Source organism: Amblyomma mixtum, chromosome 10, assembly GCF_055824585.1.
Source record: "Amblyomma mixtum isolate Tamu chromosome 10, ASM5582458v1, whole genome shotgun sequence".
In the NCBI taxonomy this organism is placed as follows: domain Eukaryota; kingdom Metazoa; phylum Arthropoda; class Arachnida; order Ixodida; family Ixodidae; genus Amblyomma; species Amblyomma mixtum.
In genome coordinates, this window is record NC_143021.1 from 78,669,373 (window position 1) to 78,813,551 (window position 144,179).

The 144,179-nt window shown below is 48.3% G+C and overlaps 3 protein-coding genes, 1 long non-coding RNA gene and 1 pseudogene across 4 annotated transcripts; 4 read left to right on the forward strand and 1 right to left on the reverse strand.

The window, feature by feature from the left end:
* Positions 1 to 6,057: 6,057 nt before the first annotated feature.
* On the forward strand, positions 6,058 to 10,203 carry LOC149326237 (uncharacterized). Its single transcript, XM_089564511.1, has 3 exons — positions 6,058 to 6,294; positions 9,341 to 9,550; positions 10,057 to 10,203. Exons 1-3 carry the CDS (start codon positions 6,058 to 6,060, stop codon positions 10,201 to 10,203), a joined length of 594 nt encoding a protein of 197 aa, XP_089420637.1.
* A 4,585-nt stretch (positions 10,204 to 14,788) lies between these two features.
* Positions 14,789 to 17,980, reverse strand: LOC149326238 (uncharacterized). Its single transcript, XR_016286418.1, has 2 exons — positions 17,853 to 17,980; positions 14,789 to 14,870 (listed from the first exon to the last, which is right to left on the reverse strand). It is a non-coding gene; the product is annotated as an uncharacterized LOC149326238 (long non-coding RNA).
* Positions 17,981 to 36,793: 18,813 nt separating this feature from the next.
* On the forward strand, positions 36,794 to 72,512 carry LOC149326239 (uncharacterized). Its single transcript, XM_089564512.1, has 3 exons — positions 36,794 to 37,030; positions 39,732 to 39,941; positions 72,255 to 72,512. The coding sequence occupies exons 1-3, from the start codon at positions 36,794 to 36,796 to the stop codon at positions 72,510 to 72,512; spliced, it is 705 nt and encodes a 234-aa protein (XP_089420638.1).
* Positions 72,513 to 72,593: 81 nt separating this feature from the next.
* LOC149326240 (uncharacterized) lies at positions 72,594 to 87,302 on the forward strand. The gene is made up of 4 exons (XM_089564513.1): positions 72,594 to 72,622; positions 80,921 to 81,826; positions 86,178 to 86,376; positions 87,294 to 87,302. Exons 1-4 carry the CDS (start codon positions 72,594 to 72,596, stop codon positions 87,300 to 87,302), a joined length of 1,143 nt encoding a protein of 380 aa, XP_089420639.1.
* A 37,772-nt stretch (positions 87,303 to 125,074) lies between these two features.
* LOC149326241 (uncharacterized) lies at positions 125,075 to 126,014 on the forward strand (annotated as a pseudogene).
* Positions 126,015 to 144,179: the final 18,165 nt, after the last annotated feature.

Sequence of the window (144,179 nt, forward strand, 5' to 3'; positions counted from 1 at the left end):
AGCGAGAGCGGATGCCTACGTTTATGCGTAAAGCGGTGGATGAATACACGTTTAGCTTCGGAAAATTTCTTTGAAGCTTAGTGTTGACAACACCGCCAAGAATAATTTTTATCAATTTTTTTACACTTCAATTTATTAATGAGCAAAACATCTTATTTTACGCGACAGCGTATAAAGCTAAGATGGAATGGCATGGCTACTTTTGACTACTTTTAGCTCAAGTTTTGGCTCCTTTTAAAATGTTCCCAACGGCAACCCTGCCCGCGAGTCATGCCGCGAGTACAGTGCACTGTAGTACAGTGGCACTGTACCGCGAGTGCTCGCGCTTGTTTTTCTTTTGTGGTGTGGAGGTGTTGGTCGTACTGCCTGTCTGCTGTCCCTTTGTGCGGCTGTTGCGGTTCCCGTCTTTCACCGCAAAGCTTCTGCATTTCGCCATGAATGCAAAGCAACGCAAGTACCGTATCGTTGAAAAAGAATACCGTGAGATCTTGCAAGATCTCGGTATTTCACAACGGCCGGTCGCATATACGTCTTCAAGCTTGGATCAAGGCGGCAGGAAACGATCGCACTCCGAAACATCAGTCGACGTACGCACCCCCCAACTCTTGCTACCGTCCGAAGCAACCACGCGACGCAGAAGCGAAGTGCGCGCTGAAGACGCGTGATTGAAATCTATAACCGTAATCAATATGAAGACGATTAACCGATAGCGATTAATACGTCCCTATCGAAAAATCTCGTATATATGTGTCATATGTGTCTGGTTCATACGAGATTATGGAATATCTCGTATGTTTCATATGACACATATGACACATATGTGTCTGGTTTACAATTATTGGGAAAGGAAAGGGAAGGGCTGGGGTGGAATTTTAAGGCAATTAACAATAAAATAGCTTCCATTGAAGTTAGTAAACTAAAGAAAGTAAAAAATTCAGGGGGCACTTTGACTGTCTAAAGTGCGTAGAGGCGAAAGCGTTTTCCGCACCACTTTCAGTGCTTCTGTGGCACTGGTGGCGTCACATGTAATTGAGTACTAATTACTAAGTGATGACAAATCACTAATTAATGGTTAATTAGTAATTAATGTCTGAATACTAATTAACTGCTAATTAAGCTTAAGCTTAAGCTTCGCCTTTAGGAGTGGAACGCGACAGCGTGTTGTAGCGCTGCCAGGGAGTCCACGGAATGCCACCACCTGTTCGGCGCGATGCCTTGCCGTTTCAACGCAACGGTTTTTGAGGAAAGGAAATGGCGCAGTAAATCTCTGTCATCTCGGTGGACACCTGAACCGCACCGTAGAGGAACGGAGGAAGTGGGAGTGAAAGAAGAAAGACGATGATGGCCCGTAATGAAGGAAATGAAAATTGTATTTGAGGAAAGAAAGTTACGCGGTAACTGTCTCAGATATCTCGGTGGACACCCGTCAAAATTCAGGGGGGGGGGGTGCACTTTTTTGACCTAAAGTGTGGTCACTGATGTGTGGTTAAGATGTTAAGCTTCGCCTCTAAGAGTGGAACGCGAGAGCGTCTTGCAACGCTGCCAGGGAGTCCATAGAACGCCATCGCCCATTCGGTTCTACGCCTCGCTCGTCGGTAAATTGGTTTTTGAGGAAAGGAAATGTATTTCTCTCTCATATCTCGGTGGACACCTAAACCTCGCCGGAAGGGAAGGGAGGAGGATGGCAGTGAGCGAAGACACCGTATTCACTAGACGTGCCTTTGTTCATTACAAACCATCGAGCTGGAATGGCGGAGTGGATAGCATGCTCGTCTCGCACTCTGAAGACCGGAGTTCGATTCCCGAGCTCGACCAATTTCTTACTAGGTTTTATTTATTTATATGGCCTGACTAGAGAAGTTAATTAGGCTAATTGGGTAATTAAGCAATTAACTAAGCTCAGTCCCACTTACTTGGAGCATCACTATATATGGTCCCTTCAATTGGTTGCATGGTTACTAGCCAAAGTACAATTGGCCCCGTTTGAAATTGGCGCACTGTGACCTCACGACCGTTTCGACCAACTGAAAAGCCTGACATTCTCTGTCGACAACTGCTGCTTACAACGATGAGACATTAAAGGCTTTCGCCTTAAAAAAAAATTCGGACGCGAAAAAAAAAACTACGCGTCGTTCCGGATTCGAACCACTGACCTAGAGAGATTTACAGCTCACTACACTACCCACTACACCACTGCTGGCATGGCAAAAATATGGTTTACATTTCGATGACAAGACTTATGCTATGCTTCCCACTACTATAGAATTCGACGGTTAGGTGCGAGGACAAATGTTTATTTTTAAGGTATAAGGAGCTGAACTACAGCCGATTGCACTTCCACTGATATTGTGGATCTTGATGTGCTCTGTGATAAGCATTGAAAGATCTGATATTTGTATGTATTTTAATTTTCACAGCGCCTGCACCATTGATCGTAGTACTCTCATTGCGCACATATTGTTAACTACAGTCGGAGCTCTTGCATGAAAATACCTGGCGTTATTAGCTCAACTAAGCCCAGAAGGCAACATTTGCCTTCTGGCTGAACGTTTGTCCAAGCACATTGGAAACGCCTAACGTCATACTGTTTGGATAGGCGCGGTTTACAACAGGAGGGCACAAGCAGAGAATCAAGGAGAAAAATATTTGAAACAGGCCAAGAGTTTTTTTTATGCGTTGGTTGGGCACTTGTTAATCGCTTGTTCATCCCTTTTCCGCGTGTTTCAAACAGCAAGGCCCACTCTATAAGAGGCACTCATCAGCGGCTATGTGTTTCGCACGAGATTGATGTAAGCTGATACGGTGCATATCGGAGCTCTTGTGTACGCACGAGTGTCGCGTGTCAGTTAAGGTATGCCACATATGTAATAAGTCCATACAAGTCACCTTTCCGTAGCGCGTGAACTACTATATATGCAGCAGATGTGTTCATCTGTGACATTTGTGACGCGTATGAGCTTGTACGCAGCCTATACGCGTTCATACGAGACACACTAATTTGTGACACACATGAACTCGTATGAAGTATATGTGCTGATACAAGGCGCATTTGTCGACACATATGGCTCATATGGTGCCCATATGAGTCAAACGAGGCACATATGAACTCGTATGAAGCCTATATGTGTTCACATGAGGCACATATACTGACACATATAACTCATATGGGCTGCATACGAGGCAAAGGGAGAGAACGAGTACCGTGGAGGCGCAGTGCCTTCGCATTCTTCCAATTCGAGTTCCCGCAGACGATGTAACGTTTTTTTCTTAAGCTATATGTATCTCTTATATAAGCGCATGGTCAGCGCTGTCCTATCATGGAGCAAACGCACGTTACTGTTTACCCATTCCTGCTTTAATGGAGTGCTCGACACGTTGCGCCATGCATATAGTTTTGGTGCTGTTCTGCAGGTATACCGCATTAACTGCGACGCCCAAGCACATCAAGGTACAGCGTATTTAACGTTAGAGTCGAGAAGTTATTTTTATAAAATGCTATTTATAGTTTTTGAAATTCAGGCCTGAAAATCGGTGCTGCATGTATGTTTCTCCGACTCGCATTCTTTCATTGCACGACTGGACTTTTTACATTTACACAGAACGAAGACCACAACCTTAAAGGGGGAAATAATCGCATGCATGCATGCAACTTTGCATATTTTAGTTTAAAAAACTGAGATTTAAAAAATCTCACAGGAGGTTATGCGGGTTTTTACGAAGATATCATTATCTACGCCCCGAACTATATATGCTTATAAATAATTAACAATGTGCGAGCTATATATATATATATCGCGCCTATCGCCGCAATTGAGAAAACTAAGAAGTCACAATAGCAACTGCATGATGCTCCATAGCAGTCGGCAAGTTGCGTTGCCTATTGCAGGAATTGGCCAGCTTCTAAGTATGGCAAAGTCAATGCAGGGGAATCATTCGAGAAAGTGGTCCAATACTGCCAACTTCTAAAAATGGCTGAGCCAAGGCGGGTGAAACGTCCGAGAAATTGGTCCAATACTACCAACTTCTAAAAATGGCTGAGCCAAGGCGGGGAAAACGTCTGAGAAACTGGTCCAATACTGCCAACTTCTAAAAATGGCTGAGCCAAGGCTGGGAGAACGTCTGAGAAACTGGTCCAATACTGCCAACTTCTAAAAATGGCTCAGCCAAGGCTGGGAGAACAGAGGCAACGCGGGGCCTTCACAGGGCTGTCGTTTGCCAACTCAGATCCTACATTGGACTGATGTCATGTGCTGCTTGGGTAGGAATAGGGGTGTGCGAAAATTCTTCATATTCTAGCATACAATGTAATATCCTGCTCTTCGATTCGTTGAACGAATCAAATAGTGCACATTCAAAATTTCTCCATAACGAATCGAATACGACCTCAAGTTTTCGAAAAGTTCTCGAATAGGAGACACAAGAACACAGCCGGGCTCGCTGTATTTTTCTTCGGCAGCTGGTTCAAAAACAGGGCCCACTCCGACGTCGCCCACCATGCAGCCACGATTGATTTCCGCGCGTTCGTGTCCGCGACGCGTCTATTCGTGCGGCGTCCATGGTTCTGAAAGCATATGGCTTCGAAAACTAGTCTTCGCGGCAGCGTTCGGCCAAGTTTAGTAAACCCTGCATTCATGCTTGATAGCGGTGGCAATGGCTTTCAACTCTCGTCCCTCTCGTCAACTGTCATTTGGCATTAGATTGATCGCCGTCGACAGCAGTAGCAAACGGTAATTTCTCGAGACGCATGAAATGATGATCACAGAGTGAAAATACTGCCTCCAGGTTTCTGTTCACTCTTTCGAAACCTACCGCTCTAACCATACTCAGAAATTCCGGATAAACGCATTGTTCAGTGGGAAGCTGTGTATGAATTCTTTTTTTTCGCATATCGTGAGATGGCACACTAACAGTCCATATATCCGCCGATTCCTTCTGTGGCCGCTTGTAGTTCTCTAGTATTTATTGTAAAAAGGCACCCCTTTGGTCTTCTATGACACTGTTTCTGATTTCTGTAGAAGGAGGAGGAGGAAAAACTTTATTTCGGCCAGCATTAAGACCCAATGAAGAAGAGCTCTTACTCCACCATCGAAAAGAGAAAGCATTTATGATAATACATAACCTACCTCCGACTTAAGAGGGAAGTCATTTTCACCCATTCTCTCTTTTTTCAGCGCTTTGACGTTGGGAGAAGGTGCAGCAGATCGCCCTCAAACAAGTAGTTTGTCCAACAATTTGAGCGATATCGACGGAGCCCCTGACACGAAGTTAGTATTTAGCTTCTGTTCTCCGCACGAATCTTTCAAGAAACTACTGGTGCAACGATCGCGACATTAGACCTAATTCTTGTGCCGATTTCAGCGCAAAGGTCGATTGTATAGAAACGAGTGCATCGGCTGCTCCGAGGAGAGGACGGATGCGACATCGGTGTATGCACTTCAAGTTTTCGCGGAACATGCAAGCCACGACAAAGATTGATTTCCACGCTGCTTCAGCATGTAGCCATGAAGCGAAGGATGCTATGCGGTTCCCAATACGCAACCTGCACGATGCATCCATCTGTTGTAGGTGTAGTCGCCAGGCGGCGAGACAAATGAGCTTTTTGGTGACTTCTGGGCTCCGATAATTTCTGGGGGCGCCTGAGTAAGACACGACTAGCGGCATTCCTGAAGACGCAACACCTTTTCGGTATTGTGCAAGTAGCCTGTAGCGATGAATGGCGCAAGCGATGCGTATTTATTGTCACAAAGTCCTTACACAAAGAAAAGGTGTCAGTCAATGACAGTCCTTCGCTCCAGCGCTTGCGCGGGCTGGCGCAGAAGTTCGGCGTCTAAAGCGCAGAACAGCGCCGAAACGAAATGAATACGAGATAGAACCCTGACCCCGTTTCGGGCGCCCGCAGTACCTGCTCTCACAAATAATGCGCGATACCAGCTGGAGGAAGGGGATGATGACGACGAATAGCAGCGGCGCTCTAAGCGTCACATGGCCGCGTCAAACCGCGCTCTCGTGCAGATGAAGAAGTGTCAGCACTTCAGAATGCGCAACCCACCAGGGAGGATGTTCTTTTGCAGTCGGGGCAGCCTCCGTTCGCTCAGACCCTTGGAGACCCAGGCGCTCGCGACGTTGGAGCCAGCTGTCTTCGCGAGCAAGGGTCAGGGGCCACGCCAGCTGGAAGACGTGGCTGAGAGCTTCGACGAGGGGCCCCTCGGCGACCACGGCCGCTTCCAGCTCGTCGCCCTCGTGAGCGCCCTCATGGCACGCACCGACTCCACCAGCCACGTCGCGAGCTTCAAGGTAACGCTATGTATGGGCGTACGCCAAGCCCACGAGGAGTAGCTACCGCAGCGATCGTAGCGGCTAGTAGTAGTTTGAGCAAGAAGGTTCGGAAAGATTATCGCGGCAGATCTCCTGCGTCAGTTCCATGCATGCGGCTGTGCCCACTAGAAATACTGAGAGAAAACTGCTGACAATGCTTACTACATTCGATTCGGAGGGAAAGCACGGATTTGTGCTACGTAGCAGACGAAATTGAGCAGGCAGTGCGGCGGGACCTAGCAAATCGAAGTTGATGAAGACGACACTCTCCAATGCACAGCACGAGAATGTGCCGCAAATTAACACGGAGCGTGTTGGCTGCGGCGATCGCGTAGTGGTCCAGCTGAACGGCAGTTAAAGATCTGTTAGCGTCGCCACGGGTTCGACTCCCAATCATGGATGTTGATTCAATTTCATTTTCTCTTTTTAATGGTTTGATCTCTTCCGCGATTCAAGCCCGAGGTCCCGCAATGAAGCTTTCGCTTCAAAAAAGAAGAAAAAATTCGACGTGCGGCATTATTCCCTGAAAGCTTTTATATTCGTGACCGTATAGCCAGCGGTCACAGAATGCTGCACGTCGGATTTTGTTGATGAATGTGTACGCCGCGCTCAGTATGACATGCAACGTGCCGGAAGCGACTTTACCGCAGCTCGCGCTTCACGGGACTTGAATGCCCTATGGTGCATACTGCAGAAGCGTCACCTCTCGGAATCGCAGCTCGATGCACAATTTTTCAACGCCATCGGGTTCGCATTACTTTGTGAAGGAAGCTCCACCACATGTGGTGAATTGTAAGCCGTACTGAGTGCGAGAGGGCTTGAGTGGCACGATGCGGACCCGATCCGCTATTTTCTCCCCGCTACAGTTCGGTGGGCGCTTTCACATCGATTTTTAGGACGGATATATTCAGGTATGCTCCAATTTTCATGACAACACATCGGGTGGCAGGAACAGTGACACGTGCTTTGAAATGGCGGCAGCAAGCCTTCAGTTGCTTTATCTGAGACTCCTTCGGCATTGCTTGAAAGCAAGCTCTCATCCCTCAGCGTCAAATATGGTCTCAAATGTCTCAAATGTCGCGCTGCCGCTAGATTTGTGCGCACATCATAAGCAAGTCACCACAGTGGTCATTGCACTGCCAAGCGTTAGATACGACCCCGTTATACTGGGTAATAGACCCTAGCCAGAATCTGCTTGTAGTCTCTTAAAACGATTCGCCTGGGGATATGAGGCTTGCATGCAGTGTCACTGGGTGAAAATAGGTTCTGTGGTTTCTGCGGTGGGCTTTCATTAAGCTTACAGCATACCTCCGTCTATCTGCAAGGAATGTATGGTTTGGATAAACACGCATTGCTTGACCCTCATCTTACTCTTCGGATATCACATCTCATCTCACTCGCATTCTTGGCCCACATCTGATCCTGTCTGTTGGCTTACCATGAGGCGTACTGGTCTTTGGTTATGGAAGCCACCAACAAAAGCCGAGTTCTCCAACCTTTGCAACCTTAAAACTCAGCTGTCATTTCGCAAGGCTTTATCATGTACTTAGGACATACCTTGAGTCCGAGCGCAGTGCCATGACAGTCTACACTGTCCCAAAAGTGTGTCTATTCTCTAGGTTATGCGCTATGCGCAGGCTGCCGAGCAACGTGGGTTGAACCTTCGCGTGTGCCGAAGGGCCCCGGTGAGGCCGCCACCGCACGCCCACTGGTGCACCGTTGCGGCATGCACTCAGCTTCCTCAGGGAGGAGAGGGGGGTGGCCGCATTGAAACAGGGCTCTAATTTCAGGAATAAGACGTTTACTGATATCTTCCCCATATGACACTTAATATTTCCGAAACACCGCGTCCCGGGAAGCGCCCGAAGCGCACGCTTACTCTAGTGATCACAGCCTTACTCCTGCAGCGGCATGCTGGCAGTGCCCATTGTATATGCAACCCTGTGCGCGCAGCCAAGATTGTCCTTCTGGCGGCTCGTCCTGGGACAGGGTTATTCAGAAATATTAAGTGCAGTATGAGGAAGATCTCAATTAACGTCTTATTGCCGAAATTATAGCACTGTTGAGAGCCTTGGCCAGCCGCTCTCATCACTCCGTGCGGTGACGGCCTTACCGGAACCCTTCGGCTCGCGCGAAGCATCGACCTGCGGTGCTTCGCAGCATGTGCATAGCGCAGAACCTAGACAATAGACAGCTTTTTGGGACAATGTAGACAGTGATGGCACTGCGCTCGAACTCGGATTCAAGTTATCTCCTATGCGCATGGAAGAGCCTTGCGAAATCACAGCACAACATAAAAGTTGTAAAGATTAGAAAACTCGGCATGTTGGTGGTCTCCATAAACACGGAGCAGCACGCGTCATGGGTAGCCAACTAACAGCGCTAGATATGAGCCAAGAATGCGAGTGGGATGAGACGTAATATGTTAACAGTGAGATGTGTGCCCTGCAGTGCGTATTTATCCAAACCATTCATTCCTTGCAGAAAGTCGAAGTCGTGCGGTGACCCTAATAAAAGCGCACTGCTGCAGGAGTAAGTCTCAGACCTCTCGATGCAACCACAGTGTCGGGTCGCGAGAGAGTGGGACATGAACGAGCTACGCCTGTCGTATACGTCGCTGTGCCCTGTGTAGGCAATCGCGAGCCGCCGTAGGTCACTGCACCCTGTTAACTAAATAACACTAGCATTAAAACTTTACGATAGCGGTTTTAATTACACCAGATCTATATCGTAAGTTACAGCTGACCTATTCATTTAATCGACGTGTTATTCTCCTCAGCAGCGCTTGCAGTGTTAGGCAGTGTGCTAGGCTAGAGGCAGCTTGCTTGAATATTTACGTTATGTGTTATTACCGCCAGGGATTAGGCCGTACACGAAGTGCTGCTCCAGTTTTGAGATGTTTTTGTCGTGAAATGTCGTGCTTAATTTCACAGGACATTTTTCCCATAATGGTTCCCCATGTTCCTGGCACCAGGAGTCGAATGCAAGTCATCTCCATTTGCATCTCACTATCTGGTCATCGCAGGGTAGCGCACTATGCAAGGACCATTGTCCACCAGCTTTTGACAACATGAACGCTGCCGAGTGGAAAGGGCTGGCTGTGCTTTTCGAAGGCGACGGTTCGTACAAACACCGTGTACTGCGTGAGCCCGCTGCTCCTGCAGTTGCTTCCGGCCCCTTGTTACCTTGGACCGCCTGGGACTACGACCTGCTAGCTCATCAGGCTATATTACAGGTAAATATCCTCGAGTTTCTTTAATAAGACTGTCACCATTCCTCGAGACTAATAATAAAAAAGAAAAACTTACAGCTTTTTATAAGAAACATCTTAATGTTCTCAGAAGAACGAGCGGAAAAGGAAAACCGAAATGAATGAAGGAGGACGACCTGCCCGTTGTCCTTTTGCGCTGGTTCTTTTGAGTTAATGACTTTCCGACTAGCCCAACAACAACTGTATAAAAAAGCTCGCCACCTCATGAAGTTTGGCTGGTTGGAATGCTATGACTAAAGAATTAGCGCAAAAAACGGTATGTGTGAAAAAGGAGGCACAACACAAGAGTTCCTGTTGTCTCTTGTCTCTTGTACGTTCTGTTATTCTGCACTAATTTTGCTGTCATCTCTAAAAGCTTTCTCTGCGAAACTTATTTCTTGCCAGAGACAGTCCCACATTCGTTTATGCCTATTAACTATTGAATTTGCAGCTGGTAATAGCATGTAATGCCCAGCATTCGCACTCCATAGAAATTATATCCGGGAAGCCTACCTCAGCTGCACGTGGGCAGGCATCAAGAGGACCAGTGCCGCTGCCGCGATTCTTCAAAGGGCATCAGCAGCCGCTTTGACTGTAAGCCACACCGACGGGGTTCCATCTTGGTTTCGGCGCTGTGACTGGCGGTGAGCAAGGTTGCCCTCGCAGTATACTGCTGCGTGGTTTCGGAGTTGCCGACAAATAAACGCTGCACCTTGGAATACCTCCGTATTGTCTCGACAACGGCTGTCCACCAGCATTGTCACACTCTTCTCTGTCTGGATCATGAACGGGAACCGTTAGAAAGTGACGACGCTTGACCAAAACTGCGTTCACCCGGACTTCAGCCTCGAAGTAGGCACTAGTAGCTAGCGCATATGTATGAAGGTCAGCCGGCTGCTGCGGCTGCATCTTCTCGCAGTGCATTGTCCACCCTCCCCACGAAGCGCAGAGAGCAGCAGGGGAAGCAGCGCCCGATGGCTGTGCATTATGTGGTCAGTGCCTCGTACGGCTCGAGCACAGGATAGAGGCATTTAAAATTATTTTATTTATCCTCCTTTTGTCTTTCAGCGTTTCGCTTGCCCTTAAAACAAGCTTCAGTCTTGGACGCTCTGTCAGCGAATGTCAGTTTTTTTCGTGTCATTATGTTGGTCTTGTTTCTTTCCTCTTCTCTTCTTTTCTACGTACTACTGCAATAAACGCCTCTACTCACGCGACTTATAAAAGATTTGTGAATAAGGTTCATGCTGCAACTTGCTGCATCAGGCGAATAGCTGGCAAGTGACTCAGTTTGCGCAGAGGCAATCTGTGCGCTTGTAATTGATGCGTGCAACTACAAGTGGTGCCGGGTTCCGCACTAACCTAAAGGGTAAAGACACAGATAATCCTTTGCGTCTTAGGCAAGTTCCAACGCACTCAATTCAAAGATTAGATCTACCGCATTCAATTCACATACTGGTAAGTGGTTGTGCTGCTGCCTTAGAATGGTGCCGGATGAGTAATGAGTAAAAAGGGTCTTCTAAACTGGGAATTCTTCGTGTTTGCGACACTTGAACTGAACTGGGGACGGCTATATCGAAGACCGTCAGGGGCTCCAAAGGCGGCGCAAAGGCGGAAGAAAATGGTGCTAATGCTAAGGCGCATCAGGCAGCGAAAGCAGCCAAAGCGGACTCTCTGCTCAGCACGAATAACACAATCGACTGAAGGTGGCTATCGTCAAGCAGACAAAAAAAACACTTGAAAGACGCCCATCAGGTCCACACTTGTTCTCTCCCACAGAACAGAAAAACTGCTGTTTTACGAATCGCTTGTTTCTTCTGAGGCTGATTCGACCATCCATGGAAAACTCGCTGATAGGTGAGGGTATAGTCAGTTCAGTAATAGCGTTATTGAGACTCGTGTTCAGGCTCTTCTATGCCAAGCGCATATTCACGAAATGCGCCATGATTCATTTAAACTGAAGAAAGCATATGAGAATGTACTTTATTTCCTACTCGACTTACTCGCACTCGTGTTGCATACAGTGCAATAAACGTTTTCGCCACCACGAGAATAAAATGAGTGATACATCGTTCGTGGGTGTTACAGAAAGCATAAAAGGCATCCGCTGGTGGTACTGAAATCCAAGAGTTTCGCATTTCTCAAGCAATGCTCTAGCCAAATTAACTACAGCGGCGGCTGTCTGGCCACCTCATTTCTAAGTCTTCATGTTACGCCTAGCCTCAAGTTCAGCTTATTCACTAGCGCCACTCCAGGTGAGAATGGTAGACGTATTCCGTGCTGGTGTAGCTCAAGTGCCACGTAGAGCGTGGTCTAATGGGGAAAGCATCAGCTGTACGATAACCCCCCAATGCTACTTATGGTATCACTGCTGCTAGAACAGAGAGCCTCCCTATTCACCTGAGCAGGCAAGGATAAGTGAATGAGGGGCTGATTAGGTTATATTTACGAAACAAACTACCAGTTATAGAAGCGAATTGAAGTGCACAGGAATAATTGTTTTAGTAGTGGCGTTCATTGGACAAGAAAGTTAGTTGAGTAACTGTTTTAGGCAAATTATTTTGCAGACAATAGAAGAAGAGGGATCAGTTCTGGCCGGGAGATCATGTTTGACAGTTGCTTTGAACCTGTGTGGTCCCCGCTTGACCATACTCTACGTAGCACTCGAAGTCTAAGACCTCATTCTCACAGCCGACCTCCACTACTGCGTGGTGGCGACGGAGGCTGAAACCGCGGCTGCAACGGAACGGAGTAGTCTTCGAGTCGAAAGAGGCGCCGGACACCGGCAAACCAGTTTGGGTGGGCGCTCGCCGTTCCCACGTGACCCTACGTCAGTGCCTTTTTTCGCTCCCAAGCGGGCTCCGAAGAACGATCTGGTGAAAGTCGTCTGTCGCCTCCTCGGCTTTAGTTTGCTCGCTTCTTATCGCACAAAAAACGACGTGATTTCGCGAGCTCACGCACAAGTTAGGAGCAAGTTTCAATAACTATGCGCAACTCCACAGATTGCTGCAAAACACCGCGCGTACGGTGCTAAATCTAATGGATTCGAATATGGCAAGCTATTATTGATGCGGTAGAGAAATGCGCACTGTAGTTAATTTATTCTGGCCAGTCAGCACAATTGAAGGTATCAAAAGGAGATAATGAGCTTTGTTTTCAATATAGGAATATTTCCCCTGAACTTGTGAAATTGGTCTTCATACTAAGTAGTCTGCTTCGCCGATTGGTTGCGCCTTTCTACTAGTGTATTTGTTTCTAATGTGCTAACACAAAACTCATTCGGAGACTCTTTTGGCTGGAACACCTCGTACATTGCCAAATGAATTACAACCGTTATGCGCTCTCTGTCCCTTGGCAACGGGCGCTTTTCGGTGTGCAAGACGTGTGCATCTCACGGCTGCGAAAAAAAAAGGCTTTTTTTTTGCGTGCCCGCACACCCTCGAACCCGCGCATCGCCGCCGCCGCCGAAACCGCGATGCTCGCTAGCGCGAGCTCTTGGTCGCAGGAAACAAGCCGGGGGTCACTTGAAGCAAGCTCGCGCTGCGACTGACGCGTTCTTCGTGGGGCGGCGCTCCGGCACCGCCGCTCAGCGGTAACGTAGAGCAGGGCCCAGCGGCACTGGCAGCCCAATTTCGGGGAGAAAAAGGTCCAAAAACAGTCCCCTCCGTCAGCTGCGGGCCCGACACAGGCGACGGAGCATGGGAAAAACCGGCTGTGAGAATGTGGCCTAACGCATGTCCACTGTTATTTCCGGCCGGATGTGGCGCGGGTGAGAATATTGAACATAAGACTACAGGATGAATACCTGCGAAGGCAGTATAGCCAGGTAGTCACTACAGCTCCCTTTGTTGAGCACTATACACAAATTCGCAGGTTGTGGGTTCAGCTGCCCCCAGGGTCTTTATTCTGCTGAATGTAATATTATCTGCCTTCTGAAATGATTCAGCAGTTAATCTCCTCGCATAATCAACACCATCTTAAAGCAAAAATTAACATTCCTCAGTGGTCTCCTTGCTTTCAGTGGGTCGGAATCTTAGTGAGCCCATCATCTCCTTGTCTGTGCCTGGTCTGCGCCGGGCAGTGCATTGCTTCTCTGTGGTGTGTGTGTGTGTGTGTGTGTGTGTGTGTGTGTGTGTGTGTGTGTGTGTGTGTGTGAATGAGTTGTACTGCCGTCCATTTTGTACCAGATCTATTCCGGTCTTTACTTACCGGTGTTAGACACTCTACCATATGAGCTGGTCGGTGACGCCTTCAGGAATGATCTATCCTAAGAGTAGCGGTGTGCGAATATTCGTCATTTTCTAACATCCAATCTAATATCCTACTATTCGATCCGTTGAACGAGTCAAATTGTGCCCGTTCAAAATTTTTCGAAACGATCTCAAGTTTTAGAACGGTTCTAGAATAACAGGCAAAAGAAAACAGCCGGGTACGCTACAGTTTGCTTCGGTAGGTTTTTCAGAAACCCCTCCGACGTCGCGGAGCATGCAGCCACGTTGATCCTGGCGTTCGTCATCGTTACACTGTAAAAAAAAATGCTCCTCAGTACAGAAAAACCCGCTGGTAATGCGTTGCCGGAGGGTTTTCCGCAACATGAATACAGCGACTCCGTCCAACGGATGTCACATTCTTGGTAACGGAAAGTTACGCTATGCTATGAACGAGAATGAAATCGTTTCTTTGCAACGAATGCTTCTGTTGTGTTCTTATTAAAGGCCCCGTAATGTGTATGCATACTTCCTCCGTTCACTTGGAAGTCATCTGATCTAGAACGGAAATAATCTGCATTGTAATTATGTACTATCGAGAGCAAAAATAATAGACCCCTGCCAGCGCGTGCCGATCCGCGCCAAACTGCATGCGAGCACCGCCTGACGAAGCGCTCCTAGTGCCGAGACCAGCGCAGTGGCATGCGCCCATCTCGAGGGGCGCTACGCATTGCGTGCCACTGCGCTCGTCTCAGCATCTGGAGTGCTTCGTCAAGCGGCGCTTGCATGCAGTCTGACACAGATCGGCACGCGCTGGCAGGGGTCTGTTATTTTTGCTCTCGATAATACTTTCAGTAGTACATGCACATGCATCTGTGTATAGCTTCTGCCCAGAAAGTTCACTGCAGATATAGCAGTCCAGAGGCAGAGGAAAAAAGTATTATGTACAAGACTTTCATGCATTTTATGTATTGCACACGTACAAAGAATGCAACTTAGAATGAAAGAGTGGCAAGTGTTTGGTTGAGTACAAGTACATACGTTTTATTTTCATGACAAATTGCACACATTGTACCTCTAAACATTGCTGTCGGATCCATCTGAAAAGATAAAAAAATCCTCATTTAGTAGCCACACAACACCTATTATAAATTTCACAAATACATTTGAACCATCCGCTATTGAACAATCGGCTTTCGTAGAAGCTTGTAAAAGCCATTTACTGAGAACCAAACCAATATGATTCATTGCCTAAAATTCATTTCTCATAACAGTAAACAGCAAAAACCACAGGGCCAGGAAGAAGCAGACAAAATGTGCTTACTCGGACACCACTTTGTGCATGAAAGTCTTTACGGTTGTCTACAATTTTGTGCAAATAGAAAGTAGCTAAGGATGGGTGCCAAATACAATTCAATGCAGACACCTTTCATTACATAGTACTCAATGCACAACTTAGTGAGCAAGGAACATTGGTAACATCTGAAAAAGGCCAGACACTTGTTCACAAGCATGATGATGACTGTGATTTTTGATGGCGCGAGGGAATCTGAGGACAAAGAGCACCATGGCACAAGGTATTTTCTTCATCTCAAGGTGGGGCAATGAACCATTTGGCAGGCATTTCACCCTAAAGAAGACGAGCACCAGGTGAGAAGAAAGCTTGTACCCATTGGATTGGTGGTTACACAGCACTTGCCCACAAGCAATCAGGAAGCATACTTCCCCGAAACGTTATGCTTTCAGTCATAGTTTCCATTATCTCAGCATCTGCACGAAAATGTACTAATCTATGATGTCAGTGAAAATGCAGCCAGAGGTGCTGGTTGCAGCTCACTAAGGTATTCAAATATCTCTGCAGTGCGCCTCACGAGGAACAGATGCTTAAGTTTCCACAAAGGGCTCCTTGCAGAAATTTAACCGAAGGCCGCTGCCATGTTAACCTTTTCAAAATGATGGCCCAGAAAGACAAAGTGTAGTCATGTGTCTGATGTAGAAAAAGGATGAAGGCATGAATCTTTCAGCTTCTTCAACAGCTCTGATGTGTTTATAACTGGTATCGCTTGGTTTGGTTATTAGGGTTTAACGTCCCAAAGCAACTCAGCCTATGAGGGACGCCGTGTTGAAGGGCTCCGGAAATTTCGACCACCTGGGGTTTTTTAACGTGCACTGACATCGCACAGCACACGGGCCCCTAGAATTTCTCCTCCATCGAAACTTGGCCGCCGCGGCTGGGATCGAACCCGCGCCTTTCGGGTCAGCAGCCGAGCGCCATAACCACTGAGCCACCACGGCAGGGCTGTTGCTGGTATTGCTTCGCACAGCTTCAGGCTTCTCTTTTTCGTGAAATAATTCCATATCTGTGAAAGATCTCGCTCGCAAACATTTTGGTTCTAATGAAGGAGCAAAAAAGACCCATGTCCTAGGCCTTTTTTTGTGACACTAAAGGAAGGCTCGCTTTTAGGGTCATTATTACGAAGAGGTCCATGTGGCAACAAACTTTGAAACAATTTCTGCAAGGGCTGAGTGTTCTGCAGCCTAAGAATTTCTCATGAGGCGCCCTGTAGATTGAGTGCTCTGAAGCCTAAGAATCTCTCATAAGGTGCCCTGTAGATGCATCAGAACACCTAAGTAAGCTGCTACTGAGTCCTGTAAGTGCTATGTCATTTGACATTAAGGGTATGTACTTTTCCTCGACACATGCAGTGATGATGTATATGTCGAGCGAAAGCATAAAAGACTTTGAAGAGTTGCGCTTCCAGATTGCTTGCGGAGGAAAGCACAAGAGTCTGGCCATGCTCAGCTGTTACCTTTGCTTCTTTTTTGTTGAGTTCTGCAGTGAGTACTACGTAATGACAGAAGGTATCTGCATCGACTCATGTTTAACATCTGTCTGTGCGACCTCCATCTTGCACAACACGACAGGCAACTCCATAATGCCCTTCATGCACCGAGTGTCAGTGTGTTCTGTCAGCTTCCTGGTCCTGTGTTTTTTATTCTTAAAGTTATTACTGCCTTCATTCTCCACTCCATGAAGCCTGAATGTGCTACACTGGGTTGCTCCACGCGTCATGCAGTAACCTGGCCATTTTTTTTCATACATCGGAGGCACTCAGGTCGCAAGCCATGCTTACTATATTCAGCAGACAAGCGTACATGTGAGACATATCATTTATAACCAATTTTAACAGTGGTATTTCGTGCAAGAATATCTAAATGCTACTCAATTTTTGCTCAAATTTTCAGATACACACTCTTATTCAGATTAAAAACATAATTTGGCTACTGTGCTCTCGTGATGCCACGTCTTGAGTTTGCATCAGTAGCTTAGAATAGTGCCTCTGTTACCTCTGGCGATGAAATCGAAAATGTTCAGCAGAAGATTGTATGCATCCTTTGTGATAGATATATTGAGCGCTGTCGTTTCTAAGACTACGACTTTCTTCTAGCAGACCTTGGTTTGTTTTTGTTTTGTTTTGTTTATGGGGTTTAACGTCCCAAAGCGACTGAGGCTATGAGAGACGCCGTAGTAAAGGGCTCCGGAAATTTCGACCACCTGGGGTTCTTTAACGAGCACTGACATCGCACTGTACACGGGCCTCAAGAATTTCTCCTCCAAAGAAATTCCAGCCGCCGGGGCCGGGATCGAACCCGCAGCAGACCTTGGTATGTCTACCCTTTATGACATGGATTTTCTACATAAAGTTGTGCTCGGCTCTATTGACTGTGAGCCGTTATTGATGTCACTGCGATTTCGTGTGCCTCAGGGAAAAACCACCAAATGCTATGATAGATTTTATCCTGACATGCATGCCATTTCACCAATGACTCATTTGCAAATAACACAATTCAACTTTTTATGACACAGAAATATTTGCTGTTTTCATTGTTTACTCATTATGCTTGTTTTTCTTTACTATTATTATCATCGTATTTGTGACCATTTTTCTGTATTATGTCTGTTCACGTCATGGTGTTTGTATTGACTTAGTGTGCACTCGTTTAGGCCAATTGGCTGCTCAGGCACATTTAAAATCAAATATTTACCTATTTAAGCAGAAGCACAGCACCAAGGTGCTCACCAACTGTTTGAAGCACTGTGCGCAAGTTCTCGTGCCGACATGAATACAGGTACTTTGGAATGCACACTGTCCAAGTCTTCATCATGCCATGCCGCTCCGACTCCCTGGTAGCAAAATTTTCCACTAAAAAAAGAGCAATTTTGTTTATGTTAGACTAGTAATATTAAATTTTACAATATACTAGGTACTTCTCATCATTCTACCCCAGACTAAACCATACACCAGTGATCATCATGTTTTAATTTTGTTGTATATGATCACAAATGTGGTGTAATTAACATGTTAGAAATTCTGGTCAAAATAAATCTGACAAAGTATTGTTTAAAAAAATCTGGGCACAAGGAAGAAGGAAGCTAGCCAGATAGCCTGGGCGAATGTTTTCAGTTTCATGCAAGTATCAGTACCCTTGCACACAAAATGTACAATTTAGTGGGTTTACCCTTCCAGAATGGAATTTCATGCTGCAACCATCTAGCTACGCAAAAAAAAAATTTTTAACTTCCATTCCAGACAAAGGAAAGAAAATTCCTCTGGTTTTTCTTCACAAGCCTCTGCAAGTATACAATTCAGTGAATCTACTCTGCAAGTACGTGAACATACCAGCACGAGACAATGACAAGAAAGGAGACAAAGCAGGCGCTGACTCGCAACTGAAGTTTATTGAAGTAAACAGGGAGTACATAGAAAAGCCAAATAACACCACAAACCACACAGTTACAGATATGCTATACCACAACATGAGTAAAAGATCGCTCTTAACTTTCCTCTGATCTAGATAGTCCAACTCGTTGCATATTAACACGATGGACAGCACACTCACAGATTTGTCACCGAGTCATAAGATGTGTCTAGCCTCGATAATTTTCCGGTTAATATGCTCCTAATGTATCGCCAAAATGAGTGTTGCCAAAAGGAATGGCTAGCAGCCTTCACATTCCTTGCGATATACAGATAAGTTAGAACCCCTACCAATATCCAAATATCTCTTGTGCTCCCGTAGTCTTACATTCACACACTTTCGAGTTTGACCAACATAAACCCAACCCCAAGATAACAGTATCCGATGCACCACATACATTTTACAAGGCACATATGCTTTTCCAGGACCAAATTCACAAAATTATTCTTAACAATTTTACAGTTTGTAGAGAACTTATTAGGGGTCAAGAGCACCATTTCTGCGTCATACGTTCTGACCACATTTTTCAAATTGTGCGACAATCTACGTATGTACAGTAACACAGTCGATCTTTTGGTATCTCGATGGCTGGCCCCGGCCGTATCCTGCCAATCCCTGTGAAGGGGTTTTAGCTTTAACATGCTAAAGGGAAGAATGGCGCAGCATCAAGTAATAAGGACAGCAGGACAACAAGCACACGCACAAGTGCCAACCTTGGAGTGTGTACAGAATCCAAGAGCACGAGCTTGACAATCAGCACTGACAGTCAAGGAAATGAAAAACCACTGATTTGAACATTCAAGATTGAATGAGCCCGACCCTTGACTGCCAACGCTGAATGTCAAGCACACGCTCTTGGATTCTGTATCTGCTCCAAGGTTGGCACTAATGCGTGTGTGCTCTCCTGCTGTCCTCGTTACATGATGCTATGCCATTCTTACCTTTAGCATGTCTGACCAACTTGATCAATCTTATATGCTCAGCTTTAACAATTTATCACACACTCCTGCATGGTTGGGGAATAATGCTTTCATAAGCCTTAAAATCTGCTCATGGAGACCACTTGTCATGCTGTGAAAGCATCACTTCATCAATACCGAGCCTAGCCTAGATGACGCAATGCTATCTTTCACTAGCTTAGAATGATTCGGCCAATAGTCAAGTAGCTGCTTGACCCTCCTGGGTGAATATCGGCAGCATACATGGCATGTGCAGAACATCAAGGTGAAGCCCAGAAACCGCAGCTCTTTTTGATGGGACATTTCCTCTAAGGAAATGCTAAGTTAAAGAAAGGCCTTGCTCCTTAAACAACTTGGCAATATGCACAGGTCCCACACTATCGCAACCTTTTGTAAAAGACCAGAAAATCAGACGCAGTGAAAGATTTTCCCCCAGCCCATGCAAGTTCTTGGCAATCACTCCATCCACCCTGCTTAAGAGAATATTACTTAGCTCAGAGGCATTCAATCGATACATATACTAGACTTTTGAACATATGCCGCACAGCCATACTCCAGAAACATGCTCTTCAAATAAAAGGAGGTAAGTCCAAAAAAAAGACTATTACGCACCTGTTCCTAAACACAAGCTCATCATTGTGCTCCGATATACACATTCACAAGCTTTTCATAAGGTCCTCATACGGGATGGAATAAAATAGTTCTACATCGACACTAACCACCAGACAATCTGCTGGATTGCCATTCTTCAGATACTCAACCACGCTGCGAATTGAGTACAAGAAACGGATCTTCAAGATGCGAAGTAGACAAATGCTTTTGCAAATAACCAGACAAAATTTTGCAAGAACCCTTTTCTGAAATTTATCTGAAGAGCATGCTAGTGAATAGCATTTGTTTTAAGAGCATGGCTGTAGAGTACTGCAGTGTGGTATGTGTTCAAAAATCTGGTATATGTAGTGGTTCGAAGATGGGCCTTGTGCTAAGAGATATTTTAAGTAGGGTATATAGAATGATTGTCAAGGACTTGCATGGACTGGGGGAAAAAATCTTTTGCTATGTTGATGATTTTCTGGTCTTTTACAAAGGTTCTGATAATTTGGGATGTGAACATATTCTTAGGTTTACCTTGGAGCAAATGTCGCCACAAAAAGAGCTGCGGTTTCTGGACCTTACCTTGATCTGCACACACCATGTGTGCTGGTGATATTCACCCAGGAGTGTTAAGCTGCTACTTGGACACAGGTTGACTATTACAAGCTAGTGAAAGATAGCATTGGACTGTCAAGCCTGGGCTCAGAATTGATGAAGTCATGCTTTCTTAGCATGACGACTAGTTTCCAAGAGCACATTTTAGGTTAATGAACGCAGGATTTCCTAACCATGTTATTGCAAGAGCATACAATAAATTGTTAAAGAAGCCGAAAGCTTTTCACGGCGACCGGCGCAATCAGGCCGGGGCCAGCCAGCGAGATGCCAAAAGACCGGTTGTGTTACAGTACGCACATAGATTGTCGTACAAATTGAAAAATGTGGCCAGAAGGTATGATGGAAAAGTGATTTTCTCGGCCCCTAATAAGTTGTCTAAAATATGTAAAATTGTTAAGAAGAATTCTGTGAATGTGGCTCGAGAAAAGTACACATGTGGTGTGAAATGTATATGTACCCTGTAAAATGAACATGGTATCAGACACTCTATCTTGTGGTCGGGTCTATATAGGTCAAACTGGAAGGTGTATCAATGTAAGATTACAGGAGCACAAGAGGGTAGGGGTTCTAACTTTTCTGTATATTGCAAGGGATTTGAAGGCTGCTACGCTTTCCTTTTGGCAGCACACATTTTGGCAGTAAATTCAGAGGAGATTAAATGGTAGATTATTGAGGCTAGACACACCTTACGACTCGGTGACTAATGTGCAAGTGTGTTGTCTATCGCACTAACACGCATTGAGCTGGACTATCTCGATCAGGGGAATGTTCAGGGCCATTGACTCATGTTGTCATGTATGCTTATCTGTAATTGTGTGGTTTGTGGAGTTGCTTGGCTTCTTCATGTATTCCCTATTCACTTCAATAAACTATGGCCGCGACTCAGCGACTGTCTTGTCTCTTGTCTCGTCTTTCGCACTGGTAGATTCACCATGATGTCTCACCTCTGCAGAGATCTAACACGACATTTTCCTCTTCACACTTGAGGTTCAGTGCATAATAACGCCAACGCCAGTCATCCGCAAGAAAAGTTCATGGCTCCATTAACACCGCCTCCTGCTTACAAGACACAGTGCGGCATTCATTGTAGATTCTACCTGCAACACAGAAAGCAAAGTTTTAGTTTGAGTGGACTAGACTAGGAAAGCAGCACAAAATATCTACAGCCAAACGGCCGAGCTGAAAGAAATAGAGGGTAGCATAATAGTGAATATACTGATATAGTTTTGTGTAACATCTTCTATTCATATAAAATGTACACTTTTTTTTTCTTATGCTGACGACTGGGCGCACTATTTTGTGCACTTATTGAATGGGCCCGAACTAGCAGCTTGCTAACGGCCCAGATGCTTTTATCACCCTGTTTGAATAACCTTCATCCAAAGTGAATAAACTGATACTGATATTGCATGCAAGATATATGCATGATATATTGTGATATTCAACACTGCTACCATTGGCTTAGCCAACTATTTATGCATAACAAAAAATGCAGTATCACATAAATACTGATACAGTACTATTAGTGTTAATATTAGCAGTGCAGGTTCAATGAAAAAAAAAGGGGCCTAGTGTTAGCTGCCATTCCCACAGCAGGCTTGTGACCAATCGCCAGTTTAAAGGAAAAAGGAAAGACTCAAAAGGGAGAGGGTCAGTAGGAAGGAAGACAGGCATAAAAAAAACATAAAAGGACATAGGATACAATAGGCAGGCATAGTTATTTAGACAGCAACCACAAAAGAAACATTAACACCCAAGTAAAGATGTACAAGACCAACCAGACCATTGTGCACAGTGGATAACTTGTTAACCTCATTTAGCCCAAAATATATTTTCATATATACTTGTGCTATAAAGTGATTACATTCATTAATAGCATAACTGACCGACTGAAACCCAAACAGGGATGAAGGGCGGTGAATGAGCCCTAGGCGTGATGCTTTTGCCTTCCTAGTGGGACACAGAAGGATCATTCAGTCGAACATCGGGTCTCTGAGATTAATATGTAGTTTAATATTAGCGGAAAAATAGAAGTAGTAACAACAAAGCAAGCAATGTAGCTGAACATTGTTCTATGCACATGAGAAAAAAAAGCATTATGAATAACCAAGTATGCAATGTTTGTAGCTGCACATTTCTTCATACACTTGTCTAAGGCATATGCGCATGATTTGCCACAAGATAGTGTCTTGTTTAGATAGGGTACCGGCTATGGCAGTAGTGCACAATCAGGCTGGAATGAAATGCAAACAGCGCCTATGAACAAGACAAAATATTTCACCTGTGTGATTTCAGCTTGAGTATGCAGCTAGCCTGATTCCTGTTTCTGGTTAAGAGATCTACCTAATACATATATATGAACCCTTTCTAAATGTATACCTCGCTGCAAAGTAGAAAAGGCTGTCACTTCCAACACCAAGCAGATATGTGAAACCTGTAAGAACTCCTTGAAGGCAAGAGTCTGGAGACAAGCTTCTAGACCCACTCTGAAGGATGTAGATTTGGTGTTTAGTGTGGCATATAATTACTTCTGCATTAATAGCGAGCATGTAAGGCCAATACAAGGTGCTTCTGAATTTGGTCGCCTAAAATTTGGTTGGGAGAACGCAAAATAATGCTAAAGAGCAATCTATAGACACAATATTGCATGCTGAATAAACAACAATAAAAAAAGAAGGCAATGCTCTGGAAGCACCTTCAGTCATTCAAGACAAAAATAATGAGGCATGCTGATGCAGCTGCTTGAACAATAGAAAAAAGCGACTACTGCTTACTTACAATAAAAGCTTTCTCTGAGCAAGCAATGAAAGAGAGCTGTAACTCATGAAACCTCACGTCATTCTTTTTACAAAAAAGGAATTTAAAAGGTTGCAACGCAAGAATCCCTGCCATAATAGTATTCTCCTCACACTTGGGTTACACAAGCCAAGGCTTTTAACAGCATGGGTTTTTGCATGTGTTCATTCTGAAGCATTACCCGGTTGAAGCGACACAAAATATTTACTTCCCCATGAACCTGTGCGTGTAGCATAATCACAGAAAATATTTTTTTACACTGGACAGAAATACAACAGCATAGTGGCGTAACTGACACACAACAGGCTTCGGGGACAGTGCAAGACAATGATCTGAAATCCTACACTCAGACCTGCGACATTACAATGGCTAAATCCTTGATAGTAGTATTTAACAGCCATCTAAATGCTCGTGCGCAACAGGTGGGAGCACTATACTGCGAAGCAACAGTAAACCTTTGCACTAGTCTAAACAAAAGTGCGCCTCATTGCGACTTCCACTAAACTTTTTTGCTCCCAGTGCAACAAAGCAAGTACACAGGGGGCTCGAATGGCAACGATACGATGTGTTAGGCTATCATGTCATCATCTTAACATAAACAATGCATGTGGTCTCTGTTCCGGACTGCCAATCAGCCTCGAGAAGACAAAGATGCTTATAAAAAAAGAACAAAGCAACAAGCTCTCAAACCTCACAGTGAACATAGAAGTAGCAGAACCATGTAACCTAGCCAATAGTTCGAAGCTAAGCAGCAGAAGAAAACAAGTTATGGCCAGGACAGAGCAAACAGAAAATCATGGAGGAAACCTAAAAGCAGCAACAAGCAATGAGAGTAGAGTTGCCTTGATGTTCATTGTCAATACCTACTGTTCAAAGTAAAGGAAACCAGGGTATAAGAAATACAGCATTTCATATTATGCTTTGAGCAAATGCAGTGAGAATGAAACAGACTAGAGACTTGTCTTCGAACATTTTCACTCTTTACTTTGCACCAGAGGAAAATAAATTTGTGTGCAGTTCACCTACTGCTTGGCACTGTCCTGGAAGGAATGAATCCAGGTCTCGAAAAGTCTACAGAGAGAATACTGATGCTGCATGTGCATTTTTCTCTAGACTCCCTCGTTTATTCCTTCCCTTAGGTTCAGGAGCCCACCTAGACACAGTTACTGCCCCATTTCCTTTCCTCAAAAACCAATTTTAATTTCATTTCTCTCAACTGTCCTGAAATGTGTATAAGTTACCAATTTTTTTAGTGCCTAATTACATACTGTAATTTTTGCAAGGAATATGAGATTGATGGACAGGAAAAAAAAGTCTGGAATGGTACCTTAGGTAACTTTGCACCTGGACAAACAGCTGACCCACTGGGCGTCCCCAAGGGCTCTGCTGCGATGCGTCCCTAGCAACAGTAGCCGGTTGTCCAGATCGAAAGGAACCACGCGAATGATTACCGAAAAGTTTAAGGACAGCAGATGCATGAACACAAAACAGCTTTTCAGCACTGTTGCAGTGGGATGAACGGTTCCAAATCTCGACTATACCTGGTAATAAATAAATTATCAGAAGACCATCTCGAGCGCAGAATGATCTCAAAGCACATTCGACACGCACTACCAACATGGACAGCCTGTGCTTAATTGAATCCAAAAGTTTACGCTGATCGACCAATGTTACTTCAAATAGAGACAGAAAGCGCATGCACGTTGTGCTGATGTTACCGTGAACATAACATGCGACGAGACACAGGATTACTATAGAAACAAAAAACCGCTTTCAAAATCTGATAACAAATTGCTCACCTTCTCACAAGTTCACCAAACCGGAGACGATGCCGTGTGGCTGCCGCCAGTCACTCGCGATGCACAGAAACAATAAAAATGCAATTCCGCTGACTTTCCTTGAGCAATTTTCAGTCGATTAAACTTCAAACTGTTCGTACCGACCACCGTTCACCTCACCAAGCATGTGTGCACGGAGGAAGCAAAATTTACGCGGGCAAGTCAGCCGCGCAAAACGCCAAGCACGATGCCATTTGCAGAGCTATGGCATAGGCTATGGTGGCTAGCAGAGTTGCACGGGAAATTCATAGCGTCATTCGCGTATTCGCATCCATGCTTACATCGCTGACGCCGCAAAAGCGCACCACCTTGAAAACATATCAGGTGTATTTAATTTTACCGTAGCTTTTTTAGTTGACAATTTGAATGGTTTTACATATTAAAATTTTCTTTTCGTTTCATGAGCGTTGTTACCACAAGAGCGCAGTGCATGCAGCTTGGCCGTGACGAGTCGAAGAGCTAGCCAAGCCCGCAGTCGGAACCATGTGCGGATTGTGTGTGGTGTTGAGTGAACAGGTGCTTTAGAACGGTTTTTGTTCTTCCGTGTTCGCTGCGTGCGTCCTGCGCGCTGTATTGTCGTTACGGTGTGTGTATGTGTGCGGCCCGTACGCCGCATTGGAGTGTACAGTCGAGCGCGATTTGAAGGTTATCGCGCGAGTGTCGGCCGAGAACATGAACAGCGCCATGGCCCAGAATTCTCTGCCGAGGCGAGGGAGGTACCCGGCCAGCTTCCCTCACTCTTTTTGCTGTTCCTTCAGCAGCTGTCACTCCCTCCTCTGGGCTATCAGTTTTTTTTTCTTTTCGAAGGCTCCAAACAAGATAAACGTGGAAGCAGGCGGCAAGTAAAAGCGCCATTTTGGGCAAAAATGCACGGTATCTCTATTATTTTTCATTGCTTTCGCGTCGCCATTTGCCCTATGACGAAGTATTGTAGCCAGGTATGCCCTAAACATTTTAAAAATGGAGATGTGCGTTCGTCGAGAACTAATGAGCGCATCACGTCGTCGAGCGCATCACGATTTTCTTGAATTTCTGACTACAGCCCGATCCATCTTATCACTGTCGCAATGAGCGACCGGAAGATGAAAGGACGCAGCATAAAAATTTGCATAACTGCGCTAAATATGGATAGATTTTGTGCATAAATAAGAAAAATAGTCTTAATTAAGCTGTTTCCTTCAAAGCTCTGCAGTTACACACGTGCGAAGCAGAGCGAAATCATCACCGATGAAAGTATTCACATGTGCAAGCTGGTCCCTGAGGCCGAGGTCAGACAACGCAGTCGAAATTAGAATGTGTGCGGCAGCCAAGCCGGAGCTGCGGGTCACAAATAAGAGACAGACGAGGAACGATAGAGTCACTAAGGCGTTTGAATGTCGATAAACGCTAACCGTTCCGATATGTGTTCGGGCTACTCTGGTCTCTAAATGGTGCTGCGAATTTCAGTGATGGTTGTGTACAGAATCACTTTACTTTCGATATCAGTGGCATCGTATACGGAGAGGGCTACGCAATGAACTACCACTGAAAATGGCTGTGTCATCGATGCTTACATATTAATGTTAATTAGACTCAAATTCATTTCAATCGTTCTTTATTGGCTTCCAAACAAGACTAATGTATCTTATGCATTATGACAGGCTTAGGGCTTTGACCTCGGTCCTAATACTTCAACGCGGTGCCCATTCTTTCTTTCACGTCTTTTATCCTTTTCGGGATAGAAGCGAACAGAGACTCTGCAAGTTCTGGGTCCTGTCGGAGGACATTCCACTCCCTCTCAACGGCTGCCCACAGAGTGTCTGCGTCAATGTTCGTCAAGTTGGAGCGAGCCAGCCGTGCCTTCATTAAACCCCAAACATTTTCGATTATGTTCAGATCGGCGCTTTTTGGTGGCCAGAGGAGCTGTGCAATTCCAGACTTGGTGAGATTTTCTTGCACTGATGATGCAGTGTGAACAGGGCAGCCGCCGTGTTGGAAATAAAAACATTCATCAGGGAAAGGCCCGTTCACGGCGAAAGGAAGGAGAACAGTGTCTCGTTGTAGACTTCGGCCGTGAGCCTCCCTGGGATGCGGACGAGGGGACCCAGACCGGCGTAAGTTATTGCACCCCAGACATTGACCGAGACACGCCCGCTTGCTCCGACATCGCGGACGTTTTCAGCTTCATAGCTGCAATAAAAGTGATGATTCGAATTTAATAACCAGAATTACGCACAGGGCAGTTACCACAATATAATGAGAGACTGAGCGCTAGCTGCTAAGGTATTTTCAGCTCGTGATGCACTGAGGTAAAAATTTCAGAGCGACATGCATATTTTCTACCTAGAGACCACCTATTTTAGTTTTGCACACTTACTCGTACTTCGACTGAAACTCCGCTACAGTATGCCGGTCTTAAAGCCTCTCCTCGGGCGGTGGATTTCACAGCAGCCGCCACACACGAAGCGTGCCATATTCCTCTGCTCTAGCCGTATACTCTCCGCGCTGCCCTCCCATCATAACTAACCCTGGTCACATACTCCTCCTGTATAGACCTGTCGGCGTCCTCCCATGATAACGCCTGTCTTTCACCTACGTGGTTACCACACCGCTACTGCGCTGCAACTTAAATCAAAGACGATGCAGTGAGCTCTGCAAAAGAAAATCACAGCTAAATTTACTAGAAAAGAGAAACAGAGTTGTTCAGGGAGCAAACGGGACTCTCAAAAGAAGTTGATTGAAGCGAGCCGAGAATAAATAACCGCGCCTGGTGATGCTTGTGCGGCTGCTCAACCTATGTTTGCTCCAATAAACTTCACGTCCCTGAAGGATGAGGTTAAGAAGTTTGCGGGGATACGGTGGCCGCAGCTGGCACAGGACATAGTTAACTGGACGAACACGGGAGAGGCCTTCACCCTTCTGTGGACGTAATATGGGTGGTGATGATGACTTCGCTGATAAAACTAAAGAGTGGGCCTAAAACCGCGCTGTTCTTGTGGAATGATATGCAAGAAAAGTAAATCTCACCGGCAGCCATCGACTCTCCAAACACGAAGTCGCTGGTTCCAGCAGGTACAGAATGTCGATTCGTCACTAAATATGACCTGTTGCCATTCCTCAGCGCTCCATGCTTCGTGCCGATGTGCAAATTCCAAACGCTTCCTGCGATGTCCGCTGGTCAAAAGCGGCTTTCTCGCAGCCACGCGGCTTTTAAGACCCGCAGCGTTAAGTCTCTTTCGGATAGACGAAAGTATTAGGCGAAGGCCAAGTTCTTCTTTGATTTTCTTGGCTGTCGTGACTGGATCGTGGACGGCGGCAGCTATTATCAGCGCGTCTTCCTCCGCAGTTGTTCTTCTGGGTCTTCTTTGATTCAGGGCATCTTCCAAGCGGTTTTCCCGGTGAAACACTCGAAGAATGCGGTTGACTGTCTTCTGAGGACGGTCCACCTTACGGGATATCTCTCGCTGGGACATGAACTTTCCCAACGAAACAATTTCGTGGCGCTCCTCTAACGTAAGTCGTCGTGGCATTTTCCTTGCGACATGTGGTCTGGGATCGCATCGATCATTACAGCAGCAGTGATATACCCTCATGAAAAAATGTTTCGCGGAATGTTATTGCTGGACAAAGACAATATGACGAGGCGATATTGCTTTTTTATATTTTTCCAACTTCAAAGTCGTTCAAATCAAGAAGTGCCAAGCACTGGCTTTACCAGATCTTTCCCACCAATTTGGTTATCGCCCGCAAGATACGAGAGGTAACCAAGTCCACACTTTATCGCAACCAATGCAAAGCTTAGAATAGAGAGAAAGGGTGGTGATCTCGTCGCGGGGGTGAAGCTTGTTGCACGGAACAGCGAACGAGGAAGAGGAGGGTGCGAAATCATGATTTTTCCTGTTCCAAAGTCGGCCGCTAGGTGCCTGGAGGGCTAGGCTGGTCGAGGCTCGCGCGATAACCTTTAAATCGCGCTAGACTGTACAACCGCTTGCTGTACCATGCGGCATCGATGCATAGTAAAACGACCGTGCAGAATGTGCGTTACAATGCCAGTGGCCCTGCACGAAAGAGGAGACTTGAAGCCGGCGGAAAAGCTGCTCACCCTCGTGGGACTGCAAGAATCTGGCGAGGAACAGTCGACACACGTTTCGGTGGATGATTGCGTTTATCAAGCTAAAAAATTCAGCACTGGCCAATAGCACTGATGAGCTGCTGCTGCATCATGATAAACACCTGTCTAAAGTTTATTACAAGCTTGCTGGATGTGAACGTGGCCTTGAGTGGTATTCGTCGAGCAGCGGCCCTCAGGAGGTGGAACCAGTCGATACCTGAAGACGATTACTGTTTGCCCGCGCCCTGGCGCCTCGCTTCCAAACGCATGCGTTGGCGTTATTTATATCTGAATTTCACACGTAGTTGAACTTTCGCAAATATTACAGCCGCATCTTTCAAACGTGCCGTGTGAAGAGAACCCTTTTTCATATTTTTTTGATGGGAGGGGGTGGGGGAATGAGCGGCTGCTCAAATGTCATTCGTTATAATTTTGAGCTTATTTTCCATATATGTGCCAGGTTGGCCCATTCTTGCCTCTTGGTTGCATGTAAGCAATGCATTTATTGGGCATAAATTTCTTTGCTGTTGTATTGGCACAGGGTTAATGATTCTCATTGTATTGTGGTGACACATCATTGTATGCACTCCTTGCAGAATGTCTAAGGGGGTAATAAATTACTGAGCAGAGAGTATACCTTGTGATAAATGCGAGGAACATTACTGATTTACTTCACACTTGGCATGTTCCGTTGTCGTTAGTGGTTGCAAATCCCTTGCCTGCTGCTTTCCAGTGTAGGGGCGAGAGGCATGTCAAGCTCTACTTTGCAGCTTTTTTCTGTCCACTCTTTACTGGTCAACATGGTAAAATAAACTGAACATAATGCATGCTTGCTGAGACTTAGCTTAGACTACAATTCATTTATTTACTCTCAGGGCCTATCAGCGCCAGATAGAGGAGTGGGTGGCTAACAAAAATACATGTGTAATAGGCAGATTAGTTAAGGTGATTATACACAGCATACTATACTTGAAGGCGTCGGATGCAGTGATGGACATGACGAAGGCAGAGAAGATGTGACAGTTGGAAACGTAGAAAAGTAGAGATCTGCGTGAGCTTACACATGACTTAAGGTGAACACTAGCAAAAAATTAAGAAGGTGCAGAAGACTGAGGTCAGAGTTAAAGCTAGTTTAACAAAGAAAAGAACCTCTCAGCAAGCCAAAATGAGCACATGCAAGCAGTTACGTAAACATGGAACATAAAACTTTTTGGATGGAAGAAAAGCCAAGGCACATTGCTCATTGTGACGTTGCTTAAAAAGTGGGTGTCTAGTTGTTCACCTTCATATCCGGTCCTTCCACACCTAGCAACTGAAATGCCATCAATGAGGAGCATCTCCAATCACTCTAATTGCATGGGAGGTACACATCTCCAGATGTCAGAGGCTTGGTGTCTCATTTTGGTCTAGATAGTTTGGTAGATATAAACATTACCACATCTAAGAGGCATGTGGTAGCCTTGCAGGGGGTGTATTTTGTAAGTCTTACAGCATGTTGTGCAATGCTGGCATGTTTCATTATTTACATTGCAGTAATATGTTAGCACAGGCGAGAAAGTTTGTAACTGAGCAGAAAAAAACAATATTCATGCCATGTCTTAGCAGCATTCTTAGTACCATATAAAACATAGTGCGTATAAGGAACTCCTCATTTTTTTTATAATTTTTCTTTCTGAGCACTGGTTTTTTGCAAGTTAGCAGGGTTCTACAGTCTTCTGTGGCTGTCGACTGGCCCGCATGTTTGTCAAAGCTGCAGAGTTCATGATGGGTCATGTCAGTGCAAGCTAAATAAAGGTGGATAGGAAATTCATGCTTCCAGAGTACATTCCAGAAAAAACAGCTATTATTTCCTACTCAGGATGAGGGAGCAGCACCGACGGTGCACATCCTCCTTGTCACTACAGCAATTATGGCTGCTCACTGCTTTTTTGCAGCGTTTCATTTATCCGCAGGAAGACCAGGCATGAATGGCCGGCTATAGGTACCTAATAAGTTGAACATTGCAATTAGCAATATTTTTTTGTGCCTGTGCTTTTGTTATCCGTGAAGGAGTTAGCGTTTTTGATTGATGGTTGTGTAGCAAAGATGTGACTGCTACATTGCACTTCATTCACAAATTTGTTTGCCCATGCTTTTGGATTTCTCAGTGGTTCGTTTCCTTGTCAAACGGCAGACGGAAATTCGGCTTTTACCTTGTTTGTAATGTTTGTATGTAATGTTTGTAATGTATTTTCAGCTGGTGTTCAGTTTCAATTTAGAGAAGTTGTCTAACCATTGTGTGTGTCTAAATTTTTTTTTATCTCTTGACCTCATTAAGCTGCATTTCTAAATTATTTATTAAATGCATTTATTAATTGTTACCCTGTCATGTGGTTAGCAACATCGTGAAAATATTTTTTTATGAAGTCAACGTTCTTCTTTAAAAATTATAGCAAAGTAAGTCCTTTGCTATTTAATGTTGCTCACAATTTGTAGCAATCCCTCAACGTTGAAGCAACATTATGCGTCACTTGGGTCTAATTTGATTATCACCCCCCCTCGGATCTTCACCTTTGCACATGGGGTTAATCTCATTTTCGCCATGCTAGTTTGTGGACATTGTTGAACAAGAGTAAACCACACAGATCGGAAATGGGACGTCATGTGGTGCCTAGTCCGGGGGCCAACAGTTACGGCGAGTAATACGTTTCAGAAAATGCATAATACGGCCAGCCACCTTCACGAATGTTTTACGGATGGACCCTCCATTTCAGATGCAACAGAGCAAGCGTTTGTTCTGTTATGTAGAGTTTGTACGTAACATTCACGGAATTTTTTTGCAGTGTACGCGTCCATTCGTGTGGCGGCGTTCATGGTGCTCAAATCGTACGGCTTCCGAAACTACTCGACGCGGCAGCGTTCCGCAAAGTTTAGTAAAACCCTGCATTCATGCTTGATATCAGTGGCCATGGGTCGCAACTCTCGTTCCTTTCGTGAACTGAGATGTTCATCTCGTCAACAGTCATCTGACGTTAGACTGTTCGCCGTCGTCAGTAGCAAACAGTAATTTTCCGAGGCGCATGAAATGAATATCACGGAGTGAAAATACTATCTGAATGTTTCCGTTCAGTCTTTGGAAACCTACAGCTCTAACCGTACTTAGATACTCAGGTTAGACGCATTGTTCAGCGGGAAGTTGTTTATGAATGCTTTTTTTTTGCATATCATGAGATGACACACAAAGAGTCCATATATCCGCTGATTCCTTTTTTGGACGCTTGTAGTTCTCTGCCGTTTATTGTCAAAAGGCACCTCTTTGGTCTTTTATGGCACTGTGAAGTACCCAGTACGAGCGCAGGACAAACCTTAAAAGCAAAATTTTGCTACGCACCGGAACTTCAGACCATTGCAAAAAACATGTTCACAGCAGCAGCTTACAGTATTAAGTGGAAGTATTTAATGCCTCATCGATGTAAGCGGGAGTTGTCGACAGAAATGTCACGCTTTTCAATTGGTCGAAATGATCGTGACGACACAGTGCGCGAATTTCAAACGGGGCCAATTGTACTTTGGCTAGTAACCATGCAACCAATTATAATGACCGTATAGTGATGCTTCAAGTAAGTGGGAATGAGTTTAGTTAATAGCTTAATCACCCAATTAGACCAAATTAATATTTCTAATCAGGCCGGATGAATAAATAAAACCGAATAGGAAATTTGTCGAGTTCGGGAACCGAACCCCGGACTCCGGAGTGCTAGACGAGCATGCTAACCACTACGCCATTCCAGGCTCGATCGTTTGGAATGAACAAAGGCGCGTCTAGTGAATACGGTGTCTTCGTTCCCTCCCATCTTCCTCCCCTCCCTTTACGGCGAGGTTCAGGTGTCCTCCGAGGTGTGCGAGACAGATACATTTCCATTCCTCAAAAGCCAATTTACCGACGCGCAAGGCGTAGAACCGTACGGATGATGCGATGGCCTTCTATGGACTCCCTGGCAGCGTTGCAAGACGCTGTCGTGTTTCACTCTTAGAGGCGAAGCTTAACATCTTAACCACACATCAGTGACACAAGCATCAACACCGCGCTTAAGGCTTTCGCCTCACCGCACTTTAGGTAATCAAAGTGCCCCCTGAATTTTCTCTTGTGGGATATTGGTAAATTCATGCTCTGAGAGAACCTGCCGAATGCACTCCACCCCATTCATATTCTTCTCGTTAATTCCCCCCCCATGATCCGGATCAGCGGCCACTACCCACCCTAAGTAAACATATTCTCTTACTGCTTCCATCACTTCGCTACCAACAGCGCATTGCTATTCACTTGATGGACTGCTGAACATTACTTCGGTTTTCTGCGTGTTAATTTTTGGCCCCACCGTTCTGCTCTGCCTAACTCATTGATTATGCTTTGCAGATCATGACCTGAGGGACTTAGCAAGGCATTCTCATCAGCGAATCGCAAATTACTTAGGTATTCTCCATTAACTCTTATACCCAGATGTTCCAATATGAGGCCCAGGAATACCTGCTATAAACAGGCTATGAATACCATTAGCGAGCTCGTGCCTCCCAGCCTGACACCTTTCCTTATTCCACAGTTGCCTCAACTTTACGGCTGCCGATATGCCTTTATCGAACGCTTCGCAAATTTCACCCGTTTTTCGAGCTATGTTTCAAAGCTGTTGCTTGTTATGCGAATGTTTCCACGACAGTTTCAAGCAAGATCAACTTCGCTGCAGAGCGCGGATATTTTAGTATGTAAAAATAAAAAAGCCAAAAGCAGCCGTATCGAAAATCTTGTGCGTTCTGCAATGAGGAAAAACAAGCGTGCAGTGGCATGGTTACATGAGGGGCATGGAAAAGACAACGAATTCATGGTAACACATAACCTACCTCCTACTTAAAAGCGAAGTCTTTTTCACCCATTCTCATTTCACCCATTTTTTTCAGCGCCTTGACATTAGAAGTAGGTGCAGGAGCGCCTAGAAACAAGTATATTTCTTCCAATGATTTGAACGCTATCGACGCAGCTCCTGACACGAAGATCGTGTTTTGCTCCTGTTCGCGGCAAGAATCGTCCAAGAAACTACTGCTGCAATGATCGCGACATCAGGCCAAATTCTTGCGCCGAATTCAGTGGAAAGGCCGGTTGTGTAGAAACGAGTGAATCGACGCCTCCGAGGAGAGGACGGATGTGACGTCAGTGTAAGCACATGAAGTTCTCGCTGAACACGGAAGCAACAAAAAAGCTTGATTTCCACGCTGCTTAAGCATGTAGCCACGAAGCGAAGGGTGCTAAGCGCTTCCCACTACGCAACCTGCACGATGCATCCATCAGTGGCAGGCGTCGTCGCTAGGCGGCAAGACAAATGAGCTTTTTCGTGTCCTCCGGGCTCCGATAATTTCTGTGTGTACCTGAGTCCGACACGGCATAGAGGCATTCCGGAAGGCGCAACTCCTTTTTGGTATTGTGAAAGTAGTCTGTCGTGATCAATGGGCGTGCGATGTGCATTTTTTCTCACAAGGTCTTTACACACTGAAAGGGTGTCGATCAATGCCAGTCCTTCGCTCTAGCGCATGTGCGGGCTGGCATCAAAGAAGTTTGGCGCCTAAGGCAGAGAAAAGCGCCGAAACCAAATAAATACGAGATAGACACTGGCCCCGGTTCGGGCGCGCACACTGCTTGCTCTTAGAAATATTGGGCGCATTTGTTTTTCAGTCCCGCACTGTCCGGGACTACTTGCGGACTCGAGTCCGGTATTCTTTTTTCTCGGGCCGCCCAAAAGCTCCGCCCACCAGTCAGAACGCTGCCTGCATCGCCATAGGGACACGTTCGTTTTTGCCTATGGCAGTCCGCGGGCTACTTGGGGTTGCCGCATTGAGTTTCTTACTATGACCTAGAGGGAAAGCTGGCGGCGCTGCACTTCAGCCACCATGGACGCTCAAAGCATCATGGGACGGTGAGCTACTTGTTGCGGAGTGGCACTACTAAGATGTTTCATTCCGAAAACACTGTTCGTGTGTGCGCAGACGACTTTCGCGCGAACACAGTGTGCAAAAGCCATAGTAGTGAAAACGACACATGACGCCAATAAAAGGTTTCACTTTTTCAAAATGCCATTAAAAAACCTCTTAAAGTATCTAAGCAACAATATTTTTTTAATATATTTACTTCTAAAAATTCGCCTGTTAATCTGGAAGTATTGTTTTTGCAGGGCTGATTACTTGACCAATAGAAAAGCTAGCCATGTCTCTTTTCATGCTAACTTTGCATTTACATGCTTTTCTGCTGGTTTGTTGCAATTTACAAACAGGATATTGAATGTTAGGACATTATTAGTTATCGAACAGCTTTATTTTTCTATTATTTTGTGGCCAAAAGTTGTAGCTCTGCAGTCGCTAGCTCATCGCCCAATGATGCTTTGAGCGCCCATGGTGGCTGAAGTGGTCCCGAGGGGCCTCCTTGCAAACTCCTACAGATGGATTGCGAGCTTTCCCTCTAGGAAATAGTAAGAAACTCTATGGGCTGCGCGTCAGACAGCAGACGACAGCTGCGCGCCGCGCTGCCAGCCATTTTGAGTTGGACTCTGCGTGCATTTTGCTTCCTTTTAGCGTTCCTGGAGGGCGATATCGTGCGTTAAACCTAAATATGATCTCCGTAGCTGCTCTCTTGCATCATGGTTCAATTTTCTCAAAATCCACCACATACGGACGTGCGTTAGGGGCTTCGAAAGCGTATTGTTTGCTCGTGTCGTCAAGAGGTTCTTGTTCGCGTGTTCTGCAACATGGTGTCTGCGCGCTTACCTCAAAACATCGCAGTTCAACAACTCGCATACTTGAGTAGCTATAGCGTTTGTCGTCAACATCTGTGCGGAGGCTTTACTCCGGCTGCCTGTCCGCAACGAGTTGGGGTACTTTGTGCGAACTTCGCCGCGAGCAGTAGCGGCGAGCACACCTCCGAAGCTGAGTTGTGTAATGCACCTACACTAAGCTGGCAATACGGTCTTCAAATCGACTGAGTATCGTGACCGAGCGCACGGCGTTGCTTGGGCGTCGTGGTGGCCATGTGATGCGTCGTCTGCTAGCAGATGACAGCGTCCTGGTACAGTAACCGAGGGGGAGCCAGGCACTGGCGGCGAGTCCGCAAGCGGCACCTGGCAAGTAGGTCATGTGACCATGGCGCTCTGTCAGAGCGGACGCCGAGACCTGTCAGCACGTATACCGGGGCTGCAAAAATAAATGCGCCCAATGGCCGATACCAGCGGGAGGAAGAGAATGACGACGAAGAAGAGCAGCGGCGCGCTAAGCGTGACGTGGCCCCGTGACACCGGGCTCTCGCGCAGATGAAGAAGCGTCAGCAGTTCAGAATGCGCAGCTCACCAGAGAGGATGTTCTTTTGCAGTCGGGGTAGCCTTCGTCCGCTCAGACCCTTGGAGACCCAGGCGCTCGCGACGTTGGAGTCAGCTGGCTTCGTGGGCAAGGGTCAGGGGCCACTCCAGCTGGAGGACGCGGCGGATAGTTTCGACGAGGGGCCTTTCGGAGACCACGGCCGCTTCCAGCTCGTCGCCCTCGTGAGTGCCCTCATGGCACGCACCGACTCCGCCAGCCACGTCGCGAGCTTCAAGGTAAGGCTATGTAGAGGCGTACGCCAAGCCCACGGAAAGTAGCTACCGCGGCCGTCGTAGTGGCTAGTAGTAGTTTGATCAAGAAGGTTCGGAAAGATTCGCGCGGCAGATCTCCTGCGTCAATTCCTTGCGTGCTGCGGTGCACAATAAATGCTGGGAGAAAAAAAAAGACGTGTTGCATTATTGCGTGCAAGCTTTATATTCGTGAACATATAGCCAGTGGTCACTGAATGTTGTACTACAGCTCTTGCAAGGGAATGTGTATGCCGCGCTCAGTATGACCTGCAACGTGCCGGAAGCGACTTTACTGCGCTTTGCGCTTCACGGGACTTGAATGGCACATGGTGCATACTGCAAAATCGTCACCACTCGGAATCAGAGCTCGATGCACTATTCTTCAACACCACCGGGCTCGCACTAGATTTTGTAGGAAGCTCTGGCCACATCTTGTGCATTCCAAGTTATACTGAGTGGGAGAGGGCATGAATGGCACGGCGTATACCCGATCCGCCATTTTCGATTCGCTACAGTTCGGTGCGCACCTTCACATAGATTTTTTAGGGCGAATATATTCAGGTGTGCTACAATTTTTATGCAAACACATCGGGTGGAAGGAACAGTGATATATGCTATGAAATGGCTGCAGTCAGCATTGAAATGTTTTATCAGTCTCCTTCGGCATTCCTTGAAAGCAATCTCTCATCACTGTCAGAAGTATCATCTCAAATGTCTCAAATATCGTGATGGGGCAGATTTCCACGCACTTTCTATGCATCTTCTTAGCATCATCTTCTTTCTATGGCATAGTCACATTCGCTACTAGACCTTAACCTTAAACTGCTTGTATTCCCTTAAAAGGATTCGCCTGAAGATATGTGGCTTGTGTGCAGTGTCCTTTGCAGTGGGAATAGGTTTTGTGGTATGGTCGGGGAGCTTTCATTAAGCTTACAGCACAATTTCGTCCTTCAGCAAGGAATAGATGGTTCAGATAAATACAGATTGTTTGGCCCTCATATCACTCTTTACATCTTATGTCTATCGCATTCTTGGCCCACATCCGGTGCCGTGAGCTGGTTTACCCTGAGGCGTGCAGCCTGGTTATGGAAACCTTCAACAAGCCGAGTTCTCCTATCTTTACAACCTTTATACTCTGCTGTAATTTCGCAAGGATTTTCCATGAGCTTAGGACATAACTTGAATCCGAGCGCAGTGCCATGACAGTCTGTATTGTCCCAAAAGTGTGTACTTTCTGGGTTCTGCGCTATGCATGGCTTGCCAAGCACCGCGGGTTCAAGGTTCGCGCGAGCCGAATTGTTCCGGTCAGGCATAGAGGCATGCACACTGGTGCGCCGTTGCGTCACAAACTCAGTCTCCGCAGGGAGGAGAGCGGATGGCCGCAGTGAAACAGGGCTCTCATTTCAGGATTAAGATGTTTATTGTGGTGTTTCTCATGCGGCGCTTAATATTTCTGAATCACCCCTTTCCGGTCGTGCCGAAACAAGAGGTTTACTCGAGAGGTCACAGCCTTTCTCCTGCAGCAGCGTGCTGTGCTGGCAGCGCCCACTGTATATGTCACCCTGTGCGTGCACCTAAGCTTGTTCTTCCGTCCCATCCGTGGACGGGGTGATTCGGAAATATCAAGCGTTGCATGAAGTACACCTAAATAAACGTCTTGCTCCGGAAATTAGAACCCCATTTCGTTGCTGCCCTTCGCTTTTGTCCATGGGGAGACTGAGGGCACGCTGCAACAGTGCGGTACGCGCGGCGACGGTCTGACCGGGGTCCTTCTGCTCGCGCGAAGCTTCTACCCGCGGGGCTTGGCAGCCTGTGCTTAGCATATAACCTTAAAGATAAAACCACTTTTGACAGAATGTAGAGTGTCATGGCACTGCGCTCGAATTCAATGCATGTCCTGTGGGATTGAATGCATGTCGGATTCAATAAATGGAAAAAACCTTCAGAAATCACAGCGCAGCAGAAAGGGTGTTAAGATGGGAGAACTAGGCTTGTTGGCTGTTTTCATAACCAAGGAGCAGCACATCTCACGCTAAACCAGCTGCAGGACCAGATGTGGGCCAAGAATACGAGTGAGATGAGACTGATATGTCAAGGGTGTGATGAGGGTCGAGCATTCCGTGTTTATCCAAGCCCTCCATTCCTTCCCGAAAGACGAAGTTGTGCGGTAAGCTTAATGAAAGCGAACCGCTGCAGGAGTAGGGCTGACACTTGTCGAAGTAAACACAGTGTCGGGTCGCGAGAGAGTGTGCAGCCAAAGACCTACGTCTGTCATATACGTCGCAGTGCCCAGTGCACGTACTCTCGTGCGGCCGTAGATCACAGCACCCTGTTAACTAAATAACAACAATATTAAAACTTAACGATAACGGTTTTAATTACACCGGATCTATGTCATAAGCTATAGCTGACCTCTTCCTTTAATCAGCGTGATCTTCAGCTCAGCAGCGCATGCGGTGTGAGGCACTGTACTAGAGGTAGATTCCTTCATCTTTTACATTGCGAACTATTACCACCATTTATTATGCAGTACATGGAGTGCTGCTCCAGCTTCCAGAAGTGTTTGTCTACAAATATCGTGCTTAATTTCACAAGAGTTTTTTGCCGTTTCGGTTCCCCGTGTTCCTGGCACCACTTGGTGCATGCAGGTCAGCTGCATTTGCATCTCACGTCCTGGACATTGCAGGGTAGCGCACTGTTCATGAACCACTGGCCACCGGCGTTTTCCAACACGAACTCCGCCGAATGGAAAGGGCTGGCTGTGCTGTTTGAAGTCAACGGTTCGTGCCATCACCGAGCGCTGCGTGAGCCCGCTGCTCCTGCATTTGCTTGCGGCCGCGTCGAGCCCTTCACCGCCTGGGACTACGACCTGCTGGCTAAACAGCCTATATTGCAGGTAAATATCCCCGAGTTTCTCTCCAAAACTGTTGCCATTATTCGAGAATAATAGAAAAAGAAGAAAATCTAAAAGCTCTGAGAAGAGCATCTAGAATCTCTCCGAAGAGGCAGCGCAAATGGACAACGGACAAGAATTGAGGGGGACGACCTGCCCGTTGTCCTTTTGCGCTGGTTCTTCTGAGATCATGGCTTACCAACCAACTAAACAACAAGGGTATCAACAAACTCGTCACCTCATGAAGTTAGCTAGTTGAAATTGTATGACTAAATAATTAGCGCAAAGGAAGAGGAGACGCTACACGAGAGTTCCTGTTGTCAGTTCTCTCTTTTAGGTTCTGTTTTTTTTTCGCACTAATTATGGAATCATCTATAAAAGCTGTTTGTCCGAAACTGATTTCTTCACGAAATTTTCACGCAGCCACGAACAGTCCCCCAGGCGTTTATGCCTATTAACCATCGACTTTACTGCCGGTAATCGCATGTAATTCGTAGCGTTCGCACTCCATAGAAATTATAAATCGACGGAAGCGCACGCAACGCCGACATGGCACCCTCCGTGGCAGGTATTCCCACATCTGCTATTACTCTCTGAGTGGCAGTTTTCTAAGAGCAGTAGACCTCATCCTCTTTTCAAGCAACGGTGCGTAAGAGGCACTGCTTGAAATGAGAAAAAGCGCGAATGACATTTTCATTAAGGAAAACTACTTTGGCATCGATCGTCGATAATGCCCACCTCTTTTGCATCGCGAGCTACTACCGCCTGTTCGAGGAGTCCTACGTGCTGCAAGGAGTGCTGCTCTAGCATCATATTCTGTCTACCGGCAGCAACGATCGCTGCGCAGTTTTGCAAGGCCTTTCAATGCGTCCCATGTTTCTAGCGCCACCTATCGCATGCATTTCATCCACATTTGAAGCTCGATAATCTGGTAATTCCAGGACAGCGCACCATTCATGGACCACGGGCCAGCAGCTTACGCCAACATGAATGCGGCCGAATGGATCCGGTCGGTCCTGCTGGTGGAAGGCGATTGCACTAACAGTCACTGCACGCCGTGCAAGCCCGCGGTTCCAGACCGCCAGACCTCCAAGCGTCTGGCCCTCGAGATAGCCTCGCTCGTCCCGCTGCCCATCACACGGGAAACCAGTTGGTCTCCGGCATGGGTTTTGGACGAACTGACGCTGATAGGGTTGCGATCCGAGTGACCCGCGTCTACCGGATGCGAGCAACACCGGAAGCAGCCCCCGATGCCCGTGCACTATGTGTTCAGTGCCTCGTAGGGCTCGGGCATAGGACAAAGAGGCATTTTCAATTATTTATGTCTTGTTATATTTTGGCGTTTCGCTTGCCCATAAAACACGCTCTGGAAAGTGATGAGCAAGAAGCAAGTGGCAGTTTCGTTCGTGTCATTTTGTTTGTCTTTATTCTTTTTTGCTCTCTTCTTTTTTGTGTACTACTGCAATAATGACTGTACTAAGGCTAACTATAAAAGATTTCTGAATAATGTTAAAGGTGCCAAGTGCTGCACCTACCGAACAGCTGGCAGGTGGCTGAATTAGCGCTGTGATAATCTGTGCGCTTGTAGTTGATCCGTTCAACTAGAAGTGGTGCCGGCTTCCGTACTGACATGAAGGGGAAGGGCAGAGATCATCCTTTGGGTTTTGCGTTAGTTCTACCGCATTCAATTCACATACTCGTAATTGTGCTGCGGCCTTAGAATGAAGCCGAATGAGTAGAGAGCAGAAAGGGTCTTCTATGCTGGGTATTGGTCGTGGATTTGACGCTGGAGCTAAAAAGGGCGAGGCTATATCGAAGACCGTCAAGGCCGCCAAACGCGGCGGAAAGGCGGAAGAAAAGGGTGCTAATGCTGTTGTAACTATGCGTATAGCTGCCGCTATTTGTTGGCCTAATCACAAATGATCAGACTTGATCCAGTCGTTGAAACTTAACTCGGTGAATTTATTAAAACATGTTAAGTAGAAAGAATCAATAGCAAGTAACCACACATCTCCCGGAACGCTCGAGTCTTTCGGCGTGCGGAGTAAACTGCCTCTCCCCAGGCTGTCCAAAGCCCCTTCCAACCGCGGCACCTTTGAGGGGGCATCGGCGCCCGCGCTCGCACAAAGAGCTTCCGCTTTGGGTGAGCCGGCACGGCTCCTAACTGATTACTTCGGAAGACCAGAGCGCGAGCCTCCAAACGCCCCCCAGGCGCTCCCCGAGCCAGAACGACTTGTGGCGGAAAACGACAAGTGGCAGATGGCACACACAAAAAAGAACACTAATGGGTGGTAGGGTGAGTCCGTCCTTGACCGTCGCGCCGGAAGTTCGCAACACTCCCCCGCCGAATGGGTCACCGACTCATTCTACGCTTCCGACAGCTCAATCGGGTACAAAGGCTGTACAGGTCGTCTAACCACTTTGCCCTTCGGCAGCCGGACTTCGCAAGACCTTATCTTTCCGTCGCGTCCGTGGAACACACGTTACAACGACTCCGCTTTTCCACAGGAGGCGAGGAAAGCTTTCGCGGACCAAAACAATGTCCCCAGGCTTCGTGTTCATGTCCTTCACCAGTTCTAAATGCACAACACGCGTCACAGCACAAGTGAACAGAACAATGTAGGATTTAACTACACTTGAACCCTCTTTCACGAGGAGTGGGCCCGCAAAATCTACTCCGACGACCTCAATAAGTTCTGCTTGAGAAGTTCTGTCGGGGGGTAGTTGGCCCGTGTCCACTTCGACGCGGGTGGCACTCCGCCGCCGGCACACAACACAGGAGTGCACTACACCTTTCACCAATTGCCGGCCGCGCACTATCCAAAACCCTTCGCGCAGCTGCACGTGCGTGTCCCTCACTCCTGCATGCAACAACTTCTTGTGAGCCTGATGCACTATCAAGACAGTGTATCGGTGCTGCTTCGGTAGGACGACAGGGTGCCGCTCGTCGTAGTCCTTGTCCGCTGAACAGGGGTGATTGCGTATCCGTAGCAACCCGTTGTCATCTCTTCGTAAAACGAAGGCGTTGAGGGTTGAATCACGCGGCGTCCTGTCTCCTTTGGCTACGCGCTGCAGCTCGGTACCGAATGTCGATTTCCGTGCCTCCTTCAGCCAATAAAGTTGTGCATGTTCCAATTCAAGAGCCGATAGGGGATCCGTATGCCTTTGTTTCGTTTGCAGGTTATTTACAAACCGCAGAATCCAACCTGTCACCCGGTTTACCTTAGTTGCGGAGCTGAATCGATGAAAGTCTAGGAGTTCGTTTTCTTCTCCACAGACGAGGTTCGTGGCTTTTACTCTCCTTTGTTGTCCAAGCTCAACAGGTGTGAAACAGTTCAAAACAGGCTCTACCTGTGCATCTGCAACCGTCGCTCTTAATACGACTGCATGAGCACAAGTCGCTTCCTGGCAGGAAGATGAAGTTTTGCCTTGCACTGCCCATCCAAACACTGTTTCGAGTGCCGTTAGCCGAGCGTCCAATCTCTCCATCCTGCCAGTCAGAAATTCCCAGAAGTGATCTGAACCGACCAGGACGTCGATCAGGGCAGTGTGGGGATCCTGAAATTCGTCACCCGGTGGCAGTGAGCGCTCGCGCAGAGTCTTCCTGATCTGTTTGTCGGGACAAGGGACGGCTTGGTCGCATATAGTAGGTACCTCCAAGGCCTCAATTTTACATTCTGTTTTGGGGTCACCTTTTCCGAGTAGATGCACTTCGACGCGTCGGAATGTGCGCTGCTTCTGTACCCCTCCGAAAACTGCAATAGTGAGTATTTCGGTTCCAAGCAGTCGGCAACCGAGCCGCCGCGAGCAATCTTCGAAAATGAAGCTTCTTTGGCTTCCGCTGTCAAATAATATTCGACACATTCGCTTTGTCTTAGTCCCTTTGTTCCAAGCGGTCACCGTCGGCATTAGCACACTTTGATTGGGACGATTCTCCTCGGCTTCGGAAGCATGCAGGATGACTCCTCCAGCTCTTTCGGTAGCTCCCTCTCCTTTCGATGAGTTATTAATGAAGGCGGGATCGCACATGGAGGTCGCATGCCTTCGTGTGCATTTTTTACAGATCAGTCTCATTCTGCAATTCTTGGATCTGTGACCTTGTTTCGTGCAGCGAAAGCATCTGCCTTTGGACGTTAAAATTGCTTTCTTCTGCGTTACATCCAAATCTGAATTGCAATCTTCCCCTCCGTGATTGCTTGATCCGCAGATTGGGCAGATGTTCGATGCTGAGCCAAGCAAAGCTGCGGCCGAGGAGGGTCGAATGCTCCCTCTTGATTCGCCTTTTGGCCCGTGAAAATGAGACGCTGGTTTACCGGGTGCAGTGTCAGGTCGATGCTCGAAGGCTTTCTTGCGGCTCTCCAACTCCAGTCTGAAGAACAACTTGAGTGGTGCCCGGCTGACCGTCGCTGTTGCTGAGGATGTCGTGGACCGGGCACAATCTTCTGCCGTTGTCGATGACGTTGTACTCGGAGCATGTTGGTCCTCTGCGTGCGCGCGGTGAAAGGCGAGGACGAGCTCCCTTGGAAGTGCACGAAGCAGGACGGGATACAGCATGGCGTTGTAACTGTCGTCACCAACACCTAACGCTCTCAAGCCTCGCATACGCACTTGCACGTCGTCGTAGAGCCGCCGTAAGTCACATACTTTTCCCGCAGACATCACACCCCGGATATCGATGAGCCCCTGCATGTGTTCCTGTATCAAGGCCGCTTGGTCGCCGAATCGCTGCTTGAGGATTTCGATGGCATCGGTATAGCACTCAGCTGTAGCTTGAAGTCCGGCGATGGCGGCTTCAGCTTCTCCAGAAAGAAGCGACTTTAGGTAGTTAAAGCGCTCAACAGGGGAGAGGTCCGGATTCGTATGAATAGCTGGCTCAAACTGCTGCCAGAACGGCTGCCAATTTTTTCTTCCGTCGAATTTCGATAGTTCCAATTTGGGAAGTTTTATCTTGTGATGTGCGGAAGTCGTAGAGGTGGTCGTTGATTCCTTCAGGCTTTCAGGATTTGTCTTGAGCCTTAATCTGCAGATGTTAGTGGCAATCTTGTCCGTATACTCAAGGACCTGTTCAAACTCAGCGTCTGCGTCGTCACCTTTGATATGTGGCTCAATCGCAGAGTCCACATCGTTGAGCTGCCGTTGCACCAATTGTAAGCGCTCGAGAAGAACGCTCACCTTTTCGATGTCGGGTGCTGTCTCGGCGGCCAAGATGTCGTCGGCTTCTTTAGTGAGACGCGTCGCTGATGATCTGACAGCCTTCCTCTTCTTCTTCAGCACCTCCATTTTGTCGTTGTCGTTGGGGTCCGGTCGATGTAAGAAATCCGTTCCCGGGTTTCGGCACCAGAACTTTTGTTGTAACTATGCGTAGCTGCCGCTATTTGTTGGCCTAATCACAAATTATCAGACTTGATCCAGTCGTTGAAACTTAACTCGGTGAATTTATTAAAACACGTTAAGTAGAAAGAATCAATAGCAAGTAACCACACATCTCCCGGAACGCTCGAGCAGTCAGCGAAGCTAGCTGCTCGTCGTTCGGCGTCCGGAGTACAACTGCCTCTCCCCACGCTGTCCAAAGCCCCTTCCAACCGCGGCACCTTTGAGGGGGCATCGGCGCCCGCGCTCACACAAAGAGCTTCCGCTTTGGGTGAGCCGGCACGGCTCCTAACTGATTACTTCGGAAGACCAGAGCGCGAGCCTCCAAACACCCCCCCCCCCCCCCCCCCCAGGCGCTCCCCGAGCCAGAAGGACATGTGGCGGAAAACGACAAGTGGGAGATGGCACACACAAAAAAGAACACTAATGGGTGGTAGGGTGAGTCCGTCCTTGACCGTCGCGCCGGAAGGTCGCAACAAATGCCGTGGCACATCAGACAGCGTCAGCACTCAAAGAAAGCCAACTATCTGCTCTGCACGAATAAGGCAAGAGACTGAAGGTGGCGGTCGTCCAGCAGCCAAATGAACACTTGAAAGACGTATATCATGCCCAGGCATTGCAGTTTTCCGAATCGCTTGTTTCTTCGTAGCATGATTCGGCCATGCCTATAAAATTGGTCAATACCTAAACGGAAATTAAGTTCAGCAATAGCTTTATTGTGTCTCGTGTTCAGGCTATTCTATTTCAAAAGTATATTCACGAAAGGAGCCATCAGTCATTTAAACTGAAGAAATCATACGGAAATGTACTTTATTTCATTCTCAACTTACTCGTACTGGTGTTGAGTGCAGGGCAGAATACAATGAGTAATGCTTCGTCGTTGCGTGTTACAGAAAGCATAAAAGGCAACCGCTAGTGCCACTAAAATCCAAGTTTTCCGCATGTCTCAAGCAATGCTCTAGCCAAGAAAACTACGACGGCGGCTGTCGGGCGGCCTGCTTTGGTAAGCCCATGTTAGGTATATCCTGCACTTCATATTGTTCACCAGTGCCACTCCAGGTGAGAATGGTGGACGTAGTTGCTGCTGGTGAAGCTCAAGTCTCATGTTGGGCCTTTTCTAATGGGGAAAGCATCAGCTGCACGAGAACCCTCCGATGCCACACATCGTATCAGTACAGCTAGAACAGAGAGCCTCGCTATTCTACTGAGCAGGCAGGGATAAGAGAATGAGGGGCTGATTAATTTATAGTTACGGAACAAGCTAGGAGCCATAAAAGCGAACGGAAGCGTACGCGAATATTTTTTTTATTGTTGTAGTGGTGTTAACTGGACGAGAAAGTTAGCTGAGCAAATATTTGAGGCGAATAGTTTTACAGAGACTAAAAGAAGAGGGAACTCTGCTGTCCGGGCAGTCACGTTTGACAGTGGTACCAGCCCTTTGTGGGTCCCCGTTTGACCCATTCTACGTGCCACTACGTAACTCATTTCTCCTGCTATTTTATGTTGTGGCGCGGGTGAGGATAGCGAACATAAGACGACAAGATGAATACCTCCGAAGGCAGTACAGCCATGCCGTCACCGTGGCTCACTTGGCAGAGCACTGTATACAAAGGCGGAGGTTGCGGGTTCAGTTCTCTCCAACGGCCTGTAGTTGCCTTTTATTCTGCTCAATGTAAGATTATCTGCCTTCCAAAATGATTCAGCAGTTAATTTCCTCGCCTAATCGAATCCATCGCACAGCAAGAATTACCGCCCCGCCGCGGTGGCTCAGTGGTAAGGCGCTTGTCCACCGAGCCGGGGTACCCGGGTTCGAACCCGACCGCGGCGGACGCATTTCGATAGAGGCAAAACGCAGGAGGCGCCCGTGTGCTGTGCGATGTCAGTGCACGTTAAGCATCGCCAGGTGGTCGATATTATTCCGGAGACTTCCACTACGGCACCTCTTTCTCTCTTTCTCCTTTCACTCCCACCTTCCTCTCCCTTCCCTTACGGCGCGGTTCAGGGGTCCGCCGAGAGATGTGAGATAGATACTGCGCCATTTCCTTTCCTCAAAAACCAATTTACTAATTTACCAAAAATTACTATTCTTTAATGGTCTCCTTGGTTTCAGTGGAGCGGAATCTTAATAAGCCCATCACCTCCCCATTGTTGCGACGCGGGTAGCATGGCCGGAGACCGGAGATGGGACGAGGAGGATGGGAGACTGGGTTTAGAGGAAGGTAACGAAAACCTTTATACACTTATTTACATTATTTACAAAGAGGGACTGAGAATGACTCTCAGTAGAAGGGAACGTCTTCGTCAACCGTAGTCGACTGAAGCTAGTAGGCTTCTCTCGGCCACACTCACAGCCGAGTAAAATATGGTTCGGATTCCCCAGATCCCTGGCTGTGGAATAATGTTCGAAGAGCACTGTCCAATCGGATGGACCGAAGGGAACGTTCGTGTTACCACCCACGGCAGGGCAGGTGCGGGCTGTTCCACTCTCTCGCAGCTGGGTCGATGGGAAGGGGGAGATGCTGACTTATCCAGCCCGGCTGGAAAGGAATCTCCCGCAGTCTTCCAGCAGGTGAATGAACTTGCTTCCCCGCCGGTTGTCCAGAACACTAGTCGGGAACACAGCAGTCTTCAATTAACAGCCAGCGTGACTGGCGCCGCCACTTCGCCTCCGTTTCCGCTGTGGTTGCTCTGACAATACCTCCGGCGCGTGTCCTGCCTTCGCCGCTGCTGCCGTGGTCACCTCCGCTCAAGGAATTCCGCTGCACTAATCCACTTAGTGCACCACTGCCGTCGCGAGGTCGTCGGCCTTGTCGACTGTTCACGGTAGCTGCTTGATCGGGCCCACGTGCCCAGAAGTACGGTCACGACACCATCCATGGCTGGTCAGCTCCGAGCCTTGCATTGCTTCTGTCTTGTGTGCGCGAGTGAATTGTACTCCCGTCCTTTGTGTTCCGGATGTTATTCGCTCTTCACCGGCCGGTTTTAGAGTGTCTACTACATGAGCTGGTCGTTGACGCCTTCGGGAGCGTATCTCTCTTAGGAATAGGGGTGTGCGAAAATTCGTCATATTCTAGCATCCAATGTAATATCCTACTCTTCGATTCGATGAACGAGTCAAATAGTGCACATTCAAAATTTCTCCATAAGGAATCGAATACGACCTCAAGTTTTCGAAAAGTTCTCGAATAGTAGACACAACAAAACAGCCGGGCTCGCTGTAGTTTTCTACGGCAGCCGGTTCAAAAACAGGGCCCACTCCCATGTCGCGCACCATGCTGCCACGATTGATTTCCGCTCGTTCGTGTCCACGACGCGTCCATTCGTGCGGCGTCCATGGTGCTGAAAGCATATGGCTTCGAAAACTAGTCTTCGCGGCAGCGTTCGGCCAAGTTTAGTAAACCCTGCATTCATGCTTGATAGCGGTGGCAATGGCTTTCAACTCTCGTCCCTCTCGTCAACTGTCATTTCGCGTTAGATTGATCGCCGTCGACGGCAGTAGCAAACGGTAATTTCTCGAGACGCATGAAATGATGATCACAGAGTGAAAATACTGCCGCAAGGTTTCTGTTCTCTCTTTCGAAACCTACCGCTCTAACCATACTCAGAAATTCTGGATAAAGGCATTGTTCAGTGGGAAGTTGTTTATGAATTCTTTTTTTTTCGCATATCGTGAGATGGCACACTGACAGTCCATATATCCGCCGATTCCTTCCGTGGCCGCTTGTAGTTCTCTGGTATTTATTGTCAAAAGGCGCCCCATTGGTCTTCTATGACACCGTAAACAACCCAGCACGAGCGCAGGACAAACTTTAAAACCAGGATTTTGGTACGCATGGGAAGGTTAGACCATTCCCAAAAAACGTGTTCACAGCAGTATCCCACAGTATTCCACAGTTGCCTCACATCTAAATATTATGTCCAGGAAAACTGGACTTGTCCATGAAGTCGAGGGTTTGACGGCATACCGTCTGGTCAGGTATCATGGTGATGAGAATTGCTGGTCACTGGCCAAAGTCAATAGAGATGGAAAGACGTTTCGGGAGCCGTAGCGCTCCCGAAACGTGAACAAGGGAGATATAGTGAACAACGAGATATAGTGAACAAGGGAGCCGTAGCGCTCCCGAAACGTCTTTCCATCTTTATTGACTTTGGCCAGTGACCAGCAATCTTCATCACTTGTCCATGAAGTATGGCGCTTCCGCAAATTTTTCGGGGTTTCGCATGAATATTCTTTTCGTAAGAATATTCTTGAATTATTTCTTTCATTTTTATATTCGTATTATCTTCGGTACCTTAGCTACGAAAACATCAGCTTTACGATAACCTCCAAATGCTACTTATTGTATCACTACTGCTAGAACAGAGAGCCTCCCTATTCACCTGAGCAGGCAAGGATAAGTGAATGAGGGGCTGATTAGGTTATATTTACGAAACAAACTAGCAGTTATAGAAGCGAATTGAAGTGCACAGGAATAATTTTTTTAGTAGTGGCGTTCATTGGACAAGAAAGTTAGTTGAGTAACTGTTTTAGGCAAATGATTTTACAGACAATAGAAGAAGAGGGTTCCGTTCTGGCCGGGAGATCATGTTTGACAGTTGCTTTGAACCTGTGTGGTGCCCGCTTGACCATACTCTACGTAGCACTCGCAGTCTAAGACCTCATTCTCACAGCCGACCTCCACTACTGCGCGGTGGCGACGGATGCTGAAACCGCGGCCGCAACGGAACGGAGTTGTCTTCGAATCGAAAGAGGCGCCGGACACCGGCAAACCAGTTTGGGTGGGCGCTCGCCGTTCCCACGTGACCCTACGTCAGTGCCTTTTTTTTCGCTCCCAAGCGGGCTCCGAAGAACGGTCTGGTGAAAGTCGTCTGTCGGCTCCTCAGCTTTAGTTTGTTTGCTGCTTATCGTACAAAAAACGACGTGATCTCGCGAGCTCACGCACAAGTTAGGAGCAAGTTTCGATAACTATGCGCAACTCCACAGTTTGCTGCAAAACACCGCGCGTACGGCGCTAAAGCTAATGGACTCGAATATGGCAAGCTATTATTGATGCGGTAGAGAAATGCACGCTTTAGTGAATTTATTCTAGCCAGTCAGCAAAATTGAAGGTATCAATTGAGGTAATTAACTTTGTTATCAATATCGAAATATTTCCCCTGAACTTGTGAAATTGGTCTTCATATAAGTAGTCTGCTTCGTCGATTGGTTGCGCCTTTCTACTAGTGTATTTTTTTCTAATGTGCTAACACAAAACTCATTCGGAGAATCTTTTGGCTGGAACACCTCGTACATAGCCAAATGAAATACAACCGTTATCCGCTCTCTGCTCCTTGGCAACGGGCGCTTTTCGGGGTGCAAAACGTGTGCATCTCACGACTGCGAAAAAAAAAAGTTTTTTTTTTCCGCACACCCTCGAACCCGCGCATCGCCGACGCCGCCGAAGCCTCCATTCTCGCTAGCGCGAGCTCTTATTCGCAGGAAACAAGCCGTGGACCACTTGAAGCAAGCTCGCGCTGCGACTGACGCGTTCTGCGTGGGGCGGCGCTCCGGCACCGCCGCTGAGCGGTAACGTAGAGCAGGACCCAGCGGCACTGGCCGCCCGATTTCGGGGAGAAAACGGTCAAAAACGGCCCCCTCCGTCAGCTGCGGGCGCGACGCAGGCGACGGAGCATGGAAAAAACCGGAGCATGGAGAATGTAGCCTAACGCATGTCGACTGTTATTGCCGGCCGGATGTGGCGCGGGTGAGGATATTGAACATAAGACTGCAGGATGAATACCAGCGAAGGCAGTATAGCCATGTAGTCACTACAGACGCTTTACAGCGGCGTATCATGGGGGCTGCCATCTTTGATCACGTGATCACGCCGCCATTACTCGCCTCCTGACCGCTCGGCGCGCGCCTCGTCGCGACGGCTGCTGCGTCTGATGTTTCGGTTCCGACAGGCAGTGTTTCAGCTGATACGGTTGTAAAGGAGTGGGAAGACGACACTAGTTGGTCCGAAACTTCCAAGGACATGTGAAAACCCCACTTTGATCACTTTAGGCGTGAAAACATGATCTGGCTTCATGTCGCGAAGAGCCGCTGAGCTCTCCGCGTGTTCGAGGCAACAGGTGGATCGCCTGAATGCCGCTGAAGGCTTTGCTTATTATTTTTTATTGTTAATATCTAAAACAGCAAGGTTTAATGACCCTGCGGCTGCGCAGGTCGTTGTCGTATTGTGTACATGCATGCAGACACTGCTCCAAAACGCTCACATGCACATCGTACTCATTTGTCTACAACCTGTTAAAGGTGCTTAGGAAGCCTAAAATATTTTCTGTTGGTTTGCTAAACAAAGGAAGGCGACAAAAATAAATAAACAAACAAAGGTTACCCAATCATTTAAGCCGTACCATGCATAAAGCAGCCTTCATACGATTGCATGCAATCGTTGACAAGGATTCCGCGATATAATTGTTATAACGCGCGCATGGCACGGCGTTCACTACAAGAAGTTCACAATTATGTCAGCCTCACATAGTATAAAATTGTGGTACGCACCATACTTGATATGCGGGCATGAAATTGCTCGAGGGCTCGTTGGTTGTAAGTAATCAGCCGGAGTCACTTTTAACATAATTCTCGCATGGATCGCGTGGGAGTGACAACCGCGGAGCACAGCAGCCGTAACACCAATGCTTTATTTCGATTGTGGTCCACGAAAACCGCGCTACTTGGAGCGAAGTTTCACAGTAGCACCAAGGCGGTGTGTAATACACGAACTGACGGTAAGCGTTGTCCGCTCGCACGGCTATGCACTGCACAATATGCAGTAGAGTTATGGAGCGTAAGTCGACTTTTTTTTGTGACGTTTCGGTGGCAGGACAGCTTGTGCATGCGGCTATGTTGCGCACTTACCCTCGCAGATTTTCGAAGATCGAGACCTTTCTTTCTATATTCGCTGTCTTGCGCTGGCGAACATGTGTGTTGCGTTCGCCCGTTCGGAATGGGTGGATGCACAACGGGCGCGAACAGGGGCAGTACGTCCTTGTGCAGTTAGGTTCCGTGAAGCTCGCAAACGATCGCATCCCGCCCCTTTCACTGTTTGTCGCAATTCTTGCAATCCACAACAGAGCATGTATTTTCTCTTTCCACATTTCCACTGCTGCGTCGAGGCATACGCCGGCGACTTACGAGGCAAGTAATGACGCCGTGTTCCGAGCGCACGTGTGGCGCCATCAGGTCTCAAACGGAAGAACTGCCCTCTGTAAACGGTCTATAACTCCCATTGTTGAGCACTATACACAAATTCGCAGGTTGTGGGTTCAGCTGCCCCCAGGGTCTTTATTCTGCTGAATGTAATATTATCTGCCTTCTGAAATGACTGAGCAGTTAATTTCCTCGTATAATCAACGCCACCGTAAAGGTAAAATTAATATTCCTCAGTGGTCTCCTTGGTTTCTGTGGATCGGAATCTTAGTGAGCCCATCATCTCCCTGTCTGTGCCTGGTCTGCGCCGGGCAGTGCATTGCTTCTGTGTGGTGTGTGCGTGTGTGAATTAGTTGTACTGCCGTCCTTTTATTGCGAAAGCAATACTGCTAGCACTTTTCTGCCGTCGATGGAGGTCGTTCCTTCGCTCCGGCGAAGCTGCGGCGCACGACCACGTGACAGCGTGACGTCACGACCAGAGGAGAGCAGGGGCCCCAACTCGACTCTTCGGCCGTACTCGGTGCGGCGGCTACCACGTGACGGCCTCCTCGGCCCGCCGCGCGAGGGCGCTCGCTAGGAGAGGATAATAAAGCCCCTCAATAATTTGAAAGTAGCGACACTCTCCTCCACTCCGGCGTTTTCCTCGTCGAATATCCTCGCGCGCCGGCTGCGCGCGCTGCACACGGCACGCTTTTTTGGTCGTCGCTCGCTCGCCGTCCGGGCAGTTGGCTGGCACATGCGCGCGCTTTTAAGTTCGCGCTTTTTCCACGCTCTGTTATTGAATAAAAACGCAAGAAAGACATGCGACACGCGTGACTACCACGAGCCACATAAATTAGCGTCTCGTACAATGAAAGTGCCAATTACGAGCGCTTGCGGCACGAACAAAACACCTTTCTGCATACATCTCACATTCTTTTTGACTTTTCAGTACCGTAAGTCTCAACACGGCATAGTATATGAAGCATAATATTTACAGTATATTTGAACATTCCTGAATATTTTCAGCACCCTAATGTTTAGTTAAATGTATATTCACTTCGAACTAATTATCGCGGAAGTACAGTTTATGAAGTTGTTCACGAGTGGAGTTTCAGAAGTGGGATGGTTGCTGGGAACAAGCTGGGGCATTTGCTTCGATGGCCGTTCTAAAATTTTTCATAAAGATCCAGACTGAGTTTGGCACCGCGCAGTGCACATGCAACGGCTTAATCGTTTTTGTAGTTGAGAATTTTCGCGGTGGCTTAAAAACGAATATGAACTTTTCATATAAGCATGAAACGACTTCAGCTCCCGCTGTCGGCGACCTTGAGGTGATGTCGAGCCGAAGCTGAGAGCCAAAGATCCGCGCACCGATTTTCCGTCATCCAAGGAAAGTGTCCGCACTCCAAAATTTGGCTCTCTGAACCACCGAAATTTGACCTTGTCCGAATTTCATCAAAATTGGTGTCAAGCCTAATTTTAATATGACAAATTCAAAGGTGAGCTCCAAAATTAGGCGGGCTATCCCCAAAATTTGTCTCTCTGGACCCCATAAATTTGACATCCATATTTGACCAACACTGGGGTCCAACCTAATTTGTCTATGGGAAACTCAGTGTTGGCTTCCAAATTTAGGTAGACCACCCCCAAAGTCTGGCACACTTGGGCATTTTCCGCCCACATTCTATTCCTTTTTAAATCCGCTTAAAGAGATGTTTCGTTAGGAAAGAAAAAAAAACTGATAGCAACGACCGTGACAAAACCCAAGAGAAAGTTATAGGGTCTTAGCAATTTGGTCAGCCACAGTCAACGCTATCCTAAAGCAAGTGCCTCACTAATATAATTATGCCTTGAGTATAAATACAGTCACAATATGACACACTGTTTTTCAGATGCAATGTTTATTACAGATGAGTCGTGTAGTTTTACGCCGAAAATATACATAAAAACCACGAATAAGCCAGCTGTGGACATCTGTCAGCCGTTGGGTGCAGTTCTCAAAACAAAACACAGAAAACAAAAACATAATTAGGGAAATGAAATAGCTCACATGTAGGCCTATAGTTTTTGAGGGGATGATGTATTCAACAAAAGGCTACGCGACCATGCTCAACTGAAGCAAATGATCGCAAACTGTAGAAATGAATATACAAAAATGGCATGCATTGGATATTTACAATACTTGAGTAGATTCAGGCAACGATGGAAAGCACTGAAGTTATTAAAAAATGAATTATTTATGTGAATGCAATATGAGGTCTTTTCCGAGAATGTGGCATTGATAATCTCACCTGGTAGAAGCGTAACGGTTCAGCAAAACAACCGATAAGCATCGATCGTTAGACAAGTTGCATTCATAAAAAAAATCTAGGTTAAATCTCGCTCGGGACACGCGCCGCATTACTGCGATGTGCACCATTACCAGAGGTTCGAAAAATTTACCGCACCGCGGATACCGGTGCACGCATACCAACTCTTTTGCTTCCACACTTGCTAACACATGCACACACATTGTATGCATCAGCCGCCGCTATTATAGCACGTTGAGCGAAACCATGAAGTGACAACAATAACACGCATAATGACGCAAAATGATCAGTGAATTAAGTGAGGTTGTTGGCTTTGTGATGCGCATGCATGCTCAGTTGCTCGCAGAGGTGGGCAGCCTTCGTCGGGGTAAAGTTCTTGCGGCCGATGTTGTGCAGCCGCTTTTTTCTTCTAATGCTGTCTTGCCGCTCGGAATCGCGAAAAGAACAAAGGCTTTTTCACGCTGGCTTGTGCACTGAAATGCGCAGCAACTCGGCATAGCGCTGCTCTAAAAGAGCGCGAATGACGCGAAGTGCAAGCGCGCAATGCTAGGGAGCTCGGTCGTAGCAGCGGCGGCTGGCCAAAAAATGGCGCCGACGAAAAATGAAAACAAAAAAAGAGCGAACTTTCCGCGCGCTTTTCCCGGAGACCGCCCGCGGAGCCAATCACCGTTGAGAAAAGCGCCGATGGGAGAGGTGAGAGAGAAGGATCGGCGAGGGTGCGCGGCGCGGCGGCATAGTTCACAGAAAGACGCTACTTTCAAATTTTCGAGGGGCTTTAGAGGATAAACGGGGCGCCGCAGGCGCGCTCCGCTTAGTCATGTCTGAGAAGTTGTACAAGGCGTCGCTGGAGCGACGTGCTGCGCGCAAACGCCGGCGCAGTGCCCAGGAGACAGATGAAGGCAACAGCGGTTGGCTAAGCAACGCGCCTATGCCGCAGAATGGCGAGCCCGGCGGCGTTCTACAAGTTCAGCCAGCGAGAGTAGTTTCATGGACTCTCTGAATGTCGAAGAATCGTCTATAGTCGGATACAACTTAAGTCTGCAGTGAAACTCCGCCCACATTCAGCCTTCGCGCACAGAATTCCTCCACGACGAAAAAGTAGTCTGCTGCTTAAACGCTTCTTGTTACGTAAACAAGAAGCTTATCACAAGAAAAAAATATTATGAGCTCTAGAATTTTGATACATGGATTGTTTGATATAGACAAACATTAAAAAGCTGATTTCGTTTACAGTTGCAATTGGCGAGCGGAGTAATACAGGATGCCGCGGACCGCGGCCCAGTGTTAGCAACTGCTGTTTTTTTAAGTTGTATCCTACTATATGAGTAGTGCTGAGCGATATAATCACCACAGAAGAAAGTGCCGTGTAGAAGAGCCAGCGTACCGGAGAGAAGAACGGCTTGCTAAAAGAAGAAAGACGTGTGCAGAGAGGAAGTAGAACGTTGTGGTGAACCGAGGCGGCGACATTATGGCTCAACCCTATGGGGTAGCAGTCTAGACTTGGTGATGTATAGACATTCGGACGACTATACTTAAAGGAATTGGTGAGCGCTAAAAACCACGGAAAAAGGACTAATACACAGGACGAAGCGTCAGGGGCCACACCAGCTGGAGGACGCAGTGGAGATCCTCCACTGAGGGTCGTTCGGAGACCACGGCCGCTTCCAGCTCGACGCCCTCGTGAGCGACCACGGTGTAAGAATATATTTAGGTGTTGACACTGCGCTCGGCGGCGCGACCAGGACTTGTTCGCCGCTCCCTGCGCTTCTCTCGAACGCTGACAGATGGCGCTACGCACCCGGGGCCCCTAGTCGCCGAGCTTCGGCAGCCGTAATGCAGATGCCACGGGATCTTTCGGTGCCGCTGCGTGTACGCGTGCTTTGTGAAGTGCGGCAAGACAACGAAGGATTGAAACTGCTGTCGACACCAAATAATTTTGGGCTACTTCGTGTTTTTCTTGCTGAGACTGCATGAATGGGCGGGACAGCAGCGAGGACGCAGCCCTGTGCTGCATCCGAGCTCGTTATCGAAATACGTTCATAGCAAATTTTTTTTTCGTTCATCCGCACGACTGCTGTGAGCATAGTTAACTGCACTGCCTCTTAAATATAAAAGGTCGGACTCAACGCGCCCACATTTGGCCAGAAGAGCCTACGCGTACATTCAAACATTGCTTGAGCAGTGTATTGCGCCAATGCTGCGAGATGACCGCCGTGTTGAGAACATGGTTAACTTCGGCCACCTGGAGTTCTTTAATTTGCACAGAAACCTCAAGGACGTTTCCGCATTTCGCCTGCATCAGAAATACTTACTCCGCAGCCACGAATAGAACCCGCGCTCTTGTGCTGTATTGCAGAACGCCACTGCCGCTATACACGCGAACGCCGGGACCAAAACAAAAATCCAAGTGTGCATTTGCGGCTTTTTAATAGCAAGTGCAGTCCACAATTAGGTACGCGAAACGCAAATAGTTACTGGAAATGCCACTGGCGTTGTTTCTGCCAATCTTATCCCTCAGGTCGGCACCGACGATGCTGAGTGGTTGTCTCTAGCACTAGGCCCGAGAACGTAGGTGTAATGCCGGCTGCGGTGGCCGCGAAACAACGCAAAAGGTGCCCGTGTGCTGTGTGATGTGAAGAATCCCATGTGGTCTAAGTTTGGAGCCCTCCATTGCGGCATCTATTAATGCCCATATGCCCCTTCGGGACATTAACAGCACAATTTGCTTTTTTTTTTGCTCAAATGCGGCCTGAATAGCCATTCTGTTGAACAAACAAATTTATTACTACAAGTAGCCTCTCTGAGAGATGTGGTTTCCTGTAGTCACTAGGTTACGCACAAAACACAGTGAATCACAACCTACTGGGCTACTTTCGTGTAATCAAGAGCCAAGACCGTGACTGCAATTGTGATGATCACTGCATTCGTTTATTTGGACGATACACTGAGCGAATCATCCTCTATCATCTAGGATGAGCACAGCTTGGCCTGTTTCTTTTTTTCTTGACACTGCTTTGTCATGACTGCATTGGTGTGCTTACAATGCTGCCTCATACGCATGCTGACGTAATAGTGGAGGAGCTGTGCGAGTACTTCTTCCTTGTGATCAGCACATGGGAATGTCATCGTGTATGTATCTATCACTGCGTCTATGGTGTCCCAGTACACCGTGTGGCAGTCTGCATAGTCAACAAAAAACCGCTCCGTATGCTTTAGAAGGTCAAATATGTTGACGTTAGGGTGGGTAAGACCCCCTCTGGTCTTCACATTTGTTAGAGCTGCTTCAGCAAAAGGATTATTTTTTACGCTGAAGGCTGACAAGCAAGCAGCGCAGCTGGTAACTCTTCGCATCTTTCTGCACAAAAAACCGGTGACATAATAAAGTATGCAGTCTGTAATTTGCCCTCCGTCTGATTTGTGTTTCCGAACGATATCTTCACAATCCCAGTCTTCTACTGAAACTAGATCGTCTAGCTTTTCTTTAATTTGATTGATGAATCCAGGGCATGATGCCACTTTGTCGTCTGTTCTAATGAGGGCCCTGAAATATGACGCATCCAGCAATGGTTCCTCACCCTCGACGACTTTGCAATTGCCATACTTCGGAGGTTTAAGGATACTGTACATCGACAGCGTCTGGTAAAGCTGCATAAAGGTGGGCATCGAAGGGTGATCATTCTGGCTTCCTGCCAACCGTATTTTGCCAAAGAACCGCTCGATAGGATCTTGGTTCATTTTGTTGGTTAGGACATATTTGAAGTTGTGGCAATCAAGCAGCACCTCACAAAGATCCAAAGTGGACTTCAATGTGACTCGAAGTCCCTCGCAAGTGCTCTTTGTCAAGAACATGTCTTTTATAATGTTGCCACTTTCCAGTTCTCTTTCCCAGCTGTCCAGCCAGTCAATTCCATGCTTGAGAATTGCGAGGTCTCGGCTGTTCCTTGTGATCCCTTCTGCTGGAAATCGCCTGTTCAGTGCATCAAACAAATTGTTTAAAAACAACGTGAATTCTTGAGTTTTCTCGCTGCCTATGAGTTTGCGGATGCCTTGTTCCCGATAAAACTGAATACCCGCCGCCATGGAGCGGCTAAAGACTTGGGTGGCTAACTTCACACGCATCTTCTCACAGTTACTTGGGTATATGTGAGAGTACGTTATTTTCGGGCAGACTTTTAGGCCCCCCGCGTTGGCAACGTCTTCCTTGTAGACTTCAGCATAGTACTCCCACTTGATCCACTGTCCTTCGTTTTTCAAGTATCGCTGCTGCTTAAGTCTATTTCTCACACACTTAAACAAGTGTGGAGTGTCAGAAAACGCAAAAAGTTTTCTTTCAGGGTCAACTGGGTGCGTGAACGAGTTGCAGCTCTCCTTGAGGCTTCCATTAACACCTAGAATGTTCCACATGCTCCTGTTTGTTGACGCGCCATCACAGACAAACCCATGAATCTTTGCACCGGCTTCTTCGAGCATCACAATAGCTTGGAGAAGCAACTGAGCGAGAATGGAGCCTTTGGTTGCATTTTTTGCTGCGAACACCCCTATAGGTTGAGCGTAGCTATCGCCAAAAGGACAGAACATGAAAACGAGGGCGTGATCAGCGAGCTCATCAGCGTTTCCAGCGTCTGTTGCCAGCCCTACATATGTCATCGTGCGAGAATTGACACGTTTACTTTTTCTAACCTGCATTTCATCGAACATGATAATCCCATGTCGCTTGAAGTCGTCCATTTTTTCTATTTTCCTTTTCAGAGCAGAAAAGAACTTGCTGTCAAATCCCGACTTAAATCCCACCATAGAGACATACCGGCGTATTGTTCGGACTAACGGCAATGCGAGCACTTCGTTTTCCATCAGGAACCTGTAGGCTGCTGGTGACCTGATATGAAGGAGCAAGCAAAGCAGGATCCAGCTGTCCGAGTATCGTCGTCCCTTCTTAGAACCAGTCTTGCCAGCAGCCACACATTCCTTTAACACAAGCTGCTGTGCCTCAGTAAGGTTCGCATCACGAGAAATGCGGTCAAGTGTTTCATCACTTAATTGTTTAAGCTTGGCTTTGCATTTGCTCAGTTCCGCCTCAAGCTTTTTTTTTCCTTTTAGAAGTCGCACTTTGGACCTGTAAGCAGGAAATTCTTGCCTTCCGCAAAAGGTCAATGCGGGCTTTTTTGGAAGGGCTTCTTAAAAGACGAATGTGCTTCATTTCTCCTCTCTTCTTCATACGGGAGTAATGTATCCGGAGTGTGTCTTTCAATCTTTCGCAACGGTCGCAACTTGCTTGTTCAGAAAATAACATGCAGTTTCTGTGCCGCCACACGCCACATGCGTCGATATATGCACACTCGGGTTGGATGTTGTGGTACATCTCGCCACCGGGGCCACCAGCGCATACGTGCAGGTTGTGAAACTTGTGAATCACACTCTCCAAGTCGCTTAGGCCGCATGGAACAACATCGCCGCTTCTGGCGTTGACAGTTATAGGGTGACCATAAATGAAGGCACGCAGTGACAGCATTCCGCTGGATGAAACTGTAGCATCTAATGACTTCCTCAGGAAAGGTGCTTGGTCGCGTTTCTTCGCCAAAGCCACTTTCGTGAAGACTACAGCCTCCACACCAAAGCTATCAACAACTTGTGTTGCCCACGAGGTTCCTGGAAGTTGAATGCTGGATACATAACTCGAGAGACATGAAAATGTGAGCGGTTCCTTTTCATCTTGGCCGCTGACAGACACTCCCTCGTGACTTTCCTCGACTAATCCGAGGCTGCTGCATGCTGCCAATGGTGCTTCAGTCTGGACGTGACACAATCCATCTGGACCACCCTGATCTGGACTCGTGCGGTTGTCCTGACGAAAAATGAGAGAAATTATATCAGTGGAAATGGATTTAAGGTATTGTTATAAAACATATGCTACTATCAAAAGCAGCCAAACCCAAAAAGCTACAGGCAAAAGTTTCGCGGACTGCTTCAAAAGCTAAGGGCTTAATCATGCTGTATGTTAACAACAGCTAAATTATTTAATGTCCTGGGCTGGGCAGTTACTATTAACCTGTATTGCAAGCAACTGTATCTCGTTATCCAGGGGCACCTATAGGTATCTATGGCATGCCGGGAGGACCGATACGGTTAGCAGAAAGTTATGTACAGGGAACACTAAGCACCTAGAATATTAAGTACCCGGAGCAGTGCAGAAGAGAACAAACGCCAAGGAAGACGGAGGTGGCACTTGAGGAGGTGCCTCCAAGTTCCATGGTGGGAGAAGGGCACGTTCCTTGATCACTCCACTCACATGTCTGCAGTTTCTTCTGAGGGCTCGATGATGGATCGGTGCCTTTTTGTTTTTCACAGACCGTCCCAACGGGCAGTGCGACAGCGGCGGGAGCGGGCCGCTTGCTTGACTGATCGCCACACGTGGCCGTAGACTGTCGTTTTCTAGGAGGCTTTCTTGACCTTGTCGGTTTTGTCAGATATTTCGGACACCCGGGAAAAATACTGGGCACAGCATTCGCCGACAGCACCGGGATCTTCTTCGGTACATTTAAAAGTACCTTGCGATTGAACTCGGCATAGTACGATTTTGATATCATATGCTCGGGAAAGTGCTTCGCGCAGACGTGGTCGCTCGGTTGCAATATCCTATCTGCTCTGGGAATTGCCCGGCGCCAAAGTTCTAAGCGAGCAGGCTCCGACGGAGCTTTAAAAAGTGAAACTTGATCCGAACAACTCCGGTAGCCCGAACTGCAGTTGGGTACGAAGCACTTCTTACCCATAATTGCGTCTAGCAGACTTCTGGACCCGGCTGAAGTTGACAGGTGTGTCACAGCAACAATCAACAGATCACAGACACAATGCACATAGGCCGCGACGACCGTCCATGGCGTCGGCCCGCGCCACCACGTGCGTTTCCACAACTGTCAATCCGGCTTGTGCCAAACCGCGACACAAAGAGCTAGTTCTAGCAAAATTTGCTCGTCCACGATGGAAGCTGACGACGTGGAAGCTGAGATCGTGGTGTTCACAGCTTGTGATGCACTCTCTCAGCCCAAAACATCGACCAACGCAGCCTAAGAGGGCACCTAAAGCAGGGCACGCCGGAGAAGGGAATATACGGCTCTGGGCACGCCGCTTGCCGCACCGAAAGCGAAGGGCCTCTGCTCCGCAGCGCCCCCGCGCCGCTGCGGTCGGCGCATGTACTAGAGGGCGAACACAATCTGTGCGCGCTCTCCGCCGCGGCGGGCGGCCAGTGTCAACACCTAAGGCCCGAATTCTAAAACGCTCCTTACCTTACTAAGGGCGCCTCAAACACCGTAAGGTGACCTTATGTCAATTCTGAAACGTCCCTTACTAAGGGGCCCTTAGTTAAGGGCTCCTTGGTGCTTCCCTACGATAAGGTAGCCGGCATGCTACCTTCATGCTTCCTAACCCCGCTCCTCTAACTGAAGGCAAGCTTCTCTGCAAAACTCTGCTCGCCCGCGCTGCGGCAGCACGGGCGAGCGCCGTATGTTCGCCGTGTTTTTTTTTTCTGATTGCTGCGTGTGTGTGCGCGTCGGGCCGTTGCTCTTCGGCTTTCCCGAACACGGTGTTCCCTAGTTCGTCCAGGTGCTACATCCCTGTGCCGCTGGAAACAGGGAGTAATGCAGGCAATTCTGTTCGTCACCCAGAACGGCAGCTTTGAAAGCTACGTCAGGTTTTTGCGCCGCGCGCGTGAACTTTTGCGCTGCCGTGTGGACGAGCTGCCGCGGTTTCGCGACAACGGCGTCTGGCCGATGGGCTGTTCCCTCTCGAGCGCTACAACGACCAGGAATTCTTGGCCCGATATCGCTTTTCCAAACAAGCTGTGTGCTGGCTATTCTGCAAGAGCTACAGATACATGCGAGTGCAGACAACAGAGGATCTCCGCTACCGACCGCACTTGAAGCTATCTCATCACGCACCGGTTTTACGGAAGTGGCGCGATGCAGACTCTGGTGGGAGATTTGGCGAATATTTCTCAGCCTGCTGTCAGCAGTAGCATTTGGGTAGTGACGTAAATGATCTGTGTGCGTCTCTTTCCGAAGTACGTCCGCCTTCCGAGTGTTTCTGAAGCAAAGCCGGCGATGACAAGATTTTACGGCATCGGAGGTTTCCCCGGCGTTAGTGTGTGCATTGGCTGTACGCATATGCCCACAAAAAGCCCCGATAGAGACAACGCTGAAGTGTACAGGAGCAGAAAAGGTTTCTTCTCGACAAATGTGCAGGTAAGTAATATTTCAATCAATCAATCAATCAATCAATCAATCAATCAATCAATCAATCAATCAATCAATCAATCAATCAATTATTTTTATTTCTGACTCCAAAAAGTGACAGAGGAGTTTCAGATAAAGCTGTCATAGACAGCTTGACTGAGCCGCAGCCCCCTTGTACCAGCTGTGACAGGCGACGAAAAAAAAACAAGTCACAGTAAAACACATTATTAACACCCAGAACAATCTTACCTGTCGTTTGTACATATGTGCAATTTACATGGTCATCCAAACATCATTACATAAGTTTGGTACCTTTTAGCAGTACAACAACAAGCACAATGAAAAAACGGTACAAATTAGAGAAAGCAAGAACACCACTTAGTGCAGTTTAAAGAAAAAAATCATTTTGTAACACAGTCTATGTATAAGCAATGCAGTTCACGGTGAGTGCAGGTAAACAAGATGAAATTGGCAAATTTGTATGCATTTAGAAGTGAAGGAAGTGTATATTGCAGGTGCTGTTTACCAGTATTTATGCGCAGTATAGGCACCAACTAGGTTTAGGCTCTCTAAAAGGGTAAATCGCTTTTTTCTTTCAGATTTGCCAGATGTCGAATATGGCTTGCGCTATTTTTGGTTTCTAGTTTAAAGAAAACACTCAGTGGATATTGATTTATACCAATATCAATTTCGATATTTCACATCTAGTACAATTTTTGTTCATGATGTAAACAGCGCGAACTACAAGGGACAAGAAAAGAAGGGACACAGGACGAGCGCTCGTCCTGTGTCCCTTCTTTTCTTTTCTTTTCTTTTCTTGTCCCTTGTAGTTCGCGCTGTTTACAACATGAATATCTACCAACTCGCCCAACTGAACGTTTTGCTAAACAATTTTTGTCGTTGGCAAGAAATGTGTCTCCAGAAACGTGCCTCTTGGTGTGTGACGGGTTGTGGCAGTGTTCAACGGTACACATACCTCAAGGATGTGTATGTCATGCTATGCGCGGTAGCGTGTCTTGCCATTCCACAGCAGGCAGAAGTGCCAAGCAGTATTCATATGGGAACCTATGGAAAGGCGTTTAGCTGTCTGTCTTTGACAGCCTATTCCTTTTCACGTGAGAGATCACACACAGCATACAGGTGCACGCACAGAACATCATACACAAAAATGTTGTGAGCCTGGTGTAGGCGCACTTTTGCAGAGTAGTTTACAAGGCAAAAGGGCACACTACAGTTTCATGTATACCTGGCATTATCCACACATGCCACAAGCCTTGCAATGCCCCTACTTCCCACAGCGCTTTACCGTCAACCTAGCGTGCGTGGGGCTCGGGTTGGCAGAGCTGGCTGCCCATTTAGCCTTGGTACGGCTGGCCGAGGAGCTGCTGAGTGCTTAAGTTGTCACTAAGTAAAGTGTTTCTCTCTCTTACATGCCACAGTGGTCTGAACATCCTTTCCTTGTTTCCGTTACAGGCTGTCACAGGCCCTGAACATCAGTTTTACGACGTTGTGTCAAGTTGGCCCAGTTCTGTTCACGATAACCGCATCTTCTGTAACAGCCGAGCGATGGTGAGCTACCAACAAAAGGCAGTATGTGGTGTCCTTCTTGGAGATCAAGGATATGCATGTTTGCCCTTTCTGATGACACCACTCAGGAACCCGCAAACTTGCGCACAGAAAAGGCAAGAGAAACAATTTTGCAACACCAGTGTGTGATATGCATGTGTTAATTATTTTTCATGCTCCCAGTTGGTACAACAGGAGCCATATTAAGATGTGGAACTCAGTAGAGCGAGCATTTGGAGTGTGGAAGAGGAGGTTCTTGTGCCTGGGAAAGAAGCTCGAAACAAAGACGGAGCGGTCAGCTGCCGTCATCACGGCATGTGCAGCACTGATAACATTGCGTGTTCCCTGAGGGACCCAGTTCCAAATGGCGATGAGCCCGAAGAGGTTGACGCAGGACCATGCCCCCCTGATACCCTTCTGGGCACCCAGCTGTGACCACAACTTATTCAGCGATGCTTCACAAACAACCAGAGTGGAGCTGGCAGTGAGACGGACTCTGATTAGAGATAAAGTTGTGTGTTAAATGCTTTGCAATTGCAAGTGAATGTCAACATGAACTGAGAATACTGCACGAATGCTAAAATGACCTAAAGAGTTAATAAAGGGTTGAAAGGCAGTGGCACAATACTAGGTACAATGATTCTATTCAGTGCTGCTTTGCAGAGAAAGCCTCGAGTTGCTCGGCAAGTACAGCTTGCTTAAGCTTCAGCATTTTTTCTTTTTCTCGCAACACACGCATCTTCATCTAATGAATAGCATTTCTTTTGTGCCTTTCATCAGTGTTTTGCTGCTCTTTTAGCACATGCTCGTCTGCAATCATTTTCAGCCTTGATTGATGTTCAATGCGCCTTTGTGTCCGCTCATCCTCTGTAGCTTGAAGCCGTGCTTTCAGGTTCTGTCGACAGAGCTTCCTCCACTGCAGCAACCCGGCCACTTTGCCGACGGTGAACCACTGGCTCGGTTCCTGTGTCATCGGTGTGTGTAGGCCGGGGAGTTGCCTCCTCTTCTTCGGCTGCCAGCCTGGCATTGCGGACAGCAGGTGGTGGCGAGCTGTGGAGCACATCATCCACCATTTGGCTGCCATTAGTTTGGCTGTCTTGTGTGTATTCTGCGAGAAATTGTGATAAAGCATTTCAATACGTTCTAGCTCAAATCAAGCAAATAAATGTCACTGAACAAAAGTAGCCCTCCTTCCTTGGTGTCTTAAGCACAAAGACTGACAACACATCACTGTGCACAGCAAATATTTGCTGCTGTGACCTAATGTAAAGCTTCAGACAGAATATAAGCCACAAAAAATATTACAACTACCTTTTCAAACACATGAGCTTTTTCAGCTGAGTGGCTGTGGGAGCTTGATTACCCTACTTTACAAATGGGCTGAGGAATCTAGCACATGCAGATGCACATTCTAGAACAGCTGCCTGCATTCCAGGACAACAGAGCAGTAAGGCATTTGGAGTATCCGCAAATTACAGAAAGCGGCAAAACGATTTTGATTTAGCATCAATACGATGTACTGTCGCTCTCAGTATGACTCGCAACACGCTTCAGGAGGTACGAGCTCACGTCACGAATAGATGCGAGTCGGGTGCTGCTGTGAAGTTCTGTATATAGCTGTCGAGCAGCGTGCCCGCATGCTTGGTTCTGTACTTTTCTATCGAACGCACACCCGAAGGTGGCCAACAGAGCGTCGCAGGTAATTATGATCGCGACTGTAGTACAGTGGTAACCTTGTTCTTAATCATTTCAACTTTTGCGTTCATTACACAGGTTCTACTACAAGCAAAATACGTGGTACGGTGATAGCAGCACTGAAAAATTGCACCATACGCTCCCTGCTTTCAAAGTAGCTTCCAAAATATTCAAAGTATTTTGGTCTCGACTTCAAGCAGCGAGGTCGGCGCCGGCCACCGCAACATTGCACAACGGAATGTTAAAGAAGAAACGGAAACTTACTGTCGTGTCACTTCTTTTTTTTTGCCTCGCGTTCTCCTTTTTAAGCTTTCGTTTCAAACAGTCCCGCAACTTCTTCAGCTCTCCGACTTCCCGTGGGCGAACGTTGAGCCGCGCGCCGCCGCCGGAGCAGATCGCGGCGGCCACGGTTGAGCATACTGTTGTGGTCCGAGCGCAAGCGCTCCCGCGCTCTTGATTTCGCGTTGAGCGAGACGGCATCAGTCTTCTTGCATTCCACTGCATTTCTATATTTGCTTACAAGCTCGATAGAGGTCTTTCTCGCCTTCCGTGAAGTACGCTCGGCCGAGCACGGCACGACGACCTGCGACCGCACTCGGCGCACACAAGTACGTGTTGCCCTTGTTGCCAGAGGAGCCTGTTTCTCCGCCGCGTGCAACATTTTCAAAACTTTCAGCGAGAACGTGAGCAATAGAATTCGCATTGTGCCCGGATATATCAATATAAATGTAGGTTCTTAAACGCAATTAGTTATTTTTGTCAAATGTTAGCATATTCTCCATATTTATAGCATATACCCTCTACAGCAGAAGGGTCCTGGGTGGCCCTTAGGGCTCCTTACGTGAGGGAGGGTGAAGTGGTGTGAAGGGAGCTTTCAGAATTCGGGGTGGCCCTCGAAGGGAGCCTTACGTTTAGGGGGCATGAAGGCCTCCTTTGGTAAGGTAAGGAAATGGTCTTAGGTAAGGAGCGTTTTAGAATTCGGCCCTAAATATATTCTTACACCGTGTGAGCGACCTCATGGCACGCACCGACTTCGCCAGCCACGACGCCAGCTTCAAGGTAACGCTATGTAGAGCCGTACGGCAGGACCACGATAAGGAGCGACCGCATCCGTTTAAGCGGCTAGGAGTAGTTTGATCAAGAAGGTTCGGAAAGATTCTCGCGGCAGATCTCCTGCGTCAATTCCTTGCGTGCTGCTGTGCACAAGAAATACTGAGAGAAAAAAGAAGACGTGGGGCATTATTGCGTGCTAGCTTTATATTCGTGAACATATAGCCAGTGATCGCTGAATGTTGTACGACACCTCTTGTACGTGAATGTGTATGTCGCACTCAGTATGACCTCCAACGTGCCGGAAGCGACTTTACTGCGCTTTGCGCTTCACGGGACTTGAATGCCACATGGTGCATACTGCAAAATCGTCACCTCTCGGAATCACAGCTCGATGCACAATTCTTGAACACCACCGGGCTCGCACTTGATTGTGTAGGAAGCTTTGGCCAGATCTTGTGCATTCCAAGTCATACTGAGTGGGAGAGGGCATGAGTGGCACAGCGTATACCCGATCCGCCATTTTCGCGCCGCTAAAGTTCGGTGCGCACTTCACATAGATTTTTTAGGGCGGATATATTCAGGTATGCTGCAATTTTTATGCAAACACATCGGGTGGCAGGAACAGTGATATATGCTATGAAATGGCTGCAGTCAGCATTGAATTGTTTTATCAGACTCCTTCGGCGTTCCATGACAGCAACCTCTCATCACTGTCAGAAATATCATCTCAAATGTCTGAAATATCGTGATGGCGCAGGATTTCCGCGCACTTTCTATGCATCTTCTAAGCATCATCTTCTTTCTGCGGCATAGTCAAATTCGCTACTAGACCCTAACCTTAAACTGCTTGTATTCCCTTAAAATGATTCGCCTGAAGATATCATGTTTGTGTGCAGTGTCCTGTGCTGTGGGAATTGGTTTTGTGGTTTGATCGGTGCGCTTTCATCAAGCTTACCGCACAACTTCGTCCTTCTGCAAAGAATGGATGGTTCATATGAATACGCATTGCTTGGCCCTCATATCACTCTTGACATCTTATGTCAATCGCATTCTTGGCCCACATACGGTGCCGTGAGTTGATTTACCCTGAGGCTTTCTGCCTGGTTATGGAAACCACCAACAAAAGCCGAGTTCTCCTATCTTTACAACCTTTAAGCTCCGCTGTGATTTCGCAAGGCTTTTCCATGCGTTTAGAACATAACTTGAATCCGAGCGCAGTGCCATGACAGCCTCCATTGTCCCAAAAGTGTGTCTATTGTCTGGGTTCTGCGCTATGCATGGGTTGCCAAGCACCGCGGGTTGAAGGTTTGCGCGAGCGGAAGGGTTCCGGTCAAGCATAGCTGCATACACACTTGTGCGCCGTTGCGTCACTCACTCAGTCTCCGCAGGGTGGAGAGCGGATGGGCGCAGTGAAACAGGGCTCTAATTTCAGGAATAAGATGTATATTGAGGTGTTGCTCATGTTACGCTTAATATTTCCGAATCACTCCTTCCCGGGTCGTGCCGGAACAACAGGCTTACTCGAGAGGTCACACCCTTACTCATGAAGCAGAGTGCTTGCAGTGCCCATTGTATGTGTCACCCGGTGGGTGCACCTAAGCTTGTTCTTCCGGCCCGTCCCGGGACGGGGTGATTCGGAAATATCAAGCGTCGCATGAGGTACACCTAAATCAACGTCTTACTCCGGAAATGAGAGCCCTGTTTCGTTGCTGCCCTCCGCTTTTCTCCATGGGGAGACTGAGGGCACGCCGCAACGGTGCGCCAGTGTGCGCGCGGCGACGGGCTGACCAGGGTCCTTCTACTCGTGCGAAGCTTCAACCCGCGACGCTTGGCAGCCTGTGCTTAGCTTATAACCTAAACAATAGACACACCTTTGACGGAATGTGTAGTGTCATGACACTGCCCTCGGATTCAATGTATGTCCTAAACGCATGCTAAAAACCTTCAGAAATCACAGCGCAGTAGAAAGGGTGTAAAGATGGCAGAACTAGGCTTGTTGGTGGTTTTCATAACCAAGGAGTAGCACGCATCAGGGTAACACAACTGACAGGATTAGGTGTGGCCCAAGAATGCGAGTGAGATGAGAAGTGATATGTGAAGAGGGAGATGAGGGTCGAGCATTACGTATTTATCCAAACCATCCATTCCTTGCAGAAGGACGAGGTTGTGCGGTAAGCGTAATGAAAGGGAACCGCTGCAGGAATAAGGCTGAGACTTGTCGAGGTAACCACAGCGTCGGGTCGCGAGAGAGTGGGCAGTCAATGAGCTACGCCTGTCGTATACGTCGCAGTGCCCTGTGCAGGTACTCTCGAGCTGCCCTACATCACAGCACCCTGTTAACTAAATAACACCAGTATTAAAACTTAACGATAACTGTTTTAATTACAGCGGATCTATGTCATAAGCTATAGCTGACCTCTTCCTTTAATTGGCGTGATCTTAAGCTCAGCAGCGCTTGTGGTGTGAGGCTCTGTACTACCCTAAAGGTAGATTCCTTCATCTTTTACATTGCGAACTATTACCGCCAGGGATTATGCACTACACGGAGTGCTGCTCCAGCTTCCAGAAGTATTTGTCGGCAAATATCGTGCTTAATTTCACAGGACGTTTTTGCCCTTTTGGTTCCCTGTGTTCCTGGCATCAGCTGGTGCATCGAGGTCAGGTGCATTTGCATCTCATGATCTGGTCATCGCAGGGTTGCGCACTATTCATGGACCGCTGGCCAGCAGGCTTTGACAACATGAACTCCGCCGAATGGAAAGGGCTGGCTATGCTGTTTGAAGTCAACGGTCCGTACAATCACCCGCTGCTCCTGCAGTTGCTTGGGGTAGCGTCGAGCCCTGCACCGCCTGGGACGTCGACGTGCTGGCTACACAGGCTATATTACAGGTAAATAACCCTTAGTTTTTTTCCAAAGACTCTCGCCATTATTCGAGAATAATAGAAAAAGAAGAAAATCTAAAAGCTCTGAGAAGAGCATCTAGAATCTCTCCGAAGAAGCAGCGCAAAAGGAAAACGGACAAGAATTTAGGAGGACGACCTGCCCGTTGTCCTTTTGCGCTGTTCTTCTGAGGTCATGGCTTATCAACTAGCTGAACAACAAGGGTATCTAAAAATTCGCCTTATGATGTTTAGCTAGTTGGAATTGTATAACTAAATAATTAGCGCAAAGGAAGAGGATACGGTTCTCTCTTTTAGGTTCTGTTTTTGTTCCCACTAATTCTGCAGTCATCTCTAAAAGCTGTCTCTGAGAAACTGATTTCTTGACGAAATTTTCACGCTGCCGAAAAGAGTCCCATATTCGTTTATGCCTATTAAGGATCGCCTTAACAACCGGTAATCGCATGTAATTCGCAGCTTTCGCACTACATAGAAATTATAAATCGACAGAAGCGCGCGCAATACAGATATTACACCCTCCGTGGCAGGTATTCCCACATTTGCTATTACTCTCTGAGAGGCAGTTTTCGAAGAGCAGTATACCTCATCCTCTTTTCAAGCAACGGTGTGTAAGAGGCACTGCTTGAAATGAGAAAAGGCGCGAATGGCCTTTTCATTTTTTAAAACTAGTTTTTTCTATAGCAGCGCTCGCAGTGCGAGGCATTGACCGTCCATAATGCCCACTCTTTTGTATCGCGAGCGACTACCGCCTGTTCGAGTTGTCCTACGTGGTAGTGCACTGCACGGGCCCGGGCCAGCCCGAAAGCCCGGGCTCGGCCCGGCCCGCGGGCCGGGCCGGGCCGGGACATGATTTATTTTGCCGGGCCTGGGCCGGGCCCGGGCCTGAAGTTGCGGGCCCGGGCCGGGCTCGGGCTTAAAGCTGCGGGCCCGAGCCAGGCTTCGGTCCGTACAGAAACGGCTGGTGTCCGACTTTTCATTCAATATTGCAGAGTGAAGTGCAGAACTGTGGCATTGAAGCAGCGGCACGGATGAGCTATGAGTTATAGTACGCGCTGAGAAAAAAACTAAGCTTTATTCATTGACTTATTTATTTCCCTATTTCCACGCCGCGGTGCAGTAAGAGTAAAATTCAACCAGCCTTAATTGGCCATTGATCATTCGCGTTCCCAAAACATACCTATACACTATTAGAAATGCATTAGGGAAGAACATATTAATGTAGGACGCTTATGGTCTTCAAGCACATGCCATGAAATACTCAAGCCTTTTAGCTTTTCGTTTCTGCTGAAAGGTGACCAGTTCGGCTATGAGCTCAACCTGTCAGATCGCGTTCAGTAAAAAAAAATGTCATCCTACTACTTGATAGGCAGCTTTAATATTTATACTTCGCAGGCGGTAGAATATAATTGATTACAATCATGAGGGAACGCAGAGTAGACTAATACGCGTGTATGCAGCTCTTTTTATTTGGCTCTCGGAACTTCCGAGTTTATCTTTGCCCACCTACACGAGATCAGTCTCCAAAAGACGGGCCTGGCGAGAACTACTCTTCATCACTTCCTTCTGGGTTAAAAAGAACACCCTTTCTTTAAGCCAAACAGCGGTTTCAGTACCTTTGTCGGCCAGTTCCTTATCGGTGTAGTAGCAGTCTACTTGCTCAGTTAATGTGAAACGGGCCGGGCCGGGCCCGGGCTGGGCTTCACTCCGGGATTCACGGGCCGGGCCGGGCTCACTAGAGCGATAATTTAGCGGGCCCGGGCCGGGCCCGGGCTTGAAGCCGCGGGCCTGGGCCGGGCTCGGGCTTCAGGTCGCAGGCCCGGGCCGGGCTCGGGCCTCAAATAGAGGCCCGTGCAGTGCTCTACTACGTGGTGCAAGGAGTGCTACTCCAGCCTAATATTCTGTCTACCGGCAGCAGCGATAGTTGCTCAGTTTTGCAAGGCCTTTCTATACTTCCCATGTTCGTAGCGCCACCTAGCGCATGCATTCCAGCCACATTTTAAGCTCGAGAATCTGGTAATTGCAGCGCGGCGCACCATTCATGGACCACGGGCCAGCAGCTTACGCCAACATGAATGCGGCCGAATGGATGCGGTCGGTCCTGCTGCTTGAAGGCGACTGCTCTAACAGTCAGTGCACGCCGGGGAAGCCCACGGTTAATGCTGTTTCTTACGGCCGCGTCATTACCTCCACCGCTTCGGACCATAACCCGGAATTTCACGGCTGTAACGGCGTCAGTGAATGGAACCTCGACTGTGACCGCCTGAACAAGCTGATTGCGTGATGGGTAGTGGGCGAACTGCCGAGTTGGCCTACCGCGTCGACAGCCACCGTCAGCCAGACTGCCACGCATCTGGCTCTCGAGATGGCCTCTCTCGTCCCGCTGTCCATCCGGTATGCAGCCAGTGGGTCACCGTCGTGGGTTTTGGACGAAATCTCGCTGAGATGGTTGCACTCGGAGTGACCCGCGTCTACCGGATGCGATCAACACCGGAAGCAGCGCGGGATGCCCGTGCAGTATGTGGTCAGTGCCTCGTAATGCTCGGGCATAGGACAAAGTGGCATTTTTAATTATTTATGTCTTTTTATATTTCGTCGTTTCGCTTGGCCATAAAACACGCGCTGGAAAGTGCTGTGCAAGAAGCAAGTGGCAGTTTCGTTAGTGTCATTTTCTTTGTCTTTACTCTTCCTTGCTCTATTCTTTTTTGTGTACTACTGCAGTAATGCCTGTACTCACGCTAATTATAAAAGATTAGAGAATAATGTTAAAGGTGGAAGGTGCTGCATCTACCGAACAGCTGGCAGGTGACTCAATTTGCACAGCGATAATCTGTCCGCTTGTAGTTGATGCGTTCAACTACAAGTGGTGCCGGTTTCCGCACTAACATAAAGGGTAAGGGCAGAGATCATCCTTTGGGTTTTGCGTTCTACCGCATTCAATTCACATACTCGTAAGTGGTTGTGCTGCGGCCTTAGAATGGAGCCGAATCAGTAGAGAGCAGAAATGGTCTTATATGCCGGGTATTCTTGGTGCATTCGCCGCTGGAGCTGAAAAGGGCGAGGCTATATCGAAGACTGTCAAGGCCGCCAAACGCGGCGGAAACGGGGAAGAAAAGGCTGCTAATGCCGTGGCGCATCAGACACCGTCAGCAGCCAAAGAAAGCGAACTAGCTGCTCTGCACGAATAAGGCAAGAGACTGAAGGTGGCGGTCGTCCAGCAGCCAAATTAACACTTGAAAGACATACATCATGCCCAGACATTGCAGTTTTCCGAATCGCTTGTTTCTTCGTAGGCTGATTCGGCCATGCATATAAAATTGGTTGATAGGTAACGGGAAAGTAAGTTCAGCAATAGCTTTATTGTGTCTCGTTTTCAGGCTATTCAATTTGACGAGTATATTCACGAAAGGCGCCATCAGTCATTTAAACTGAAAAAAGCATACGTGAATGTACTTTTTTATTTCATTCTCAACTTACTCGTACTGGTGTTGAGTGCAGGGCAGAATACAATGAGTAATGCTTCGCCGGTGTGTGTTACAGCAAGCATAAAAGGCAACCGCTGGCGCCACTAAAATCCAAGTCTTCCGCATGTCTCAAGCAATGCTCTAGCCAAGCGAACTACGACGGCGGCTGTCTGCCGACCTGCTTTGGTAAGTCCATGTTACGTCTACCCTGCAGTTCATATTGTTCATTAGCGCCACTCCAGGTGAGAATGGTGGACGTAGTCGCTACTGGTGAAACTCAAGTCTCATGTTGGGCCTTTTCTAATGGGGAAAGCATCAGCTGCACGAGAACCCTCCAATACCAAACATCGTATCAGTACAGCTAGAACAGAGCCTCGCTATTCTACTGAGCAGGCAAGGATAAGAGAATGAGGGGCTGATTAGGTTATAATTACGAAACAAGCTATTAGCTATAAAAGCGAACGGAAGCGTACGGGAATATTTTTTTTGTGGTTGTAGTGGCGTTAACTGGACGAGCAAGTTAGCTTAGTAAATATTTGAGCTGAATAGTTTTACAGTGAATAAAAGAAGAGGGAACCCTGCTGTCCGGGAAATCACGTTTGACAGTGGTACGAGCGCTGTGTGGGTCCGCGCTTGACCACATCCTACGTGCCACTGCGTAACTCATGTCTCCTGCTATTGTATGATGTGGCGCGGGTGAGGATAGCGAACATAAGACGACAAGATGAATACCTCCGAAGGCAGTACTGCCAGGCAGTCACCGTGGCTCACTTGGTAGAGCACTGTATACTGTTAAGAGTGGACAACGTGGTCCTGGGAGCCGGGTGTGACCATGGAGGAAAAAAAAACTGACGTCACAGTCTTGAAGCCTAGTCATAAAAAATATAATGGAAAGAATCATGGGAAATAGGCCCTCACGTGACAAGGCAGCGGTAGCTCTTAGCCGGATTTCGGTTTCGGTTTCGCTCTCTCGCTCTACGAGCGCTGCGCGACCATCTGCTTGCGTTCACTGACGGCTCCGTGGTGAGCGCGAACTGCTCGCTCGCTGCAGCGGCCGCCATACGCGAGCGACGCGTGCGCTGACTGCGGCGCAGTGGAGACCACATGCTCCTTCGCTGTGCCGCTTCTGCAGTGTCGCGTTGCGAGATGCTCGCGGCCTACAGGGCGCTGGGAATCCTCCCGAACAGTCTCGAGGCGCTCCTGTGACAGAACAATGGTGAGCCTGTGTGTGTTCATGAGCAGGCGGACTTGACTTCCCGCTTGCTCTTCGCCAGGTAGTGCACGCGTGACACGAACGCTCCGTGGGTGCTACCTCGGACGGTATACGCGGCCCGGCGCCCCACCCCGGCCGCTAGTGCAGTGTGCCGCGCGCGCGATTAGTCCGAGACAGGACGCTGCGTGCGCGCGGCTACGTAGTACATACAGTATACTTCTTTTTGTAAGTGATTGTGCGCAGTGGCCGGGAGACCCCGCGCAGGGGCAGACGTAAAGCCGCCGGCACTCTCTCTCGACAGCGAGAGAGAGAAATACTTCACTGCCGCATTTCACGCCGGAACTGCGTATGTGCGCGAGCGTACTCGGCGCGACTTGTGTCTCGAGAATAGCGGAGAACGGCGGGCCCATGGGCGGGTCGAAGTCCGCCTGCCCGAGAAATAGAATCTTGCGCAGCGCGCCGGAGCTTAAACTCATCCGTGCGCCGCGAGCGCTCTGGAAGCCACTGCGCCCTTTTTTAGAGGCTCGTTTTCTTCGCCTACTTTCCAGTTCTCCGCTTATAGCATGCGCTGAAATAAGCGCTCCGTCTGTGCTTATAACGACGAAAGGAATTCCTCTCTATTCTCTTTATGAACCACAGCTGAACAGTGACGAGGTCGCGGCCGCACCCTTTAATGAAAAGTTTACCTGCAGTTTTCTACAGTGCACCCAAAAACTCTAGAGTGTAATCAACAGAAGAGTTGAGACGCGGAGCCTTCAGACAACCTCGAGCTGGGTACGCATTCCGCCAAATTTGCAACACAGGCGCTGCGCTTCTGCACTACATCGGAGCACGGAAGTTCACTAAAAAGCACCGCTGGTTGGCAGTCTGGTAACTGTGGAGGAGGGCCTATTTCCCAAGAGTCATTGCGCAAAAGGGCCCTCGGCAGCGGCGTCAGAGGAGGATGGCTTGCAGAGGCTGAGCGCACTCTCTCCTAGTTTTTTTACCTCCATGGGTGTGACTCATCGCAAAGCAAGGGATATGACGAGGCCTGGCGCCGGCGGCAGAAGCATAGACGACGACGGCCGGGGCTGTTGCACTCCAAATCATCGAACCTCCGAACCGATCGAAGGACGCTGTCTCCCACGGGCCTGGGAGAAATTACTGTCAGACGAGTGTCGTCGTTAGGCAAAGATGCGGCGAGAGCTTGCGACAGCAGCAGCAACGGTAGAAGCAGAGATGCACAGGAAGCACGGCGGAAGCAGCGGTATACGTTGGCCGAGTCGGCCTTCGGGTCACCGGACGGGATGATGCTACGCAAGGTCACGCTGAGCGAGGCTGCTAATTGAAAGACGCTGTGTCGAAGGGGTCTCGTGCTTCGGCCATCCGGCGGGGGAGTTCGAGGAGGTTCAACCACGTGCGAGAAGAATGCGGGATTCTGCTTTCCCACGGAGGCAACGCACAGAAAACTTGCGGCAGTGGTCAAGGTGACGCATCTGTGTTTGATGACTGTCTTCCCCTTCTCATCCCCCGAGCTGTGAGAGAGCGAGAGGGCATCAGCACCGCCCTGCCGTGGGTGGTACCGCCAGCATCATCAACCGACCATCCGATTGGACAACATTCTTCAAACTAAATTCCCCAGTCAGGGATCTGGGGAATACGAACCGTATATAACGGGACGTTGTTTGTGATCGGAGCGTTCGATTCCATTCTCTTCTGTAAATATGTAGAATAAACCCTTTTGTACAGTTTCCTCGATAGCGCACTCCGACAACGTCATTCGGAGCCGGTACCTGTGGGGCTAAACGAGGTAGTCATCTCCAGGACCCCTCCGTCTTCAACACTACAAAGGCGGAGGTTGCGGGTTCAGTTCTCTCGAACGGCCTGTAGTTGCCTTTTATTCTGCTCAATGTACGTTTATCTGCCTTCCAAAATGATTCAGCAGTTAATTTCCTCGCCTAATCGAATCCATCGCACAGCAAGAATTACCGCCCCGCCGCGGTGGCTCAGTGGTAAGGCACTTGTGTACCGTGCCGGGGTACCCGGGTTCGAACCCGACCGCGGCGGACGCATTTCGATAGAGGCAAAACGCAGGAGGGGCCCGTGTGCTGTGCGATGTCAGTGCACGTTAATGATCCCCAGGTGGTCGATATTATTCCGGAGACCTCCACTACGGCACCTCTTTCTCTCTTCCTTCTTTCACTCCTCCCTTCCCTTACGGCGCGGTTCAGGGGTCCGCCGAGATATGCGAGATAGATACTGCGCCATTTCCTTTCCTCAAAAACCAATTTACTAATTTACCAAAAATTACTATTCTTTAATGATCTCCTTGGTTTCAGTGGCGCGGAATCCTAATAAGCCCATCATCTCCCCATCCATGGCTGGTCTGCTCCGAGTCTTGCATTGCTTCTGTCTTGTGTGTGCGTGAGTGAGTTGTACTCCCATCCGTTGTGTTCCGGATGTATTTCGCTCTTCACCGGCCGGTGTTAGACAGTCTACTATATGAGCTGGTCGTTGACGCCTTCGGGAGCGTATCTCTCTTAGGAATAGGGGTGTGCGAAAATTCGTCATATTCTAGCATCCAATGTAATATCCTTCTCTTCGATTCGTTGAACGAGTCGAATAGTGCACATTCAAAATTTCTCCATAACGAATCGAATACGACCTCAAGTTTTCGAAAAGTTCTCGAATAGTAGACACAACAAAACAGCCGGGCTCGCTGTAGTTTTCTACGGCAGCTGGTTCAAAAACAGGGCCCACTCCGACGTCGCGCACCGTGCTGCCACGATTGATTTGCGCGCGTTCGTGTCCGCGACGCGTCCATTCGTGTGGCGTCCATGGTGCTGAAAGCATATGGCTTCCAAAACTAGTCGACGCGGCAGCGTTCGGCCAAGTTTAGTAAACTCTGCATTCATGCTTGATAGCGGTGGCAATGGCTTTAAACTCTCGTCCCTCTCGTCAACTGTCATTTGGCGTTAGATTGTTCGGCGTCGTCCGCAGTAGCAAACGGTAATTTTCCGGTACGCATGAAATGATGATCACAGAGTGAAAATACTGCCGCAAGGTTTCTGTTCACTCTTTCGAAGATAACCGCTCTAACCACACTCAGAAATTCTGGATAAACGCATTGTTCAGTGGGAAGCTGTGTATGAATTCTTTTTTATTTCGCATATCGTGAGATGGCACACTAACAGTCCATACATCCGCCAACTCCTTCTGTGGCCGCTTGTAGTTCTCTAGTGTTTATTGTCAAAAGGCTCCCCTTTGGTCTTCTATGACACTGTAAACAACCAATTACGAGCGTAGGACAAACTTCAAAACCAATATTTTGGTACGCACGGGAAGGTTCGACCATTCCCAAAGACATGTTCACACCAGTATTTTACAGTATTCCATAGTTGCCACACATCTAAAAATGATGTCCAGGAAAGCTGGACTTGTCCATGAAGTATATCGCTTCCGCAAGTTTTTCGCGGTTTAGCATGAATAATCCTTTTGTACGATTATTGTCTAACCATTTCTTACATTATTGGTTTCGCATTGGTTTCGGTACCCAAGCTAGACTCCTCGTGTTCGATTCGGTATCGAAAAATTATAATCTAAGTTTCTGATTTCTGTAGAAGGAGGAGGAGGAGGAAAAAAACTTTATTTCGGCCAGCACTAAGGCCCAGTGAAGAACAGCACTTACTCCGCCATGACCCGGTGATGATGTGAAGAGCCCGAGTGAAGCTAAGCACTCGAGGAAGGAGAGGGAGGGTTAGGGAAATAACGACAGCTAATGACAGCGTTACATGAGTAGGGAATGTCTTCTTTGTCTGCCTTGATCTCTGGACAGCTGAAACAGTGAGCTGTGTCAGCCATCCGAAGTTGTACAGCATTAATGGGGTGAGAAGGACGTGTGGTTGTTCTGTTTTTAGTGAGGAAAATGATGTGGTAGAATTGCAGGATTTTCCCTGATGTTCTGGCAGTGTTCAGCTATTTTCTCTTTGTGTGTTGCGGTGTCTTCCACTGAAGATGAATATTACAAAGGGATCGAGGGCGCCGGAAAATGGTTTCACGGGCAAGTTGATGAAGCAACTTATTTCCCTAGATCCCAGCAAGGCTAGGCATCCAACGCAGAATGACTGTAATGTTCGGATTGCTGTTATAGGATTCCACTAGATTGTCAGGTAGGTGGGTTCTCAGTAGTCTGCGTTGTATATTGCGGATTGATTTGCTTTAGTCAATAAACATGTTGATGTTAGTGGTCTGGTGTTAATTGCGGTAGCACTGCCTCCGTGATGTCGGTGCTTGCCACATCATGTGATCACGGACTCAATCACTGAGTCAATTTACTGCTGCTGATTTGCCTTTGCCGGACACCTCGCAAACCTCGCCCGTTTTTCGAGCTATGTTTCAAAGCTGCTGCTTGTTATTCGAATGTTACCGCGACAGTGAGAAGCACAAAAAACTTCGCTGGATAGCGCTGGTGTTTTAGTATGTAAAATTCAAAAACCCAAAATCAGCCGCATCGAAAGTCTTGTGCCTGCTGCAATGAGGAAAAATAACTGTGCAGTGACATGGTTAGATAAGGGGCATCGAAAAGACAACGAATTCATGATAACACATAACCTACCTCCGACTTAAGAGGGAAGTCATTTTCACCCATTCTCTTTTTTCGGCCTCTTGACGTTGGGAGAAGGTGCAGCAGATCGCCTACAAACAAGTGCCGCCGCGGTGGCTCAGTGGCTATGGTGCTCGGCTGCTGTCCCGAAAGGCGCGGGTTCGATCCCGGCCGCGCCGGTTGAATTTCTTTGGAGGAGAAATTCGAGGCCCGTGTACTGTGCGATGTCAGCGCACGTTAAAGAACCCCAGGTGGTCGAAATTTCCGGAGCCCTCCACTACGGCGTCTCTCATAGCCTTAGTCGCTTTGGGACGTTAAACCCCATAAACCAACCAACCTACAAACAAGTAGATTGTCCAACGATTTGAACGCTATCGATGGAGCCCCAGACACGAAGTTCGTATTTAGCTTGTGTTCTCCGCACGAATTTTTCAAGAAACTACTGGTGCAACGATCGCGACATTAGACCTAATTCTTGTGCCGAATTCAGCGCAAAGGTCGGTTGTGTAGAAATGAGTGCATCGGCTGCTCCGAGGAGAGGACGGATGTGACAGCAGTGTATGCACTTGAAGTTCTCGCGGAACATGCAAGCCACAAAAAAAAAAAACTGATTTCTACGCTGCTTCAGCATGCAGCCACGAAGCTAAGGCTGCTATGCGCTTCCCAATACGCAAACTGCACGATGCATCCATCCGTGGCAACCGTCGTAGCCAGGCGGCGAGACAAAGGAGCTTTTTCGTGTCCTCCGTGTTCCGATAATTTCTGTGGGTACCTCAGTACGACAGGGTATAGAGGCATTCCAGAAGGCACAACTCCTTTCTGGAATTCTGAAAGTAGTCTGTCGTGATAAATGGGGCTTGCATGGGCGCTGTTCGTCACAAGGTCTTTGCCCATCGGAAGGGTGTCAATCAATGCCAGTAGTTCGCTCTAGCGCGTGTGCGGGCAGGCATCAATGAAGTTGGGCGTCTAAGGGACAGAACAGTGCCGTAACCAAATGAATACGAGAAAGACACTGACCCCGGTTCGGGCGCCCACACTGCCTGCTCGTAGAAATAATGGCCGATACCAGCGGGAGGAAGGGGATGACGACGAAGAAGAGCAGCGGTGCGCTAAGCGTCACACGGCCCCGTGACGCCGCGCTCTCGCGCAGATGAAGAAGCGTCAGCACTTCAGAATGCGCAGCCCACCAATAAGTCAAGGCCTTCTGAAGGTTCGCCTTCTGAGTCCCGCTGCGGGGTAGCGGCTGAGTACCTGGCGGTGTTGTGCTAGCTTGTCCAATTCGTCCTTCTTGTTTTCTGTGCCTGCTCCTGTTATAGGGTGATAGGGCGCGGGACGACGGCTTAATGTCTACTTCTTCTACCGGCCAAGGGTTTTCCCCTTGGTCGGCCTCTCTTCCACAGGACCAGCTCCCAATCGATGTCTTTTTTTCGCAGTGGAGTCACCAGCATTCCTGTGGCTTTAGTTCCAGCTGATGGATGCGCCATTCGTTTGAACAACCCGGAAGCGGTGCAGGTGGCCCTTCAGACTACATCGCCTCATTTCATGCGAATCACAGATGTGCGGCAGTTCGGCAAGGGTGGGATATTGTGCAGGTCACCGGACAAGGATTGTGTCGCCGACCTTTTGAGGTGTACCTCCTTCGCCAACCACCCGGTGAGCGCATTTATTCCGCCTCATCTAGCATGTTCCAAGGGCTTAGTCCGGGGTGTTGAGTCTCGATTGAGCCCTTCAGAAACGCTGGAGAAGCTCTCGTCTGCGGGCGTCATTGCGGTCCATCGTTGCAGCAGAATGGTAGAGGGGGTGAAAATACCTACAGAGTCCGTCATAGCCACATTCGCAGGAGTAGTGTGCCCTTCAGAGATCAAAGTGTGGCCACTAGTGTTTCGAGTTGACGCATTTAACTCTCGTCCCCTTCAGTGTCAGAACTGTTGGAGATTTGGCCACAGCGCCAAAGCGTGCAAATCGGGCTCACGGTGCTGTGCATGCGGCGATAGCCATGCTAGAGAAGAATGCCCTGAACAGCAAGAAAAATGTTGCCTGTGTGGTGGTGCCCACTCTGCCAACTGTCCTGATTGTCCTGCACGAGCTCAAGAAGTGCAAGTTCTAGAGATAATAGATAAACGTCGATGCACGCGACGAGAGGCCTTTGCCGCAGTCAAAGAAAGAGCCTCATGCTATTCTAGTGTGGCTGCCAAATGTCCACCTGCAATGGACGCCTCTTGGACACAAGCAATTACCGCTGCGGTTGAAAAAGCAGTGGCGAATGCAATGGAACGTATTATGGAAACGGTATCCACGTGCACCTCACAGGTAGTAGCTACCCAGATGACTAATCTGCTGCAAGCCCACGCCGCTCCGCTCTTGTCCTCTATGGTTTCGGCTGCTCCTCCACCATCTGTGGACATCAATAGCGCTCCACAGGGTCAAAGTCAGCATGAGCGACAAAGGACTCCTGAAAAATCTCTCCCGAACAGCGTTAAGGACGCATCCTCTGATGAATGTGTTGAGATAGAATTCGATACCCGCGCCCAAAAACGAAGTGAGTCTCCTTTGAGTATCCCGGATCCATCTTGTCACCAGTCCAAGTCCAAGAAAAGTCATGCAAATCATAATCCTAAGACCAGGATTCTCGAAGCGGCAGTTGCCGCTGCAGCACTCCCGCCATGATAGGTCGTTAAGTGTTCTCCAATGGAATTGCCGATCTATATCCTCAGCTTCAACAGATTTAATATGCCTATGTAATCAACTTCAACCGGATGTAATTGCGTTACAGGAAACATGGCTTACTTCAGATATTAATTATCATCTCAAACATTACCGTTCGTTCCGGCTAGACAGGCCTTCACGAGGGGGAGGGTTGTTGCTGCTGATTTCCTTAAAGTTTTGTCACAGGGCCTTCATTTCTTTTCAGTATGCGGACAGTGAGTGCGAAATACTTGCGGTTGATCTCAATATCCCAGGTCAACAGCCGTTTACTGTAGCTAACGCATATTTCCCTTCAGGTGTGCATGACACTCGGCCCCTTGACTCATTGATGTCTAGCAGCAGATCTCAGGTTTTATTAGTTGGGGATTTTAATTCGCACCACGTGACGTGGGGGTTTAAAACAGATTGTTTCGGCTCTAGACTATTTGATTGGATTTGCGACAACAACATAGTCTGCAACCATTCAGGAATGCCTACATTTGTACGTGGTCTATGCCGCTCTGTTTTAGACTTAACTTTTTCCTCCCCAGGAGTCTCTGTCTCGTCTTGGGCGCCTGTTGACTGCGCGACAAACAGGGATCATCTACCGATTAGTTTCAGGGTTGCGTGTAACTTAACTCTTCCCGAACGACAACAGTGCACCTTCATAAATTACGTTCGCTTTAAAGACACTCTCAAATCAGCTCTCACAATCGGTTCGGACCGAAACACCACTACGAGTTCCGAATGTAAACCTACACATATATGCACAGTGTTGGAACGCGCAAGGCAAAAGTCTGAATTCATTGTCACAGGATCCAAGGATGCAATCACCAATAATTGGTGGAATGCAGAGTGCACGCGTGCCTATAGACGGCGGAAAGCAGCCTGGAAGAAAGTCCTCCTAAATCAATGCCCAAAAAATTGGTTGGATTATAAGTATGTCGCAGCAACATTTAAGCGCACTATCTCCCGCGCGAAGGAGGAGTATATTACAAGTCATTATGATTTTCTTTCTCAGTCAGGGAATAAACGGGCCTTGTTTAATTTTATGAGGAGAAGGAAAGTGATTCCACCGGCTGTCAATATTGAATCCCTCGTTCAATCCCCTGCTGACATCGCTAAGGCCTTAGAGGGAATTGCGGGTGGCCTAGAAGGTCGAGTCACATCTGCACTTCATTATCCACCTACATTCTCATGCATCTCAAGTGATTTCATTGAGGTCTCTATGCCTGAGCTTTCGCAAATTGTTTTGCGCCTATCTCCAGCGGCTCTTGGCCCCGATAAGGTCACTACATCTATGATTAAAATTTTGTTTACCGAATATCCTGAAGATCTATTGGCTCTGGTTAACCATTCCCTTAAAGGTCCATGGATACCGCATGAGTGGCGTGTTGCGGAAATAGTTCCAATACTTAAAAAACAAGGGGAGGGTTTCACTTCTGACAACATACGCTCGATTTCATTAACATCGAATTTAGTGAAATTGGTGGAACGGGTCCTGCTTCGTCGTATCATGTATTTCATTTCTGCAAATGATATCTTGAATCCTTGTCAAATTGGTTTCAGGCCGGGTTGTTCGATTTGGTGTGCTCATACTGACCTTGAGAGCCGTATTAAATTAGCTCGCAGCACTAAACAGTTTGCCGCGCTTGTCACTCTGGATATCAGTAAAGCCTACGACAGCGTCGAGTACTCGTTGCTGTTACACAGATTACAGGTCCTGAATTTCCCAAACTATTTCGTAGCCTGGATCTTTGCTTTCCTGGAGAACAGAGAATTTTATTGGTGCGGAAATGGTGTTTCTTCAAGGAAATTTCGACAGACAAGCGGTGTTCCGCAAGGCTCAGTTCTTTCCCCTGTTCTTTTTAACATCTTTCTAAGCTCCATTCCATGCATCCATAATGTGTCAACTTACGTGTACGCTGACGACATCGCATTTTTTGCTTTTGCAAAAGATATTCACTCTCTGTATCAGATCTTGCAGGATTACCTCAATATTCTTGACAACTGGTTAGGAAGTATTCATCTGTCCCTCAATGTGAACAAATGCGCCTTGTTGGTCTTCCCGGTTTCTCATCCTGTACATATCTGCGTTTCTTATAGAAATCATATAATTCCTCAGGTTCAAACAGTGAAGTATCTTGAAGTGATCTATGACTCTACTCTTTCCTGGCGGCCTCACATTGAGCAAGTTTCTGTAAAAGGAGTTCGGGCCATTTTCATCCTGCGTCGGCTTTGCAGCGCTAGGTCAGGGATGAGAAGGCACACACTTCTGCTGATCTATAAAATGTATGTCTGCCCAATTTTGGAGTTCGGATGTGTTTTATTCTCAGCAGCTCCTGCCTATAAACTTCGACCGCTTGTGCTCTTGGAGCGTGAGGCGTTGCGCCTCTGCTTGGGACTTCCAAAGTATGTAGCTAATGTTGTCCTGCACCTTGAGGCGCGAATTCCATCTTTATTAGCCAGATTTCGCCTTTTAACAGTCCAAACCTTTTTAAATTTGTGCGACTCTCCTCTCCACACATCCAATGTAATATTTCTTAGTCAGCCCGCAGTCTTTTTAAATGCCACCTGGTCTCGTTTGCATACTCCGCAGATATGTTTCGTGCAGACTCTCCTCGATCCCTTAAACATTAAGCTCACAGATATCCATCCACTGCATAACATCTCACCTTCAGTCGAGATTGCATTTGATAACATTTTCCCATCGAATGCCAAGCTCCAGCCCTTTCCTCTTCTTCTCGGTTTGTTACAGGACCACCTAAGATCCTTTCCTTTTCATATTGTCATTGCTACCTATGCCTCACAGGATCGTGAAAAGGCAGGTGTGGGCATTTTTTCACCTGCATTGGGATGGTCCTTTTCTCTCCGTCTCCCTGACTTCACTCCAATTTGTCTGGCCGAATTATTAGCTGTCATTCTAGCCTTAGGTAAATTAGATCCAGCCGTTTCCAAAGTCATGGTTATGACGGACTCTCTATCTATTTGCTTTTCATTATCATCACCCTCTGAGTCTCGGGCATTACGCCTCTTTAAGCAGCTGATCCCGCTTCATCTAAATTCGGTGAGGTTGCTTTGGGTACCGGGTCACGTGGGCATTCAGTTAAATGAGGTTGCTGATTCATTAGCAAGGGCCTCTCTCTGTGGCCCAATAATTGCGGTCCTGCCAACCTGCGCATATACAGCTGCAGTGAGGTTTCGCAGTTACACAATATTTCAGGAATTTTCAGCCTCGGCGCTTACTTCATCCCCCGAATACAAGCATCTTCTGCACCCTTGGAGCAGCAAAGACTGGAGTTCGCGCAGACTGGAGGTCTCTTTCACGGGTTTGCGATGCCGTGTTCCTCTGCTAAATTTCTACCTTCACAGATCTGGCCTGGCGGTTTCTCCACTGTGCCCATTTTGTGCCGGGCCTGAGACAGTGGATCACTTCCTGCTGTTCTGCCACCGATTCTCTTCTTTGAGGAGGCGCCTATTAGAAATTCCGTTTCACCAGCTGGGTCTGCCTGTGTCCACTGAGGTTGTTCTTTCCTTTGGCGCTACTTCGCTTGGACGAAGCAACAGGAGTGCGCGCTGTGCAGTTCAAAAATTTCTTTTAGAAACACAGCGACTCCCATGCTAATATTAATTTTTTTTCTAATTGTTTTCATTTTTCTGATTATCAAACTTTTAATTTATTATTATTATTTTTTTTCTGTCTCTTTTTCAGTCAATACAAAATTGAACCATTCCATATGTTGCATTCAAATTTGCACATAATGTCGTCCTCCCATCTTCGATCTCCCTGCTAACAGGTCCCCTTTCGATGCGTCGTCCAATCTGTCAGCCTATACCCTATTAATATGTACTCCTTTTCCTCTAAAGCTTAATCATTCCAACAGTTCACCGCCTGTGTCTTGGCCTCTCCCCCGTAGTGGGTATGTGCCATTCTACTTGAGGCCAACCAACCAACCAACCAAGGAGGATGTTCTTTTCCAGTCGAGGCATCCTCCGTTCGCTCAGAACCTTACAGACCCACGCGCTCGCGACGTTAGAGGCAGCTGGAATAGCGGGCAAGGGTCAGGGGCCGCACCAGTTGGTGGACGCGGAGGAGTGCTTCGTCGAGGGGCCGTTGGGCGACCTTGGCCGCTTCCAGCTCGTCGCCCTCGTGAGCGCCCTCATGGCAAGCACCGACTTCGCCAGCCACGTCGCGAGCTTCAAGGTAACGTTGTGTAGAGGCGTACGCCAGGTCCACGATAAGGTGCCTCCGCAGCCATCGTAGCGCCTAGTAGTTTCATCGAGAAGGTGCGGAAGGATTATCGCGGCCGATCTTCTGCGTCAATTTCTTGCATGCTGCTGTCCACAAGAAATCAAGAAATACTGAGAGAAAAAAAAAGGCGTGGGGAATTATTCTGTCGAACTTTATATCCGTGAATGTATAGCCAGTGGTCAGAATATGCTGTACGACAGCTCTTATACGTGAATGTGTATGTCGCGCTCAGTATGACATGCAACGTGCCGGAAGCGACTTTATTGTGGTCTGTAATAAGGGAGTAATTACTCATTGACATCCACCCGAGCGCAACCATACGGCTAGAAAGGAAAGCTGTACAGCTTTCAGCTATACAGCTATAGAGCTATACTGTGGTTTGCGCTTCACGGGACTTGAATGCCCTATGGTGCATACTGCAAAAGCGTCACCTCTCAAAATCAAGTTCAAGTTCAAGTTTATTTTCCTTTCTTACAAAGGAGGAGCCGGGACTAAAAGCTGTGGTAACAGCTTGACTGAAGGTCCCGACTCCTTGAGACAGTGGCAGTACAAAAGGAAGGCGAGGGTCACATCATTTACATCAATTAGTAATGTATGCGATGCAGATCCACATTTACGCGAAGCGCGAACACACATGCAAAACGAAAGTCGCAATACACACATGTACTCAAAGCAAATGTTATACATCACTAAAATATACAAGATAGATGTCCCAAACTTTGGACAAAAAAAAAATCATGTCTGCTTCTTTCACAGATTGAAATTGTCTCGATGCGCAGCTCTTCGCAGCTCGATGCGCAATTCTTCAACTCCACCGGGCTCGCACTACATTGTGAAGGAAGCTCTGGCCACATCTTGTGCATTCCCAGTCATACTGAGTGCGAGAGGGCGTGAGTGGCACGACGTATACCCAATGCGCTATTTTCGCCCCGCTACAGTTCGATCGGCACTTTCACATAGATCACTAGGGCGGATATATTGAGGTATGTTGCAATTTTCATGAAAACACTTCGGGTGGCAGGAACAGTCATATGTGCTATGAAATGGCAGCAGTAAGCCTTGAATTAGATTACCTGAGACTCCTTCGGCATTCATTGAAAGAAACTTGTCATCACTGTCTGAAAATCATCTCAAATGTCTCAAATATCGTGATGGCGCAAGATTTCCATGCACTTTCTAAGCAAGTCAACCCGCTGGTCACTGCACAGCCAAGCATTCTACATTGTATAGTCACATTCGCTACTAAACCCTAGCCTATATTGACGCTAGCGCTACTGAAGACGACGATGTGAGGACATTAAGCGAAAAGGACGAAGTTCGCCACCATCGGACTCGGCACCGGGCGGTCTTGGGAGCCTTCTAAACCGCCTTGAGCGTTAGCGCGTCTTACACCGACGTGACATCTGGTGGAGGTGCTGGGTACATCTTTCATGTACCGGACGCCCCCATCAAGCCGCGATCAAGCCATCGCAAGGAGAAGGCCGACCTTCTTCTGCAGAATCGCATCCAACTTCCGAACGAAAGTGTAATGGTGTACGTGGAAGAGATGACACGCCTCTTCCGTCGCGCAGACCCAAGCATGCCGGAGGAAAAGAAGGTGCGATTGCTGATGAAGGGTGTAAAGGAGCAGCTTTTCGCAGGCCTGGTTCGGAGTCCACCCGCAACAGTAAACGAATTCGTCAAGGAAGCAATGTCCATTGAGAAATCACTCGACATGCGGGCACGACAGTACGAGCGCACTAACGTATCGATGCTCTGCACCCGTACTGAGGGAACCTCCATGACCTCAGGAAAATCGCTGCGTGAGGTCATTCGAGCCATTGTAAGGGAAGAGGTGGCGAAGGCTTTGCAGCACACCCCTGCTCAGCCGCAGATTGCGTCGTTTACAGATGTCATTCGCGAGGAGGTCGAACAAGCATTAGGTACGTCGCAGCTTCCGGCAGCCACTCCACCGCCGCCACAAACATTGAGTTATGCTGCCGCCGCAAGCCGTTTCCTTCCGGCCTCGACCCAACGATATGAAGCACCTACGCCAGCCGCTCCTCAGCTTCCACCTTCCCAGTCGAACATTGTCCAGCGACCTAGGCGTCGCAGAACTGACGTCTGGAGAACCCCGGACCATCGACCGTTGTGCTACCATTGCGGGGCACCTGGGCACATCTGGCGCCGCTATCCATATAAGGAGAATGGTCTTCGAGGGTACCCCTTCGGTGCTCCCCGTCCGCTGCCTGGAGAGCGCCCAAGGGAGATCGCAGATTACATCTCCCATGCGGACTCCGGCCAGCGTCGCATCTCGCGATCACCATCTCCGCGCCGCTACAGTTCTCCGGGACCCAGCGACCAGGGCCAGTCTAGAAGTCCCCGTAGGGGAAACTAGACGCGGCAGCCTCTGGAGGTGCGGCTGCTCGACGACAAGAACAAGACCTTCCAACGCCGCCAGACACATCGCCAATACCGTGCAACACACCGTCCTCGACGACCCACGAACGACATCATGTTAAGACAAGCCGACAACCCGCCGCACTTCTTCGTAACCACGACGCTTCTCTTCGACGCCGCATCCCTTCGACGCACCAAAGCCGCGATCGGACTCCTCGACAGTACCGCAAGACGCCACCACCGGCCGATTTAGACGTTTCAGTAGACGGCACAGCCGTAACTGCTTTAGTTGACACTGGTGCCGATTATTCTGTGCTCAGTAGACAATTCGCCGCTGTGCTCAAAAAGGTTATGACAGCTTGGGATGGCCCGCAGTTACGTACCGCTGGGGGACATTTGATTACGCCGATAGGAATGTGCACGGCTAGGGTCACGGTGCAAGGGCAAACGTTCCCTGCAAGGTTTGTTGCCCTCGCTGATTGCTCTCGTCATGTTCTCCTGGGTATGGACTTCCTAACGGACAACGGAGCCATCGTCGACCTGCAGTCCCAGTCCGTCCAGTTTTCGACAGAGAATGCCATTGACACCACAGATGCCCTCCCGTCGGCGCTCCATATTCTTGACGAGCAAGTGACCGTGCCTCCCCGCTCCAGTATACTGGTGACTGTCGGTTCGCATACCATTCGAGACACTGAAGGTATAGTCGAGAGTAAACAACTTTTGCTTCTCGACCGCGGTATTGCAATACCTCGGGCGGTCGTGTTTCTGGAAGACGGCAAACTTGATGTACTCCTGACTAATTTCAGCAATGAGCACCAGCACCTGAACAAGGGGACGACTGTCGCTTACATAGATGCCGTCACTGATACCAAGTGTGCACAAAGCCTGACTCGTGTTTCACGACCGGATCCAGAGGACATAGTCGACGTCAAGTACGACATTAATCAGACATTGCCGCAACAACAACAAGGCATGCTGCGCGACCTGCTCAATCGCTACAGACACACATTTGCGTCGTCTCCGTGAGTCGGCAGGACACACCTTGCTACACATCGGATTGTTACGGACGACACGACGCCACCACTGCGACAGTCACCCTACCGTGTTTCCTCTAGAGAACGCGCCGCCATCAGCACGCAAGTAAAGGAAATGCTTGATAACGACGTCATTCGACCGTCTCGGAGCCCCTGGGCCGCACCTGTCGTGCTCGTAAAGAAAAAGGACGGAACATTGCGGTTCTGCGTTGATTACCGGCGACTGAATAACATTACTAAAAAGTACGTTTACCCTTTGCCCAGAATCGACGACGCTTTGGATCGTTTATGCAACGCCAAGTATTTCTCCTCCATGGATTTGAAGTCTGGGTACTGGCAAATAGAGGTAGACGAGAAGGGACCGCGAGAAGACGGCATTCATCACTCCAGACGGGTTGTAAGAGTTCCAGGTCATGCCATTTGGTCTTTGCTCCGCACCAGCGACCTTTCAGAGGCTTATGGACACAGTACTCGTGGACCTGAAATGGCACACTTGCCTCGTATACCTGGACGATCTGATCGTATTCGCCCCAACTTTTGACGAGCACCTTCGTCGCCTCGAGGCGATGCTGCAGGCCATAAAATCCTCTGGACTCACTCTAAAAGCCGAGAAGTGTCACTTCGGTTACGAGGAGTTGAAGTTTTTGGGTCACCTCGTGAACCAAGAAGGGGTCCTTCCGGACCCTGGAAAAACCGTCGCCATCGCGAATTTCCCGCCGCCACGCGATCAGAAAGAAGTTCGGCGTTTCCTTGGACTATGTGCGTATTATCGCCGCTTTGTGAAAAACTTCTCTAAAATCGCTGCGCCCCTTACTTACCTGACCAAGGCCGATGTCCAGTTCCAGTGGGAAGCGCCGCAACAGCAGGCGTTCCTAGAGCTTCAACGCCGCTTACAGTCACCACCCATTCTGGCGCACTTTGATGAATATGCTGACACTGAGGTGCACACCGACGCCAGCAATGTCGGTTTGGGTGCAGTCCTAGTTCAGGTCCAGAAAAATCAACATCGTGTAATTGCCTACGCAAGTCGTGCACTGTCTAAGACCGAGGCAAACTACTCTGCCACCGAAAAAGAATGCCTCGCCATCGTGTGGGCAATTTCCAAGTTTCGACCATACCTTTACGGTCGACCTTTCAAAGTAGTGACCGACCATCACGCACTTTGTTGGCTGGCCAACATAAAGGATCCTTCAGGGCGCCTTGCACGATGGAGTCTCCGACTGCAGGAATACGACATTTCTGTAACCTACAAATCCGGCCACAAACACTTGGACGCCGACTGCCTTTCCCGTGCCCCTGCACAACCAGCTCCTGACGACGCTGCAGACGACGCCTTTGTTACCGCCCTAAACTCTACCGACTTTGCTGACCAACAACGCGCCGACCCGGACCTTCGAGACGTCAGGTGCCAGTGGCAGAGTACCTAGTAGAACGTTAAGTTGGGCGAGTTGGTATAGGTTCATGGTTGAAAAACAGCGCACAAAAGACTAGACACAAGAGTAAAGGCGACGACAGGACAAGCGCTGAACTCACAACTAAGGCTTTATTTCGAAAACCTGGGTATATAAGGTTTTCGAAATAAAGCCTTAGTTGTGAGTTCAGCGCTTGTCCTGTCGTCGCCTTTACTCTTGTGTCTAGTCTTTTGTGCGCTGTTTTTCAACCATGCAGAGTACCTGCCGCCTTCCGGCGAGCTTTGTCTTCCCTCTGCCTCCGTGACGGCGTACTCTACAAAAAGAACTTTTCTTCTAACAGTCGCGAGTACTAGCTCGTCGTGCCCGAGAACCTACGCGTCGAAATTTTGAATGCCTGCCACGACGAACCTGCTTCCGGCCACCTTGGCGTCACTAGAACGCAAGCCAAGATTCGCGAAAAATACTACTGGCCTCGCCTTGGACATGATGTTACGCATTACGTTCGCTCTTGCCGTGACTGTCAGCGCCGCAAAGTTCCTCCTGCCAAGCCCGCCGGCTTCCTCAAGCCCATTGACCCGCCGTCCCGACCATTCCAACAAATCGGGATGGACTTGCTCGGCCCGTTCCCCATATCAAACTCCGGAAAGCGGTGGATAATTGTCGCCACAGACTATCTCACGCGTTACGCGGAGACAGCCGCTCTTTCGAGTGGAACCGCTATCGATGTGGCCAAATTTTTTGTGCTTCAGATCATCCTGCGCCACGGCGCACCCCAGGTTCTCATTACTGACCGAGGAGCTGCCTTTACTGCTGAGCTCATGCAGCATATCCTTGCTTTCAGCCACACGAGCCACCGCAGGTCGACTTCATACCACTCCCAGACGAACGGCTTGACCGAACGTCTGAACAAGACTCTCGCGGATATGCTTTCGATGTACGTGGACGTGGAGCACAAAACGTGGGATGAAGTCCTGCCTTATGTCACGTTCGCCTATAATACCGCCGTCCAGGAAACAACCAACATGACACCGTTCAGTCTCGTCTATGGACGACAGGTGACCACAACACTCGACGCTATGCTTCCCCACGTCGACGACCACCCAAATGCCGACGTTGCCCACTTTTTACAGCGCGCCGAGGATGCTCGTCAACTAGCCCGGGTGCGAATTTGCGCTCAGCAGGACCAAGATGCCCGACGGTACAACCTGCGGAGACGGGCGGTCGAATATTTCCCAGGCGACCTTGTCTGGGTTTGGTCCCCAATCCGACGTCGCGGACTCAGCGACAAGCTCTTACGTCGTTACTTCGGCCCCTACCAAGTCCTGCGGCGCATCGGCGATCTCAACTATGAAGTCATTCCTGATCAAACACCACGCTCACGACGCGACGCGCGCCCCGAGGTGGTCCACGTCGTTCGCCTGAAACCGTATCACGCAAGGACACCGTGACACTCCCTCTGTCGCTGGTTTCCTTTAGCATCGGGACGATGCTTTTCGAACGGGGGGGCTAATGACGCTAGCGCTACTGAAGACGACGACGTGAGGACATTAAGCGAAAAGGACGAAGTTCGCCACCATAGGACTCGGCACCGGACGTTCTTGGGAGCCTTATAAACCGCCTTGAGCGTTAGCGCGTCTTACACCGACGTGACAATATCAGCTTGTGTTCCCTTAAAACGATTCGCCTGAAGATACGAGGCTCGCGTGCAGTGTCCTTAGCATTGGGAAGAGGTTTCGACCCTCAGGTGTGCTGCTCCCTGGTTATGGAAACCACCAACAAGCCAAGTTCTTTATGCTGTGCGGTGATTTCGCAAGGTTTTTCAGTGCGCTACATACCTTGAATGCGATCGAAGTGCCATGACAGTCTGCAGGAACAGTCATATGTGCTATGAAATGGCAGCAGTAAGCCTTAAATTAGTTTATCTGAGACTCCTTCGAAGATTGGATTCAAGTTTCGCGCGAGCCGAAGGGTTCCGGTCAAGCGTAGATGCATGCACTCAAGTCTCCGCAGGAAAGAGAGTGGCTGGCGGCAGTGAAACAGGGCTCTTATTTTCAAGAATAAGACGTTTATTGAGGTGTTGCGCATGCGAAGTTTAATATTTCCGAATCACCCCGTCCCGGGACGCGCCGGAAGAACAGGCTTACTCGAGAGGTTACACCATCATTCCTGAAGAACGCTGCTAAGCTTGTTCTTCCTGCGCGTCCCGAGACGGAGTGATTCGGAAATATTAAGCGTCGCACGAGTAACACGTCAATAAACGTCTTATTCTTGGAATTAGAGGCCTGTTTCATTGCGGCCAGCTGCTCTCCTCCCTGCGGAGACTGAGTGCACGCCGCAACGGTGCGCCAGGGCGCTCGCGTCGACGGCCTGACCGGAACCCTTCGGCTCGCGCGAAGCTTGAACCCGCGGTCCTTGTGAGCCTGTGCTTAGCTTATAACCTAGACAATACACACACTTTTGAGAGAATTTAGAGTGCCATGGCACTGCGCTCGGATTCAATGGATGCCCTAAGCGCATGGAAAAACCTTGAAAAATCACACCGCAGCATAAATGTTGTGAAGATGGGAGAACTCGGCTTGTTGGTGGTTTTAATAACCAAGTAGCAGCACGCCTCAGGGTAAGCCAAGTGACAGGATCAGATGCGGGCCAAGAATGCGAGTAAGATGGGACGTGATAAGTGAAGAGCGAGATGAGAGTCGAATAATGCTTATTTATCCAAACCATCAATTCCTTGCAGAAAGACGAGGTTTTGCGGTAAGGTTAATGAAAGTGAACCGCTGCAGGAGTAAGGCTGAGACCTGTCGAGGTAACCACAGTGTCGGGTTCCGAGAGAGTGGGCAACCAACGAGCTACGCCTGTCGCATACGTCGCAGTGCCCTGTGTAGGCAGTGTCGAGCCGCCGTAGATCACAGCACCCTGTTAACTAAATAACACCAGTATTAAAACTTTACGACAGAGGTTTTAATTACGCCAGATCTGGGTCGTAAGCTATAGCTGACCTCTTCATTTAATCGGCGTGATCGTCTGCTCAGTAGCGCTTGCAGTCTGAGGCACAGTATTATGCTAGAGGCACATTCCTTCATCTTTTACATTGCGAACTCTTACAGCCAGGGATTATGCAGTACACGGAGCGCTGATCTACCTTCCAGACATCTTTGTCAGCAAATGTCGGGCTTAATTTCACAGGACATTTTTGCCATCATGGTTCCCCATGTTCCTGGCATCAGCCGCTGCATGCAGGTCTCCTGCATTTGCATCTTATGATCTGGTCATCGCAGGGTAGCGCACTTTGTGTGAAGAGTGGTCAATTTTAAGCTCGTTTGTGTGGAGCTGAGGAACTTCGCTGCATAGACAGTACAAAAGAAGTTGACGTTTACGTGCATTTATTCACATATATTTACAACAATTTACAGTAATAGTATATACAACTCTGTATTTATAGCCATTTACATTTTTAGAATTGGTGCCTATTTGCTTTTATTAGCAGGTATTTACAGCCTTAAGAAGTTTGCATTGTAGAGCAACCACTTTTGTACACACGAGGAGGACAAAGCATTTCGTGCGCGAGCGGAGCTCAACAACAATCAAAACACACCTAACGCCCGAGTGGAGACGCCAGTTCGTGCGCCCTCACCGCCAGTTCGTGCGCCCTCATGTGTTTGGTCGCCCTCTCTTGCGGCGCCGAACGACAACGCCGGTAGAAGAGACGCTGACGCGGCGCCGAAGAAACGCTGCCTTGCGGTTCGGCCTTTACGGTGACTGCCCCTGAACACGCGCTGAAGAGGTTTTGATTTCCGCTTTATCTGCCTCTTTTTCTTCAGGCGCTTTTCTTTGTTTTGCACCGTTTTATTAGCGCCTGGTTGCAGTCAGAACTAGGCAGAACTTCCGATATGCTTTGGCAACAGCTGCTGCGCCATATATTTGCGAATGAAGTTAATTTTTCGCTTCTCAAAACAATCGTAGCTGCAGGCTGCCAAGGACCGAGAATAATGTTTATCTAGTCGTAACAATGACAGCTTATCTTGACAAAAGTACAGTTACGACTTGGAAGCTATTGTTTTCTGGTAGTCTTGAAAAATGCCTTGTCGTGAAGATTTGCCATGCCTTCTTCATTTCATTCTCCAATTTTCCTTACTGAACATGATAGAATCCAAAGCCAAAATAGCATAACTTATTACTAAACACGTTTAACATCTGATTTCATATTTTCGCCAAGCAGTTTAAGTTCCTCTTCCGGAATGTTTCAACGTTGTAGCTTAGCTAAAAGACCGACATGATTCGGCAAAGCCGCCACAGCCTTCCGTTGCAATGCCAACGCCGATGCGCCGCACTCTCTGTTACTCCTTTTAAAACCAGCGCCTGAAGCGGCTTCGCGATGACCAGCGCTTCGCGGTGAGCAGCGCCACGAATAACGCCACGAACAGCGCGCTCAATGACGCGTCCATACCTGGCAGGCAGCCTGATGGTCATGAATAGAGTCACTGGAAAAAATTTCAGAGTACCGCAAAGGTCGGAATTTGACTGGCAACACTGAGCGGCCGCTACCATTTACCTTCCAAGCCGACTGCGTCGCAGGGAGGTCGCCGTGTTGGAAGAGCTTGATATTCGGTGACGTATCGGGTTGAGTGTTCACTGAAGCGCAAATACTTCGTGCTCGGAGACAATGGTTGCTTAGAAGAGAAAAAATATTGTTATTTTGTGCAAAGTAATGCAGCCAGCGGTTGTTTTGCTCCGCGGTTGCGTTTGCTGCAGGAACTGTGCTATGATTGTGAGCAGCATCTTAGCGCTGCTATCGGGAGCTTGTGCACGCCTTTTTTCCCCTTCCGCGGAGCAAGCCACGAAGGAAACATTTCGCCACTCCGAGCAGCAAAGAGACAAGGTCGTACTTTTGGGCAGTGAGCATCGTGGACCGCCATGGGACCGCCGTCTCGTTCAAGCAGGACGAAACTACTTGACATTAGCTTCTTCTTCCCATCCACTCTAGGCTTCTCGAAGTCTTCAGCACAAAAGTGGTCCTGCAAATGTTTGTTGTTCAGTTAAAGAGTGATGCTGGTCACCTGAATGCTGGGCTGCCGAAGTAGGCTCCCAGGACTTCTTCGAGTGAAACCCTGTTTCAAATATGTGGAACAAGAAAAACATGGAAGATAGCTGTAACAATAAGCTGAAACACCCAAATAAAGAGGCGAAGAAAAAGATTACGTTATAAAGGTTTCTAAGTTTACGCAGTGACACTTAAAATAGCTCATTTTGGACGTAAACACGCATGTCGCCGCAAACAAGCAGCTTCAAGGATTGCTATCATTTGACCCATTTCTATTTTTCTACCAGTCCCAACACAACTGAACAGAAAGCGGCCGTTATGTGAACGTAAGACATGCCCGATCATGCTTTTATTGACTGCGATCGTCACGGTCCGCGAAAAACAAGTGCCATGGGTCGAATGACTCGAGGCGCGGAAAGATCGTGCGAGTGCTTGGTGCACGTTAGAACGTGGAATTCTCGCGCGATAAATGTGCCTTTGCGTGCCACAAGCACGGAATAGTCGGAAGAGCCGCGTGTGTTGAGTAACAAGCGCGTACACGTGTACCCGCGTCAAGCGGGCAAGCCGCGAACGATCCCTGCGCGACATGCGCAACGGTCTTGCTGTGAACTCCTATTTTCTTAGCATCCTACCGCTAACACCGCGTGCACTGCGCTTACCTTCTAAAACAGCACCAAAAAGCACAACCAAGGTGCACTTACCTCGCACAAGCGTGTGTTTTTTGAAGGCTTTAAGTTCTCCCGGCCGATTCTGTGCAACCACGAAGAACGACGCTCTCGGTCATTTTTCCCGGTCGGAATCGAGAAAAAAAGTCTTTCCGGACTCGGTTCGGTTGCTGCATCCGAAGGCGCAGCAGCCAGGCATGATTTCTTCAGTATCAAACACGAGAGCGACAGTTGCAACACGAGAAACGTCGGGAACCTGCGCTCTCCTCAGCCGGCCCGACCGGCGCTTGGAAGGTATATGGCACCCCAAGATCACGTGGTACGGTTGGGCCTATGACCGCGTCGGCGGCGCGGGGAAAAGAAATGCGGTACTCTGAAATTTTTTCCAGTGACTCTAGTCATGAAGGATGCAGAGCGCCGCCTCACGAAGATAGATAGAAATGATAACAAAGTGGCCTCGTCCGCTTTCCGTTGTCTGGCGCCACCCAGATGGTCCTCTCCCCCATAGACGTACAGCAGGCGCGAAAGCTAGCCGACGGGGGAGAGTAGGAAAGGAGGACAGGAGAGGGTTTTGGACGGTCGGATCGGCCCTACTCGGCAGGCATTGTAAAAATAGAGGAGGCGCTGCCTCGAGCGGCATAAGCGTGGGTATCTGTTCCCGCTTCGGCGAGCGCGGCTTCGGCCGCTTCTTTTTGAGCAGCGTCCGCTCCGGCGGACGCAGTTGTTGCTGCGACGCGCGTCTTTTCTTTCCTTTTTCTCTTTCCTCTGATCTTTTAACTCTCCTCTATCTGCACGTGGCAGCGGTGGTGGCTTGGCTAGAGCCAGTAGCAGGCCCGTGCAGTTTCCTCTTCATCCTTCTCTCAGTCACAACAACAACAACAACAGCGGCATTCCCGCGCATTGCGAACGCGCGTTCACACTCGGTGTAGGTGAAATGCTCGCTCCACCGAGCAGGCGGACGCGGCTTCCGTGGCAATCCACGCGCTCACCCAACGCGCGTCTCGGGGTTAGTCGCCGTTCCGCTGTAGCCATGCCGTTGTCTTCCCCCACGACGAAGGCTTCTAGTGGTTGTATTAAAATGACCAAGTATTCAACCAAGGAAAGTCATGTATTACCAAGCCTAGCCATCAATATGCTTCGCATCTGACCAGGGTTAACCAAGTTAAGCCCCAGCCATTTTTTCTTCTGCTTTTCAAATCAATTAGCTTTAAGTGATAACATATTCAGTAATATTCTGAATTAACGAAAGCACAAACTAAATAAATAAATTTAAAAAAAATCCCCTCTGTCCCTTGGCTTCTGTGGCTGTTGGTTTGGTTTGGTTTGGTTTATTGGGGTTTAACGTCCCAAAGCGACTGAGGCTATGAGAGACGCCGGAGTGAAGGGCTCCGGAAATTTCGACCACCTGGGGTTCTTTAACGTGCACTGACATCGCACAGCACACTGTGGCTGTTGGCTTCTCTCATATATATATATATATATATATATATATATAAGAAGGGGGTGAAGATCGGATGGATCCGGTAGAACATAACCGTAATTCGGTTGACACACGGTAGAAAAGCAACAACTTTATTCTAACGTTTCGACCAGGGTCTGGCTCTGACGAAGGCCAGACCCTGGTCGAAACGTTAGAATAAAGTTGTTGTTTTTCTACCGTGTGTCAACCGAATTACGTTTATATATATATATATATATATATATATAGAGAGAGAGAGAGAGAAAGGTTTCGTTTAGTTGACGTTTCGGATAGAGCCTGTCCTGTTTCATGAAAAGGACATGCTCTGTCCGAAACGTCGACTGGCAATAAATGTTTACCTAAATGAAACGTTTCTCAAGTGCGCATATATATATATATATATATATATATATATATATATATATATATATATATATATATATATATATATATATATATATATATATATATTGCCACCTGGTGTTCTCAGGTGGCGCTGAAGTGTCTCGCGCTGGCTGGCTGGCTGCTTGATGTATTCTGCCGGTTAGCGACCTGTCGCCCTATTTTCCGTTACATATTTTGGTGTAGGCGCTGGGTAAAGATCCCCGTATATGTCTCATACTCCTCCGGATACCCTGGGCTCCAGTCCTTCGCTATTGGACGCCCCCGTGCACCGTGCTAGCCGGAGAAACCAAGGCCTACCTCCCGAACACGGGCTTTTGGAGTCTGCCAGAGCACCTACCCATCGACCTGCCATGCCAGCTGCAGCCTACTACACCTTGCAGAATCCGCGACTTCCCAAACCATTCCATGGCAGTCAGCTCGAAGACGTAGAAGACTGGCTTCTCGAGTTTGAACGCGTGGCCTCATTCAACCAGTGGGACGACGCCGCAAAGCTTCGAAACGTCTTCTTTAGTCTCGAGGATGGTGCGCGTACCTGGTACGAAAACCGAGAAGACGCCCTAACATCATGGCACGAGTTCCGCCGACGCCTGCTGGAGACCTACACCAGCACGGATCGTCGAGAACGGGCTGAACGGGCTTTGCAGTCTCGCATTCAGATGCCGAATGAGACTGTAAGCATGTACGTGGAGGATATGACTCGGCTCTTCCGGCGAGCTGACCCGGCCATGCTCGAAGATAAAAAGGTGCGCCAACTCATGCGCGGCGTTAAGGAGCAACTTTTCGCTGGCCTCGTGCGCAGTCCACCTGGGACTGTTGCTGAGTTTCTCACGGAAGCGGTCACGATGGAGAAGATGCTCTTGCGGCGGTCTACCACCTACGACCGGCCGATACTCGCCGCTTCACTTACAGAGCCGCTTCCTGCCTTGGGGCTAACCGTGGTCTTCTCCGTGACCTGATCCGCTCCGTTGTGCGCGAAGAGCTCCAGGCGCTTTTCGGTGCTCCCCTGCCGACGGCCGACTCTCTCGCTAGCCTCGTCCGCGAAGAGGTTCAAGCCTTGAGACCTTCGTTCCCGTCCGTTGACCCGCCGCCTTTACCCACGGAGTGCCGTCGTCCAACGTATGCTGAAGCCTTGCAACGTCCTGCGCCCTCTTCGGCGCAGTTTCCTCCGTCTAATCAAGGCTCGCTGTTTTCCGCACACCCCGACACGTACTACATCGACAATCGACGATCACCCCAGCGGAAGACGGACCTGTGGCGTGCTCCAGGTCGGCGGCGTCTCTGCTTTCACTGCGGGGAACCCGGTCATCTGTATCGCCAGTGCCCGTATCGACAGCTTGGGCTGCAGGGGTTCCCTATCGACATACCCCGTCCACCAAGAGGTCAACGACCCCGGGAGATCGAGGACTACGTAGCCCAGCAGCGCATGGCGACAATTCCCCAGCGGCAGTCTCGGTCTCCATCACCACGACGACCTTCGCCACAGCCCCAAAGCTCCTCCTGGATGGCGCAGAGACGGTCGCCAAGTCCCCGCCGGGAAAACTAAAGAGACCGACCTCAGGGGGCGAGGCCGCTGGCAATCGATGCGAACAAGACCCCCCGACAACGCGAACAGCGACCGACCGCGATTTAAAGGCAACGACTGCAGTACCTGAACTCGGAGATCGATTCTCGTTGGATATACCCGTGCTTCTCGATGGCTATAAGGTTAGTGCTTTGGTGGACACTGGCGCTGATTTCTCGATTTTAAGCGTAAAGCTAGCGGCACTTCTTAAAAAAGTAATGACGCCATGGTCCGGCACGCAGATTCGCACGGCTGGCGGACATGTCGTGACTCCGCTTGGCCTATGCACAGCAAGAGTCCAAATTCGCAGCTCCACATTTGTTGTCAGCTGCCTAGTTCTACCTGACTGCTCCCGTGACTGTATCCTTGGCGTTGATTTTCTCCGAGAGTATGGAGCTATTATTGACCTCCGAAAGCGCACTGTCACATTTTCTACCGAGAAAGCTGATGTTTACTCCGAGGAGTGTCCACGCCGCGCCGCCCTTCGAATATCCGCCGAGAGCGTTTGGATTCCGCCACGCGCCAGTGTTCTTGTGAGTGTTCACTGCGACGGACTACGTGAAGGGACAGCAGTCGCAGAGGGCAACCTGTCCCTTTTGCTCACCCACGGCATCTGCTCAGCGCGAAGTCTCATCCATCTCCGCGACGGCTGCTCTGTGCTCCTGGTGACTAACTTCTCTAACGAGCCCCGGCACCTTTTTCGTGCTACTGCCATCGCATTCGCCGACCCCTCAGCGAAGGTTTCTGAATGTTTCGCGTTCGAAGCTGTTAGACCTGTGCGCCCATCCCTTGACATCAGCCCGGACCTTTCGGTGACTCAACAGCGAGAACTACGTGCCCTCCTACTCGAATACGCTACCTGTTTCGCTTCTTCGTCGAAAGTCCGGCAAACGGCTCTTCTCAAGCACCGCATCATTACGCCCGACGATGCCCGCCCCATCCACCAGCAGCCGTACCGTATCTCACCGAAGGAGCGTGAGGCGATCCAAACGCAGGTGAAGGAGATGCTTTCAGATGGAATCATTCAACCTTCCAGCAGCCCCTGGTCTTCACCTGTCGTGCTGGTGAAGAAAAAGGATGGGACACTCCGCTTCTGCGTGGATTATCGAAAACTGAACAACATCACTAAAAAAGACGTCTACCCGCTGCCTCGTATCGACGACTCGCTCGACAGACTTCGTCGCGCCCAGTACTTCTCCTCCATTGATTTAAAGAGTGGGTACTGGCAGATAGAGGTCGACGAGCGGGACCGCGAAAAAACGGCGTTCGTGACACCCGACGGACTATACGAATTTAAAGTGCTACCTTTTGGGCTATGTTCAGCGCTGGCAACTTTCCAGCGGATGATGGATACCGTTCTCGCTGGACTAAAATGGCAAACTTGTTTGGTTTATCTCGATGATGTCATCGTATTTTCCGAAACCTTTGCTGAACACCTTGAACGCCTGAGGACAGTATTAGATGCCCTCCGATCGGCCGACTTAACGCTAAAGCCAGAGAAGTGCCACTTTGGGTACAAAGAGTTGAAGTTTCTCGGTCATCTCGTGAGTGCCGATGGCGTTAAGCCCGACCCCGAGAAAACTGCTTCCGTCGCCAACTTTCCTATTCCTGCAACAAAGAAAAGTGTGCAACGTTTTTTGGGTCTGTGCGCACATTACCGCCGCTTCATCGCCGACATTTCAAAGATTTCCGCACCCCTGTACCACCTCACGCGCAATGATACACAGTTCGTGTGGGCTGCCGAGCAGCAGGAGGCTTTTTCCGAGCTGCGCAGACGACTGCTAACAACCCCTGTTCTTGCGCACTTTGATGAAGAGGCTGACACCGAAGTCCACACCGACGCGAGCAACGTCGGCCTCGGCGCCGTACTCGTCCAACACCAAGGTGGCGTGGAAAGGGTCATGGCGTATGCAAGCCGCACGCTTTCTCGCGCTGAAACAAACTATTCGACCGCAGAAAAAGAATGCCTTGCGGTTGTGTGGGCAACCATGAAATTTCGTCCGTACCTCTACGGCCGCCCGTTCAAAGTAGTTACCGACCACCATTCGTTGTGCTGGCTTGCCAATCTTCGCGATCCATCGGGGCGCCTAGCCCGATGGAGCCTCCGCCTCCAAGAATTCGACTACACCATTGTGCACAAATCTGGCCAGACGCACGACGACGCTGACGCACTCTCTCGCGCACCCGTCGGGTTAGCGGATGATAGCATAGAGGACGAGAGTGGTTTTATTGGAGTTCTCAGCGACTTAGACCTAATGACCCGACAGCGAGCTGACCCAGACCTGCGACCTATCATTGATTATCTGGAGGGCCGAGCTTCTGTCGTACCCCGACAATTTTCTAGAAACCTGCCGGCCTTCTGTCTCCGGAACGGCATTTTGTTTAAGAAAAACTCCAGCACTGTTGACCGAGCGCACCTCCTCGTCGTTCTGGCAGATCTCCGCGCCGATATCCTTCTTGCTTGTCACGATGAGCCGACCTCCGGCCACTTGGGCTTTGCCCGCACACTTGCACGCGTGCGCCAGGCGTATTATTGGCCCAAACTTTCTCACGCCGTCCAGCGTTACGTCAGAGGCTGCCGCGATTGCCAACGTCGTAAGGCGCCTCCTCTCAAGCCAGCGGGCTTGCTCCAACCTATTGAACCGCCTCGGACGCCTTTTGATCAAGTCGGCATCGATCTTCTGGGCCCATCCCCTGTGTCATCGGCCGGTCATAAATGTATCATAGTCGCGACCTACTATTTAACAAGGTATGCGGAAACTAAGGCGGTGCAGCGCGGTACGTCATCTGAGATCGCCCAGTTTTTTATGCAACAAATCGTGCTGCGTCATGGCGCACCGTCCCACGTAATCACTGATCGAGGTACGGTGCTTACGGCACAGCTCATGCGCGACATGTTCGAGCTCAGTCACACGAACCATCGCAAGACCACTGCCTATCACCCACAGACGAACGGGCTCACAGAGAGACTCAACAGAACGATCGCCGACATGATCGCAATGTACATAGACTCGCAGCAGAAAACCTGGGACGAGATTCTCACGTACGTCACATACGCTTACAACACGCCCACCCAGGAGACGACCCGATTTACACCATTTCGTCTGGTCTACGGGCGTGACGTTCAGACGATGCTGGATGCAATGCTTCCATGCTGCACTGATGACCACCCACTCACGCCAGACGCCGAGCAGTTCGCTCAGCGCGCCGAGGAAGCACGTCAACTTGCCCGTATTCACATTCAGCGGCAGCAGAGCACGGATGCGCGCCGCTACAACCTCCGTCATCGGCACGTCGAATACCATCCGGGTGACCAAGTTTGGGTGTGGACCCCGGTACGCCGCCCAGGCTTGTCTGAAAAACTGATGTCCCGTTACTTTGGACCGTACCTAGTTTTGCGCCGCGTCACCGAAGTGACCTACGAAGTTCTTCCTGACGGGACTGTGCAGCCTCAGCGTCGTCCACCCCGCTCTGAGGTTGTGCACGTTGTCCGCATGAAACCCTACTACACGCGGTAATGGATAGTACGCTCAGTGTTCCGCTAGTTTTCGCGTGGGACACCTTCGCCCACCTCCCTTGTACATTTTTATGTGCTTGTGCTGTTTTTTTTTCTCTTTCCACTGCCCGTACTGCAACCCCGCTTTTATGTTTCTCTTATTTTGGGAGGGGGAGTATTGCCACCTGGTGTTCTCAGGTGGCGCTGAAGTGTCTTCGAAGACGTTGAAGTGTCTCGCGCTGGCTGTATTCTGCCGGTTAGCGACCTGTCGCCCTATTTTCCGTTACAATATATATATATATATATATATATATATATATATATATATATATATATATATATATATATATATATATATATTTAAATACCCTAAAGGCCCAAGTGGGCATTACATAGGGGGGAGGGCATGAAAACAACACAATACAGAATATTTTCACACAGTAGTTAACAAATACAAAGAATAACTATACATACAATTTGTAAGTACACACCACTGCAGTCGCTGAAGGATACATATGTTGAGCGTATAAGACATAATTCTTTTTTTTAATTTTTTTATTTGATACCTCAAAGGCCCCTGGTATGGGGCATTACATGAGGGATGGGCATGACAGTTAAACAATAATGGTCTTGATGGCGTTCTTAAAATGGATGGCGTTGATGTGATGCACGGCGTCCTGTGGTAGATCATTCCAGTCCCGGGATGACGTGACGAAAAAAGATCGAGAATGAGCGGTAGTTCTTGCGGTGGGGGCGTAGACGGCCTTATGGTGGTTAATACGGCTTGAGAGGCGATAATTTCATTTCATTTCATTTATTTACCTTAAAGGCCCCTTTCGGGGTATTACATAAGGGGTAGGTTAATCAACAATTGGTACATTTTTTCACGATGACATATGAAGTTCAATGTTGGCGTTGAAGAGTGACGGGCAGGTGATAGCAGCAGCGGAGTGGGAGAGGCCGTTCCAGTCTGACGCGGCTCGTGGAAAGAAGGAGGTGGAAAAGGTTACGGTACGGGCACGTGGAGGAGTAACTTGAAGGGGGTGACCAGTGCGATGTGATATGCGCGGCGGAGGTGCGCAGATGGAGGTGCGCAGATGATAAGCAGGTGATATGACTGATTCTCCTAAAGATGAATGATAAAACTTATGAAAGAGGCACAATCGAGAAATTTTTCGTCGCGTTTCAAGGCTAGGTAAGTTAGCTTTAGTTTTTAAGGCAGACACACTAGTGTAGTACGAATAGTCAGAATAAATGAAGCGGATAGCTCGATTTTGTATTTTTTCTAAGGTTAAAGAGAGGTTAGACTGGTGAGGATCCCATATTGCCGAAGCATATCCTAGTTTAGGACGGACAAAAGTTATGCATGCTAATGATTTGATTGATGGGGTGGCAAAACGTAGATTGCGCCGTATGAAACCAAGGGTACGATTAGCTTCGTTAGCGATGTTCGTGATATGAGATGACCATGTTAGGTTTTGCGTTACAGTAATACCCAGGTACTTACAGGAAGAGACGGACGATACTTCTGAACCGAAAAGAGTGTATTTAGAAGGAGTATGCATCTGCCGACGATGGAATGAGATTAAACATGTTTTGGAAATATTGAGAGACATTAACCAACGTTCGCACCAAGTTTGGATTCGGTTAAGATCTTGTTGAAGAATGCCAGCGTCAGTACTGTTAGTGATTGGGCGGTAAATTACACAATCGTCAGCAAATAAACGGATGGTAGAGGAAATACTGGAAGGAAGATCGTTAATATATATGAGGAAAAGCAAAGGTCCTAGGACTGTACCTTGGGGAACACCTGAAATGACCGGGCTACATGGAGGAGAATGATTGTTAGCATAGACAAATTGCTCTCTGTTAGTCAAAAAGTTAGAAAGCCATTCTAATATTAACGAATTAAGATTTAGACGAGATAACTTTAGTAGCAGTCTTTTATGCGGTACTTTATCGAAAGCTTTTTCGAAATCAAGGAAGAGAGTGTCAGTAGGAACGTTTAAACCAAGGTTGGAGCTTAGGTCATTAATAAAGAGAGGCAATTGGGAGTCACATGAACGTCCTTTCAAAAAGCCATGCTGGTTGGTTAGTATGAAAGAATTTTACGGAGACAAGGAATTTGACTATGTGCGAATAAATAATATGTTCCATTAGTTTCGAACAGACGCTTGTGAGAGAAATGGGGCGGTAATTTTTGTATGAAACAGGTGAGCCCTTTCTGGGGACTGGAATGATCTTACCAACTTTCCAATCTTGTGGAAGGACACCTGTTGATATGGACTGCTGTAAGAGGTGGCACAATATTACACTTACAGTGTTCTTAGTATTTTTTAGGATTTTAGAATTTATGCCGTCAACACCAGATGAAGAAGTAAGTTTCAATGATTCAATAAGTTTCATGATTTCATTAGCATCAATTGTAATCTGTGGCATAGCTGGGTGGCCGAGAGCTGCGAAATCCGGTAAGTCACCGTCAGATTCTTCAGTAAAAACTGAAGAAAAAAAGTTATTAAGAGCGTGGCTAGATTCGTGTTCCGGGATAAGATTGTTGTCGTCGTCATGTAATGTTAGAGGCTTCGAATGTGATGGGTTTATAGTTTTCCAGAACTTGCGGGGGTTGGTGTGCAACATGGAAGGTAGAACACACGAGAAAAATGTACGTTTAGTTTTGCCTGTTAAAGATAAGTATGTTTTTTCTGCAGAATAATATCTTTCCCGTGCAGATGCGGTGTGAAAGCGTTTTGCGGATCGAAAAAATCTTTTATTTTTGTTTCTGAGGCGTTTCAGCTCTTTGTTGAACCATGGTGACGATGGTTTTTCGGTGATGGTGATAGTAGGGACATGTTTATCTATAAGTTGATACATTTTGTTTCTGAAAAGGGACCAGTTATCTTCGATTGATCGTGCTGAAAAATCTCGGAGAAGCCACATGCAGAAATCAGCTAGTTCAGAATTAATGGCTGCATAGTTGCCTTTGTCGTATAGAGTTAATGTTTTTTGTATTTTTTTTTGTGTGTGACTACTGGCAGGAGTACGTGGATTGAATTACGGAATGATCACTGAGTCCTGGTAAATGAAGAAGCGGCGGGATGTTATCAGGGTGAGGAGTTAATACGAGGTCGAGTATGTTGGAGGAATGAATGCTTTGTCTTGTCGGGTTTGATACGAGCTGAGGCAGACCAAAGGTTAGACACGTGTTGACAAAATTGCTTTCGATGTTATCTTTACATGTAGTGGTGGAAAGGTCGGACCAGTTTATTGCAGGAAAGTTAAAGTCGCCGAAAAGAACAATGGGAGTATGTTGGTGAGCCGCTGTTATCGCGCGAAGTGTTTCGTGAAAATTAGCAACAAAAGAATCGGTTAAATCAGGTGGACGATAGCAAACTCCGATGATTACGGGAGGAAATGAAGCGTGGCACTGAATGAACAATGTTTCCAGAGGGGATGAAATTTTAATTTCAGAACAACGAAGCGAATCACGGGTTCCTATTAGTACGCCTCCTCCCCGTCTATTAGTTCTGTCGCGACGGAAAATGGTGTAGTTGGGAAAGACGGAAAGTATTTCAGAGTCATGTATGGCTGATGTTAGCCAAGTTTCAGTGAGTATGAATATGTTGCTGTCTATGTTGCTGTCTATGGGCGTCAAGTTTGGGCAGGAGGCTTCGGATATTAGTGTAAAGGAAGGACAAGGAGGAGAGCTTCGGAGTGACGGGAGGTTTATGCAGTAGCTATGGCGTGCGGGCGGGGGAGGGCGTGCGGACGGAGGAGGGCCGGGGTGGATGGGGACTACTTTCTGTGAGGAATGGTCGAAAATATAGAGTGTTATCAATAATTAGCTTATTATGGCGGAGTTTGTATGTCTGTCGTTGGAGTTTCGCAAATTGCAGTAACTGTTTCCTGACAAAGAGGGTAGGTTTTGAGTAGTCTTCCGAGATTCTGTAGTTACTGTTTTTTAGTTTCTTAGCGCAAGAAAGAACTTTCTCTCTAGTTATGAAGTGAGCGAATTTGACGATGATAGGTCGTTTCTTGTTGTTTTAAACTGTGCGCTCTTTCAACATCCATGGGGCAGATTGTGACGTCGAGATTATCCCTACATAACTCGGTAACCAACTTTTCAGACTCGGCCTATGTTTCAATGTCAGTGTCTGACAAGCCGAAAAATAATAAATTGTTTCTGCGGGATCTATCTTCAAAATCAGCCACTTTGGAAGATAGATTTGCAACTTCAACTGAATTTTGCTCCGCAAGCGCTCGCACATCGCTAATATCTTCCCGAATCGCGGCAAAGGATGAACAATCTTCTTCTATTTTGAAGAGCCTTGTTTTAATTTCTTCGAATGTTTTATCATGCTGGGACAATTTTGACCGAATGCTTTTCATTTCTACTAACAAAGCTGCTTGCCCAGTACGTATTTCGTTCAAGGCTTCCATTATTTCGTCTGATGCATCAGTAGAGCGGGTGTTAGGTCCGGGATTTTCCTCGACGTCACCTGCCAAGATTAGTAATTGATGAATGACACTGATACAGTCATAGACAATCACTAAACAACACTGTGGGCTTGGCAGCACAAGCAAGGCAGCATGACCGGTACGCTTTGCAAAGAGTGGGTAGCGGTAATTTACCTGTGCAACAAAGAGGCGACGCAGGTGAGCGGACGTGGCCATTGCTGCTGTGCTGCCAAGCCCATAAAAGGCGGCTGGTAGTGGAGTGGTCCTTTTATGTCATTCACGGGTTGGTGACGTAGTAGCACGTATGCCGATGATCGATGTAGAGAGGGGAGGGAGTGGTCCAAGGCGCGCATGCGCCACATTCAGCCAGATAGCCGAGTTGTTGCTGATGCAACGGTCCAAGACAGACCACACGGAAAGCTGGGGGGGCCGAGGGCACTGGGAGTGTTGAGCTGGGTCAGGCGATTGTAGGCGGGCTGGGAAGTGGATCCGAGCGACGACACGTACAGGCGGCGGCGCAGGAAGGACCGGGGCGCCCACGACCCCCTCGATGCCGGCGTTGATACCCTCAGTTGGACCTAGCGGCCCAAGAGCAAGCACCAGTGCCTGTGCAACAAAGAGGCGACGCAGGTGAGCGGACGTGGCCATTGCTGCTGTGCTGCCAAGCCCTTCAACAATCCTGAGAATATCACGGTGATTTTTGTCGACCAAGGTGCGCTGAAAGTTTTCTTTGGAAACGTGATAGCTCAATTTCAGCAACTATGTCAGCCGGTAGCGAGTTCCACTCTGCCATAGATAATAGTAAGGGTGATGTTTGATACTTCAGTGTTCGTGCGAAGATGGGTTGCACTTTGTACTGTGATGACTCCCCGTTCACAGCTGATCGCATCACCCCTGCCCATCATATTTCATCCCGGTCTGATCATTCCCACAAAGAATGAAAGAACGATAAGCGAGAGAACTTGCGTCGAGTGATAAGGTCGGGAATGTTGATAGTTTGCTTCAGCAATGACACACTTTGATACGGTTAATATGAAGAAAGGATGAACCTCACAGCTTTATTTTGCACACACTCAATACGGTTAATTAATGAAACGCTGCTTGGGCTCCATATTAAAGACGCGTATTCGAAAGCTGACCTTATGAGTGTATGCGCTAAGCTTTGTCTCGAAGTTGGCAAGATATAAACGACGTTTGATGAGTCCCAGTTTCTGAAATGCTTTGTTTGTGATGTGATTTATGTGGGCGTCCCAGCTTAAATCAGCACTGATATAAACACCGAGGTACTTAAAAAAATCCGTTCTTTCAACTATATTCTCATTAATTGTGTAGACATTAGCAGGTGTATTTGTGCGCGTAGAAAAGGTCACCAACTTTGTTTTTTTAATATCAATTTCCATCTGCCATAGCTGGCACCATTCATTTAGGCGCACTAAGTCGCTCTATAGAATAACTGCGTCAAGGGGGCGACTATCCTTCTATAGATTACACAATCGTCAGCGAATAGTTGTACGTTCGATGATATGTTAGATGCTATGTCATTAATGTAAATTAAAAATAGTAATGTCCCCTGTGGGACACCCGATATGACTCGTGAACTGTTAGATGAATACTCTTTAAGTTTGACACTTTGGGAGCGATTGCTTAGGAATTCTTCGATCCAACGGGTGATGCCGCGGTGCAGTTGAAGGTTGTTAACTTTCTCCAATAGTCTTATATGGGGGACGCGATCGAAAGCTTTTGAAAAATCTATAAATATGGCATCAGTATACATTAATTCGTGTACCTATTCATGAAGATCACTGTTAAGTGCTCAAAAAGCTGTGTTTGACAGGACTTTTTTTGCCTAAAGCCATGCTGGTTAGCAATAAGCAAATTATTGGCGTTAAGGTGGGTCATTATGTGCGAGTAAAGGATATGTTCATGCAGCTTGCAACAGATCGATGTTAGTGATATGGGGCGATAATTTTCCGTTGACGTGCTGTCACCGGATTTAAAAACTGGGCTGACGTTTGCTGTTTTCCAGTCATCGTGAATGCATCCTGTATCTGGTTTGGTTTGGTTTATGGGGTTTAACGTCCCAAAGCGACTAAGGCTATGAGAGACGCCGTAGTGAAGGGCTCCGGAAATTTCGACCACCTGGGGTTCTTTAACGTGCACTGACATCGCACAGTACACGGGCCTCTAGAATTTCTCCTCCAAAGAAATTCTAGCCGCCGCGGCCGGGATCGAACCCGCGTCTTTCGGGTCAGCAGCCGAGCACCATAGCTACTGAGCCACCGCGGCGGCCCTGTATCTAAAGACTGCTGAAATATTAAAGTTAGTAAGGCAACCGACACGTGTGCGGTAAGTTTTAGAAGTTTGGTATTGATACCGTCTGGACCAGGGCTACAATTAAGAGGAAGTCGCTCAATAGCTCGTGCAACACCAGCTACGCTAATGATGATCGGTTCTGGTGGATGAAGGACTAACGGTTCTAGAGGTTCACGGTAACTAAAAGGCATTGATTCGGTTGTAAATGTGTCTGTGAAATGCTTGTTGAATAGGTCAGGCATTGCCTCTGGAGGTGCCACACGTCCGTCCGCATCTTTCAATACTGGTATCTCATGACTGCCCTAAGGGTTTATCACTTGCCAGAATTTTACAGGGTTGCTTCTTAACAAGTCGGGTAAAGTGTGATTAAAAAGTTGTTTTCAGCCTCCTTGATGGCGATTTTGGTCGTAGCAGATACGTCTTTGTAGTGTTGCCAGGCGCTGTAAGAGTTAACTTCCTCAGCTTTGCGGTACACTCTTTTCTTTTTGTTGAGACACTTCTTAACATCTGTTGTGAACCAGGGGGCGTCAGTTCTTGTTTTGACGTGTAATTTTGGGATGCAGGCATATTCGATTTCTTTCAAACTATCGCGAAATAACAAACAATTTTCGTTTGTCGTGCGAGTCTCAAAGGTGGTTTCAAAAATATGCGCAAAGTCTTTTAGCATGCGGTTCATTTTTTCATGGTCGCATTTCGGGTAGTTTAGGACGCATTTGGTTGTAATCTGATTGACAGGAACGTACATGGGTAATAAACTGTGGACGAACCTGTGATCGCTTATCTCTTCGAGTACAGCCATGAAATTTATGAGCGTGAACACGGCAGTGCGTGGAAGATAGCCTCGAGCCCTACTTGTGGCGATACGCGGCGGCCGCTTTCGTAAACAAAATGGAAAGGGAGGTCTGTCCTTCGGCTTGCCGGAAGCTGGCAACGCGGCGTAACCCTTTCCACCACGTTGCGGAAAGCAGCCGCCGCGTATCGCCACAAGTAGGGCTGGAGGCTATTTGCCGCGCGCTGCCGTGTTCACGCTCATAAATTTCATGACTGTACGTAGGCGCGGGAATCAGTAGGAAGGTTAGTAAATAATAGATCTAGAACATGATCACCTGGGGTGGGCTCCTGTACCAGCTGAGTTAAATGAAACGCTGCCATTGTATCAAGCAGGCGGGAACATTCGTGGCGATTCCATCCGGAAGTGACAGATGATGTTTTCCAGTTAATAGCAGAATAATTGAAGTCGCCGCCTAATAGTACAATGCTTTGGAGGTATGTAGCGAAAATGTGTTCTAGTGCATCCTGCAAGTGATCGATAAAATCGGGACGACTGTTTGGAGGACGATAGCATGCACCTATGATATATGTGACACCTTTGAGCCGAACCATGACCCATAACAGCTCAAGACACGTGTCAAAGGCGACGAGACATGGCTGATAATCACTCCGTATGGCGACCATTACGCCTCCTCCCGTTCCCTCTTTCCTGTCTTTAAGAAAAACAGTTAGGTCATCAGAAAGTGATAGTTCGCGATTGGAACCGTCGGCGTTAGCCATGTCTCAGTGCCACGAATGATGTCTGGAGAGCAGGTAAAAATTGTCCCGTTCATGGTGTCAAGAAGTGCTTGGGACTGGGCTAGTTGGAACATCTTCTCATAAATGCTGCGCTGCTTAGTTGCACACGGACAAAGAAACTGGACAAACGCTGAGGTTAAGCGCTTAACCTCAGCGTTTGTCCAGTTTCTTTGTCCGTGTACAACTAAGCAGCGCAGCATTTATGAGAACTCGGTGTCAAGTTTGGGAACTATACTGCGGAAGTTTGCAAGAAGCACAGAAATTTCTCGAACCTTGCGGGATGACCACCTGCTTTGAGTTTTCGGACATTTAGGACTGCGCTCATCTTGTTGACTGCGCCCATCTTGTTCGAATACCTTCACAACTTGTTCCAAAACGGGGTCATATTTGTAAGTTGCACCACGGAACTGCAGTTTATTAAATCGAAGAGTGAATCGCTCATTATCCTCCCGAATGCTTTTTACATAATCCCTCATTTTTTTTCGTTGTAGTTGGATTTTAGATGAAAGTCTTCTTCCAACCACACTTCGGGCTCGACTTCTTTTAGGTTGAATGCATTCCGTAGTACTTCTTCCTTTACCTTGAAATTAAGGAACTTGATTATTGGACGCTTGTAACCATCGCGACGCTGGCCGATGCGGTGGGCTCGTTCAATGTCGTTTGCATCTAGTTTAACTTTTAGATGGGTGGAAATGAATTCCAACATTTTGCTTTCAGTATTTTCGTACTCTTCGCCTTCTGTTTCATGCATGCCCTTTATCAGCAGGTTGTTTCGCCTCATTCTATTGTTAAGATCGTCAACTGCGTTTCCAAGGTCATTGCTTGTCCTTGCAACGATAGATTTGACTTCAGTAATCGCCCCATGAACAGAACAGACATTTTCCTATATGCCGAGCACACCAACACCATATATATATATATTGTAACGGCATACGACCTACGCTAACCAAGAGCGCGCTGCGGTATACAAATCAGGGTGTCGAACCGGAACCGAACCTGAACCCGAAACCGGAACCGAACCCGAATTTTCGCCCGGAACTGGAACCGAACCGAACCCAAACTTTTTTCGCCATCTTGGAACTGAACCCGAACCGGAACGATTCAAAGGAACCGTTCCGAACCGGTTGGGACTCGGTTCAGCAGCACATTTTGTGCAACACTGCATACTTTTTTTTCTGTTTTTCAGACCAAATGGCATGTGCCAGCGCGTAGATTTACCCACCGAAAGCTGTCGGCGCTATGGAGTGCGAAAATAGCATCCAGTAGAAATTTATTTATTTTATTTATTAGAAATACCTGCAGCGCCCGTAGGCACTATTGCAGGGGGAGGGGGGGGGGGTGAGGATACATAACAGAATAATAGGCCAGAAAAAAAACACAAAGAAAGAAAAAAAAGCAATACAACAAGGCATGACACAGCAAGTACAAAATGAATGAAATATGAAACAACAACAAGGCATGAAAAAAAAAACAAAAGAACGCCAACTGCGCACTCATACATCCGACAGCAACGCGCGGAACATAGCTTCGGAACGGCACTCAACAATTTCATGGGGCAGGCAATTCCAGTCATGAATGATAGATGGGAAAAATGCATTTAGATAAGTGTTAGTTTTGAATTAAATTTCTCTAATCTTCCATCCATGGTGAAGTCTGTTTTACCTGAAATGCGGTGGAAGCAAATAATTTTCTTTATCTATTTTTATTTTAGGTGAAATATTTTATACAGCATTTCTAACCGGGAGTTCGTACGGCGTTTCCGTAACAGCTCCCATCCCAGCGTTAGTTTAATGTTAGTAACACTGCTGTTAAAATCGTAATTACTTGAGACAAACCGAGCGGCAAAGTTCTGAATACGCTCAAGCATGTCGGTTAAATTTTGAAGTTCGGGGGTGGCATCCAGTTCAAAAACGAAACTGAAAGAAGTCTCGTGTATAGAAAGAAAGCTAATTGGCGTTTCCGCAATGTGCTTTTGGTAATTCTCAAGTATTTTACTCCAGATTTATGTGAAACGTTGGATTTCATAGTATCCCCCTTTTACATGCCTACGTACAGCTTTCACGCATTGTTAGCACTGCTTTAACTCGTAAAACAATGAGTGAGAATGGCTTCTCTTTTTCCCTTTTCTCTTTTTTGGAGTACCATAAATACGTGAAGTATAGGCGCAATGACCAATCACGTTGTGCAACATTTACGTTCTGAGGCGTCCCTTGTTTCAGACAGCAGATAATGAATACGACCTCTCACGATGGCTCAGTGGCTGTGGTGCTCGGCTGCTAATGCTAAGGTCGTGGGTTCAATACCGGTGGCGAGGTCGCATTTTGATAGCGGCAAAATGCAAAAATGCGTGTGTGCTGTGCGATGTGAGTGCACTCTGAGAAACCGCAGATGGTCTACGCTAATCTGGAGTCCTCCACTACAGCGTTCCTGATAGACTCCGCGCCGCTTTGACGCGTTAGAACACACATAATACCATCATTACAAAACAAAAAAATATGCATATGCGTTTTCTTTTTAAAGAATCCGAACATTCTTCGTTGCACGCTACGGAAATAAGCAATGAAAGGCGGTCATGTAGCAGCGGTACGATATTTAGAAAAAAAAATTAATGATTACACAAAGAGGCAATGCGGAAATACATGCTCTCGCTGGGATGTGATAAACGGCTAGAAAGGTGCTACTGAAATGAAATGTAACTGCGATAAAGTGATTTTGTGTTATGTCGATGCATTGAAATTGTTCTGCTTATATGTATATGAAAGAAAAGAACAAATCCCGATCGCTAGCGGGCAGCTTCGTCACGCTGTTCTCGGACTGCTGTTTCTTGAATTCTCTGACGGGCGGCTTACATCTGCCTCTCGCTGCCGCACTTGAGGGAAGCGAACAATAACCGAAACCAAAGAGCATAGGGGAAGTATCTTTTTTTTTAAATAATGTGTGGTGTCCATCAATAGGAGCTTAAAGAGTAATTATTTTTAACGGTAATTGATTAAACTGAAAAAAAACACATGCCGCCAGTAGGATCCGAACCCTTGACCTCCTAATTATGCGTCCGGTGCCCTACCAATTGAGCTACGGCGATGATTTTTTTTTATTGCATGGAAATAGTGCCGGAAAAGAAAATCGGAGTAAGCCCATGCCACCAAACACCAGTCTTCTGTAATACGAGCCCACCCAGGATTCCAGCCCAGGATTCGTAGCGTTCGTTTGCATATGCAAGAGGCTTCATGTTTGTTGGCGTTCTTTTGTGGAGCGCTTTCCGACGGCACACGTGCAGCATTCACAGCATTCTACCTCAGGTAGACCGGCTGCAGGTAGATGGGTCATTTTAGACTGCAGCTATTATGCGCCCGTACCCGCGTTCCGCGTCGTAGTCGGCGTAACTGGTTGTCCAAGTAGCAGAGCGAATTAAACGCCACCTGGAAGGTGGCTGCCACGAGAACACTCCAAGAGTGGCTATAGCAGCGTAATACGCCACATGCCAGGTGGCGTGTGATGAGTTGCGCTTAAACCTCGCATTACCGACAATTGCAACCGCCTGTCAATTTTTTGCCAGTGAGTGCCCAGATGTGCATACACATGCACATGCATAGGTGAGCATACACATGCTCAGGCGCACGCATGCATGGACACGCACACGCACGCACGCACGCACGCGCGCGCGCGCACACACACACACACACACACACACACACACACACACACACACGCACACGCACACGCACACACGCGCGCACGCACACACGCGCGCACGCACGCACACACGCGCGCACGCACACACGCGCGCACACACACACGCGCGCGCACACACACACGCGCGCACACACACGCGCGCGCGCACACACGCGCGCGCGCACACACGCACACACACACGCACACACACACGCGCGCGCGCGCGCACACGCACACCATTGAAATTTTAGAATTTTTGAGAAAGGAGACTAAACTGCTAACGCAGTAAAGAAAAACATCTACAGTACACTAACCCTGAGTGGGAATCGAGCCAGTGGCGGCGGTCGTAACAAAGAAGCTTCGTTTACTGATGTCTTAGGCTACCCGGCCATCTTCGAAGATTCTTTTTCAGCGCTGTGTGTGTCTTTTCTATCTGTGTCCCTGTCTTTCGCGCTGTTTTAAAGAATTCTTTTTATTGTTGCCTCATGGAATATCAGGAACCTCCTTGACCTCATCTTGCCTTACTTGACTGAGTCGAATTCCGCGACCTCGGCTTATGGTCTCATGCCACTAGCACTCCCTTACCCTGCCCGCACACAAAAATTCCTGAAGGCGCGCACGTCAAGAAAGGGCGATCAGTCACGAGGTTGAACTTTCGCGGCATATATGTTCTGAACTAAAATGAACTGTTCTCTGAACAGTGAATTCGCTGAAAGGGTCGATTGTGCGTGTTTATCAAGCATACAGCTTCTTCACACGCTAAGCAGTCTTATTAACAGGAAAAGTTCACACGGAATTCCGGTGTCCTTCATTACTGGCACAAGTCTTATAGTGTAAGGCATGACCTCAATATCCTTTTTAAGAGACTGCTGAAGTAAGATATGTCTCAAACGAACATAGCGTCACAAATAATTTCGTTGTTTAATAATTCCTTTTTTCTTGCAGATGTAGCAATTCACTGATCACGGCACAAACATCCCCTTGCCTCGATGGCATGTCCGAACATGTATGGTGGACGTTTGAAGTCTAAGAAAAGTTTTTGGGGCCTATTGAACGTACCTTCCCTGAACTCGCCTTAATACAAGGCCGTCAAAAAAGGCTAGGTAAGGCTGCACGCAGAGGAAGTAATGACCGATCAGAATCTTTGTCAGCTGCCTTATGGAGAAGCCGTACTAAGGAAAAGCGATAATTTCGAAAATATAATTTGTCAGCACAAAATTCCCTCACGACTATGTACATAAAAGACAGATGAGCATTTAGTCACCTAATATCGACCGCTTCCAGGAAGCGGTGGTTTTCGGTTTCGAAAAATTAAAATCATGACACAGGTTAGTGGACACAAACTACACAAAAGACTCACCAGACTGTATCAAGGTAGCATGAAATTCTGCCCACGCATGGGCTCCTTTTGAAAGCACCCCAGAAAAGTCACAAAAATTCTCTTGAACGAATTTACAGTCCTCCTCTCGCAATGCACCAATTGCAACATTGTCACAACGCAACGTCGCATCGAAGACGTCGAAAGTTTGTGTCCGTACAGGCACGAAGTGCCCCTAACCAATGCCAGCCTGCTTTTTTATCATATTCTTTTCATCAGAGCAAGAGATGGCGACGACATCAGCATAGGCCAAAATCTTAATTTTACACTTTAGTAGAGAGAAGCCATGAGTAGCTGTGTTTTCGAAGAAACTGAGCTATCGGTGGTCGAGATATATAACACCAGCCACAAAGGCGATGTAGAACAGGTGATGGAATTGAAATATTTTAAATATCTAGATGCATGCTTCAGGTATGCCGCCAGAGTTGGGAGGGGGACTGGCAAGTCGATTTTGGGGTAACAGAAAGATTACCTGTATTACCTGTATTACCTGCAAAAAGGCAACCTCCGCTCATAGTGGGCGCATCCAGCGGTCATGACGGCGCCCGCGTATGCACTTTGGCAAGAGAAATTCCCGATTGACACGAGCTTCAAGACAGACGTATTACTCGCCTGACAGGGCCTCCGAAACTGCTGAATGCTGAAGCTGAAAGGTTTTGTAGATGAAAAATCCATCAGCTTTTCTTTTTATGTATCTCATCAGATAGAGTCTAGCCATAGCCGGTGTACAAAATTCTGAGTTCATTTGATTTCGGCGCTCTTGCGTAAATTTAAATCTTTTTGCCGCGGACAGTAAAACACCTCGCATTGAGTAAATTTTGTAGTGCTGTTTTGTATGTTGATATCATAAAGAAAAGTGCACAGCAAAACAAGGTTGAATAAATCCCTACGTTCAGAATTTTTTATCGCCTGAACCCGTTCGAACCCGTTTGAAATGGTTCGACGCGACCCGGAGCGGTTCGAGCCGGAACGGAATGTCCCTCCGGAGCCGAACCCGGAACTGAACCCGAAAGGCGTGAACCCGAACCTGAACCGAACCCGAAAAAATTTCGGTTCGACACCCTGATACAAATAAAGAAGAGGCGCGAGGGGAGAGCGCGCGGCGCTAGCACGAGAGGTAGAGAACGAAAGAGAACTGCCGCGGCCGGTTGTGCCTGGGTCTCCTGCGCCTCTCTGTGCCTTTCTCTCAGCGGGCCCGGCGTCCCGTAACATTTGGTGGCAGCGGTGGGGTCATGCCGCTCACCCGCTCCCAGAATCAAGTACCCGACGTGCCAGTCGACAGGACTCCGCCACCAGCCGACGGCGCCGACGACGCAGCGGCCGGCACCGCTAGACCTGGGCGCTCGGAGGGGCTCGGTTCTCCGCAGCGGCTGGACGCCGGTATTGAGCGCCTCCTCGATATTGTTACTCAGCGGATGGACGCATGGGAGGCCCGTCTGACTGCCCAGGCTGGGGAGATGGAGGCGATCCGGCGCGACTTCCGTCGCCTTCTGCCAGTCGAGCCGAACACGGGTCCGGTGCCTCTGGACGTCCCCGCCGCCGCTGTACCCGGCTCTGCCGTCGCTGTACCTGCGGTCGTAGCCGCCAATAGCGTGCTCGGCGCGGGCACATCATTGGACGTCGTGGAGTTGCCCACGTTTGACGGCACCATTTCGTGGGATGCTTACCGCATCCAGCTGGACAGTATTGCGGCGGCGAGAGGCTGGGACGAGCAGATGAAGGCACGGATGCTCGTCGCCAAACTGAGAGGCCGCGCGACTGAGCTGCTGTAGAACGTGCCGCCCGACCAGCTGGGCTCTTATACTGTCCTGGCGGGCCTCCTCGCCGACCACTACAGTGCCTCAGGTCACCCCCGTGTGCAGTACCGTCGCCCGCGAACCCGCCGTCAAGAGCTCGGGGAGACATACCAGGACCTCGCCGCCGCCATTGAGCGCCTGGCTCTGCAGTCGTTGCCGGGGGCGCCTCATAACGCCATGGCCCTGGTCGGCACCGAGGCATTCGTCGACGCCATCCGACTCCCTGAGGTGCAGCGCTTGGTCCGCTCTGGGCGTCCTGAGTCCGTCCGCGCCGCCATGGCTCTCGCCGTCGAGGCGGAATTGACTTTGCTGGCCACGCGGGGGTCGCCACCGTCGTCCGAGCACAGCGTCCCGGTGCAGGCTCCTCGATTCTCAGTCCCCACAGCGGCCTCTACCCGACGCAGGCGTAATGACACCCGCACGACCTGCTTCCGCTGCGGCCTGAGGGGACACTACGCGAGGGACTGTGCTGGCCCTCCGACGTCGGAAAACGATTCGGTGGAACGGTGCCCCCGGATAAAGTCCGTCCCCGCACTCCTTAGTTCGGCGCGTCCCCTTCTTTCGTCGGCTTCGATGACAACTGAAGCTCCCTACGTGCTCGTTGACGTCGCCCTGCTTGATCGGCACGTAGCGGCCTTGGTCGACACCGGAGCGGCTGTTAATGTGCTCGACAAATCGCTTATTGTCAACGCGCCCCACCTGCTTCTTCCAGCCGCCAAAACCAGGCTCGTAGTTTTTAACGGCGCCCCGGTGGAGCAAGTCGGACGTGTTACCGTCAACCTGACAGCACTCGGAAAGACCATCTCCACCGAGTTTGTTGTCGCGGACAGCCCTATTTGGCCAGTGGTCCTCGGGTGCGGGTGGTGCCAGCAAGCCGGAGTCGTTCTCAATTTTACCACCACAGAACCACGTGCGAGCCAAACTCTGTGTGGGCCGGGTTGGCTTAGCTGGATTTCCAGCCTCGGTGTCACCCTGTGGCAGTCCCTGGTGTCGGCGACCAAGCGTGCTTCAGGATCTGTGCGCTACCTCGGAACGAAGTGGCCACGTCGAGTCAAGCCAGTCGACGTCACTACCGTGACTGTGGCGACCGCCGTGACTCTGCCACCGGGTGCGGCAACTTGGGTGCATGCCAAGTCTGACAATCCAATCACAGCGGATGTGATTTTCGAACCTACCCGGTGTTCGGCTCCAGCCCGAGAGATGACCTCCCCTCGAAGCCTTCTGTCTGTGCTCAATGGAGAGGCCCACGTGTTAATGCTTAATATCAGCCGCGCACCGCTCGTGCTGACTCCCGGCACGCAATTGGGTGCAGCGTCAGTCTTGGACTCAGAATCACCGATTGCGTCTTTGCAGCATGACAAACCATCTCACCACACTCCAGCGCCGGCGGTCCTATCATGGGACGCATTTAACTTTGGGCCCACCCTTACCTGCGCGGAGCTCGCCTCTCTGAAGGCCTTGCTGCTCGAGCATCGCAGTTGCCTTGCTCTAAGCGCCGGTGAACTCGGGTGCACTTCCTGGGCCCAACACCGGATCAACACCGAAAACCGTGGGCCTATTCATCACCAACCTCGCCGTGTCGCGCCAGCTGAACGGAGAGTCATCCAGCAGCACGTTTGCGACATGCTTGACCAGGGAATCATCGCCCCTTCTTGTAGCCCTTGGTCCTCCCCTGTCGTCCTTGTGCGCAAGAAGGATGGAACACTCCGCTTCTGCGTTGTTTACCGCAAGTTGAACGCTATCACTCGTCTAGACGTGTACCCGCTGCCCCGCCTCGACGATGCACTTGACCGCCTGAAGGGGGCCCGTTATTTTTCCACCCTAGATCTGCTCTCGGGCTACTGGCAGGTGCCTGTTCACCCCGATGATGTGGAAAAGACGGCATTCGTGACTCCCGACGGCCTCTACCAATTCAACCGTATGCCCTTCGGTCTCTCAAATGCTCCAGCCACCTTTCAGCGCCTCATGGACCGTGTCTTAGGCCATATGAAGTGGACTATGGCGCTGGTCTACCTGGATGACGTCATTGTCTATGCGGCCACGTTTGATGAACACCAAAGGCGACTCAAACTCGTCCTCGAAGCCCTTACCTCTGCTGGGCTTCGCTTAAAACCAAAGAAATGTTTCTTCGGTTTCGTAGAGGTCACGTACTTGGGTCACGTTGTGAGCCGGCATGGCATCCGTCCCGACCCGGACAAGCTAAAAGCGCTTACGGCTTACGAAGCTCCCACCTAGTGCACTGCACGGGCTCGGGCCCGAAAGCCCGGGCCCGGCCCGGCCCGCGGGCCGGGCCGGGCCGGGACATGATTTATTTTGCCGGGCCTGGGCCGGGCCCGCGCCTGAAGTTGCGGGCCCGGGCCGGGCTCGGGCTTAAAGCTGCGGGCCCTAGCCAGGCTTCGGTCCGTACAGAAACGGCTGGTGTCCGACTTTTCATTCAATATTGCAGAGTGAAGTGCAGAACTGTGGCATTGAAGCAGCGGCACGGATGAGCTATGAGTTATAGTACGCGCTGAGAAAAAAACTAAGCTTTATTCATTGACTTATTTATTTCCTTATTTCCACGCCGCGGTGCAGTAAGAGTAAAATTCAACCAGCCTTAATTGGCCATTGATCATTCGCGTTCCCAAAACATACCTATACACTATTAGAAATGCATTAGGGAAGAACATATTAATGTAGGACGCTTATGGTCTTCAAGCACATGCCATGAAATACTCAAGCCTTTTAGCTTTTCGTTTCTGCTGAAAGGTGACCAGTTCGGCTATGAGCTCAACCTGTCAGATCGCGTTCAGTAAAAAAAATGTCATCCTACTACTTGATAGGCAGCTTTAATATTTATACTTCGCAGGCGGCAGAATATAATTGATTACAATCATGAGGGAACGCAGAGTAGACTAATACGCGTGTATGCAGCTCTTTTTATTTGGCTCTCGGAACTTCCGAGTTTATCTTTGCCCACCTACACGAGATCAGTCTCCAAAAGACGGGCCTGGCGAGAATTACTCTTCATCACTTCCTTCTGGGTTAAAAAGAACACCCTTTCTTTAAGCCAAACAGCGGTTTCAGTACCTTTGTCGGCCAGTTCCTTATCGGTGTAGTAGCAGTCTACTTGCTCAGTTAATGTGAAACGGGCCGGGCCGGGCCCGGGCTGGGCTTCACTCCGGGATTCACGGGCCGGGCCGGGCTCACTAGAGCGATAATTTAGCGGGCCCGGGCCGGGCCGGGCTCGGGCCTCAAATTCAGGCCCGTGCAGTGCTCTACTCCCACCACTGCCAAGGAGCTCAAAAGTTTCCTCGGATTTGCTTCATACTTCCGTCGTTTTATACCCAACTTGGCCAAGCGAAGCGCTCCGTTGACCGTCCTACTGAAGAAGAATGCAGCGTGGAGTTGGACACCAGCCCAACAGCTCGCGTTCCTTGACGTCAAGCACGCGCTCCTCGAGCCTCCTACGTTGGCCCATTACAACGAATCGGCCCCCATCGTCCTCCACACGGATGCCAGCCAAGATGGGCTCGGCGCTGTCCTTCTGCAGGAAGACGAGTCTGGTGACCATAAAGTCCTAGCTTATGCCAGCCGCCAGCTTTCCGACGTTGAGCGCCGCCGCCACTCTTCAGAACTCGAGTGCCTCGCCGTTGTCTGGGCCGTCGAGAAGTTCCGTCCCTACTTGTACGGCCGTCACTTTACCATCGTCACGGACAATAGCGCTCTGACTTGGCTGCAGTCTGCCAAACACTTAAATGCCAAGATTGCACGCTGGTCCCTGCAACTTCAAGAGTATGATTTCACCATAGTGCATCGGCGCGGCTCTGCACATAAGGATGCCGATTTCCTTTCTCGCCACCCTTGTTCCGTGACTGCTTTGACGGACCTCAGGACTGCGCAAGCGCAAGATCCCGACGTTGCTGCCATAATCCACTCCCTTGGCACCGCCGTCGGCGCAGGTCTCCGCAAACTGCGCCGGGTCTATCAAATGAAGGATAACCTCTTGTGGCATGTGAAGTGGTTCCGTGGTCGACCGCCCGTGTGGTTGCCAATGGTGCCGGCAACACTGCGGTCGCAAATCTTGCGCGGCCTACACGACGCTCCCACGGCTGGTCACCTTGGTCGCAGCAAAACCTACGCACGAGTGTCGGAGCGCTTTTGGTGGCCTGCGCAGGGAACACCATATATATATATATATATATATATATATGACAGAAGCCAACAGCCACAGAAACCAAGGGGCACAGGAGATTTTTTTTAAATTAATTTCTTTATTTTATGGTGTTGATCAATTTTTAATATTACTGAATATGTCATCGCTTAAAGCTAATTGATTAGAAAAGCAGAAGAAAAAACAACCACATGCCGCCGGTTCGATGACGTTCTACGTCACACTTGCGGTAACTCACGACGTTCTACGTCCGCCGCTTATGAACGTGGGTGGCGCTGATGAACACTCTCAAGGTTAGGTTACTTGTAAACATAAATAGCCCCGAAAGCAGAAGGTTTGACAGCCGTCGCCGTAGCTCAGAGGTAGAGCACCGGACGCGTAATTCGGAGGTCGTGGGTTCGGATCCCACCGGCGGCATGTGGTTGTTTTTTCTTCTGCTTTTCTAATCAATTAGCTTTAAGCGATGACATATTCAGTAATATTAAAAATTGATCAATACCATAAAATAAAGAAATTAATTTTAAAAAAATCTCCTGTGCCCCTTGGTTTCTGTGGCTGTTGGCTTCTGTCATATTTACAACGAGCCCCTCATTCCCCTTCCTTGTTTGCTTAATTGCTTAGTGAGGGCCTCGATTCTGGCAGCCTTGATGCCATAGGAAGCATAAGAGGGTTCTCACACAGCTTCCATCCTCTCCGTTCGATGACGTTCTACGTCACACTTGCGGTAACTCACGACGTTCTACGTCCGCCGCTTATGAACGTGGGTGGCGCTGATGAACACTCTCAAGGTTAGGTTACTTGTAAACATAAATAGCCCCGAAAGCAGAAGGTTTGACAGCCGTCGCCGTAGCTCAGAGGTAGAGCACCGGACGCGTAATTCGGAGGTCGTGGGTTCGGATCCCACCGGCGGCATGTGGTTGTTTTTTCTTCTGCTTTTCTAATCAATTAGCTTTAAGCGATGACATATTCAGTAATATTAAAAATTGATCAATACCATAAAATAAAGAAATTAATTTAAAAAAAATCTCCTGTGCCCCTCTGTTTCTGTGGCTGTTGGCTTCTGTCATATTTACAACGAGCCCCTCATTCCCCTTCCTTGTTTGCTTAATTGCTTAGTGAGGGCCTCGATTCTGGCAGCCTTGATGCCATAGGAAGCATAAGAGGGTTCTCACACAGCTTCCATCCTCTCCGTTCGATGACGTTCTACGTCACACTTGCGGTAACTCACGACGTTCTACGTCCGCCGCTTATGAACGTGGGTGGCGCTGATGAACACTCTCAAGGTTAGGTTACTTGTAAACATAAATAGCCCCGAAAGCAGAAGGTTTGACAGCCGTCGCCGTAGCTCAGAGGTAGAGCACCGGACGCGTAATTCGGAGGTCGTGGGTTCGGATCCCACCGGCGGCATGTGGTTGTTTTTTCTTCTGCTTTTCTAATCAATTAGCTTTAAGCGATGACATATTCAGTAATATTAAAAATTGATCAACACCATAAAATAAAGAAATTAATTTAAAAAAAATCTCCTGTGCCCCTTGGTTTCTGTGGCTGTTGGCTTCTGTCATATTTACAACGAGCCCCTCATTCCCCTGCCTTGTTTGCTATATATATATATATATATATAATATTGTAGTGTAGCAGCCGCGCTCGCTCACTGTGGGGAGCTATGCGAGTGAAAGACGACGACGATTCAGAGGCGTGAAGCTCGCTCGCAGCCCGAACGTTTGCCTGGACCGTTGCTGGACGTTGGAAGGCGCCCAAGATACTGCTCAGCCCCAACCCCCTCTTACATTTGGTGGAGGCTGCTGTACGTTCCCCCTCACATCCTGGAGCTCCGTAGGCGCACCTTACCTTCGCCGTGCGTTATGCCCGAAGTCATCAGCCAGACAACCCCCATCCCTTCGCCTACCATCTTCTGTTCTGGCGGGCTCCGGCAGCGCGATCCCAGCGTATTCAGCGGTGCTGACGACCAGGATGTAGACGACTGGTTGTCGTCGTACGAGCGCGTCAGCGCCCACAACAAGTGGGACGATGCCACCAAACATGGTAACGTCCTTTTTTATCTCACCGACGTAGCCAACTTGTGGTTCAGAAATCATGAGGCCGACTTGCCGACCTGGTCGTCCTTCAAGACCAGTTTCTCGGAGGTATTTGGCCGCCCGGCTGTGCGCAAACTGCGCGCCGAACAACGCCTCCGCTCCCGCGCTCAGACCACCACCTAAACCTTCACAAGTTATATCGAAGACATCCTCGACCTGTGCAAGCGCGTCAACCCATCCATGCCGGAGTCCGACAAAATTAATAACATCTTGAAGGGTATCTCCGACGACGCGTTCCAGATGTTGCTGGCAAGGAATCCACAAACAGTGGTGGATGTCATACAGCTATGCCAAAGCTATGACGTCCTCAGGAAGCAGAGAACTTCTACTCGTGGTTCCGGCGTGCACGACGCGTCACTTCCTGCGCCGGCTGTCTGCAGTTTAGATTCTGAGCCGGCCTCGCTGCTTCCTGAGATCAAGGCCTTTATACGAGAAGAGGTGGCCCGCCAACTGTCCCTCCTGCCTGTGTCTGGCGACCCTGCGCCATCCCTTGATCCCACATTTCAACGCATCATCCAAGAGCAGGTCGCCGATGCTTTACCCTCCAGCCCTCGGCTCCCACCTGTGTCTGCCCCTCTCACGTATGCCGAGGTTGCTGCCAGACCACGACGCCCCGACGCCTATGTTTCCCATCCACCTGTCGCGCCGCTGCCACCTCCGCCGGCACCTATTCGTCGCCGTCTCCCACCTCGCCGCGCCGTCGTGAACCCATGGCGCACACACGACAACCGCCCCATATGTTATGCCTGTGGCTTGCCGGGCCACGTCGCACGGCTTTGTCGCCAACACGTGCCGAGTTTCCGGGACGCGGCAAGCCCATACCGCTACGACCCTGCGCCTCCTTCACTACCAGTTTCCTCCGGCACCCCTGCGGACTCGTTCCCTCTTGACCGCTCTTCATACTGTTCACGCCGGTCGCCCTCTCCTCGTCGCCGATCTCTCTCTCCCATGCGCCGACGCTCACCTTCCCGTCCGGAGGAAAACTAACAGCCGCAGTTCCGGAGGCAAGAACTGCGATTCTATCGAACTCTCCAAGTCCTCCGTCGTTGCCCGCAAATGTTGTCCAAGTGTTTATTGATGGTGTCGCCGTTCTCGCCCTTGTAGACACGGGCGCTGCTGTATCCGTTATTAGCGCAGCCCTTTGCCGAAGACTCCGTAAAGTGACGACGCCTGTTTCGAACTTTTGCCTCCGCACTGCAAGCTCGCACCGCATTCAACCTCTAGCGTGATGCACAGCTCGCCTTGTTATCCGGGATGTTGTGTATATCGCCGAGTTTTTCGTGCTGTCCCGCTGTTCTCACGATGTCATTCTGGGCTGACTTTCTAACCTTTCATCATGCGATCATCGACTGTGCCCGTGCCAGCATTGAACTGTCTCCGCTCTGTGCCACTCAGCCGTGCGACACCTCTCCCCGACCTAGTAAAATGCTGGTCGCAAGAGACACTGACATCCCTGCCTTCTCTGCCGCCCTGGTTCCCCTCTCTTGCTTCGGCGTTCCCGATTCGACTGTTCTCTTTACTCCGACTGTTGCTGCTGCCCGTCGCCACTGTTTCCTCCTTCCGTTCGCTCTTCTCACTATCTGGGATGGCCACAGCGCAATTTACGTCACGAACCACTTTTCTTGCCCGTCAACGCTTCTCCGTGGCGAATGCCTGGGACATGTCGAATCAACCGACCATGCTCTCCCATACTCCGTCTCCGAAGAACCTGCCCCTGTCCAAATAGATGTCATTGATTCGCATCCTGCTGCGCCAAACCAAGACACCGTTTCTGTCTTTTTCCCGATCTATAGATGCCAGCCTTTCGCCACACCAACGTGCAAAGCTCGTCGAGTTACTTGAACGTTTCCGCCCGTCATTCGACTTCCCACACACCTCTCTTGGCCGCACATCCGTCGTCACACACATAATCGACACCGGCACGCATGCCCTTTTGCGCCAGCGCCCATATCGCGTGTCGGCTACTGAGCGCACCGTCATTACCAAAGAAGTGAACGACATGCTTCAGCGCGGTGTCATCCAGCCTTATCAAAGCCCCTGGGCCTCCCCCGTTGTTCTCGTGAGGAAGAAGGACGGATCCATCCGTTTTTGCGTTGATTACCGTCGCCTCAACAAGATTACGCGAAAGGATGTGTATCCACTTCCCCGTATTGATGATGCCCTCGACTGTCTGCAAGGCGCGGAATTCTTTTCTTCACTGGACCTCCGCTCCGGATACTGACAGGTACCCATGGATGCTGCTGACCGGCTGAAGACGGCCTTTGTTACGCCCGACGGCCTCTACGAATTTAACGTCATGCCGTTCGGCTTGTGCAATGCGCCGGCCACATTCGAGCGCATGATGGACACAGTTCTTAGCGGACTCAAGTGGCACACGTGCCTCTGTTACCTGGACGATATCGTAGTCTTTTCTCCAGACTTTTCATCCCACCTGGTCCGTCTCGAGCGTGTCCTGCAATGTTTGACCGACGCCGGCTTGCAATTGAATTTGAAGAAGTGCTGCTTCGCAGCCCGGCGGCTTACCATCTTGGGCCACGTCGTCTCCAAAGAAGGCGTCCTTCCCGATCCTGCAAAACTTCGCGCAGTCGCCGAGTTCCCTCGACCCACATCCCTTGAAAGAGCTGCGTAGCTTCATCGGGCTGTGTTCTTATTTTCGCCGCTTCGTGCGCAATTTCGCTTCCATCCTCTCTCCTCTGACCGATCGGCTTGCCGGCGACGCCAACCTCTCGTCTTGGACACCAGACTGTGATGCGGCGTTCACCACGCTTCGCCGCCTGCTTGTGTCCCCTCCGATCCTCCGCCATTTCGACCCCAGCCTGCCCACTGAAATTCACACTGACGCCAGCGGCGTGGGCCTCGGCGCCGTTCTGGCTCAGCGGAAGCCCGGCTTCGCCGGCCATGTTGTTGCGTATGCCAGCCGCACTTTGACGAAGGCTGAGCGGAATTATTCCGTAACGGAAAAGGAATGCTTGGCAATAATTTGGGCTATTGGAAAGTTCCGACCTTACCTATACGGTCGCCCATTCTCTGTCGTTACCGACCACCATGCCCTCTGCTGGCTGTCGTCCCTTAAAGACCCCTCAGGACGTCTTGCTCGTTGGGCGTTGCGCTTACAAGAGTACAACATTGAAGTAATCTATCGATCTGGCCGTAAGCATTCTCATGCCGACGCACTATCGCGATCCCCGCTACCTGGTGACTTAGAATCCACATCTTTCGCCACCACTGATGCCTCTTCCCTTGATATTGCCGACATGCCATTTGAACAACATCAGGACCCCTGGATCGCTTCCCTCCTCGCTCTCCTGTCTTCACCATCTCAGCGACCTGCAACCCGCACTCTCCGTCGTCAAGTCCGCAACTTTGCCATACGGGACGGCCTACTTTACCGCCGCAACTACCTTTCGGACGGGCGCAAATGGCTCCTTGTCATTCCTCGGCACCTCCGTTCCGACATATGCGCCTCTTTCCACGCCGACCCCCAGTGTGCTCACGCCGGTGTGTTGAAGACCTACACGCGCCTTCGACTCCGCTTCTACTGGCGGGGCATGTACCGTTTTGTCCGACAGTATGTTCGCTCCTGCCCGGAATGCCAACGTCGCAAAATCCCTTCTCGCCGTTCCATTGCTCCGATGCAGCCCTTGCCTTGCTCCACGCGCCCATTCGACCGCGTTGGCATCGATCTCTACGGGCCCCTTCCCATCACTCTGGCTGGACACCGCTGGGTCATAGTGGCAGTCGATCACCTTACCCGTTACGTGGAAACCTCATCCTTACCATCCGCGTCTGCAGAAGACGTTGCGTCTTTCATCTTGCACCATCTCGTTCTACGCCATGGTTCCCCTAAAGAACTTCTGAGCGACCGTGGCCGTGTTTTCCTCTCAGACACAGTCGAAGCCCTGCTTCGCCAAGGCCGCATTGTTCACCGCTCTACAACGGCCTACCACCCTCAAACGAATGGCATTACTGAACGTTTCAATCGCACATTGAACGACATGATCGCCATGTATGTTGCCTCTGACCACTCAAATTGGGACCGCATTCTCCCATTCGTGACATATGCTTATAACACTGCTACACAGAGCACAACTGGCTTCTCTCCCTTCTTTCTTCTTTACGGCCGCGAGCCTACCTGTACCATGGATACCGTGCTTCCGTATCGCCCTGATGCCTCCGAGTCTCTTACCTTTTCTCAAGCAGCGACCTATGCTGAGGAATGCCGCCAGCTTGCCCGATCTCTTACAACGCAGGATCAGAATCGCCAGAAGCACCTTCGCGCCCCTACCAGTCCGCTTCCATCTTATACCCCAGACTCGCTCGTGTGGCTTTGGGTTCCTTCCACCAGTCCCGGTCTCTCCACGAAACTGATTTCAAAGTACCAAGGCCCGTACCGTGTCGTCTGCCAGACCTCTCCAGTGAACTACATTATTGAACCGCTTTCGCCACCCCAAGATGCGCGCCGTCGCGGCCGTGAAACAGTGCACGTTGACTGCCTCAAGCCTTACTACGATCCGCCTACCGTGTGTGCTCCCTGAGTCGGCAGGATGCCTCCTTTTTCGCCGGGAGGTAATTGTAGTGTAGCAGCCGCGCTCGCTCACTGTGGGGAGCTATGCGAGTGAAAGACGACGACGATTCAGAGGCGTGAAGCTCGCTCGCAGCCCGAACGTTTGCCTGGACCGTGGCTGGACGTTGGAAGGCGCCCAAGATACTGCTGAGCCACAACCCCCTCTTACAATATATATATATATATATATATATATATATATATATATAGTAAAAACGTAGACCACCGTTTGAAACGCTTGAAACAATTTATTGACGTTTCGACCGTGGAACGGCCGAAACGTCTATAAATTGTTTCAAGCGTTTCAAACGTTGGTCTACGTTTTTACTACTACATACCGTGCCAAGATTTTCCCGTTTTTTTGCTGCATTATATATATATATATATATATATATATATATATATATATGGTGTTCTTTTTAACCATTTAGAGATTTTAAAAAAGGTGCTGATATATTTAATGCTGCCTTCACTGAATGTATATTCGGCTCAGCGGACACAACAGAAGGAAATAGTAGTCAAATTTAATTGATCAATTGGCCAAATTTCGTGAATTATTTTTTGAACTCTTCACTTTACGCTGCTTATTGCAATCGCAGTTTTGGAGACTGTAATGATAGAAAGCAAATACAATTTGCCGCATGTCCCTAAGTGTAACAGATATTGAGATATTTGCGATTGAATTTTCAGCCTTTTTGGATCCGATTCGGGAACTGAACTCTCAGAGTGCGCCGCAAACCCCGCCCACGGTACTAGGTAAGATATTGACGAAATGACGACGACAACCGACATCACCACGACTGTAGCTGCGACTGCGGCAGGCAGGCGCTCGAGAAGACCGCATAGTCACTGCTCCCGAGGGCAGGACCGCTCTTTTTTTCTTCATTGGCACTGAACTTGGAGGCACATTTCCCGCCATCAGCGCCTTCGAAAAAGCACCGCGGTGATAACGCGCAAAATTTTCCTTTGCGCTCTTGCTCGGACAAGAAAGGAACGGTGCGCAAGTTGTTTGCTTGTGATTTGTTATTTTTCATCGAAAGTAATTTCAAAAGACGTGAACTCATGACTGTTGCCCCGTCGTATCTGGGTGGCTAGGTTTTGTGCATCAGTAATGCCCAAAGTACTTGCCTTCAACTGCCACGCATGCCATGAACCTCTCCTTTATGGACTGCAGCACTCGTTTCAGAACCGGCGGGGGTATATTCGCACATGCCTTAATGATTGTTGTTTTGAGATCTGCCAAGTCTTCGGGTTCAGTTGCGTAGACTTCGTTCTTGGCGTAAACCCAAAGAAAGAAGTCTAATGCAGTTAGGTTGGGTGACCTAGGTGGCCAGAACATGATTCCTCCACGCCCTATCCACTGAAGTTGCTGTCGAGCCAATCCCTTGTACTCGACGAGAAGTGCGCAGGCGCCCCGTCGTGGTGAAACGGCGAGCCGTGGACTTGATTTAACGTGATCGCGGACATGAAATCGCTGACAGCACCACTTAGAATGCTGGCTGTGTGTGACTTTGCTGTTAAATTTTCTTCCAGAAAGTACGGCCTCACTACTCGATTTGAGTAAATGCCTTCCCAGATATTCACTGAGCACGGTAGATGGCGGTGGTGTTGCCAGTGCGGGTTCTGATCAGAGCAGTAGTGGGCGTTTTGTACATTGACTTCCCTATTACGGCAAAAGTGGGCCTCGTCCGTCCACAGAACTTTCCTAAAAAAGGCTGAGTCTCCATCACTATTGATCAACGCCCAGCTGCTGAATTCATACCGCATTTTTTATAATCATCTTCACTCAGATCCTGATGCAGCAATATGTGGTAAGGATAAAAACTATGCTTCTTGAGCACTCACCAGACTGAATAGCGGGAGGATCCAATAGCCTCGACGATTTCACGGATGCTGGCTTCGGGGTATGCAAGAACGTAGGCGAGAACATTTATCTCGAATTCTTCGCTCAGGATAACTCCCTTTGCCTTCCTTGAATGAAGCACAGATCCTGTGGTCCGGAACAGATTGTGCACTTAACGAACATCGTATGTGACCGACCTGGGCGGCCAGGATTCTAGGAAGCGTAGAGGCTTGAGGCGAGGCGAGCGTTGCCATTCGTTTTTACACAGGGGACAATCATCTGCACCTTCTTGGTCAACCAGTATTGCGGTTGCAGCTGCCCTGCCATTCCAGCGCACATTCATAGTTCATATGCATAATATTGCAGCAGCCTTGTTCGTTATGTTAACAGTATCGACAGCCGGCAGCGGACCAGTGGAGATTCCGGTGAAAAATAATAAATCGCAAGCCGATAAGCCACTGCTCCTTTCTTTGCCGAGGCAGAGCGGAAAGGGAAATATTGCCCGCTATTACCACGCTGCTGTCTCGAAGCCACTGGCCGCATTTGTTTTTCCAGTCCCGGACTACATGCTGACAGGTCTCGGCTTCCGCTCTGACAGGAAACAGCCTCATGGTCACATGACCTACTTGCCATAGGCTGCTTTCGAACTCAGCGCAAGAGCCGGGCTCCCCCTCGGTTACCGTACAAGGACGCTGTCATCTGCTAGCAGACGACGCAAGCCACGGCCACCACGACGCCGAAGCAACGCCGTGCGCTCGATCATGAAACTTAGTCGATTTGAAGACTGTACTGTCAGCTTAGCGTAGGGGCATTACAGAACTCAGCTTCGGAGGTATGCTCGCCGCTACTGCTTGCGGCGAAGTTCGCACAAAGTAGCCCAACTCGTTGCGGATAGGCAGATAGAAGAAAGCCTTCGCAGATATGTTGACAACAAGCTCTATAGCTGCTCCAGTATACGAGTGGTTCACCTGCGATGCTGTCAGGTAAGCGTACAGACAGCATGTCGCAAAACAAGCGAACGAGAACCTCTTGACGACACGAGCAAACAATACGCGCTCGCAGCTCCGAACGCTCGTCCGTGTGCGGTGGATTTCAAGAAAATAAACGAAGATGCAAGAACAAAAAGTCTTGCGATGGCTCAGAGAGCAGCTACGGAGCTCATGTGAAGGTTTAATGCATGATATCGACCTCCAGGAACACTAAAAGTACTCAAAATGCACACAGAGTCTAACTCAATATGGCTGCCAGCGCGGCGCGCAGCTATCGTCTGCTGCCTTCTCAGCAGCCCCGAGCAGCCCGCGGACTGCCATAGGCCAAAAACGAATGCGTTGCTATGGCGATGCAGGCAGGTGGGCGGAGCTTTCGGGCTGCCCGAGAAAAACACGAGCCCCTTATCCCCCTTCCCATGTTTGCTTGATTGCTTAGCGAGGGCCTCGGTTCTGGCAGCCTTGACGCCATAGGAATCATAAGAGGGTTCTCACACAGCTTCCACCCTCGCCGTTCGATGACGTTCTACGTCACATCAGCTGTAACTCAGGACGTGCGACGTCCGCCGCTCAAGAACGTGGGGTGGCGCTGATGAACGCTCTCAAGGTTAGGTTATTTGTAAACATAAATACCCCCAAAGCAGAAGATTTGACAGCCGTCGCCGTAGCTCAGTGGTAGACCACCGGACGCGTAATTCGGAGGTCGTGGGTTCGGATCCCACCGGCGGCATGTGGTTGTTTTTCTCCTGCTTTTCAAATCAATTAGCTTTAAGCGATAACATATTCAGTAATATTCTAAATCAACGACAGCACAGACCAAATAAATTAAAACCCCCTCTGTCCCTTGGTCCTCTGTCCCCTCTGTCCCTTGGTTTCTGTGGCTGTTGGCTTCTCTCATATATATATATATATATAACTTTACGACAGCATGAAGTGCTTCACTGCTTAAAAGAGTATATAGCGAAGTATACGCTTCCTTAAAGGAAACAATTATTTGACTCAACGTTTCGACTTAAGATCGGTCCTCCCAAGACCTTGCCTTTATCGCGAACCTCGCGAAGGGTACCGCGAAGGGTAAAACGGCTCAAGAAAAAACGCGCAGATCCTGATGTGCTGAGGGAATTACTGGACAATCTAGCACATGCCTTACGTGATTCAAAGGACTATTTTTTCAACACATCCCTTCAAAACTTTATAAAAACCGAGCCAAGTAAGTTTTGGAATTATATTAGTGAAAACAAGAACGCAGTCACACAAATTTTGGTGAACAACACTACGGTATGTGATCCAAAGGCTATTGCTCAGCATTTTAATAGTTTTTTTCAAAGTGTATTTTCTGCCCCGAGCTCATGTACCGACAATAGCCGAATGTATTATCCCGCCGATGTGAATTTTATTACTTACCCTGGTGTCCTTTCCATGTTGTTGAACCTGAAATCCAAAACGTCATGTGGCCCTGACAACATTCCAAACGCATTTCTGCGACGCTATGCCGAAACTCTGGCTAAATTCCTTGTAATAATTTTTCGCGCTTCAATCTCAATAGGTAAAATACCTGATGACTGGAGGACAGCCCGAATTGTTCCCGTTTATAAAAAAGGAGACCGTCTTCTCTTGCAGAACTACCGCCCCATATCATTGACGTCCCCGTGCTGTAAACTATTAGAGCATATAGTTGCACATTGTATGAACGAATTTTTAGAAAAAAATCGCGTGCTAACTAGCTTCCAGCACGGGTTCAGAAAAGGATTCTCGACGGTAACACAGCTAATTACAGTAATAAATTCATTTGCTTCTTGTATAGAGAATAAAGGCCAAATCGATGCAATATTTTTGGATTTTAGCAAGGCATTTGATAAAGTTCCTCATGATAAACTAATTTTTAAAATGAAAGAAATTGGCATTCCTGATATTTTAGTGACATGGATTACTGCATACTTAAAAGACCGCAAACAGTTTGTTGAAGTGGGTGGACAACGTTCGGTCTCTCTTCCAGTTTCATCCGGTGTTCCCCAAGGAAGTGTTTTGGGTCCTCTACTTTTCCTTTTGTATGTCAATGATATTGTTCAAGTTGTTAAGCCACCGGTGCATATTCGATAGTTTGCTGACGATTGCATTCTATACCGAGAAGTTACAAATAAGGAGGATCAAAGTGACCTGGACAGTGCCTTGAACAACGTTTTTGAATGGTGCGACCGAGGGGGCATGGTTCTGAATGCTGACAAAAGTGTATATATGTCGATAACCCGAAAAACCAAACTTCATAGCTACACATATAAATTAGGCTCTCTCCCTCTTCAACAAGTATCCAACTACAAATACCTAGGAGTAACAATAAGTAGCAATCTATCGTGGAACTTGCACATAAACAATATCTGCTCTGCTGCATTTAGGAAATTGTGCTGCTTAAGACATAAACTAAAAAATGCTCCTTCTAAAATTAAGCTACTTTGTTGTTCTTCAATAATTAGACCTAAACTCGAATATGCATGCATAGTGTGGGACCCGTATACTAAATCTAACGTAAAAAATCTGGAGAAAATACAGAGAAGAGCTGTGAGGTTTATCTTGAATAAATATGCAAGGTCTGACTCCCCCACCACTTTAATGGAGATTAATAAAATTGAACTACTTGAACATCGGCCAAGAAAGCTTAGGTTAGAATTTATTTCTCTTCTAATTACATAACAAACTTGGTTTGGATCCCTCATCATACTTAACACCGGCACCAACCAGACAAACTCGTCAACACCATCCCAGTTCTCTAACCCCTATATTCGCTAGAACAGACACTTACAAGTTTTCGTTTTTTCCACGCACAATAACAGATTGGAATGAGCTAGTTAAACCATTACCCCAAGAGTTTTAACCATAATACAACATTTTGGGCGAGTTGGTTACCTACATTCATTATTACAGCGCAAAGACGGCACAGAACAAGAAGGGGACACAACAGCGCTGACTGTCAACTAAGTTTTATTCGAGACCAGTAGGGTTTTTATACACCTGGTGATCAGAACGGGAAAACAAACATACTAGAATAGCTGTAGGCATGCGCAAGGGTACAGTAACGGCGGTTATCCGGCACGTGTCAGATTTCACATTCTAGATACTTCATCTCTTTCTGGGACAATGCCACTGATGGTGCGCTTATGCACTCGTCCTGCAGTCTAATAATCATAGCAGCTTCTATTATTTCTCTAGTTAATGTGTCTCGGTGTTTGCCTATGACACTGCATTGCCTGTACATCGGTTCACATTTATCCTCGCTGTCATCTTCTGCGCTGCAGTCCCTGCAATGTTTGGCTACGTGGCCTGTGGTAGCCACACGTGCAACATTGTCACTGTGCTCTTTTAGCCTTTTGTTGAGACAGCGGCCAGTCTGCCCGATGTATTTTTTCCCACAGGACATGGGCAGTGAATACACCACATCTTCTTTACATGGGACAAAATGATGCCCGTGTTTCACTTTACACCTGCGCGTTTCGTAAGTCGTGCAGTTAACTTTTTTGCACAACCTGGAAAGCTTTTCCGGCGCTGAAAATACTACGTCAACGCCTGCCCTACTTCCAATTTTCCGGAGGTTGTGCGACACCTGATGGAGATAAGGCAAAACAACAACCTTTCTTTTTTCCCTTTGCCTAACCGGTTCGCTAGTGTGGCGAGGTCTCAGGTTTTTTAGCTGCTTTTCTGCCACTGACACTAGTACATCGATCGGATAACCAGCCATCGTAAGGCGATCAACTTGTTTCGCAAAGCTTAGTTCCATACTATGCTGGCAACACTTCTTTAAAACATTATTAAAAACAGAATGAATAATGGCCCTTTTTACAAGTTTCGAATGAGCTGATGCATATGGCAGGATGGGTTTTTTTGCTCGAGGCTCGTACGACCAACACACATGGGACGGAGTGAAATGAAGGGCGAATGACAGCCTCACAGAATGACAACCTCAGTTTTGAGCAGCAGTTCTTAAAGATTCATTCAGTGTTCACAGAGTGTCTTAAACCACTGGTTTTAACACATGAAACTCCACTTAATGATTCTATCAGGTTCTTAGATCTCGCCCTTCATTTCACTCCGTCCCATGTGTGTTGGTCGTACGAGCCTCGAGCAAAAAAACCCATCCTGCCATATGCATCAGCTCATTCGAAACTTGTAAAAAGGGCCATTATTCATTCTGTTTTTAATAATGTTTTAAAGAAGTGTTGCCAGCATAGTATGGAACTAAGCTTTGCGAAACAAGTTGATCGCCTTACGATGGCTGGTTATCCGATCGATGTACTAGTGTCAGTGGCAGAAAAGCAGCTAAAAAACCTGAGACCTCGCCACACTAGCGAACCGGTTAGGCAAAGGGAAAAAAGAAAGGTTGTTGTTTTGCCTTATCTCCATCAGGTGTCGCACAACCTCCGGAAAATTGGAAGTAGGGCAGGCGTTGACGTAGTATTTTCAGCGCCGGAAAAGCTTTCCAGGTTGTGCAAAAAAGTTAACTGCACGACTTACGAAACGCGCAGGTGTAAAGTGAAACACGGGCATCATTTTGTCCCATGTAAAGAAGATGTGGTGTATTCACTGCCCATGTCCTGTGGGAAAAAATACATCGGGCAGACTGGCCGCTGTCTCAACAAAAGGCTAAAAGAGCACAGTGACAATGTTGCACGTGTGGCTACCACAGGCCACGTAGCCAAACATTGCAGGGACTGCAGCGCAGAAGATGACAGCGAGGATAAATGTGAACCGATGTACAGGCAATGCAGTGTCATAGGCAAACACCGAGACACATTAACTAGAGAAATAATAGAAGCTGCTATGATTATTAGACTGCAGGACGAGTGCATAAGCGCACCATCAGTGGCATTGTCCCAGAAAGAGATGAAGTATCTAGAATGTGAAATCTGACACGTGCCGGATAACCGCCGTTACTGTACCCTTGCGCATGCCTACAGCTATTCTAGTATGTTTGTTTTCCCGTTCTGATCACCAGGTGTATAAAAACCCTACTGGTCTCGAATAAAACTTAGTTGACAGTCAGCGCTGTTGTGTCCCCTTCTTGTTCTGTGCCGTCTTTGCGCTGTAATAATGAATGAAGTTTTAACCAATTATTTTTTCTCTATTGTGTTGTTCTCTTTTGAAATGTTGCGTTTTTTTTTTGTCTCTTGATTGACCTTGTTCGCCCACCCTGCTTGAACTCAGTGTCCGCAGTATTTTGTAAATAAATAAATAAAAACCTACGGACTGCCAGCAATGCCTTAGCTGCAGCCATGTAAAACATTGTAAAACTGCCGCCGCGATGGCTCAGTGGCTATGGTGCTCGGCTGCTGACCCAAAAGACGCGGGTTCGATCCCGGCCGCGGCGGCTGGAATTTCTTTGAAGAAGAAATTCTAGAGGCCCGTGTACTGTGCGATGTCAGTGCACGTTAAAGAACCCCAGGTGGTCGAAATTTCCGGAGCCCTCCACTACGGCGTCTCTCATAGCCTTAGTCGCTTTGGGACGTTAAACCCCATAAAACCAAAACCAAAACCAAAACCATTGTAAAACTAGCATTCCCTACAGTGAGGCAGTCCTCTTTTAAAGGATATGCTCCGAGCTATCGGCATTTTGAAAGATTTGTGCAGACCTTCGCACTGTTCTTATGAAACGGAAGTAATCGGGAATGGTAACTGAGCACGCTGCGAAACGCGCAGATGCATGTGACCGCGAGTCATTACTTCGCGAAACAAAAGAACCTATTTAGGAAAAACCAAACTAACGTAGTCTTAACCTACTCGGCCTCTGCTCCCAAATTAACAGGCATTCTAAGAACACATCATATCATGATGCAAAGTGACCGCTTAAAGGACATCTTTAAAGAACGAACGCGAGCTGTATTGCGACGTACTAAAACTTGCGAGGTCTTTTAACAAATCTCGCTGTAAAGTTTGGCTACAGATAACGATATCACACATAGCTGTTAGCACTGATTCAGCTACAGTATAAGAATTCGAGGTAACTTCACTTGTGACAGTGAAACCGTAAGTTACCTACTAGAATGCTCCATCTGACAATTGCAGTATACAGGGTGGTTCATATAAGACTTTACACAATTTTAAAAATTGTGTTTGTTTGAGTTAGCAGAACACTTTTTGTTGCACAGCACTCTGAGTGATGTAGTACATAAGAGTACGGCTAAGACGTGCCAACTAGCATGCTCATTAACTAATATTAAATAGTTTCCTTCTCAGCAATTACTGTTAGGCTCCATAATTCCTGAGAAGGGTGTAGCCCACCGTAATTATTACCCTTATTAGTTTCTAGAATTTCAGACACGCGGTTACCCTCGGCACTGTGGCGCAACTAATTTTGGCTATTTCGACGAGTTGCGTGCACTGGACCACCTGGGGTTCTTTAACGTGTCTGACATCGCACAGTACAAATCTGGAAAGTGAAGTGCTCGATTTGGACAAGCGACTTATTCTGTCTGAGCAATACTCAAAAGGGCTAACTTAGAAATTCAAGGCGTCATCAAAACTGACAACGAGTCTGTGATTGACTTAGTTTCAAAGATAGGAAATGCAATTAAAGAGCCAATTCAAGAAAGCGACATTGAAGCCTGTCATCGCGTACCGACACGAAAGGCAGATACGTCGAATATTGTCGTTCAGTTCCGGTTCCGGTATCGAGTCAAACGTGACACAGTCCTCCAGAAAGCCAAAAAAATCAGGTTAACAAACAGGGATGTTGGGCTGGAAAATTCTGATCCTGTGTACGTCAATGAACACCTTTGTCCGGCAGAAAAGAAACTGCTTGCATTTGCTGTCAAAAAAGGTATGAACATCAGCGGAGGTCTGTTTGGTCACAAAATGGAAAGATATTCATGAAGCAAAGTGACAGTTCGGCGGTTGTACCAATGACCAGCGAGGACGACCTCATCAAGCTCTTCTCGCATGAAAGCAGTCAGTAGCAGGCGATAATCATAGCTCACCTGGCACTTAAATTCTGTCATCCTTCTGCTCTGTAATCAAAAAGAACTAAACAAAAATGACCTATCACGAACTTGTCGTACAACAGGTGAAGCTAAAGCATCGTAAATGTGAAACTGCTTTGCACCTTAATGCGCGCTCAGTGGGCGACAAACAAGACGAAATCGTTCTCTTATTAAAAGAGTTCTCTTTCGAATTTACGGTTTTGATCCTCACTAAAACGTGGTATCAACTTGGCTGCAGGATGCTAGGGCAGCCCGGTTACGAAGCCTTTTTCCTTAACTAGACCTAACAAACGCGACGGCGGTGTTGCTATCTGCACTCTCGCTTGCAGAAGGTGCCACATTCGGCCTAATCTTAGTGAAGTTACGGAAGATTATGAGATGTTAACATTATAAAATCGAAACCAGCTGATTTCTGTAGTATACCGCCCCCTAAATCGCAACATGAAAAACTTTACAGACTATTTTGACCAGATTCTAGAATACGCATCATTGAATAAATGTTCGCTTTTGGGCAGGGGTGACTTTAATATTAATATTCTAGACCACAACACTACTGTACGTGATTTCAAAACGAAACTTCTTTCCTGTGGGTTTGTCAACTTAATAGGCCTTTAAGGTACTTAATAGGGCCTTTAAGGGACAAGTAAATGAAATGAAATAAATGAAATATGCACGACTGTGTCTGCACTCGATTTAATAGTTACGAATCTTGGAGCCAATGTACTCTCTTTTGGTACAGTTGCTTCTGATGTGAGTGATCACTGTACGGTGTTTTGTCGTCTTTCAAAATAAGCATGCTAAGCGAAACAATGTGAACGAGACCCTTAGTGTACAGCGCATCACAGATGCCTCACTGGAAGCATTTAAGCACGATATTACGTACTTCGACTGGTCTTGTGTGCTGCAAAAAACGGACGTCAATGGTGCGTGCGACTAATTTTTTCATTTCCTTCGTCCTTATTTGAAGCACTTTCCGCTCGAAAATTACACCCCTTCTAAAACGATAATGAGACTATGGATTACACGAGAAGTGTTCAAAATGATAAAGGACAAAAACCGTTTGTGTCAAATGTTTCTTCGAACAGGTGTAGAAGATGCACTTATTTTCGTTTGAAAAGTTAAGAAACCGATTTCGGAGCTACAGAAAGCAAAAAATTCATATTATCAGCAGGTCTTTTCTACCGTCAGCTCAAAGAGACTTGATATTGCATGGAAAGCTTTAAACGATGTCCTAGGTCGCCGTGCGAGTAACTATGTTGTAGAGACTATGCGACTAAGTGGCAAAGAAATGAAAGGAAGAGCACTTGCAGAATATCTTAACAAACATTTTCTCAATAACATTTCTTCATCTCAAGATCCTACGGACACTTATATCGCCAGTTACCCTAGTCAGATTAGCGAGACTATTTTTCAAGCCTACTGATGAAAATGAGGTTTCTAATGTGTACATGTGAATTAGCAACGGCAAAGCCTTACATATCAATACCATGCAGATGAAACCACTGAAATATGTCTTACCCACAGTTTGTTGCTTGTTTTCTGACATCTATAATTTTGCACTGGAATGCGGGGTTTTCCACAACGCAGTGAAAACGGCAAAAGTGTCTGTAATCTATAAAGGGGGCGACCGTAATGTACCAGCAAATTACAGGCCAATTTCAGTACTCCCTGTGTTTTCCACGGGACTGGAAAACGGATATGTCCTTAAGAATAACAAAGTTTTGTGACAAACATAGGGCAATAATTGAGTCACAATTAGGTTTCTGAACTGGTAAATCCACAGACACAGCCTTACTAACAGTGAAAGAAATTATTTTGAACAATATTAATGAGAACTTTTATACGATGTGCCTTTTTCTTGATTTCAGTAAGGCGTTTGATTGCTTAAACCATACGATTATTGCTAACAAACTTCAAATGTACGGCATCCTGGTAAACCACTCAGTTTGCTTGATAGCTACCTCCAAAATAGAATTAAGTCAGTCGGTGTTAGAAGTGTTATATTTTGCCGTACTAGTAGCGTGTCCCACCAGGCATCGGGTCCAGGATCACCGCCGCATTGCCGAAGGAGGAAGGAAACGTGGGCCGGAGACGGGGAGTAGGGGAAGTGAAGGAAAAACTGTATTTACATAGTTACATGATTAAATACATTATTTACAAGAGCGGGACTGAGAATGGCTCTCAGTGGAAGGGGAACGTCTTCGTCAACCGTAGTCGACTGGAGCTAGCAGGCTTCTCTCGGCCACACTCACGGCCGAGTTAAATATCGTTCGGTTTCCCCAGATCCCTGGCTGGGGAATAATGTTCGACGAGCACTGTCCAATCGGATGGACCGAAGGGGACGTTCTTGTTACCACCCACGGCTGGGCAGGTGCGGGCTCTTCCACTCTCTCGCAGCTGGGTCGATGAGAGGGGGAGATGCTGACTCATCCAGCCCTGCGGGAAAGGAATCTCCCGAAGTCTTCCAGCAGGTGAATGAACTTGCTTCCCCGCCGATTGCCCAGTACGCGAGTCGGTGACACAGAATTCTTCAATTATCCGCCAGCGTGACCGGCGCCGGCAACTCGCCTCCGCTGTGGTCGCTCGGACAATACCTCCGGCGCGTCCCCGGCCTTCGCCGCTATAGTGGTCACCTCCGCTCAAGGAATTTCGCTGGGGTTACTGCTGACAATGGCCCATGACATTCCTGCTACACTAATCCGCTGAGGCTCGGAGGGGCATTCCAAGCATCCCACTTCCCATGGTCGTCGCGAGGTTGTCGGCCTTGTTGATTGTTCACGGTAGATGCTTGATCGGGCCCACGTGGTCAGAAGTACAGTCACAACAGAAGGTAATGAACTTTCTTCCCTTTGCCTATCAGTTGTGGTGTCCCACAAGGGAGCCTACTGGGACCTCCTTGTTTAATGCATACATAAATGTTATTGTTAGTGTAGATCCTTCCATTGATTTTGTAATATACACCGATGATAGCACAGTACTTTTTCAGGCCCTAACCTTAACGATTTAATTATGAATGCAATGATGTACTCAATGAATTATCTAGGTGGTCAATGATGAATAAATTAAAGATAAATCCTACAAAAGCCAAGGCTAGAATATGTCGCGCAAGAAACAAACCGACAACACCCAACTGCATGCTCAACTTTGAAAACCAACAAATAGAAATTGTTGAAGAGCACAAGATCCTTGGAGAATATTTTTCTTGTCATTTAAAGTGGGATGCCCACGCCGCACACCTCTGCGAAAAACTCTATTCTGTTTGCGGGGCCCTTTCGCGATGCCGCTAAACCTTACCTTTGAATAGTAAATTACAAATTTATTATGCTTTATTTTTTTCTCACACAAACTACTGCAGCATAGTGTGGCCCACAATGGCTAAAAATAACATAAATAAGCTTGTTCGAAAAAAATTGTTCGAATAGTCGCCAATATTGATAACGTGACTGCCACCAAGCACGCCTTCCAAGCACATAACATTGTCCGCGTTGATCTTTTATATTACTTTAAGCTATTGCAAAAAGTATATTTTTCCATGGCATCAATTGTCAATATTTACTCTACCCTAGCATCTTTGGACACGCGTCGTGCCAACATACATACAAGAAGTACTAACTCATGGAACATACCACGTTTTCGTACCGATTATAAATGACAAATGTTGTTTTATTATCTGCCCCGTGTTTTAAACACATATCAACATACAACGGGTTATACATAATCTGAGCTGCGGAAATATTTTGTTCAAATGTCATTCTATGTCTCCACTTGTTGATTGCGGAACGTTTGCTTTGTTAATGTATTTTTCTTTCAACATATGTATGATCATTCCAGTGTTCTCATTTTTCTGGGATTATTCGAGTTAGTGCATATACATGGTCTGTTCTGAAAGTAGTAGGACTCATTTTTTTAAACAAAATTTATCCAAGAGAATAGTACAAACGATAACAATTTTTCAAGGTAGCACTCTTCCGCACCTACACGCTGCTGCCAATGAGTTTCACAGTTTTCGTACGCCTCCAGGAACGCCTGGACCGGAATGCTGTTTAACTCCCTCGTCACGGCCTGTTGAACCACCTCTACCGATCCATGATGTTTCCCCTTGAGCGTCGATTTTATTCTCGGGAATAGAAAAAAGTCTGGCGGGGCCAAGTCGAGACTGTAGGGGGGCTGAGGCAGCATTGCCGCCTTGTGCTGGGCAAAAAATCGGGGTCCTCATTCACATGATGAAGAAGATCCTACCGGTTGGCCTTTTCCTCCTCTGACAACACTCCCGGCACCAACTTCGCGCACGCTTTCCTCATGGATAAGTTTTCTGTCACGATCTCAAAAACTTGGGTTTCAGGAATGCTCAAGTCATCAGCAATCATTCTGATACTCATTCTACGATCACTGTTAAGTAGATCTTTCACTCGCTACAAATTTTCGTTGGTCTTGCTGGTCGAAGGGCGTCTGGAGCGGTCGTCTTCCTCCACTCTTTCCTTATCTTCTCGAAACAGCTTGTGCCACTCAAAAA

Excerpts from the sequence above, each read along its gene's own strand:
- LOC149326240 (XM_089564513.1), top strand. The coding sequence starts at position 72,594 with ATGGCCTCTCTCGTCCCGCTGTCCATCCG. Across the intron at positions 72,623-80,920 it reads CTCGTCCCGCTGTCCATCCG|TGGAGTCACCAGCATTCCTG; the intron begins GTATGCAGCCAG and ends TTTTTTTCGCAG. Across the intron at positions 81,827-86,177 it reads ACCCAGATGACTAATCTGCT|AACCTTACAGACCCACGCGC; the intron begins GCAAGCCCACGC and ends CCGTTCGCTCAG.
- LOC149326239 (XM_089564512.1), top strand. The coding sequence starts at position 36,794 with ATGTTCTTTTGCAGTCGGGGTAGCCTTCGTCCGCTCAGACCCTTGGAG. Across the intron at positions 37,031-39,731 it reads GCCACGTCGCGAGCTTCAAG|GGTAGCGCACTGTTCATGAA; the intron begins GTAAGGCTATGT and ends TGGACATTGCAG. Across the intron at positions 39,942-72,254 it reads CTAAACAGCCTATATTGCAG|CGCGGCGCACCATTCATGGA; the intron begins GTAAATATCCCC and ends TGGTAATTGCAG.
- LOC149326237 (XM_089564511.1), top strand. The coding sequence starts at position 6,058 with ATGTTCTTTTGCAGTCGGGGCAGCCTCCGTTCGCTCAGACCCTTGGAG. Across the intron at positions 6,295-9,340 it reads GCCACGTCGCGAGCTTCAAG|GGTAGCGCACTATGCAAGGA; the intron begins GTAACGCTATGT and ends TGGTCATCGCAG. Across the intron at positions 9,551-10,056 it reads CTCATCAGGCTATATTACAG|AAATTATATCCGGGAAGCCT; the intron begins GTAAATATCCTC and ends CGCACTCCATAG.